The sequence below is a fragment of the Cavia porcellus genome, unplaced genomic scaffold (genome assembly GCF_034190915.1).
Source record: "Cavia porcellus strain 051 isolate PalLab524CR breed Dunkin Hartley unplaced genomic scaffold, mCavPor4.1 scaffold_22, whole genome shotgun sequence".
In the NCBI taxonomy this organism is placed as follows: Eukaryota; Metazoa; Chordata; class Mammalia; order Rodentia; family Caviidae; genus Cavia; species Cavia porcellus.
In genome coordinates, this window is record NW_026947505.1 from 63,744,908 (window position 1) to 63,889,086 (window position 144,179).

Genomic DNA, 144,179 nt, shown 5'->3' on the forward strand with positions numbered 1-144,179 from the left:
TAGAAGACTCCCTAAACTCCATTGAAAGACTCTTAGATTTAATAAATAAATTCAGTAATGTAGCTGGATACAAAATCAATAGTCAGAAATCAATAGCATTCCTATACACTAACAACAAAATCACAGAAAGGGAAATAAGGGAAACCACACTCTTCACATGAGTAAGCAAAAAAATTAAATACTTAGGAATTACTCTGACGAAAGAAGTGAAAAGTTGTGGTATTTCTATACAATGGAGTATTGCTCAGCTATAAAGAAGGATCACATTGAGATACTTTTCAATAAATGGGCACAGGGAAAATTATAATACACTGAAAAAGGATTGAAGATGATATCAGAAAATGGAAAGACATCCTTTGCTCATGGATAGGAAAAACAAACATTGTGAAAATGGCCATTCTCCCAAAACTGTTATACAGATTCAATGCAACCCCAATAAAAATATCATCAACATACCTCATAAATCTAGAGAAATCACTCCTAAAATTCATCTGGAACCAGAAGAAACCTAGAATAGCAAAGGCAATTCTAAGCAGCAAAGACAAGGCAGGAAGCATCACAATTCCTGACTTGAAGTTATACTACAAAGCAACAGTAGTAAAATCAACATGGTACTGGAATCAAAACAAAGCCAAAGATCAATGGAATAGTTTAGAAGATACAACCACAACTACAAACACACTCAACCACCTTATCTTTGATAAAGGAGCCAAGCAGTTTCACTGGAAGAACAATAGTCTCTTTAATAAATGGTGTTGGAAAAACTGGCTCTCCATTTGCCGAAAACTAAAGCTAGACCCATGCCTATCACCATATACTAAATTAAAATCTAAATGGATCAAAGATACAAATATTAAAACAGAAACACTAAATCTATTGGAAGACAAATTGGGTAGAAACCTAGAAGACATAGGAGTAGGTAGAGAATTCATGAACAGGACTCAAACCGCACGGGAAATACTTCAAAGAATCAATAACTGGGACCACCTCTTATTAAAAAGTTTTTGCATGTCAAAAGAAATCTACACCATAGTGAAAAGAAAACCCACAAACTGGGAAAAGATCTTAGTGAACTCCCCCTCAGACAAGGGACTTTTGTCTAAAACATATAAAGTATTAAAAAAAACTCAGACCCCCAAAATTCAAAGATCCAATCCAAAAATGGTCATCTGAGATGAATATGCACTTCTCAGATGAAGAAATACAAATGGCAAATAAATACATGAAAAAAATGTTCATCATCATTGTTCATTAGAGAAATGCAAATTAGAACCACACTGAGATTCCATCTCACTCCTGAAAGAATGGCCAAGATCAAGAAAACCAACAACAACAAATGCTGGAGAGGCTGTGGGAAAAAAGGAACTCTCCTACACTGTTGGTGGGAGTGTTGAATAGTGCAACCATTGTGGAGGTCAGTCTGGAGATTTCTCAAAAAGCTGGGATTTGAAGTGCCATTTGTTCCAGCTATTCCACTTCTAGGCATATTCCCAGAAGAACTGAAAGCATTATACCACAGTAATGTATGTGCACCTATGCTTATAGCAGCACAATTTGTAATCGCCAGATCTTGGAAACAACCTAAATGGCCATCAACTGAAGAATGGATAAAAAAGTTGTGGTATTTCTATACAATGGAGTATTACTCAGCTATAAAGAAGGATCACATTGAGATATTTATCAATAAATGGGCACTGCTTGAGACCATACTCATAAGTGAAATAAATCAATCTCGCGTGTGTGAATACCGAATAGTTTCCCTAATGTAAGTAATGATTCAAATATATAAAAGTAGATGGTAATCATGATTCCCCATTACGTGGCCTTGAAGCCTTATAAAGTTTTCACTTATTAACTGGAAAGGCTTTATCCTGGGCATCATAATAGCTAGTGCTAAGTCATCATAATAGCTAGTGCTGATTTACTATCATCTTGTTTTGAAGCCCCACCAAACTATGGCTCTTCTGTCTCCATTGGTTTTATCATGATGTATCTTGCTGGATTTTATTATATGTGATAGTATAAACAAAAATTGTTATAGGCAAAGAGATAATATAGAAACCATTGTTTATTTTTTGTTAGTTGGTTCTAAATACCCTACAATGCTTTCATCCACTTGAATGGTTTTACACTGACTTGATATGTTTGAAGCTATAGTATATGAAATTATATTCAAATATTTGAAGGAAAAAGGCACTATGGTAACTACTATTAAACTGGGTTATTTGGTGATGAAGCACTAGGTTGCTGAAACTGTCATGCTTTGACCTGTACTGTTATGATGTTATGTGCTCTTATATCTCAATCTTTTCCTTATTCATTAAAAAAGTATTTAGTTATTCTTTATGATTTTTTAATTAAGTGGAAAAATAAAAAAAATTAGCAGGATATGTTATAGTAACTTATTTGATTTCCTATTAACTTGATTTGAAGTCCTGTAATACTCCCACTATCTTGTTTTGACTGATTAGACTGTGTTCCATTCTGTATGATTGTATCAATTTTGAAGGTGTAGGCAACTACTTTGAAGGCAATAAGATTCACTATGATGCCCATTCTTGTTTGACTGTTATGTTCTTTGGAAGTCTTGTAGTGTTTAACAAGGTCTAGGTTTTATTGGTCTTGTTCTCTACTGTTTTGTTCAACTTTATAATACCTAATGATATAGACAATTCTTTTTAAGGAAGCAAGAGGCATTATGGTAACCATTGTCGATAACCTTGTACTCTGTTTTTATATCATGTGCTATGTCTATCCTTGGTTTTGACTGACAGCTTTGTTTCACCATATTTCACCTTATTCTCTTCCAAAAAAAAAAGTAATAAGAACTAAGGAGTAATAAAACCCAAAATGTGTAAATTTTGTTGTAAAAAAGAGAGGAAAAAAAGTGCTCTAAAGTACACAACTGCAAGTGTGTTTAGGGGAGTTAAATAGATGCTCATATTAATGTTTTTGGCTGGATTATTGAACACAACTGTTAGCAGTCTCACTGTTTGAATGTCCACTTTGTATGCTTTGATACTGTGACTTGAGCAACTGTCTCTAGGATGATAATTGTAATCTATTAACTGGTGATTTCTTACTGGTTTTTTTTTTTTTTTTTTTTTTTTTTGTAGTTCTGTATTAATTGTACCCTTACACTGCTTTGGTTTTTTTTTTTTTTTTTGTTTGTTTGTTTGTTTGTTTGTTTCTCTTTTTCCTCTTAAATAAAATTTAAAAATTTGTTTATATCATCATATATAATAAAATCCAATAATATACAACATGATAAAACCAATGGAGACAGAAGAACAAAAGCATGGTGGGACTTCAAAACAAGATGATATTAAATCATCACTAGCTATTATAATGTCTTGTTTTCTTCAAAATAGCTGTTCATACAGTCACAGGCAATAAAATCAAACAACCCAGAATAAAACCATTCCTATTAATGAATGAAAACATTATAAGTCTTCAAATCTTATAATGGGAATCATGATTACCACATAATTTTATGTATTCTTACAATTTCTTACACTAGGAAAATTATTTGATATTTATGCATGTGAGTTTGATTTATTTCGCTTATGGGCATGGTCCCAAATATATCCCACTGAGATATAAATATCTCAATGTGATCATTCTTTATAGCTGAGTAGTATGCCATTGTATAAAAATACCACAACTTTTTTATCCATTCTTCAGTTGATGGCCATTTAGGTTGTTTCCAAGATCTGGCTATTATAGATTGTGCTGATATAAACATGGGTGTCCATATATCATTGTGGTATGATGCTTTCAGTTGTTCTGGGAATATGCCTAGAAATGGAATAGCTGGAACAGATGGGACTTCCAAATCCAGCTTTCTGAGAAATCTCCAGACTTACCTCCATAGTGCTTGCACCAGTCTACACTGCCACCAACAGTGCAGGAGAGTTCCTTTTTTCCCACAGCTTCTTCAGCATTTGTTGTTGGTAGTTTTCTTGATCCTGGCCATTCTTTCAGGAGTGAAATGAAATCTCAGTGTGGTTTTAAATTGCACTTCTCTAAGGAGTAATGATAATGAACATTTTTTCATGTATTTATTTGCCATTTGTGTTTCTGCATCTGAGAAGTGTGTATTCATCTCAGATGCCCATTTTTGAATTAGATCCTTGAATTTTGGGGGTCTGATTTTTTTATGTTTTAGACAGAAGTCCTTTGTCTGAGGGACATTTCACCTAAGATTTTTTCCCAATTTTTAGGTTTTCTTTTCACTATGCTAGAGATTTCTTTTGATGTGCAGGAACTTTTTAATAAGACATGACCGGTTGTTGATTTTGGGAAGCATTTCCCATGTAGTTTGATTCCTGTTCATGAACTCTCTACCTACCCCTATGTCTTCAAGGTTTTTACCCAATTTGTCTTCCAATAGACTTAGTGTTTCTGTTTTAATATTCAGATCTTTGATCTATTTAGATTTTAATTTAGTACATGGTGATAGGCATGGGTCTAATCTTAGTTTTCGGGATATGGAGAGCCAGTTTTTCCAACGTCGTTTATTAAAGAGACTGTCCTTCTTCCAATGAACTTGTTTGGACCCTTTATCAAAGATAAGGTGGTTGAGTGTGTTTGTAGTTGTGGTTGTATCTTCTAATCTATTCCAAAGGTCTTCATCTTTGTTTTGATTCCAGTACCATGTTGATTTTTCTACAGTTGCTTTGTAGTATAACTTCAAGTCAGGGATTGTGATGCTACTTAGAACCGTCTTTGCTATTTGAGGTCTCTTTTGAGTCCAGATGAATTTTAGGAGTGATTTCTCTAGATCTATGAGGTATGTTGATGGTATATTTATTGGGGTTGCATTGAATCTGTATAACAGTTTTGGGAGAATGGCCATTTTCACAATGTTTGTTCTTCCTATCCATGAGCAAGGGATGTCTTACCATTTTCTGAGATCCCATTCATCTCTTTTTTCAGTGTATTATAATCTTCCCTATATAGATGTTTCACTTCTTTCATGAGAATAATTCCTAAATATTTCTTTTTTTTTTTTTTTTTGGTTGCTAGTGTGAAGGGTGTAGTTTCTCTTATTCCCTCTCTGTGATTTTGTTTTTAGTGTATAGAAATGCTATTGATTTTTGAGTATTGATTTTGTATCCAGCTACACTGCTGAATTTATTTATTATATCTATGAGTCTTTCAATGGAGTTTTGGGGGTTTTCTATGAGAGTATCATGTCATCTACAAATAATGATAATTTCACTTCTTTTCCTATTTTTACCCCTTTTATTTCTCTCTCTTATCTAATTGCTCTGGCTAGTATTTCCAGTACTGTATTAATTAGGAGTGGTGATAAGGGACATCCTTGTCTTTTGCCTGATTTTAAGGTAAAGGCCTTCAGTTTTTGGCCATTTAGTATGCTACTGGCTGTTGATTTGTCATAGATGGCCTTCATCATATTGAGGTGAAGACCATCTATTCCAGTTTTCTCTAAAGTTCTTATCATGAATGAATGTTAGACCTTACTAAAAGCTTTTGCTGCATCTATAGAAATGATCATGTGATTTTTACTTTTGGCTTTATTGATATGGTGGATTACATTTATTGACATGTATTTTGAAACATCCCTACATGCCTGAGATGAATACCACTTGGTCATGGTGTATAATCTTCTTGATGATTTGTGGCATCCTGTTTGCCAGTGTTTTTTTTTTTTTTTTTTTTTTTTTTTCCTTTTCCGGTGATCGAACTCATGACTGCATGCTTCCAAGGCAGGCGCTTCTGCTGCTGAGCTAAACCTCCAGCCTCTTGCCAATATTTTATTGAGGATTTTTGCATCTGGATTCATGAGGGAGATTGGCCTCTAGTTCTCTTTTTTAGTTGGGTCTTTCTCAGGTTTTGGCATTAAAGAATATTTGTTTCCAGGGATAAGTTAGGAAAGATTGCTTCCATTTCAGTTTCATTGAACAGTGTCGGCATTAAGTCTTCTTTGTATTTCTTGTAGAATTCTGCAATGAATTCGTCTGGACCTGGGCTCTTCTTTGTAGGTAAGGACTTATTTATATTGTCAATTTCATTAATACAGATGGGGGGACTGTGGGTTTAGCTCAGCGGCATAAGCGCCTGCCTTGCAAGCAGGCAGTCGTTAGTTCGATCCCTGGTACCAATAAAAACGAAAAAGACAAAAAAAAATCTGCAGATTGGGTTATTCAGTAGTTTTACATCTTCTTGTCCTAGCTTCATATGTTTCTAGGAATCTGTCTATTTCTTCAGTATTATCAAACCTATGAGAGTAGAGGTTTTCAAAACAGGTGTTGATTATCTTCTGTATTTCTACAGGGACTGTAATGATGTCACCTTTTTCATTCCTTATTGTTTGAATTTGAGCCTATTTCCCCTTTTTAAAATAACATTGGCTAGGGGTTTACAGATTTTATTTATTCTTTCAAAGAAACATCTCTTTGATCCATTGATTCTTTGGATTGTATTCTTAGTCTCTATTGCATTAATTTCTACTTTGATTTTTATCATTTCCTCCCTTTTATCATTTCCTTCCTTCTTCTGGCTTTGGGCTTGACTTGCTCTTCTTTTTCTAGATGTTTGAGATGTAGCATCAGGTTATTTATATGTATTCATTCTGTTTTCCTGATGTGGGAATTCAGTGCAATAGATTTTACTCTGAGGACAGCTTACATTGAATCCCACACATTCTGGTAAGTTGTATTTGTATTTTCATTTGCTTGTAGGTATTGTTTAATTTCTTCTTATGACCCACTGATTATTCAAGAGTGTTTTATTCAGTTTCCATGTGTTTGTGGGAATTTTACAGTATCTTTCATCATCAATTTCTAGTTTCATAGCGCTGTGATCTGATAACATGCATAGGATAATTTCAGTTCTTTTGCATTTATTTAAATATATTTTGTGAGCAAAAATCGTCTATTTTAGAAAATGTCCCATGTACTGCTGAGAAGGATGTATATTCTGATTTTGTTCAATGGAACATTCTCTATATGTCTATCAAGTCGATTTGTTCACAGGTGTGATTCATTTCTGTTACTTCTTTGCTGCTTTTCTGTCTGGTTGATCTGTTCCTTGGTGTCAATGATGTGTTAAGGTCTTCTGTTATAATTGTGTTACTGCTAATTTGGTTTTTCATTTCTATTAATACTTGCTTTGTATAGCTGGGTACTCTGGAATTTGGTGCATATATATTTAAGCTTGTTATCCCTTCCACTTGAAGTTTTCCCCTAACCAGTATGTAATGACCTTCTTTATCTTTTAGGATCATTCTTGCTCTGATGTTCACATTGTCTACAAACAGAATAGCTATCCCTAATTTTTTGGGTGCTCCTGTTGAATGAAGTATTGCTTTCCATCCTTTGACTTTCAGTCTGTGAGTATCCTTTTGGGTTAGATGGGTTTCTTGTAGAGAGCATATGATTGGATGTTGTTTCTTGATCCATTCTGCCAGGTTTTTTTTTTTTCTTTTAATTGGTGCACTGAGACCATTTACATTAATGGTTATAACTGTTATATGCTGGTTTATTGTTAACATGTTATCTTTCTGCTGTTGCATCTTTATCCTTCTGTTCTGTTTAATTGTCTGCTTTGCTTAGTGGTTTTTAACTAAGTATATATAAACTGTCTTTCAGTGTTCTTTGCAGGGTTGGCTTGGTGATCATGAAGTTCTTCAGCTGTTCTTTGTCATGGAAGTATCTTATTTCTCCATCAGTTTTGAAGGACAGTTTTTCAGGGTATATCAGTCTAAGTTGGAAATTGTTTTCATTTAGGATCTGCAATACTTCATGATCTCCTTGACTTTATTGTTTGCACTGAGAAGTGTGCTGCAATTCTGATAGGTTTTTCTTTATAGGTGATCTGTCTTTTCTCTCTGACAGCTTTTAACATACTATTCTTATGTTGCATTTCTGGGATGGTGATTATTATATGTTGGGTGTAGTTTTATTTTGATTATGGCTATTTGGAGTTCTATATGCTTCACTGATCCCGATGTCAGTTTCCATTCTCATGTTTGGGTAATTTTTAGGTATTACTTCTCTAAATATCCTTTTGACATCCTTTATGTTGCCTCCTTCTTTTTCATTTATCCCTACCAATCTTATGTTGTTTTTCTTTGCATCATCTTGCAGCTGTTGAAGTGTTATTTCCTGGATCCTTGTTATTTTTAAAAGATCTTTCCTTTCCTGTTCACTAGCTGCAGTCATGTCTGCAAGGTCTGAAATTCTATCTTCACTTTCCTTGAGGTGGTTTTGACAATTTTCAATGGAATTTTTGATTTCAGGTACATCTATTTGCATCTGCTTCATGTATTGTTTGTTTCTTATATTGTACATCCTGGGATTCTATCTTTTTGTTTAGTTTCTCCAATTTTTTAACTGTGTCTTCTTTAGATATGTCAGCATCTCTTTCATTTCTTTTATCATTTCTTCTTTTACTTGGAAGATTATTTCTTGTTTGAATTCCTTTAATGCTTCCTGGAGTTGCTTCTTTATTTCAGTTGCTATTATTTCTGGTTTTTCAGGTGTATGGCATGTGTTTTCTTCTATGTACATAGTTCCTAAGGTTTCTTGGGAAGTGCTGGAGGCCTGAGATTGTATCTTGGTCTTTCATTTTGTCAGTTGCCTATATTTCTGTGTTTCAAGTGTTATTCCAAGGCTTCCCCTGGGCCTGTTGGAAATCCTTTTCTATGCTCTCAGCTTCTGTGACTCTGGCCACCCAATTACCTGGATTGAGTGAGGGTCACATGGGGTGGGGCAGGCAGGCCCAAATCCTGCTGAGCTGGTTCAGTGCAGCAGGAAGCAACAATGTTCCCTGGTGGGCAGGAGCAAGGATCTTAAACTTCCTCCAGGGGCTTATGGCTCAGGATGGTGTGGGTACACTCACCCCATGCCACACAGTCTCCAGAGATGAGGGCACAGGCAGGCAGGCCCAAATCCCCAGAGCTATCAGAGTGTGCAGGAAGCCAGAATGTTGGTGTAGGCAGGCCCAAGCCCTGAAAGCTGGTTCAGTGTGACAGTAGGCCACAAAGTCATGAGAGTGGGATATTGAGGACCTCCACTTCAATTATAGTGATGTTTGATTTTTTTATGTCCATGAATATTTGTTCTATAAAATTGCATTTGTGATTTATATTTATAATTGCTGTCTTTTTCTGTTGAATTTCTCCCTTATTCAATATGTAGTGACCTTCTTTGTTGCTTCTGATCATTTTGGTTTGAAACTCATTTTGTTGGAAATTAGGATATCTATTCTTGCTTTTGGGGGCTTCCTATTTCATGGAATATTATTTTCCCCTTTGATTTTTAATCTATACATTTTTTCAGATTAAAATTATTGTATTCTGCATGTATTTTGATTTTGTTTTTCATTCATTTTGTCAATATTTGTCTTAGTTTAATTGGGCAGTTGTTACCATTCACATTGAGAATTATTATCAAAAATTACTGACTTATTCTCGTAGTTGCATTCTTTTCTTCATGGCGATTTCCTTCATTTATTTATTTACTTATTTATTTATATTTTTATTTTTTTTGCTTCTGCTTAGCTGTTCATCTTGCCAGGTGTGAACTTTCTGTTGGACAGACTGGCATTGTTGGTTTCATTGTCTCTTTCTAAAACATTCTTGCAAGTTTTTTGATGCTGGCTTAGTGGTCATGAATTTCTTGAGATGCTCTTGCTCATAGAAATAGCTTATGTCTCTATCAATTTTGAAAGAAAGTTTCACATGATATGTAAGTTAGTATTGGAATTTTTCATGCTTTAGTGCTTGAAACCTTCACTCTAAATCCTGCTATGCTTTAAAGTTTGTGTTGAAAAGTCTTCCATAATTCTAATGGGTTTGCCTTTATACATAATTCCCTGTTTTTCTCTAGTAGTTGTTAAACTTTTGTCCAGTTATGAACTTTTGGTAATTTGGTGTCGAGAAGTTGTGTTTTGACCATGACTATTTGATGTTCTATATGCCTTATTTATCTTTTGCTGATTCCTTTCCCTATATTTGGGAATTGCTCTGCTATTACTTTTAAATATTTTTATGCTATTTGTGCTATCTTCTGATTTTTCACTTTTTCAGTTATTTGTGTATTGGCCTTTTTGTCATCTAGCAGCACTTGGATCCATTTTTCATGTTCTCTCATTACTTTAAGGTGTCTTTGAGAAGTTGGTCTTTGAAGATGTCCCCACCTTCTAATTATTTGATTCTGCCCTCACATTTGTCACTTTTTCTCTCCCTACAGTCAGCATAATTTTAATCTGCTGGGTTTCTGATTGTAACTGTTTCATGGACTCTAGGTTTTTGCTAACCTAGCCATTCATATTTTATATCATTTTGTTTAGCTCAGCTAGCTTTTCATTAATGTCTTCCAAAAGCTCCTCAATCATTATTCCTATCATAATCAGGTTAGTTACATCACCTCTGATCCCACTAAGCACCTCTTCAATATTCTTTTCTTAACTCTTCTGTCATATTTCTGTCATACTTTGATGTGTGGCTTATGCTAATATTATCTTTAATCAGAAATTCCTAATATGTACATAATAGACTTAGTTGAGGTGAACTTTTTTCATTCGCAGGCTTTAGGTCTGCTTCTAAACTGACTAAATCAGAAATACTTAGAGCGAAAAAATATCAAAGCTTTCAAAATATTCAAATATGCATCTAGAGTGAGAACTACCTAATTCAAGTCTTTTGTATCAGTTAAATTGAATATTATACTATTGCCCTTTTCTGTATTTCATATTCACTATTCTTATTTTAATATTTAAGTGATATTGGTATGTGTTTGAGTGGAGGTTAGTTGTAGGTAAAGAAATCTCTTTGAATATGACTTTAAATTTAGTAAATTCATTATAATTGACAAAAATAACATGAAACAGTAACTTCCTTTTCATTAAGTATTACAGGGTACTCTAAATATTTTCAGCATGACTTTCTACCTTGGAGAGTGTTCAAAGTTGAGCAAAGACTCAGAGCGCCATCAGATACACATAATGTTGTACTTACTATAGAAACATTTCTGTTGGATGGTGTCTGTATCAATCACTGCTCACTAGAGAAGCACTATAGATATATGATAGATAGATAGATAGATAGATAGATAGATAGATAGATAGATAGATTTATAAGGTAGGCTCACAATGAATGTCTTCAGAGTCAGGTGTGGAATAGTACAAAGGGCTGACTATCTGCTGGAGATCCTAAGGATCCAGTTAAAAGTCAAAGACCTGGAAATCACTGTAGTGTTTCATGCTAGTTTGTGTCAGGAAGCTGAAAGGCTAAAAAATCTTTACTGGAAAGCTAAAGAATCTGTATGGAAGGCTGAAGAGTATGCTAGAAGCTCTGGGTTGAATATCCAAGGCAGAGATGAGGACTAAAGCTCTTCTGAACAAACAGAAATGATTCTTCCTTCTTCTTCCCCTTTTTATTCCATTCATGCTACAAGCCTATTGGTTAGTGTCACTCACACCTTCTGTGGGCATTCCATCTTTGGTATATCCATTCATTTACACCCAGAGCTATGCTAAGCCAATCAACTGGGCAATTCTTACTCAAGCTGACACAAATGTTAACTATCAGAGTCTCAAGCTACAGGCACAGAAACTGTCTAAGGCCTTGAAAATTTGGCTAAAGAGGAGTCTACAGTTCTTTTGTTTTGTTTGTTTTGTTTTGATATAAAACAGTACAACCACTAAGGAAACCAGAATGAAAATGCTTCAAAAAACTAAAACCAGAAATTCCACCCTCCATTGTGGGCCTGCGAGAAAAGTCTGAGTCCATGCTCTGTGCTTCTTCCATTGCCCCTTGGACACCAGGTTTGCAAAAAGATTGTAAGGACACACACCACTGTGGGGTGGACCTGCCAGATACCCAAGACCCAAGACAACAGCTGGTCCTGCGTTCAGGGGCACACAAGCCTTTGGAGGGTGTAATAATCAGCAAGTCCAGCAACATGAAGTATCTGAAGCAGCAACGAGGAGCCAGCAGTTGGGCTCTAGAGAACTCCACCCATGGAAGACCAGGTCCAGCCTCCCCCACACCCACTCCAGAGGCTAAGATCAGTTCCATGCCCAGCAAAATTCTGGGATGTAACATGAACACTATCATGTGAACACCAGAGGTATTTTATCACTTGTTTATCTGATGGTGAGTCCTTTCCTGTCTGGTTGACTGTCATCTTGTTTTGTTTTGTATTCTGTGATTATTTTTGTATTTAGGTTTTTAATTTTTCTATCTTTCTCTAATCTCCTTTTTCTTTCTTTCCTATTTTGCTTTTTCATTCTTTCTCTTTATTTCTTCTTTTTTTCACTCTTTAGATTTCTTACCTTTGTTTTTCAGTTTCATCTATCAATTCTCTTTCTTTTTCCCCAAGTACTTCTTGAATTTAAACTTTCCAGTGGAGTAATCATTGTCTCTGCCCTTTCTGATTACTCCTTTACATTTTATTTCATCCTATCCCTCTTGTGTTCTCCAGTTTCCCAAAACTCAGGTGATCATCTTTTGACCTCCAACCTAGATTCTACTGTATCTGACTTCACTCATCACATTATCCTGTCCTATACCTATCTTAACCTCAATACCCATGTGAAGGTTAAAATCACTCCACTAAAGTGAAAGTCATGCATACAAGTGCATTGTATATGTTTGATTTTTTATATAACCTTAGAGTTTGCTCCTCTGGATGGAGGTAGCAGGTTAAAGCTCAGTAGTTAAGCAATACTTGAAACTATTGTTAGGACTAACAGCACTACTTTAGCTAGGATGTCATACATGTTATAAACAGTTTTTCTCATATGTGTCATAACACTGATTTCATGGATCATAATCATCACCACAGCCCAGTACCAAAGGATTGGGTGCTAAGCCAAATAGTAACTTTGCATCCTTCACAAATTGAAAGAGTAGGTTCTTGGCATAGGTAAAAAGAATCACTTGTAGGACATGCCTGATGAACAGACATCTCCTAGGGAAGCCTCAGTACTAGTGATAAAGTTATCTATCATAAGAAATTGGCAAACATCAATGGAGAAAACAAAATAGAATCAAAAAGAGAAAATCAAAAAGATCAGAGGCAGAAGCAAAGTGCAACCTCATATCTGAAGCCCACCAAGAAAGGGTCTGGAATGCAAGGACATAGATAAAAACAGAAGTCAAGCACTGGAACTCTCTGAAATGATAACAATAGAAGTGAAAAAAAAAAAGGAAAAAGTTATAGAGAAAATAATTGGTAGGGGGTTTAGCTCAGTGCCTGCCTGGCAAGTTCAAGGTCTTAAGTTTGATTGCTAGTACCAGAGAGAGAAAGAGAAAGAGGAAAAAGAGGAGAGAAAGAGAGAGAGAGAGAGAGAGAGAGAGAGAGAGAGAGACAGAGACAGAGAGACAGAGACAGAGAGACAGAGAGACAGAGAGAGGAGAAAGAGGAGAGAATGAAAGAAGAAAGAAGAAAGAAAGAGAAAGAGAAGAAAGAAAGAAAGAAAGAAAGAAAGAAAGAAAGAAAGAAAGAAAGAAAGAAAGAAAGATCTGTCAGGTACAAAAAGAAATGATGCTGAAAATCAAAGATAATAAAGAACACATAGATGAAAGAACAGATGAGCTTAGAAACAAAAAATTCCCAACAACAATAATAAGAAATGGAATGTATGAAGCAGATCCAAACAGAAATACAAGGGGTTAAAACCTCCATTGAAAGTATGCAACAGTTTGAATGGAGAGGAGGACAGAATTTCAGAAGATAGAATTGCAGCTAGTGATCATGAAAAGAAATGTATATTAAAAATAGCAAGTGAACATGAAAAATCAACCCAACAGCTACCAGATGAAGCAAAGAAGAATAACATAAGATTGGGTGGGGTCAGTGAGAAAGCTGGAGACAAATGCCATAAAATACTGCTCACAGATATAATGTTAGAAAACTTCCCAAGTGTAAAGAATTTAACATACAAATAAATAAAGTATTGAGAATCCAAACAGCCAAAATAAAAGTACACCAAAATAAAACTATACCAGAACATATAATAATCAATATTCCAGAAGTTTCACACCAAAATAAAAGAAAAACTACACCAAAAAACTACACCAAAACATATAATAATCAATATTCCAAAAATTCAGCAAAATAGTAGAATATTGAAAGCTGTTACAGAAAACAAACAAATCACCCATAAAGGTGAGTCCATCAGGATCACAGCAGACTTCTCAACATGAACCTTCAAATCAAAAAGTGATTGGAGTGAGGTATTTCAAGCCCTAAAGGAAAACAATCTTCAACCCAGATTTATATATCCACAAAACTATCTTTCAAAATTGATGAAGACATAAGATACTTCCATGACAAAAAACATCCGAAGAAATTAATGTCCACCAAACTAATCCTACAAATAATACTAAAATATATTCTAGACTGAGATATAAGTGAACGCAACTCCAAGAACAACAACGAAGGAAACCACCAGGCAGGACAAGCAATTAAACAGAGGGGAAAAGCAGGGAACCAACAGCAAGAAAATGTCATGACAAAGATAAGCCAATGCATATCGATTATAGCCATCAATGCAATTGGCCTCAATTCACCTATCAAAAGAAACACGACTGGAAAAATGATAAAAACACATGATCCAACAATATGCTGTACACAAGAATCACATTTAACTCAAAAAGAAATTCACACACTGAAAATCAAAAGGTGGAAAACATTCTTCTATGCAACAGGAACCCAAAAAAAACAGGGTAGCCATACTGTTTGCAGACAGTGTGAACTTCAAGCCAACAATAATCAAAAGAGTTAAAGAAGATCACTACATATTTGTTAGATAAAACTGGAAAAGCTAGAGATAACAATCATAAATATGTATGCACAAAATATGGGAGCACCCAACTTGTATAAGATAATCGTTAATATACATTGAAAATCAAATAAGTAATGCATAATTGTAACAGGAAATTTTTATATCTCATTGTCACAAAGAGACAGATCACCTAGACAAAAAAATCAGCAAAGAAATACCAGAACTGATTCAAACCTGTGAATAGATGAACTTACTAGATGCTTTTAGAGTATTCCACCAAACATCGTCAGAATATACATTTTTCTCAGTTGTACATGGAACATTCTCTAAAATAGAGAACTCCATAGAACCCCATAGAGTATGCTTAAGTAAATGCAAAGGAATTGAAGTTATCCCATGCATATGATGTGACCTTAGTTCAGTGAAATTGGAAATTAATTGTTAAGAAAACTACAAGAATTACATAAATAACTGGAAATTAAGTAACACTCTCCTAAACAACCAATGGGTCACAGATGAAATTAAGGAAGAAACTAATGTCCACAACTAAATGAGGAAGTAGATAAAATACATCAGAACATATGGGATGCAATGAAAGCAAGCCTGAGAGGGAAATTTATAGTAGTGAAGTCTCACATCAGAAAAACAGGCGAGTATAAATAAATAATCTAACATTACATGTCAAGCTTTTAGAGAAAAGAAGGGAAAGATAACACCAATGCCCATACCTTCGAGGAAATTCTAAATATTAGAGCAGAAATTAATGCAATGGAGACCAAGAAAACAACACAAAAAATTAATGAAGCAAAAATTGATTCTTATTAGAACCTTAGTCAACCTTATCAGAAAAGAGAAATAAAAAGCTCAAATTCATGCATTTTGGAGAATGAAAATGGTGAAATAGGCACAGACACTGTTGAAATTCAGAAGATCATCAATATCTACTTTGAAAACTTTACTCTCATTGGAAAACAGAAGAAGTAGACAGATTACTAGATATGTATGAATTGCCAAAGCTGAACCAAAAAGTTATAAAAATTGTGAATATTTCAGTATCACTTAATGAGATTGGAACTATAATTAAAAGCTTACCAACAAAGAAAAGTCAAGGTCCTGATAGATTCACGGTTGAATTCTACAAGAAATTTAGAGAAGATTCAATGCCAATACTCCTCAGACTCTCTAAATAAGTAACACTAAATGTGAATGGGCTGTCAATGATAAAGCAAAGATTATTGAAATGAATTAAAGAGCTGAGAGAAACTAAATATGGGCTATAAATTTTATAATTTATACACATTCTAAGTATATAGAAACTAAAAGTTGGAATAAAGTGGGAAGTAAAATATATCATGCATATAAGTACAAAAATCTGATATGAGTATATTAGTGTTAAGCAAAGAGTTTTATGGAGTTACATAGAATATTGAAAATGAGAATCGTGTCCTCGAGGAGAAATAATCCTAAACATTTCTGTGTCTATTAACTGAGCACCTGAATACATGAGGAAAAGGAATAAAACTGAGGGAAAATCCTAAATAAATCATTGCAAGATATTTCAATAGTCACCTCTCATTAATTTAGAGGACAAGTAGAAAAATAGTATGGATATGAAGAATTTAGTCAGTTAATTTCACCCAGTTGACATTTTAGAACATTCTTCCAGTATACTCTTTCCAGAATATATATTTTTTCCAAACATGAAGTGATCAAAACATACAGTGAGAGTTCATATTTTTGAAAATGTAGTATTCTAGCAGACCTATTATTATGAATGTCTATCCAAACACGTCCCCTCACCTAGAGCTCACAAGCTATTGCTCTGGCACTCTCTGAAGCAGCTCTGGAGATCCTCTTTAGGAGTGTTCTTTGATGCACAGCCACAGCTACCTTCGTGCTCTGAATCCATTCAGATATGTACCTTCCACAGTCATTTTGACTTTGGGGAAGGATTGGAAGTCACACTGTACCAGATTCAGTGAATAAGGTCCTGTATTCAATAACTGCTACTGAAAATATAAGAAGGAAAAGAGAAGAGAAGGGGAAGAAGAGAAGGATAAATTAAGACAATTTATACTATAGAAATTAAACAATAAAAAAAGAAAACAAATGTAAAAAGACAAATTGTCAAAAATCAATAATGTAAAAAACTAACTTTTGCAAATGACTGGTAAAATTTATAAACTGTAGCAAGACTCACCAAGAAAAAAGAACAAATTACCAATATAAAGAATGAAAGAAAACAGAACAACAAATCCTATGGACAGAAAAATGATAATGAATAAAAATAAAATTCAAGATCTCACATAGAATGAATAAATTCCTGAAACACATAAGTTGCTAAAGCTAGCACAAGAAATGAAAATTCTGAACAGCCCTAAATCATTTAAAGAAATTAAATTCATAATCAAAATCTTTCCACTGAAAAAACTTATGTCTGGGTGATTTGAATGAAAATTCTAAAATACATTCAGTACTAGTAAGCTGGGGATTTAGGTCAGTGGCGTAAGTGCCTGCATGGCAAGTGTGAGGTCATGAGTTCAATCCCTGATACAAAAACAAACAGCTGTATTACTCTTAAATATTTTTTTTTCAGAAAATAAAGGAAGAGGGAATTCTTCCTCATTGAATTTATGTTTGTGATCAGTAAAATACAAAATCTAGTAAACATTACAAGAAATTAAATTTCAGATCATTCTCTCTATGAATATATGAACAAAATTCTCCTAAAAATTAGTAAAAAAAAAAATCCAGAGATATAAGAAAAAGACAACATCTCGTGACAAATACAACTTATCTCAGGAATTCGAAGTTAATTTAACTTCAAAACACCAAAGTAATTCACAATATTCACAGAGTAAAAGCAGATAAATAGTGTGTGCTATTTATCAAAAAATAAATAAAGCACATTAGATGTGTGCTGAAACATCATCGGTGAGCCTCCCTTGTTGGTATGATAGTGAGAAATGCCTTTCTTGTCCGCAGTTTCCTGTATTTCTCAAGCTTACTGCAAAAGGTATGTGTGACGTTGCATCATTATATAAGGTGTGTGTGTACATGTGAGATCTACAAGGCATTTGAATATACCTGCAAAGAGGTGAAAGCTGAGAGGAGCAGATGCACACACTGTCGGTTTAGCGTAATGAAGGCCGCTGGAGATGCCCGATGACAAGGCCAGCTCAGAGCAGCGGAGCTCAGGTGAGATCGCAGGCCGAGCTGGAGTGGTCAGGGACGTAGCTCGGCTTTAAGATAAGCCGGGGTGCAGGAAAGTAGGTCCGCTGCAGATGGGGGAACTGCAGTCTTGCAGGTTGACAGGTGTAAGGAAATGTAGAAGGTTGTAATGTTTGCACTGAATTGAGTCAACTGATTATTTTAATTCTTCATAAAATAAACCAGCCTCCCAGCTCTTTTTCTGAATTCTCTGCCATGGGATGTGCGTCGGTGCACAAATGAGCTCCTTCCACCGTCCTGTTCTTTCCTTCCTTCCTTTTCTTCTTGCTTTCTTGCTTTCTTTCTCCTAAAGTCGTTTTTATTTATTTGCTGAATAAAACTACAGTGAGGTAGGTAACCTCTTACACCAGAGCACAAGGCCGTCACCCAGTCACAGACTAACTTTTTAATCATACCTAAAGAGAAAAATCTCCTGACTACACAACTGCTAATTTTTTCTTCCTTTTCCTTATTTTCTTTTTCTTGTATTCTTTTCTCTCTTAAGAAGAGAAAGCTTGTAACATTTTCAACAAAACCAAAAGGACATTTCCAATTAGAAAATACTTTCAACAATCAAATAACAAACCAAATTGTGAATAATTCAATTAAGGGCTTATTTTCAAGTGACATTTTAATGATAAATTTAGTTAAATTCATAAGAAAAAATAGTATTGTTTTAAATGTTTAACTTAGAATGTCACCGGGGCAAAGATATTTTCTGATGATAGAAGGGGTATATTAATTTGAGTAAACTATTGATTGCTTTTGATGTTTATCTCCTACCAAAATGATGTTGTTTAGTTACAGACTGAATTCCTTCTAAAAATATATTCGGCTTTTCTATTAAAAAATCACTGAGAAAAGTAAAAGGCCCTCTCAATTTGTGATAGTAAACTTTCTATTCCACTCATGTGAAGAACTTTACAATCATTACTATTTGGTTCTTATTTATTCTGACATGGCAGAATAAAAACTGATGATCTGCTTGGTATAAGCCTTTTTTTTCTATCAGAAACTGGACACATTACAAAACAATAGTGACACCGATTAAAGCATAACTTAACAGTCAATTCACCAATATTTTTACATAGGTTAGGCTAAGACCTTGAATCAGATGATCAGTGTCAGATTTTGAATAGTATAATGTTTCAAGAAAGAGCAAAATTTAAAAGCTAACTGCCTTGTATGGAGAAGCATTTTCTGTAGCGTGCTGATGTGTAACTCTGACAGAAGCTCAGCTTGCAAGACATTAATCTCAACTTTCATGTAATATAGTATTGATGGTCCAGGAAAATAAAACTATGACTCTTCGTGTTATTCCAAACAGATTGAGAAATGTGCCAAGAAGAATTATACCTTAAAATTTTCTATTTTGTTTTCCATAATAGGGCTAAGAGGAGAGAAATATTATGTGTTTGGCTATAAAGCCAAAATGAATATTTATTCAGTATGTTTTTCTTTTGAAAATTGTATGTGAATTGGACTAGTAAATGTTTCACTTTCCCACATCATCCTGCATGGTCCTCACAGACTGCATGTGCGTGTGTGCCTTTGCACACTCTGTCATAACCTATCTGGCCAAGCGTGAACTGTCTCCAAAGATTAAGTGTACCTATTTTGAACTGGAGGCTGCATGCCATAATTTTTAGCTAACCCGTTTCCTTCTTAGTGAAAACAGAAATAAAAATATATTGTGCACACTTCATTGCTAGAGCCTTTGACCTCAGCTGCCTGTCTAGCTGAGACTGTGATGAATGCTTTGTGTCCCTTCATTTTTAATTGCTCATAAATTGTTATCCCACAAAACACAAAACTAGCCTTGTCCTCATTTTAGATGGGGTTGGAGGTCAGCCTAACAGTAATACAATTAAGGAGTGTCTTTGTGGGGGGTGTGGGAGTGGAGCGGGCTGGAGGACTGCAGAGCAGTAAAGAAACAAAGTCATGCTTTCTAAGGAGAAGCGAATCCCTACTTTTGAGCAAAAGCATTGCACATAGAGTAAATCATGCTTGTTTGACAATTGTGTCCAGAGTGCTTTGAAGGGCATTTCTGGACAGCAACAAAGAAAGTGAATTATGGTACATGCCTCTGTTCAAGAAAAAAAAGTGTTTTTGTGATTCATGATGTCAAGGTTAAATTAATTCTGTGAAAAAAAAAAAAAGTTTGGTTTTAGAAATGCCATCTCAGCCCAGGTTGTTCTCAAAAGAGACGGTGTACGTGAATTTAATGGCAGAAGTTAGCCCTCAGCCCTTTGCCAATCTGTCATTGCCCAGATAGCAGCTCCTACTGATTCCTGCAGCTCACATCCGTCCCAGTGCACTCTGGGTCCTTTCCGTGAGCTCTGCAGAGTCAGTCATTGTTTCATTATATTTTCCTCTATTGCTCAGCAACTAAGGCCTTCAAGCAACCAAGTTTCCTATCAGTGGAATTAAGCTTTGAATTTCTTTCCTTGTTTGTGGAGACAGTCAAAAACAGATGATTCCTGTGTTTTCTTTATTATGCCTAAAAGAGTGCTGAAAGCCCAACTAGTGACATATTGACTGACTTTATTATTTTGATTAAACCAAGCCAGAAGCAGCAGTACCCTAAATGGAAACAGAATTGAACTTATAATGAGACCACACTCCCCCCGCCACTATTTTTTTATTTCCTTTAATTTTAGACAAATAGGTGACTTTCTTGAATTGCAAATTTCTATTTTCAAAATTAAAATATAGCTTCATCAATTACCTTATGAAAATATTAAATAGGCAAGATAAGATTATGTAGGTGCTAGAAACTTTTTTCTTAAAATGAACATGCAAAATACTTTTCCAATGTTGAACGATTCTTTTTCTCATTTTAATTACAATTTGTTTCTTTTAATTGCACTTTCTTCTACCTTTTAAAGATTTTTGACAGGCTTAAACAAATTCTGACTAACCAGATATTATTGCCCACACTGATTGCTTCATTATTGCTTATTAAAGCTTATTTGTAGCAAGTCAACCTATTTTTGAGCAGTACATGCAATTTATATATTTTTCTGGTTTGGCTTTGTCAATAGAATAGGTTAATTTTATACTATTCATTAACACACTAATTTGACCACCATAAATCTCCTACACGCACTTTTGGAACACGTATCCCAGGCACTATCTTAGGGTCTGGGGGTAGAATAATGAATAAAACAGAAAAAAATTCTGTCCTTAACATAAAACTAGTTATGCTAGAAAGAGGGACAACAGAGTGGATTAATAAAACCACTTGCTTACAAATCAGGAACTTGGAACTACAAATTCTGCTACAACCTACCTTTGGGATCTTAACCAAATCATTGGACCTCATTTTCCTTACTTACAAAATGAAGAAATTGATCTTCTGCAATTCTAAAATAATAAGGTTGTTTGTATAAGTGAGCAATAACTCCCTAAACCTCAAAGAGATGAAGAGATAGAGACAGAAAGACAGAGGCAGAAACAGAGAGAGGGAGAGAGAATTATCTGGCATCGTCTTTCTAGATCAAGCATATTGTTACCTCCCTCTTGGCTGGAAAAATGAAAAACCACTTTTCCGAGAAATTTTATTTGTTTTGTTTTTGTTTTCTCACCAAAAGTCCATTTATTGCAGTAGCAAATGATTCTGGGGCTTGGCTTCCGAGATGTTGACAATGCTGGCACTTTGTCACAAGAAGGAGGGCAGAACTAACTGGTTCATAAGGTTCCCAGTGGTCCGAATAGCAGGAAAATCTGTTAGACTCATGATGAGCAAATTGTTGGCGGAATTCAACAGCACAAGAGTCTAAAACTGATCATCTGCGCCCTCACTAGTAACTGCTACTTGACAGTAATAAGAATCATCACAGCTTTGCATACTACCAAAAATGATAATAATGACTACCAGCTATAACAGAAAAAGTAGGTTTATTTTTTTCAACACTATACAAAATCCTCCAAAGTGGAAAAAATCTAAATCACAGTAATAAATACCAGCTATAAGAATTATAGTTTTACCTAATATATCATCAATAGTATTGATGTTATAATTTGTATTTTTAAATTTCAGTTATATTAGAAATTAGTACGTTCTGTATGATATTTCAATCTGAAGTAAATGGGTTAAGGAAATATTTTAAACAAAGCTAGCATATTTTTGAATTGTTAATCACAATTCAAATCGAAAATAATTCTAATTAAAAATAATTTTTCTTCCATTTGAGAAATCTCTCTCTTCCTCTAACTACTCTCTTTTTGAAAAGATTTTCTAGAGTTTAATGAATCTTTCTGGCTTATAACTTTTCTGAAGACCGTAAGAAAGAGATTCATATACCACCATAGCTAGCATAATCAAGGGAGTAACATAATCAAGACAGAACAAGCACACATCAGGTTCTGATATGCTTTTCTGTATGTTCTTGTTACTGACTGTACACTCACTGTAATGTATGCCCCATGAGAGCAAGGGGCTTTTGTTTGCTGCTGCATCTCGAGGGCCTTAAGCAGGGAGTAGGCTACAGTAGACGTTTAATACATATTGATTGAGTGAATTCATATTGCTATTACTGCCTGAGCATAAGCAAGCACATTCAGCTGCTGTTCAGATCCAAAGAATTCACACCCTAACTTTCTCCAGATGTCACTTGCCAGTTCATTTTGCAGCAATCACATCCCTGCAAGGTGAAATAACCAAATTAGCTTTGTTCATATTCTATCTCAGGACGTACTTTTAGCACCTTGTTTGACATGGTGCCAATTACGGTTCAGGTTAATGTTTCAATTCTAGTACAACCAATACCCTTCCCTAAGGCCAGCTGAGGCTTTTACCTGTTCTGTGGAGGAACATGCAAGACTCAAAGCAAACCCCTTACCAAACTGACTAAACATGCTTCCCTTGAGGTTGAGTATCTTAGTCATGCTTGTATATAATACCTGCGAAATGTGTTGATTTTGTCACATACCAAAATTTATTTATACAGCTATTTAAATTAATACTGAAAGTTGGTTTTAAAATCTAACCTGCAGCTGGGTGTGTTTGTGTCACACCTGTAATCTCAGCACTCGGGAGGCTGAAGCAGGAGGATTACCATGTGTTGGCAGCCAGGTTGGACTATAGAGCAAGACTGTTTCATAAAACAAAGCAAAAATTCTGCCTTGAGATGTTGTTGTACTGTGCAGTGTAATTTCCATTTGGGTGAAGTACGTATTATTGAAAGATGCCACAGGTATATAAATGCTCACTGCAGAACATCCAATACCAATTCAAATTTCATATCCATGAAGGAAAACTAGCAAAAGCTATGTGAAAACATGTGAACATGATACTTTTAAAATTATTATTCAAGCATATTTTACAATTGTATATGAAAATCCAAATGCTACTAATATTCAATACTAAATAAATTCCAATTATTTGTAATTTAAAATAGAATATTCTATTTTATTTTATTTTTTGTCTTTTTGAGACAGTGTCTCGTTATGCAGTTCAGGCTGGCCATGCACTCACTTTGTAGCCCAGGCTGGCCTCGAACTTGCAACGATCTGCTTGCCTCAGCCTCCCGAGTGCTGCGATTACAAGTGTGTGCCATCACGCCTGGCTCTAAAATAGGCTGTTCAACTTGTCACTTTGGAACATGCTCCTCTGACAGGTACACTGTGTCAAAAACTACTGGCACTTTCCAACATTTGTGTGCTTAGAACCCACTGTTCAATATGCACCTGTATTTGTCTTAGATTGGCCAGTGAGAGCAAAGTGATGTAGTGCTATACATTAAATTAGTATTTGATATGTGCCTAAAATAGTGTCACCAAGTCACTAGTTTGTTATCCAACTGAATATAGTCATATTAATGTAATACCATGAGAAGATCATAAAATTTTATTCTCGATGATTTGATGACTTAGAGTAACTTAATTTATAAAAATGTCAGCTACCCTAAACATGTTAACAGTCAAGTCTCTTCTTTACATTGTCTAAATTCCAGTCCTGTTTGCTTGGGCATCCAGGTAACTCCTCTGTCTTCATTGTGTATCTGCTTAAAAGCTGCTGACTGGCAGAATGCCTTCTGCATACTCCTTTTTAATTATGATTAACTAGAGCTAAAAGGATGCAAACAACATAATATGGATTTTGTTAATAGAATATCTGAACCAATCAGTTAAATCGCACATTGCAACAATGTTTAAATAGTAACTTCTAACTTTGGATTCAAGAACTGCCAAAAGTTTCCAAAACTATTCTGGTAAAAGAAATGAGATGGAACTTCCAATCCTATTTTTGTGAGGAATCCCCATACGGATTTCCAGAGTGGTTGCACTGATCTACATTGCCCACAGCCCTGCCAACATTTGGTATCAGTTGATTGCTTGATGGCAGTCATTCTTTCCTCAGTGAGATGGAATTTCAGTTTGTTGTAATTTGTATTTCTCAAATGACCAGTGATATTGAGCATATTTTCATGTATTTAATTGCTATTTGTATTTCTTCATCTGAGAAGTGCATGTTCACTTCAGATGCCCATTTTTTTAATTGGGTCTTTGAATTTGGGGGCCTGATGTTTTTCAGTTTTTAATATGTTCCAGACATAAGTCCTTTGTCTGAGCACTTTTGTGTCAAGGTTTTATAACCTGAACAACTATTTCTAATATAACAATATGCAATATACTAACTAGTGTTAATTCCTCTTTTTTTGAAATTCTGTATCATTTCTATCCTTCTTTTCTGTTTTTCTTTTTAAAATAAAATTTAAAAAATAAAAAAAATAAAAGAAATGAGATGGGTACTCCTGAGATGTGTGCAACAAAGTAAAACAGAATCAGAACAATTCATTTTTTTTTAATCAGTACCGGAGATTGAACTCACTACGATCTGCTTGTAAGGCAGGTACTTATGCAGCTGAGCTAAATCCCCAGCCCCTGAGAATCAGAACAATTCTTTCAAATGCTTCATTTACTTGAAACGCAGATATGAATGTTTGCTCTCTAAACTCACAACATACATATCTATTTTCGTATTGAATATGTTTCCCAAAACCCCAAATAAAGTTCCATCTTTCTCTATCAGCTTTTCATACTTCCAAAACCTTAATTGTTTGTCAGCATAGACATAACTTCAATTTGCAGAGACTATTTAGTGGTCAATGCAACAATAAATAAAAGTACTTAAAGTTTATTGGGTTTGCCAATGGTGTTTTAAGACCCAACCAGTGTTAAAGCATTTGTCAGCAGGGAAATATATGAGTCACTCATATTCTATTACTGGATTTCTCACAGGAGCTAGTCAAAGCTTAGCTGACTTGAATGCTTAGACTGGATCCTTCTTATGTTCCTTCTCCTTCCTTCCTTCCTTCCTTCCTTCCTTCCTTCCTTCCTTCCTTCCTTCTCCTTCCTTCCTTCCTTTCTTCCTTCTTTCCTTCCTTCCTTCCTTCCTGTCTTCCTCTTCCCCTCCCTCTCACTCTCCTCTTTCTCCTCCTCCTTCTCCTTAGTCTGGAAGGAAAAATATAGCCAAAATGTAGCCAAAGTCATCAAAAGGAAATCCTCAGAAATCGCCCAGGAAATCTCTGAGGGAGTAAGCAGGAAAAGCCGTCCTTGCCTGACCACCAGTCCTCCACATTCTAACCTCTTCCATGGAAAGGGCAGATCTGTATGAGCTTTTTGGAATACTGTGATTTTCCCTATTTCTCTAAGTCTAGTCTCAATCACTTCACATGCACAAGCTCTGAAGTGTCTCCATAAAATGACAAGTGCCCTGGGGTTGCTTACCTTATGTTACAGAAATGCAGAGCTTTGGTTTTTTGATATTCGTTATTTTCCAGCTCCTATACAATGGATGTCACTAATATCACCTTTCAGTAAGATGGCCATGGCCAGCAGAAGGCCTGGAAATGCCAATTGTAATTAACTTTCTTTTCAAATATGTTTGACAGTTTCATGCTGAGAAGTGCTTCTTACCTTTTGAACTTTCAGATTGCTTGGGTGAGCAAAATGTGTATCATTTTCTTTTAAAATTGCCTTACAAAGAGCTATGTACTATGATATTCTTGCACACGTCAGCCATTTATAAGAGATTTAGATTTTTAAGCAGATTATCCTTGTTCCAAATGAGAGACCTTGCTTTTGTCTGAAGCATGGGCTATGTTCAGGTGCATGGCAGAGCCCCAGGACAAGGACACTCATATATTCATTAATGTCAAAGACAATGACCCTTCCTCACAGGCCTTGCATACCAGATGCCGTTCCAGGTAGCATTCCAGAGACTCGGTGAGAGCTGAAAGCACACTCTTTCACAAGAGCTAAAGATAAGGGAGCAATGCTCCTTGGGTCCAGTTTCCTACAATATGGTTATTCATCATTTTTAAAGTGACATCAAAAATCAATAAAAATGGAAGAACTCTATAAATGCATCTTTTCCTAATTGAGAGGCTTAACCTGACTTTTTCGGTAAGAAAAATATACCTTACTATGACCTACTTTAAAAATGTAAAAACTCACTTTAGGGAAGCTTGTTCCAGTCTTTTATTTGGCCTTACCTTTTTTTTCTGAAGAGAACTTTGGTAAGGGGGAAAAAAAGGCATAGATCCTCACCAGCATTTTTATCAAGGAGAAAAGTTTCATATTTCAATAGTGCATGTAATAGAATTGGTCAGATTTGAAGCATAGGAGAACACTTTATCTTGGATCTTTAATTTTTTACACTTCATCTGTCAGAAATTTAACTAAAATGTTATATGACCATGTAGACTCCTCCAAATAACATATGCTTTAATTTTCCTGTATAGTTTCAGAAAAAAACTATTAAATATGCATTTATTAGTTCCTTAGTTAATCAGAAATAATTTAATAATTTAACAGTAAACCTCTAAGACTGCTCATGATACAAATATGTCAATTACTCATAATTTTAACACAGTTTATAAAGATAGAGAATTACAGAGTAAGAAGAAAAATTACGTTTTAAAATTAGTTTCTCTAATCATAGTTAAGACATATCGAGGTTCACATCACCCAAGAGAAGATGACAATACGACCATTTTTTCTAAATGCAATCACTGGACTGCTGGGTACGTGCCTGTAATCTCAGTTACCAGGAAAGCTGAGACAGGAGGATCACAAATTTAAAGCCTTACTGGGCAATTTAGCAAGACCCTGTCTCAAGAATTTAAAAAAAAGAGTTAAAAATGTCTGGCAAGGTCCTCCAGTTTTCCCTGGCCTTGATCCTCAGGACTGAAGTGGAGAAAACAAAGGAGAATTAAAGCCTTATTTCATATTCTCTTGAAGAAAGTAAACTATCATGCTATCAACTTTGGTATGATTTTGGAATTCTAAAACACGGTATCTGAACCCTCGATAGAGGGTGATTTAATGCAGTGAAAGGCATACACTGCCTGGTGTTCTGCGGAGCTTCCTCTTCATGTGTCCTCCAAAGATCAGGACCAGACAACTGGCAGCAGTGTTCTCTGTTACATTTGGAGATTATTAAACGTTTATTGCCTCTATGCAAGAAACCAAATGAAGGCGGTCATGTCAACTAAGGAAGCACCCACCATGCCTATTCTATCAGCTTGAACAAATAAATCTCGAGGTTTTGAGAGTTTCAACTGGAGGTCTCCTCTCTCGGGATTGAGATGCTCTGGACTTCATGAGTCTGATCATTTCCCATTCTTATGTCTCTCTGCCTATTTCCTAGATTACGTCTGCAACTCAACATGTGAAAGTCCTATCCTACCATTTTGTTATATGCTTTTCAAGAACAGTGGAAAAGATGAAATAGAATAAATTTTACTTGATATTTTAAGACAGAAAATTATGTGAGCAAACATTGTTTATTAAGTATATTAAATTTCCTAAAATCCTATAAAAGTCACATCTAATTGTAATTTTATACTCTAATTATTTTGTTCGAGGCATCATATATTTTTCTCTGTAAAAGGTACTCTTTAGAAGCTGTTCAGGGATTAAATATGACATAAAGAGGCAAGCTGAAAAAGCTCAAAAGTAAGCAGAAGTTAAGTGACACACCAAAGTCTTGGTCTTGAGAGTCATAATGCATGTGAGGTTCCTTATCCTACTCCAGTGTAAAGAAGCAAATGATGCTTAATGACAAAGGGTGAAAGAGTGGGAATTCGAAACACTGTTAATGAAGTGTAGCTCACATTTAACTTTTACTTTCAAGAGGTCTTAACACTGTATTGCTTATTGATCAGCTTTGGAAATAAATCTATGAGTTTCCTAAAATACTCTGAAAAGTTTCTAATGAATTCTGATGTTGTAAGAATCAGACACTCACACCACTACCACAAATCAAACACTGAATATCAGAATGCTCACCTAGTTGCTGACATCACCACAGTGCAGAGAAGTGTACATACATAGTCTGTGTCTGTTTACTTCCTAGTCCACTTCCTTTTCCAATTTAGATTCTCCTTGGTGAGTTTATTCTGAGCCTTTAAACTTGATGCACCGAAGGGCCTGTGGGGTCAATCCTAGAGGACACTTGTGTTCATACAAGAAAATTCCTTGGGGAGCACATAGAAAGGGACTGCTTGTACTTGCTTCATCTAATTTTAGAGGCAAATGATAGAGGGAAAAGTGATAATTTTCACACTGTACTCAATTCCTAGAAATTGATTAAATAAAATACACTTGTCAGGCATACAATAAGAAGAAAATTAAATAGTTGAAAGAGTATTTTATAGCTATAAAACATAATCTGGATTAGGAAGAAACATTTGCAACTAAAGCAGCCACACTTATAATTTTTTTGAGTAGTTTACTATTTTTGAGAATGAGATTTATAGTGTTGCCATTTTGTAAGTGTGGCTTTTGTTGACTCTTGGCTGGATGTAGATATACATCCAGTAACATATCTTTCAATAATTAACTATAATTTCTTTTTTTTTTTTTCTTTTTTGGGAGTACTGGAAATTGTACCCATGGCCTTTGCACTGAGTTATGGTCCCAGATTTTTTCATCTTTCATTGTCATGAGCCTTGGCGGGGCTTCAACCTGGGATCCTCCTGCCTCAGTCTCCAAGAGTGCCAGAATTACAGGCATGTGCCAGCACACCCAGCTTGAACTGCTATTTTTCTTATCATGATTAAGTGGAAATGTCTCACACACTCCTCCTGAGTTTCCCTATTGAATTCTCATTAGCACACAACTGTTACACTGAATGTCACATGTATACCAATAAGGAATGGCATCAGAACAAATAAAAATGTCCTGCTTTTCAGTGCCTGTTAATGAAAGTACCAAATGCTAATTGTTAAAGTTGATATGATAGAAGAAATATGTGGAATTACCCACATTTGGTTCTATAACTTTTTTTACTGATGAAATACTGATGAAATATATCATCCAAAATGGAAATACTCATTTATTTGAGCAGATGTGAAAACTATGTTTCTGATTTTAAAAAGATAAGGAATAAGAACTCAGTATAATTTATAAGCATTTTTTTTCTTTTGTAACACTAAGAACTAAGAAAGGGACTTGGCACTGAGCTATGTCCCCAGCTCAATTTTACATTTTATTTTGAGAGAAAATCTTGCTAAATTTCCCAGCTGAACTCAAACTTGTGATTCTCCTGACTCAGCATCCTGAGGCGCTGTGATTATAGGCATGCCCCAGTTTTCCTGACTTCTAGGCAGATATTTTTATTTACAACCTAACAACAACAGAACTAAAACTAGGAGAAGCAAGATCAGGTGGTCCAAATACCAAGTGGCACTCTGTTTTAAATCTATTAAAAATTTACTGTGTACCCATATGTGAAAGACATCAAAGATCAATTCCTTAAAGCCTCTGGGCTACAACTAAGAATATATTTCATATTGTATTCTTTTCTCCTTTGTTCTTCAATAATCAGAGTATCTCTGAGTTTGTAGCTGAGCTCCTCAGCTAACATTTTGGACCACATATGACCTTTTATTTCATGACTTTAGACCTCTTATCCTTATTTTCTTTGTGTTGTGCATGTTTTTGTAAATTATCATCTTTCAATTAGAAGAAACTAGATAGTCTTTTCTTTCCAAGTTACTCTTTCTCAATAATTACTTAGCAATCCAATCAAGCTCCTGTAACTTGGTGGAGGTATTCCCAAAGCTGATCTTGCCAGTACATCCCATTCATCACACAAACACTTAGAAGTCTGCCCAAGTTTCCTCATGAGTGAGAATAACTGGGATTAAAGGAAGAGATCAGAATCTTTATAATGTCTTTATTGAAGGTTTTGGACACAACATTTATAAATGTGACATGAAGAAAGAAATAATATTTCTGAAAAGAACAGATCTAGAGAAAATTCAGATGGATTATTAGAAGCCAAGTATGAAAGAAAAACTAAAGTGATTAAAGACTGTCCTGAGGACGCTATCTAAAGTCTTGTCACATGCCATAGGTGTATGTCCAAGAGCCTCATAGAAAGAGCATATCAGATTCCTCACTCCATCAGAGCCCCACTTATGGTAAGAGGACCCAAAAGCACCCGTTGGACACTTTCCTCAGTATTTTCTTTGCCAATTTACCCCTGAAGACTAGGAGCAAATCTCTCACTGAATGAGACAATGTGTATGTTGTCCAAATAAATTCACTGACTTTCTACTATTAGAAAGTCATAAAGAGGACAGAGTACTGTTAAAGATATGGTACAGGACATTAACTGGGGATTTACAGGATTTAAAAAACAATGCTTTCCTGAATCAGAACAACTAATAACCATTTGTTTCTCTAAATTCAGAGTTATCATCCATTAAATCATCTGGAACTTTATAAAACTGTCCTTCCCTCTGTCCTCTGTGGATTTAGAAGGATGTCATTCCACATAAATAATATCCAAGTCACAAATACAAATGATATAGCTCATTTAAAGTTAAAAGTAGTCACATTAAATATATATGCGTAACTTTATAGGGCTTATAGGGCTGACTACAGCGCCTTATAACAAAATGCCACAGACTGAGTGATTTAAACAAAACGCATTTTCTTATAGTTGTGGAGACTGGAACTCCAAAATAAAGGAGGTGAAGCGATGCTGGCTCTTCGGAATCCTCCCTCCTTTTCTGCTGACTGAGCCCTCCTCACCAGGCCTCACAGCCTTTTCTACGTGCACAGGCTGCCCTTATCCTATGGGGTCACTAACTGTTTTGGATGAGGACCTATTCTTATCATTTAACCTTAATTATACCTTGAAAAGTGCTATCTCAAAATATGGTCACTTTACAAGCCAGGACTTCAACATACGATTTTTGAGGATACAAATCAGTCTAAACAGCACGCAAAATTAAATTTGAAAAGTGTTTTTTTTTTAACTTATAAATCTAAATTTTAAAATAATGATTATATTATAGTACCTGTACATAACACACCTTAATTATTTTCATGTGTGCTTCTGCTCCCTCCCTCCCCTCCTCCCCACACTGCTCAGTCCCCTTCCCATTTACAGAAGATCTATCTCTCTGTTTCATGTTATATATATTTTATTTTGTTTTTCAATATATGTACCCTGAGTTTCTCATATTAAAAAGACAATGAGATATTTAAGCTTGTGTGTCTGATTTATTTCACTTAACACTTTTCTTGATACATCCAACATTCTATACATACCTTAATTTCATTTTGGTTACATTATTCCAAAATATTATATTGGCCTCTAATCTGTTGCATTGTCCACCCCACCATTTAGGCCTATAGAGCAGCCATGTGAACTTCTTAAAACACAACTGTGAATCTTCTGCTCTCCTTTGCCTGCTGAATATATACATATTTTGTATTCCTTGTTTGGGTTTAGATGTCAGCCCTGCCTCTGATCTTCCTGCCTTTCTTGACTTACATGATTTTCTTACACATATTCCAGGTTAACTGAACAAGTATACAATGTTATCTTTAAAAAATCATTACATTTTCCCACTTCAAACTTTTTATTACATGGTATTCAACTGCCTGAAATCAACTACCATCATTTTTGATCAACCTCTCAGGTTCAGCTCAAATATCTTCTCCATGATGCTTTTCAGAACCACTCTGGCAAGAAATCGTTACTTGATTTATTTAATTTGAAGCAGCTAGCCTTTATTTGAACCTTTATGTATATGTTAGACACTGGTGAATCAGAGATGAGTGAACTGTGGCCCGTAACTTCAGATTCACAGTATTCACTATTGGAAACAAATGCATAATTATCATCAACTATTTGTTATATTTATAATATTTATCAAGCATCTATTATATGCTCTCAAGCATTGCTCTAGCTAGCTCTGAGACTCTCACAATAAATAGGACAAGCTTAGTCGAGTCTCAGAGTTCTAGTTAGGAAAATAATAAATGTTCTAAATGCATCAGCAAGAACATCAATAGTCGTAATGAATTTTTTGCCAATAATTACAGTAGGGTATTATGATAGAGAGATATTGCATGGAATGGATAGGAAAGATAGTGATGTTTAACATGGTAAAATGGAAGAGACATAGATGGGGTAGAGCACTGTGGACACAGGGAAGACGGTTTATGGAACATAAAGCTAGAACTTACTTAGTGCACTTAACTAGCTTGAAAAGATTTCAATTGGAGATACCACAAACTATGGAAAGAGGAGATTGTAAAGAACCAAACATGTAATCCGAGATACAAATTGTAAGACTGCACCGTAACTCATGAAAGCAAAACGGTAACAGAGACTTAGAAAAGGTAGTGAGAAATGAATGTGTTCAAGATAAATTTGAAGGTACTGTCTGAGACCTTGGATGAATTGGATGTGTGGAGTGACAGTATAACCAGTGTGGGTGGGAATGCAATACAACAGAAACAAATGTGTGGATGTAGGTAAATCCCTGGCAGGAAGACCTTCACTGGAGTGTGTATGTTGGGGTGAAGAGGGGGGAATTAATGCAAAAATTTCCCTGCAATCTACCTGCCTCAACCCGCATTGACCCATTGTTATCTGAGTTTGTGTCATTTTAAATATAGTCTTAAGTGCAAAAGATAGAACTTATTTATGTGTCCTTACATCTACAGCACACAGGGTAATGCTTTATGCATAATAGCAAGCCACATGATTTTTGAAGGGATAAATAAATAAACAAATCATTATAAGCTGATGATGATTTCACTAACTGAAGAAAGCAAATGTGTTTAAAAAGGAAGGTAGGTACAGAAAGACGTAGACTGATGAGTAAAGGTGTCATATTGAAGAAAAATGAACCAGAGTTTTATTAAATTCTATTGCTGGAGAGTACAGGAGTGTAAAAGTGTACTATTGTCTTTTTTCAGTTTTTTAACTTGGTGACTTTGGGCAGTTGTGCATTTTAATAATCAACTATATATTCTTATGAATAGTAGTAATACAGGTCTGAATCATAATACTTTCTCTTTAAATCATAAGTCCTAATAGAGTCCTATGGAGTAGCTATCTGTATCACCATTTTACCAATGAAAGAGCTTGCCACAGAAAGGCAAAGTGTTTTCTTAAGGCTGCACAGGTTAAAGGTGAAGAGTGGTAGGGGTGTAAAAAGTGGTTACACCATTGCTTGACCTTGCCAACCTTTAACAGTGCACCATGCTCATCTATATGTCTGTATATGAATTTGTTGTATTTTAAGACTAAACACTTTTGAAACAGAATTACAATTCCTTCATGGAATGTCTCACATTTGCTTTTCACTAGGCTTGGGCCCAAGCTTTGGACCTTGCACTTTCTAAGGGCTCCATTAGTGAGCCACAAACCCAGCCCAAGACTGTTAGGGTCATGTTCACCTCTGTCTTATTTTCATAGCATATCGAAAATCTACACAAGGAAGATATACCTGTTGATTATATCTGAAAACTCAGTCTATAATTTAAATTCTATAATAAATCGACTTTTAACTAATTAGTGGTGTCCAATATATTAAACTGGAATTAACATTTTTCTTGTCACATACCTGTATAGCGACCTAGAATCCTATGAAAAAATGAGAGTACATAGTCATTTTAGTACTACTCAAAAGTGTAAGAAAAGCTTTGGGGCAGATTTACAAATGTACCCAAAAGCAAAATTGATATCAAATTTTAAACAGACACTAGAGGTTTCTAAACATTACTTTTGCATGCATAATCATACATGAACATAAACCTCCATTTACAATACAGAGATTTTGCCCTTGTTTCAAGGAAATTAGAAATATTGATATTTAGGAGAGAATAAGGCCATTACTATATCTCAATAATGCTAATCAACAGCGTGGGAGAGGAAAATAATAGCTTAGTTGAGCAGACCACATAGAGTGAGCAGGGAACTGATAAGGTTTATTGCTTTCAAATGTCAACCCTGTTTATAAAGAACATGCAGGAAAACAAGACTGAATTCTTCTTCCATGCAACTGTGGCAAAGCTATGCCCTTTAGTTTCTCAAACTGAAGAAGTTTTTAAAAGATGTTGTTCATCTTGATGAGAATCAAATGACTGGGACAACTGTCTAGAATGGGCTTTGAAAGGCATCTTGGAAAAGAATGTGCCTAACCCCTGGTGATAAGAATCAATTCTATTTCCAAATGCTACGAGTAAAGGGAATTGGAAAGCCCTTTTTTAGATGGTGCACTTTGACCTTGTTATTAAAGTAGGCTTTGGAAAAAAATGCAGAGCATGGCTTGGCTTGTGGAACCTTACCAGCTGTGTTCCTTTGTGCCCTTTTTTATCCCCTCTCCGATATTAGGCTAAGTCTGAGGCCCAAAAGTCTTTTCTCCTCTCTAAGGCCTGGAGCCAGCAAAGTCTAGTGGTGGAACAGACATGGTGTTTGGCTTCTGATAACACTTACAGAACTTGATTGCTCTGTGGAGTGACTGTATTTAGACTGTGAATATTTCCTCACCAAAGAGGGATTTTGATGCTTTTCACTATAATTTGTATAATTAATCTTCTGAGCTTTTTGGAATTGCATTTTTGTTGTCATTGCTGCTGCTGTTAAAAAATGTCACAGTGCTATCAATCCACATTTAGTGCCAAGAGGAAATAACAAAGCACGTGAAAGTAGTAATGCAAACCTAGCTCCACTAATGAATGATGGGTAAAATGCTGCCATCTTTTGGTTATTGACAAGAGTGAGTGGGAAGGGAACGTGGGGTCTCAGAGTAGAGTTGGTTATTTTATGTGCAAATGTACCAGATTATTGAGACTTCAGAAAGCACTCAGAAAAAAAAAATTAGAACTTCCAAGATCTTCCTTTTACACTCTCACAAGTTTTTGTCATCTCATAGACTGCAGAATACAGAGTTTTCTGTAGCTGCAAAGACTTCTCTGGGGAGTCTAGTAAGTATAAGTGGATACGACAACACAGTAGAGGGCTTGCTGGCTTCAGTAATGAACAAGTAGAATCAGGTTGATGTAAACAGTCACTTCACAATGACTGAGGTACGATCTTCATGCCTCAGAAATACTGGAGAGCACCTTGCATTGTGTTGCATTGAAATTGCATTTCCCAGGGTAATGAATTATGCACTATTTGTACTCCAGCCTCTTTTCAGCACTTAGCTCTAAATGTTTGCATCAGTGCCAGTGTGTCCAAGGTGATCTCATTAAGGCAAGAGAGGTGGAATATATATTAGTAGACACAAAGAAGTCCCCAATAGCTTAACACCAATCTATGATTAAAATGCAGCTGTACATGCCATTTCTTGGGGGGAAAAAAAGCCACAGAGCTACAATTCCATCACATAGTCAAAAAGGAAAAATCCCAGAGTGCTGATCTGTACCAAACTATGTCTTGCTGCTGTGAGGAATAAAGAGAGGTGTGCTAAGGTGGTGTGGATTCTGCCATGGCATACCCAGGGAGTGGTGCCTGGCTCTGAAAAACAGTCGCTCATATCTTCTACTGTGGGGAACAATGATAGTGGACATTTTTCAGTTGAAATTTGTCTACTCAGTACTCACATTCTAAGCATTTATTAATTTTTGGTCATCCTCATTTCATATACAGTTCATAGGAACTTGAAGATAGCTTGTAATGTTTTCCTTCAAGGGGCTGAAACTATCCTAGATTCCCGGGATGTGCTAATGGCAGGCTGCCTGCTAGAACTTAGCACTGAGGCTTACCAGTACTGTATGGCTGGATTATCTGGGGATATTCACTGTTAAATGCATAGTATTTCATAATTCACATGTAGAAACAGGATTGTATAGTATTATGGAAGGGTTGATGCCTTTAGGCCAACCATTTAAATTGTTTCAGGTAGACCCTGGGTATCTATCTTCATTCTTCTCAAAAAAAGGGGTGTAGTGCACATCCTAAACATCAGTAATGTGACAAGGAATGTTTTATTTTTAATCTATTGATTCCTATAAGACATACACATTGATGTGTATTTGCACATAAATGGTCTCTCTATATATACATTTAAAATTATATGCACAGTAACATTTTAATATAATGGGAGTGCAGTGTGGCTTACTAAACTATCAATTTGAAATGAACATATGTTTTAAGAATATCTCTGCAAAACACTGTCTTGAATGTATGTTTGCATTTGGGTGGTATTATAATGAATGTAGAAGAATATTTGTTTCTCTACTTTGTGCTTCTTGATATACTGCCTTGAAAGAAATGTATTTGGCAATAATAAAAAACTCTTTTACATAAATACTCTATACCTTTCCTTTTTTGTGCATTTTAGTCAAATAATAAACTAAAAAGATAGCAGTAGTAAAAATTCCACACAAAATGAAAAGAAGAAATTCAAGATAAATACACCTGAACAAAAGCAAATTGCCATGAAGAAGAAATGTGCCAAGGTGGGCTCATCTCAGGGCAGCCCCTGCCCTACCTCTCCTGTATCTAATCCCATGCATCTGTTCACTCATTTGCCCCCCCTCTCTACTATGATATGCCTCCTTTAGGTTGCTTGGCAACCATTATAATGCTCCTGCACATGCGTGCTGGGCAATAAATCCTATCTTGCTTTATTTTTCTCCTTTTTCAAAACAAGGAATTACAGAACAAGATATTTTCCCCATTTCTAATGGACAAAAAACATCTGTGGGAATTTCAAAAGCACATAAAATGCCTGCAAGCATGCAGATAAGTAATTAAAATTCTTGACAAAGTGTAACTGATCACTGTCTAATGTGTTATTATTTGCAATGGTCTCCTCTTTCAAATATGTGTACATTAATGTACATATGTCGATATTTGCATGGAGCTATAAAGAGAAAAGGAAAGAAAGAGAAGAAAGTGACAGCTGTGATGTCCCAAACAAAGAAAATGAAGAAATTCCTGGAAATAATCTTGTTTTGTATTTTTTTTTAAACAGTGGATGCAGTAGTTAGAAGGCAGGACCTGGACTAAATCCATCTACTTTTATATAAGAAATCAGACAAAGCTTATGGCCTTTTCCTTTCCCTCCTTGGCATACCCGAGTGTCCTGCTGCTTTCATTTGTTTTTGATCTGCCTCATTAAAAGACTATTGACGGCTTTAACCATTGTCCCTGTTTAGGTGCTGATTTACAAGCACTAATATCTGACTGTGCGGGATTCATGGGAGTGCAGGCAGTTTACGATTATCCTGAGGTCCCTGACCACACATGTAGAGGTTTGGGTAGAGGTCATGCACTCCTATGAAAAACCCCAAAGCAGGCTTAAACCTGGGAACGTTTTAATAGGATTGAATCCGTAATAGGATTTGGCAGCTTGGCTGGAACTGGAAGGTATGGTTTATTTGGGATACACACACACACACACACACACACATATTATATATCTCAATGGATATATGTCATTAACTTGGAACAAAAGGTAATATTTTATGTTGAAGTCCATATATTGCTACCGTGGTCTAAAGGAATCTTTAAGGAAAAATGCTGTATAATATAGGGTATTAAATGAAAAAAAAATTGGAACTTGAAATGTTATTTCTATTATGTAGTAAATTAGAAGACAAAACATAAAAGATGGCAATAGAATAAAATTTCTGTTGTGCATGGCTTTGTATTTTTAGCTTAAAATATTTAAGAAGCCTAAAAGGCACAGCAATGGAAGGCTATTTATAAAAGAGGGTATTTCTCCTTGATCCCTGCCTAGCAGCACATCCCGCTGAACAGCACAGTGTCCTAAAGCTGGAGTCGCCCTTAGTCAACAAGGGCACTCTCTGAGTGACAGCAGCAGTGTGATGCATTGCAGTTCGAGTAATACCAGAAGCATGAATAAAATCCAAAGTACCAACACCACTCTCATGATAATACCCCAAATGGAATTCTAGCAATACTTTATTTCCCATTTGAAATCTGGCACATGGGACAGTGAGCTTTCCCAACAGTATTTTCTAAGTCAGTTCACTTGATTATACTGTCTAAATTCAAGAACAGTAGCAGTGAAATTATTTAACTTCCTGTACTTCAGCCATTTGAACAGTATAAGGAGATTTCTACATAAGGATACTTTCATTAATTTTGGTGGGCCAGAAATGGAAAGTCAAGATATATGGCACTGGCCTAGAGGGTCGCACAAGTGCCCTTTTACACGACCTATCCTGTAAATCTCAAAGCACAAAAGGAGTTACAGTGACTATAAGACCTCATAAAAAGGTAATGGGAAAATAAATTACACATTTTGTTTTGGGTGACGTTTAAAGTCCAGTTGTACCACAACTTTTAGAAAATCTAAACTCTATAAAGCCAGAATGTATTTATAACTTCAAAGAAACTCACTTTCACACCCAAATATGTAACACAACCAAGTTATTCTACTACATTATTTGCTGTCATTCTGTTTTTAAAAGTTGCACTTTTTTTTTTAAAAATAGAAGGATGGAGATAAAATGAACACAGTATCTCAAAGAGTATTAGTTCATAGGCTCATTTCTTTGTTTTTACTTCCAAAGATCATTTTCCAAAATCCTTTTCCATAGTGTTGTTATACCAATGACTTTTTAGCTCAAAGAATTGGGGGATTTTAATTATTATTCTTATGCCTTTCTAAGTATATAACACATTCTTCTTATAATTCTGACTTCTGTATATACTATAAACATAAGCACTGGTTGTAGTTTTGGTGGTCTGGGCATTGTGTAGGAGATAGTAATTTACTCAAGCCTTACTTCATGAATAAATCAACTCAGGATGATTACTTCAGATTCAGGTAGCACGAACATTATAAGGACCACAGGACTGATGATGGAAAGCTTCTCAGAAAAATGCCTTGACTACTAGTCAAAGGCAGAGTGATCTTGGTACCCCCTGAGGACAAAACCACAGGAGAGCTGACAACCACCATAAACATTCTAAATGCCTCAACCGGAGCTTCAAAAGTGCTCCATTCCTAATGCCCTCCAAGAGGATTTCTCAAATCTAGGCATAGTAGAGTGTCATAAAGAACCAATTGTTATTAATATCAAATTATAATAATATTTATCATTCTTTACATTCTAAAAAGAAATAACTTTAGTTAATCCATACCCTAGAATTTTTTTCCCTAGAAGTCCAAATCACATTACATGCTACTCAGATAATTTATTATATGTGCTAAAAGATATTATAACGTGTGCTAAAAGAATAACTGTGATGTTCTATTTTGCAACTAAAGAACATAAGATGATATGATATAGCTTAGACCACTTACAATAACATCTAAGCATTTTTCTTGGTTTCAACTCAGAAATCATTCAAACTTTTAAACAAGAAAATATCCGAGATATGAATTACAAAAATTATGGGTCTTGTTCTTTGAATCTAACATATTAATGGGTTATTTCTTTAACACTTAGAAAAACTTTGAAAAGTAATTCAGGATTACATAAACTAATCCTTTTAAAATAATTTACTAAATGTTTCTATACATAAAGACAAAATATTCATTTACTGAAGTGCTTAATTCTGAGTATCTGAATACCAATTAAAACCAAAACAAGTACTAGAATTTTTCAGAAGTTTTTCTAATTTTAAAGATACATCTGATGCAAAGATGATATGTAGCAGATATATATGAGAGAGAGAGAGAGAGAAGGAAAGATTTAATTTGTTCAATTCTAAAATTTAAAAAGCTAAAATTACAACCTTGATGATAATCATTTTAATTGTAAAGCTTCACAGGAGTACACTAAATATCCAGAAAACAAACTAATTTTCTGAGTTTTTTTCTACATTAACATTATCTTATGAGTGTTAGCTAACATGTCAATCACTGCTATAGAGAAAAGATGGCAATTTTTATCTGATCAGACTTTTTTTCGAAGAAATAGGCCAATAGGGATGACATTTTGTGTTTTTGTTTTGTTTTTGAAAGATAAATCATTACGTTTTACTTCATAATTTTTAAATTCAAAGTGAACCCAGAACTTTGATCATAATTACTTCTGTTTTTGTTTAATTATAGAGCTCATGACTCTATGTAACAAATGTAAAAATGCATCAGCATGTATGGAAGCTGTTTATGCCTACCATGTGTGCTGTGTCTGTTCTGATATGAGTAATAAGTGAATCTTGGCAAAAATGGAGGTTAGAGCTATAAAATGAGCACAGTTTCAAGGTGTTGTGAAACCAATAAATACGTGTGCAGGCTCTGCTCTCAAAAAAAATTCATATAGGTAGCTCAAAAGAAAAATTTTTCCTAAAAGTTTATTTTATTTAAAACAACCATTCTTTGGCTTCTTGGGTCTTTTTTCTAGGCATCAAAATATAATAGCTAGCACAGAGTAATGTTTCTATCATTGCAGCCACTACTAGTACAGTGTTTCCCACAGTATGAGATATTCTGTTTAGGTAGTCTAGGAAAGAGTTAGTAATTTCTTGGTCAAAAAAGTTTGTAAGCTGTTTGAGTAATGTAATTCTTATGGTTGCAAATCTATAGCCTTTAGTATGCTAATGGGAATTTTGAATTTTCCAGAGAGTGATAGACATATCATCTCACATACCTATTGGACTACATAGTTCTTCTAAAGAACAAGGTTTAGCAAGAACAGTTTGTCCTGAACCAAGAGAAAGGTGGTCAGACTTTACTGACTGGAACTGCATCGTGTCCTTCTTGAGCTGGGTCTCAGCACACACTGCCCACTCTGTGCAGTAGGACTGTGTCAGGGTCTCCTTAGCCAAGATTTGAAAGGAATAATGGCTCATTGCCCAGAAAAGCATAAGCAGGTAAAAAACTAGAAATTAAGTCTCTCGATTATCTTCCAAGTTTGCATCTCTTTTTACTTCCAATATTGTTTGGAAACAAGAAGAAAGTAAAATAACTTAATAGTTCTATTATCTCCTGGACTAACAGCATTTAAAGAATCCTTGAAGAAATGCTCAACATCATTGGCCATTAGAGAAATGCAAATTGAAAAAAGACTGGGATTCCATCTTACCCCAGGAAGCATGATTATCATCAAGAAATCAAATAGTAACAAAGGCTGGTGAGGCTGCAGGGAAAAAGAAGCACTTCTACACTATTAGTGGGAATGCAAACTAGTAAAATCACAATGAACATCAGTATAGACACTCCTTGAAAAACTAAAACTAGAAATTCCATTAGATCCAGCTCTTCCCTTTCTGTGTATCTTCTCCATAGAGTTAAAGACATCATATTATAGTGAAACATGCATACTTATATCTATAGCTACGTAGTTCATAATAGCTGACTTTTAGAAGCAACCTGTATGGCAATCAACAGATGACTGTAAAAAGAACATGTGGTATTTATACATAATGGACTAGTACTATGTTATAAAAAAGATAAACTTGAGTCATTTGTAGGAGAATGGGTGCACCTTGATGCCAGATTCTTAAATGAAATACATCAGACACAAAAGCTTAAATGTCACATAATTTTTCTTATATGAGAAATCCAAATAATAGATAAAGACAAAATAAAAGATAGATAATAAAAAGGGGGGAGATAGATTTTTCTTGCATGGGAGAGGGGTCAGAAGATTGAGGAAGGGGAAGGAAAAGGAATGAGAAGGGAATTGAAATGTATCGTGTATGCTATCCACTCCACAGGAGAACTGCAAATATCATGCACAGAAAACACGTACTAAATAAAAATACATATGGGGAAAATATGAGCAAACTATAAATACATGTAATATGTGAGTGACTGTCTAAGAAAAAAATCTACAAACATTTTGCTGAGTAGCTCCATTCAAAAAAAGCATGCATAGTACATATCATAAGAGTCCAATTAGAGAAGTTCACAAACAGGTAAAAATTTGTTTCATACTGAAAAGTAGAACAGTTGTTGCCTGGGTTGGGGACATGAGCAGATTCTGTGGGGTGAAGGCAGTGTTATCTATTTTATTTGGGGAGTGGCATTACAAGAATGTATACACAACTGAAATTCTTTGAATTACATATTTCCTTAGACCTAGACATTTCAACATGCTTCAACTTTATGGAACAAGACTTAAAGAGTAAAACAATACACTTCATGCACAAAAATAATCCTTGAGGAGCTGGAGATGTTGGGAGCAAATCATATCATATATAGATGCCACCACCATGCAGAAAGTTTAGCGGGGGCAGGTAAAGATTATGGGGAAAAATTGTTCTATCTATAGCTTTTATCAAAATGAGTACATGCTTCAGACAGAAGCTAGGTTATAATAATAGTGGCCATTTTGAAAGACTTACAGTGTTCTGAACACCTTGGACTCGACTTATCATTCCATTTAATTCTCACAAAAATAATCTTATGAGACAGAATGCCAATTTATGGATGAGGAGGCTGAGACTCATAGAAGATCATAGAGGTTACCAATCTAGTAAGTAATGCAATCAGCATTTGACACAGATGTTTCTGACTTCAAAGTACATAGAATTACCTATTCTGTCATACATCCCAGGTCACTATAATATTTGTCTCAGCTAAGGTATAGCAAAACTAGACAGCAATTAAAGTCTTATTATAATCTAGTCTATCTCAAACAGGAAAAATCTTCTGGAATAGAATGACTTAGTGTTTACAGTAGTTTGATTTAATTAATAAAATTAAAGCAAGTTTAATACAGTTTTCATCGTTAATTAGTTATAGTTTATCAGAGAGAAAAAAGAGATGGAGAAATATGAAATGCAGAGCTGCTAAAAATTTAATAAAAAATTAATACATATCTATTTGCAAATTAAAGTGCAATCAGTTTCTAAATTATTATTGCTATTCAAAAAAATGACAAAGTAAAATCTATAACATTGCTGTCATATAGTAAACCCTTACAGGGACAGGTTAACCGGAAAGAGCAAAGCACTAATAGTTTCTTATTTCTGTGCATGGGCAACTTTTCGTGAAATATTATGAATAGCCCATCTCCTTTTGCCCTGTGCAGTGGCCTGAAATACTCACTAGCACCTTATTCAGTGACCAGCGTGAATCTAGGGAATGATTATCTAACATTATTACAGAGATCATTATGGATGAGCCACACGCCATCAATCAGATAACTCCACACCTCCTTAGACTCTCATGGTCATCACTCAAGAGGGAAATGATTTCTCCAGAAAGCATACGCCAATAGGTTTTGCTTCTAAAATTCACTAGCCAAGTATAGAACAGATAACTGGCACCAAAAGAGGGTTAAATAGGCATTTTGTGCCCACTGAAATATGTTAGTATGCTTGTGGGAGAGCAGGATTGTTGCGAAGGAAAATTTGATTTTATGTCAAAATTTTCCTTGATAATGAGATAAATTTTATTTCTATGTATGATCTATTTTCAAGAGTTTTGTTGCTATATGTCTTCATGTACATGCCAAATGAATAAAGATTTTTTAAAATACTTGAGTTCCAAGTGAGTAGTTGAATGAAAAAGTGCTTCTAGACACAAAGAACATTTGAACCTCTTTACACAGGCCAAGACTGCCGCAGGATGACATTCTGAGATTTCATTAGGTTCGACACCAAGTTTCACTGGTTTATCCAGTGGATAGGAGGACCCCAGAACCCAGGGAAGTGGTCTCAGTTTCCTTGAAACATCTCCAAGCTGACAGAGTCCAGTTCAAATACATCAGGATTAGTTCACATCTACAGCCTGTTGCTGGAGTCTTTCTTCCACTGTTACCTTGGACACTTAACCCTTGTCATTAAGGCCTCTTTGACAGCACAGAACTTTAACAAAACACCAGGACACCTATTCCCATCCCCTTTCACTCCATGAGCCCGCCCCTGGGATTTTCACCACCTGTTGGCTGAGGTTGAGGTCTGGTGATTGTAACAGGCATGTGGATTCCTTAAGGGCCATCCAGTCATGTGATATAAATGGTTTACTTTCCAAATTACAGTTGCTGTGGCCTGGGAGAAACCTTGTCAAGCCTGCAGGGTGCAGGGAGACAATAGAGGTCTGCTGGATACTGTAATGGCTGCCTTTGTATTGTGCTAATTGCTTGGCCCCAGTGCTGATTTGGCTCAGCAGCCAGAACAGGGGCCTTGCTTTGCTCTCTCTCGTCCATGTCATCTTAGATAAACCTCCGGGTTGCTTTTTCTTAAAATGAGGCTCTCAAAATGAAATAATCCACCTAGGCACTTTAATATAAGAAGCATATTAATATAGAGTAAAAATAATTACAAGTCTTTTAAATGATCACTACTTGTCTGTAATGAAATAGTCATTCAAGTGGCAAAATAAAACAAAATAGCTCAGCTTCATATACCAGATTTTAATCATTGTTAACATTTAGGACTTCAGTTCAAAACAAATTAATTGGACTGGAAGTGTTGCTCCATTTTAGTGTCCGCTTAGCACTCAGGCAACTGTAGGTTTGATCTCCCCCACCATTCTAGAAATTAAAATTGAAACCTAATTCATTGGCAACTTACATAAACACAGTATAATGTCTTCAGTACTGTGGAGATTATCTTCTTCCCTTTCTCTTAACCAAGGTCAAGCTCATGTGTCCAGTACCAGTAAAACCAAAATTATAGCTGAGTTCTGTTTCCAACAGCCACAGTGAAAATTCAACATCATGACTTCCTTGTGTTCACCTATAGTAAACAGGGAAGTCTGACAAGTGTCAGGGCTTGACCTACATAAAGGGCCTCCGTCCAATAAACTGTGTTCAATGATTTCTTCAGCGAAGTGGCCAGGATCTCACCAGACGTTCTAAACTGTTCCTTCCTGAAACACAGGATGGGGCAACCTTTCTATTTTCTAGACCATATTCCCATCATGTTTTCAGATGTTGCTATATGGACTTACACGAATATGTACAAAGTTCTCCGAAATACCTAAAAATGCTGCCAAGCACAATTCAAAACTTTTGAGTTTACAGTATGTGTCTTTCCACACATTTTACAAGAAACCCAGAAAGAACAGTATCAGATACTGTAATTTACCCTACTACCTATCAAGTGTGAAATAGTTGCTTGCTAGTGAAGTTATTTCAGCAAAAGACATGAAGAATACCAGTGTTTACTTTTTAATACACAAAAGAAGCATGCATATTTCCTAGATTGTACACTGGAAGATCATTATATGATAACATTCATACCATGCTGTCATTAGTTTTTTATTGCTAAATTAGTTTTCTATTGCTGTGAAACAAGTGACCATGAGTTTAAATATTATGAAAAAATCTATTTATCTACTGACTGTTTCTTAATGCTTTAGTCTGGGCATATTGTGCCTAAGAACTCCATTCAGAGCTTACAAAGGCCAAAATCAAGTGTTAGCCATTCTCTTCTAGAGTTTAAACCCCACCCCTCTAGGGTCATGGGATTGTGTCAGAATTCCATCTTTTGTGGTTTTAAGACCTCCATCCAAGGCCTCATGTGTTTGAGGTGAAGCCTGGTTAGAGAAGGCAGACCACTGTGTAAGGAACCTGGAAGGGTGAATTCTTGCCTGTGGTTCCCCCTACATCCTCTCTCTGCTTCCTGGTGACCATGTGGCTAAAAGTTTTCCTTTGCCATGCTCTTCTATCATGCCATGTCTTCCTTTGGAAATTGTCAAATTTAGACTTACCCTCATGAAACCACAAACTGAAATAAACCTTTCTCCCTTTAAGTTGTTGGTGTCAAGTATTTTGTTCCAGTAATAGAAAGTGACTAATACAAAAAAAAAAAATTGTACTGAGGAAGTGAGATTGTTGCTATGACCTGACGATGTGACTCAAGTGTTCAAAACTGGTTTATGGCAAGAGTTTGGGAAAGTTTGGAGATGCAGGCTAGAGAAGCCAGAGTTGTGTTTCATGGGCAATGCTGCTTAAAGCTCAGCAGAACAGAATGATGACAGGAGTGTGGGCCTGACAGCACTTCCAGAAACTTCTGAGAGGGCAATGCATGAAGCCATGATACTGAAACCAAAGGTGACACAGAAACCAGAGGATATTGGAGACTTCAGAACATGTAACACCTGCTAAGGAAAGTCACAGACAGCAACAAAACCTGCTCATCAGAGGCCAGCAGCTCCACAAAGAAAAGCTTTTGGAGCTCTCTTGTGACAGCCTGACCTGAACAGCTACAGGAGTTACCATTTTTCCTCCTGGGTGTGCTATTGCTTTGGCCCAAATTCTTTCTTCTCTACTCTTTCCTTCTGGGCTGTTTACTTTGTGCTCTTGTACATTGGAAATACTTAAATTTCTTTTGATTTTGTACCAAGGCTTGCAGCCAAGAGTTTACCTTGTATCCAGAAAAGACCTTGACCTTGGACTTTTTAATAATACTGGTAGTATTAAGACTTGAAATTCTTAGAGATGGACTGAATACATTTTGTATAATGAGTTAGACATGAACCTTTTGAAAGCCAATGGTGGAATGTTATAGTTTAGATCTAAAATGTCCCTCAAAAGTGATACTTTTCCAGCAATGGAAAGTGAGTAATGTGTACTCCATCTTCAAAGCCAACAAGACTCTCCTCTGTATCAAATATCAAATTCTTTAAATCTCTCTCTCTCTCTCTCTCTCTCTCTCTCTCTCTCTCTCTCTCTATTTGTCCCTTTTAGAGACTCACCTGATTAGGTCAGAACCACACAAGATAATCTCCCTTACTTGAAGGCAAGTAATTTAGGACATTAACCATATCTTCAAAATCACCTACTAGAATGTTTGATTGTATATCTTGACAAGTGTGCATGTAGACCAGAGGGCAGGCAATCTGGAGGATCATCTCAGAACTCTGCCTACCATAACTGTATGAAAGAATACCAAGCCTTGTGATCAGCACAGTTCCAATTGTCTTCTATCATGTGACCATAAATGCCCCTTTGAAGAGCCCAAGCAGGTGAAATAGAGGGCCTAGGTCCCTCCTCCCACAAGAGAAAACCAAGCTTAAAAACCAAGACAGAAATGGGTTTTTTTCAGTTCCTTTATTTAATGCTGAGAGAGATCTAAACTCTCTGAAAGGGTAAGCACAATCTGTCTGATGTTTTCTGAAGGTTGCCCAAAGCTGACAGGGCAAGGAGACCTTGGATCTGCTATTGATGCAGACTGGCTATTTAAACCCCAGCATACATGGAATTCACTGGAGCTCACTTGGCCATCAACTCCATGAACAGCTCTTTAGAAACAGGGTAGGGGTTTCTGAAGGTGTAGCCTAACGGAATGTTATTTTTTTTTTAAAATCTTTTCAGGACCTAAATGTTTACAAGGAACAAAATGAAATCAGAACATTTTATTGTTTTATGGTAGGCTCGGGTTTTTTTTTTATTCTATTTTGTTTGTTCAACAAAAAAAGAAAGAAAGGAAAGGAAAGGACTAAAGCAATCACACAGCATTTAAGAGGGTGCCAGTGATACAAGTGTCTGTAGTCAGATGAATGAATTAACACCAAAAACTGTGGCTACTTTTTCTCTGCTATTATCTTAGTCAAAACAAAAAGTTATTCCTTCATACCTTCTCCTGAACTTTCAAATGATAGCAATAATCAAAATAATAATAGTGGCATGTTGATTAAGTTCATGTTAACTTGACAAGATGCCCAAAGAGCAAAAAAAAAAAAAAAAACAAAAAAAAAACAAAACAAAACAATATTGCAGAGTATGCCTGTGAGAGTATTCCAGAGGAGGTTAGCGCTGGAATCAGGAGACTGAGTAAAGATCATCTTCCCAGGGCTCACTCATCCAATCTGCTAGACCTCAGATACAATATAAGGGAGGAAGAGGCCTCCATCTGTGCTCTGCTTGAGCTGGAGAATTGTCTTCTTTACCCTTAGACATAGCACTCTTGGCATTGGACCTTCAGGCTTGGACTAGGGCTTATCCCAGGCTCCTCTCTGGTTCTCAGGCTTTTGGCTTGGTCGCATTGGACCGCTGGCTGTCCTAGAACTCCAGCTTCCACATGGCAGATCACGGGATTTCTAGCCCTCCACAAATCACGTGAGTCAATCCCTTGTGACAAACCTCTTTATGCTCATGTAGGTTTTTTTTTTTTTTTTCCCTCTGGAGAGGACTGTACTAACACAAAGCAAAAACTTGTAACACTGGTCTATAACAAACAGTATCCTGACTGTTTTGTATTAACATATTTAATCTGCATAACAGCTGCACAATGCAAGTGATATTATTATCCTCACTTTGCAGAGGAGGAAACTGAGTCTAAGGTAATTTGAACAAAGATATACAGCCGCAAATGGTGGCACCACCAATCCATGGAAATCAGAGTTATTATGTCTGGCAGAGAACACATTAAGGAAATGCGCTGCTGTGCTCCAATAGTCCTAACAGCTTAGGGTCTCCCTCTGAGAGCTCCTACTACTCCATAAAACAATGTAAACTGGAGGAAAATAGAAAAAATTGAAACATGTTCTCTGACCAGTAAATAATACAGACAGATTTAAACAGAAATCGTCTTCTACAGCATGATAAGGCTTTTTGTTCCACCACTGAATTAAATTTGGTAACTAGAGTTATGTCTCTGCAGCAATGAAATGGAGTTCTACACCATAAAATAAATACTACTTGTTGCCAGAAAATCTGAATCCTAGTTCTACCATTCAGCCACAACAATGTTTGTAAATTAGTTGTTGTCTTGACCACACTCCCATTTTTATATAACGTGTCTTAGTCACTTTCCTTGTTGCTGGAACAAAACTCCTGATACTCACTATTTAAAGAAGGCCAGGTTTTTTCTTGGCTTACAGTTTATAGAGGTTTTAATGCATGGTGAATTGGCTTCAAGGGAGGATGGCATAGCAGAAGGACCTGGTAGAGGAAAAACTGCTTATGTCATAAAAGTACCTACACAGACAGAGAAGGCTAGAGCTAGGGTGGGGTAGGAGCAGGGGAGATTAAACTCTTCCAGGCCACAGGGCTACTGTCCTACCGCTTCCTGTCAGATCCCACCCAAACCAATTCAGCTAATCATCTTTCAAATGCATGAGGCTTCAGGGGCTATTTTTAATGTAAGCCATAATATAGTAGATATGTGTCCCTCTTTATATCTATAAAGTCTCACAAAGGTGAAATAATAAATAGATGCCTGTGAGCTTGGAGAGGACTAAATTCTCTGGAAGAACAGCCTGGTGAAGAAGTTCCAAGGACTCATAGGTGGTAAGAGAGTTGCCTGCAGCTTTGCAAAGTGGCAGTATTATAGCCAGCGAGGTTTAGCCGAGATGCAGTTACTGCTAATAGAAAGTTGTTTGTGTTTGTGTACAGCAGAAATGGCTCAGGACTCCATGTTTCTCCACGTTCCTGCTGAGTCATGGAGACCTAACTGGTTTGTACTAGTGATACCTGTTTCCAGACGAACTGTCACAGGTAAGAGGCCATATTACTGAGAACAGAGAAAATCATTAGGTTTATATTTATGAACAAAATGAAATCTCAGACAGGCTTTATTAAGAAATTGAAAGGAAAATATCAAAGTACTGGTTTTTGAAGCTATTTATCAGCCATGGGTGGGCAGAGACATTGAACAGGAAAGAAAAAATTGTAGTGTATTCTGAGTTGCTCCATCCTGGTAGAGTCAGTATCAGAGAAGAGATGTATTTAAATTAATCACATTTGTAAGACAAAAACTTTCTATCAACTTATTATCTTTCATATGTGTAGGCAATGTTTCTTTCTGGTGATAGTCAAGATTATTCATGAACTATAAATCTTATCTTCTAATTTTTCTTGTGTTTTTAGTCTGTCAAATGTACCAAGGGATACAATAACCCCAGCAACACCAATGTTCTTATCTAGGTAGTAAAAAATTTAAAAGTATGTTCAGTTCAATATTTTTTAGTTAAATTAGAGTGATTAGTGTTAACAATGCTGCATACTGTAGTGATTAAAAAAAAAAAACCTCCAAAAACAGAATCCAAATGGGTATTAAAATCACTACAAAAAATAAAGGCAGTACAAGACAATTATTATACTATAAGATTACCATGTAAGAGAGCCTTGGGAATGAAGAAACATTTGAGTTAAGCTTTCAAGCAGACTTTTACCAGGTGTAGTACATGGAACAGGTATTCAAGACAAGGCTACCCTGTCAGGAAAAGCCTGAGGATGGTTAGGGTGGAATTTTCACAGGGAATAACAGAGGGAATGAAATGAATGGAGGCAGCACAGGGAGCACAAATGTAGGGTCACCGTTTGTAAAAGGTGTTGAGAGCCCATTTACCAATTCTGAGAGATATTTTAGCCCAGTGTTGGAAGGATTCTGAAAACGGCTGTAGTATAAATGGAGTTATGCTTTAGAAAGACTAAACTTGCATCATTGTGAGTTCAGTCTGAACCGGGAGACAGGTGGTCTGGAGGAGTTAGAGACTACAGGATAAGGCACATTAGGGCGAAGTTGGAGGAACAAACCAAAGAAAGGCAGGGAGGCGCTACAAGAGAAGAACAGATGGAAGGTTGCTTTCCAAGTTTACAGTATCTGTAAAGTCATGATAATGCACAAGCATAATGTAATTTACCAGTGAGCTGTTTTCATTTTACAGTTAATTGATAAATTATGGGAAAATAGCTGTTACAAAAGAAGTGAAAGTCAACATTATTGACTTTCACTAAGTCAAAATAGTAACTACCAGCAGAACTGAGAAGACAGAAGGGAAATACAGGCAGGGAGAGCTGTGAGCACTAATGTCCTTGCCTCTAGGTATGAGGGAAATGCCTGCCTAGCTGGTGAAACAGAAAGCCAAGACCTAAAGTGAGTGGTCAAGGTTCTAGAGGCCAGCATGGGAGGAAATGAAGTTAGTGCTGTAATGATATAGGGGAAGGACAGGAAGAAGAGATGACGTGAACGATATAAACCACCTGTGGAGGATGACAGACAATCTGAAGTTGATATAACAGCACATGTTTTGGGACCCTCTGTTCAAATCAGGTGATTAAATGTATCCAGGGTTGTTTCTGCATCCTCTGTTATATTCCACTGGTCCACAGGTTTGTTTTTGCCAGTACCATACAATTTCTGTCACTATAACTTTGTAGTATAACTTGACAAAAGGACCAAAACCATACGCTGGAAGAAAGAGACTCTTCCGTAGTAAATGTGCTTGGAAAACTGGTTATCCACACTAAAAATGAATTGAGAACCATACCTGTCACCACATAGTAACATAAAATCAAAATGGCTCAAAGACCCAAATATTAAACCATAAGCACTTAACCTGATGGAAGACAATTTTAGGTAAAACTCTTTTTTTAAAAAAAGAGAATAAAACAAAACAAAACAGGATCAAGCAAATCAGGACAGAACCATGCAAGTGATACAGGATTTCAGAACAAGGCAACAGGAAATTAATAATGACTATCATAATGTCTCTCGTTTTCTTCAAAACAGCTCTCCACACCATCACACACATTAAAATCAAGCAAAATAAAATAGAACAAAACCAAATAAAACAGAAGATGAAAGCATTATAGGACTGAAAAACAAAATAACAGAAAGTCCGCAACGGTTACCATAATGTCGCTTGTTTTCTTCAAAACAACTCTCCTTTTCTTCACACATATACAATCAAACAAAGCAATTCTTGTGTCTTGATTGATAAAACTCTTGAAATCATGGATATAGGCAAGGACTTTCTAAACAGGATCCTAATTGTACAAGAAATAACACAATCAACAAACTGGATTATATCAAATTTAAAAAAAAAAAAAAAACTTTTGCACAGCAAAGGAAACAGGCAGTAAAGAGACAACCAACAGAAAGAAAACAAAATTATCAGCTGTAGAGTAAGCAGATACTTTAACCCACTGATGGAAGTACTGATATTCAGAATATGTACAGAACTCAAAAAAATTAGACACTACTAAATAAAAGACCTCATTAAAAAGTGGCAACTGACTGAAATTAATACACAATTCTTAAAAGAAGAATAATGGCTTATAAATACATGAAAAATATTTAACATCACTGGCCAAGAGAAAAATACAATTTAAAACAACATTGAGATTTTATTTTACTCAAGAAAGAATGACAATCATCAAATCAAATAATGACAAATACTGGTGAGTTTATGGGGGGAAAGACAACATTCTACCCTGTTGATGGGAATGTAAACTAATAAATCATGTTGTAAATTCATATAGAGATTCCTTTAAAAGTTTAAAATAGAAATTCCACTCAATACAACTATTGCCTTTCTAGGCATCTTCCCAAAGAGACAATATATTGCAGCGTTGCAAGAATTTCTGTGTTTATAGAAGCACAATTCACAATAGCATGGAAGTAATCTAAAATCTATCAATACATGGACAGATAAAGAAAATGTGGTATTTACGTACAATAAAGAACCACTTTGCCATAAAAAGGAATAAATTGGAGTCATGTAGGAAAGTAGATGTATGTTAAATCCATAACAATGAGAGAAATAAAGGAGACACTCATGTTTAAAAGTCACATTGCTTCTCTTACATGAGAAAGCCAAAGTATAAATAAATTAAAGAACAAAATAAAAGATGATGTTAAATGGCAAGATGGATCTTTGGAAGTAGAATGGGGACAATGAGAGAGAGAGAGTGGCCAGTGAAGGGATACAAAAAGAAATATGATGTGCATGTGCATGTACTGACTCTCCACAACAAATATATTCACAATCTACTACAAACATGCACTAATAAAAATAAACAAAAAAGGAGTAGGAGCACAAACATTGTTTAGGGCTATGAATGTTGTCATTGAAAGGAGAGGTTAGTGAGTGAACCTGAGATTGGGGACAGGTCCTCCTGTATTTTGTCACAGATTCTTCTATAACCATTTGATTTTTAACCATGTGCATGCATTACTTCAATTAGAAAAGTAAAACAAAAATAAAATGGTACTTGACATGATCCGGAAGCAGTGTCAACCAAAAGAGCTGAGTGAGAGATTGATGTTTTCTGTAACCAATCTACTGAGAGTTTCATGAATGAAACATTAACATTTGCTGAGGAAATCAGGTACAGGAAAGATTTAGAGCAAGGGAAAACGTGGAGTTTTGTTCCACACATAAATGCAAAAGTTAAAATCAGTCTCAATGCAGCCATGATAGATGCTACACGGCGTTGTAGTCAAATGTAGGGTTGGATCAGGGAATGTTTGAGAATATTAAATGATTAAGTGAAAATACACTGGAGAAGACAGCAGCTTATTTAGAATTTCAGACTAGTATAACCCATTTTAACCTCAGAAAAACAAGACATTGAATGATCTCATAATAGCTGAACTAAAGAGAAATCTGAACTATCCATCTTGTGCATTTGTCTGTGCTGCACTGAATAAGTTCAGCCTAATTTAAACTAATAGCAAATAAAAGTGCAGAAAAAGAAAAGACAAAAGAAGCATTTACACTTTAATTGTGTAAAAATTATAATATTGCCTGTTAAAGAGCACCTATTCTCTGAGGCATTTTCAAATAATATCAAATACAAATCTAAAAATTATCAACTGACAAAAAAATAAAAAGTAACCTCAGTCAATATTATAGATATCATAAGCATTCATTAGACTGTTGTCCTTAATAGAATGTTGTTTATCTAACTTTCAGCTATCATTCAAAATGGCCCACAAGTAAATTTTCTATGTAGGCACAATTCAGCTGATGAAATGTTTTGATGAATCAGTTGAACTCATTTGTTGTCCTGGAAATTAAAAAGTCCTTTATTTTCTGAAGGAAATATGAGAGATAAGTAACATTATCCATGGTAAATAAATTCTTGCTAAGATTGATTGCTATGAAAAAGTCCACTCTCTTTTTAAAACACTTCAGCAAGAAAGCCTGAGCACTCCTTCGCCTGGTGCTGGAAAAATTCAGAACACGCAATCAGGCTAGTGTCTGAAGTTTCTCCCCCGATTCTGCTCTCTTAACCAGGATTAAAACTAAAGTCATTCACATCTCCCTTTATTGAAGCCATTTTGGGGTGCATTAAGTGCCTCCCCTGCTCTCTCCCGAAGGCCTCACTGGGTATATGATAACCTGTTCCCCATCCTCTTGTTTGGATGCTGTGGCATCATGAGTCTCAACATCCAAATCCCCAGGGGGCCGAGGTGTTGATTTTATCTTCCACCAGCAGCCATGAGTCTCATTTTCTTTAAGACAGAGACAAAGTAGTAATAAAAGCTGGCACGTAACTTAGGCTTGCTGAGTGTACAGTATTGTCCTAGGTCATTATCTTTATCAGTTTGTTTAACCTGCATGAAATTTTCATGAAGTAGGTATGATGATGATGATGATGATGATGATGATGATGATGATGAAACCCAATGTACAGCTGATGACACGAAGATTCAACAAGTTTGAGCAATGTGTCTAATGTCACCTAGTGGGGAAGAAGCAGACCAGGATTTGAAACAGGACCCCTGGCTTTAAAACCAGTGCTTGCACCCATTTCTTTGTCATGCTGCCCCTTTGACACGCAGATGGCCCATGAAGACCTGAAAGGTCTGGTTTGTCTCTCCTTCCAGAGGGTGAGGTGCTCTTACTGCTTCCCAGGCACTAGGCCTTATCTCTCATCATTTCATCCCATCTTTTGCAAAATGGCTGCGGACACTCTGAGCCTGTCAGTAAAAGATTGACTACCTGCTCCCCATTTGTTCACTCAAGGAACAGATCTCCTGACTATAAACTTTCTATTGTGCCGTGTATCTCTCATTTATGCTCTTGCTGGTGTATAGGTTTGCCTTTATTTGTGTGAGTGCTTGACAGTTTTTCTCTTTACCCAAACTCAGTGATAGAAAGAGTGTTTCATTTTATTAGTTATTAAATTTTGGTAATGGTTGAAACTCATACAGTGCTCTGTAAATATTACATTTCATAAATAGATAATACACAGACATTTCCATTTCAGACAGTCATGTAGATCGCACATAACTAGACTGACCTCTTTAACAGGCATTTAAAGGTAGTGGTTTTAGTGCTTTAATCCCATTTCTCCTGCTCTAGAATTATAATCCTCTCAGTCACTACTGGGTTTTTTTAGAGGGATGAAAGGCATGTATTTCTTCTCCATGGGTGCCTTTTAAGTCTTTCGTAAAGTAACCAAACACTCTACAAGTACCTGATTTTGGAGTTACATGGAGACCCCCAACCAATAGAATTGGAGAGAAGTGAAACCCACCACTGCTGAGTTGCCACAGTACACCCACTCACCTTCTTTCTTTTTCCAGGCAAAGATAGACCCATGCTTGTGCACGAGTATGTGCTTCTGATGTGCTAGGATCATTTCACTGGCACATCAGACTGCGTGGCTTTTAACTCATTTCTTTCTATATTGACTGAGAAATCCAGAAACAGAGAAAGGTAATGATAGGCAATAAATTCAACTGGATGTTTGATATATTTCAAGTGTTTTTCATAATCTTTTTATTCAATACATACATCTCTTTAAAGTCCACTAACATTATCTTTCCTTTCCACCTGAGAAACTGAAGATCCTGAGTCAGGTTGCCTAGTACACTGGAGTGAGTACACCATAGCATAAATCAGACCACCAGCTCAGAATGATGACTTCATCTTTTCTTCTAAATCCAAATGGAAGAATCATTGAATCAGAACATAAGGAATTAAGTACTTAACATTATATAGGGAAATTTTTTGTCTTCATTAACAAACTCACTTAAAGTGCATTCTAGAGTGCTTTAAAGATATATTTTTTAACTACCAGAAGACAAATCTTTCCTGTTTTCTTTTGTTACCTTGAAATGTTTTAAATTAATAATTGCTAAAAAAGACAGATGGCCTAATTGCTGAAGGTCATTTTTGCAAATGAGGGAAAAAATACTATATATGAACAAGTAACTCTCTTAAAATAAGAAATCCACATTTAACTCTTTGGTAAGAGGAGAGAAGAAACAAATAAGGGGGAAATGAAAATAAAAAATTATAATTATTTAGAAATAAACAAGGGCGCAACAACATGACATGCAGAACACTCCAGATAATATTGTAAAGTGGGTGAAGTCAGAGAGAGAGAGACAGACAGACAGAAAGAAAGAAAGAAAAGAGTTTTTGACCTCTAAATTATAAGAGTAATCCATAAACTAAATCAAATTGAGTAAGTGAAAATTAGCAGATGTATACTGTGAGAAGTGGGAGATAGCCAGGTAGTTGCAGAGATTCTCTACTGAGACTCTCAGAATTAGGCTTTAATGGACTAGTGAGAACAGGTCTTTGGGGAACTGGTGGTATGTACTAATATAATAATCAGGGAAGACAAAAAAAGTAAGAATTAGTATAATTTTCTGCACTCTTCTGATAAAAAAAAGTACAGCATCACTAAGAGTTATGTAGTAGGTGCCTAAATAGCCCCTAACTGGATCTCATTGAATCGCTTTGCCTTTTTGATAAAGGGAAACTCAAAGACAGAGAGAGAGAGACACACTGAGATCAGCACACCTCGTCCTTCTAACCTTGAGATGACAGATGAGCAGATATGTGCTGTTTGCTAAAGACCAGCAACATGCAGTTCAGTCTTAGCGTAACTCCAGAGAAATCTGAGTCAATAATTAACCGGTTCTGAGCCATCCCATGCAAGGCTCAGGAGGCAAGGTTTTTGTTTCTCCTTAACTCATTTTTTTATCTGTGCACCAAAAACAAAGATAATATTCTTTGTGTTTGAGAAAGTTCTGGCATATAAAGTTTCTCTATTTGCTCAATATGAGGTAAACTATAGGCCCAGGTCAAACGGTAGCAGATAGATAAGAGCAGAATACAGAGGCTCCCTGAGACAGATGACTCAGATGTCAAAATAACACAACTTGGGGAGTCCCAGACCAAAGGAGATGGATCCGCTTGACCCAGGAAGAAACTAAAGCGAAAAGAACCAGTCAAACATGCAGTCCTGGGGCTACTATTGCGGCAGCTAAGAGTCTGTGCTCTTATGCACCCGAATTCCCGCTGCTTCGACTCCCTGGAACCACAGTTGTACTGAAGTGTAGTTGCACTGAAGTTGGAGGCCAGAAAGCCCAAAAGAGAATGGAGCCAGCAAAGAACCTGCACTGACCTGCTGCTGACTGGCCCAGAGGGGAGGAGCCAGCACACATCACCCCTGTTTGAACCTCCATAACACACTGGAGTAGACAGGATTATCTAGCTAGCATGCTTCAGAAGAACCATAATCAATAAGGAAAGGAACTAGGTCCTCATCTATACATCTGCATGGATGAAATAAAAAATATGAGAAGAGGAAGCAACAAGTAAAAGCCTCCAGCCCCCAACCCTAAGAACACTGATCCAGGAGAGACAAATACAAAAGAGATCCAGGACAGCAAACATGCAATATCAGACACAGCATCAGTGGAAATAAAGAGATATCTTTGGGACCTCATAGATGAGTTCAAAAGTAAAATATTTAACCAAGTAACACAAGATATAAGTAGATTAATAAAAGAAATGCTGAGCAGCTCTCAAGAAGACACAGACAGAAAAATTGAGGAGCACAAAAAAAGGAGAGAAACATTTGGTGAAGAATATAAAGACAACATAGAATACATGAAGCAGGTTCAAAGAGATTACTAGGAAATTAGAAACTCCATTGAAAGCAGGCAAAACTGTTTGAAAGAAACTAAGGATAGATTATCTAAACTGGAAGACAGGTTTGCAATGCAGGATCATGAAAGGAAAAATTTCTTAAAAATAGCAAGGAAACAGGCAGTAACAATACAAAGGCTAGAACATGACAAGAGGATATATAACTTAAAAATAAAGAATGTGAATGAAGAAGCAGGGGTAAAAACAAAGGAACTACAAAGGCTATTCACAGAAATAATTAAGGAAAACTTCCCAAGCATAGGAAAAGAAAATGATATTCAGATGTATGAACAATAGAATTCCAGCCATCTACAACCAAAACAGAGCTACACCCAGGCATATAATAATCAAGATCCCAGAAAGTCAATATAAGAACAGAATATTAAAAGCTGTTAGAGAAAAGAAACAGATTACCTATAAAGGAAAACCCATCAAAATCATGGCAGACTTCTGACACAGACCATCAAATCAAGAAGAGCTTGGAGCGAAGTATTCCAAGTCCTGAAAGAAAATAACCTCCAGCCCAGATTAAAGTATCCTGAATAACTGTCTCTAGAAATTAATGGAGAAACAAGATGCTTCTAAGACAAAGAGGAACTGGGGGAATTTGTGACCACCAATCCAACTCTACAGAGAAAATTGAAGGACATTCTAGAGAGAGAGAAAAGTACCAGGATTCCAGGAACAGTGGCAGAGAGGCCTTATTGAATGGGGCAGAAAGAGGAATGAAGAAGAAAAGCAGACAACTAATGACAGAAAAAGAGCACAACAGAAATGAGGCAGAGAAGGTTGGCTATAATCTCTAACATAGATGGCCTTGATACACTAAAAAAAGAGAGAGAGAGAGAGAAATACAGGCAGGGTAGATCAGGAGGTAGGGTCCACCGCGATGCTCTTTATAGGAAATATAATTAACCTGAAAAAGGGTTTATGGACCAAAAATCAAATATGAGAAAACAATGCTCTATATGACAGGGAACTATAGAGTAATATAGGGACAATTAGATCGGTATTTGTAGATAGGTTGGAAAGACAGGCTTTCATAGGTAAAGGAATACAACTAGAGATCAAGTCCAGGAGGGAGAAAGTTCGGAACCACTCAGGTAAATAGCAGGTTGCCCCCGCAATCTAAACACTAAGGGTGTTGGTGAGACCCAAAAATGCACAGTACACCCTGGGGGGGGGGGTGAAAGGTGAGGAATAGTCTTTAAAAAGATGGCAGAGGATATTTTTAATAGTGTATCAGGATTTAAAACCCACAATACTCACACTGCTCTGCTTAGATAGATTTTATTCTGTCCCAATTTGTCTACTTGAACTAGATCTGAGTGTACAGAAAGCTATCCCAAAAATAACAAAATATAGTACAGTAATCATCTTTAATTTCCTATTAACTTAATCTGGAGCCCTGTATAACATATACTGGTTTATCATGACTGATGTTAGTTAAATCTAGTTTGTTCGATTGCTGTTTGGTATTGACAGATTTTATTCAAAACTGTTATGACTGATAGTATAAAGCCTGAGAGCATAGGCAACTACACTGAAGATGACAAGATTCACTCTGATACCTGTTCTGGTTTGATTATTACCTATTTTTTGAAGTTTTACACTATCTAAAATGTTTTTTATTAATATTTTTATGTACTGCTATATTCAATTATACTGTGTCTGATGATATAGACAATTCTATTGGAGATAACAAGAGACAACACAGTAACCATGGTAGAACTCCTTGTACAGTGGTTTTTATATGTCTTTTTCATTTCATGTGTTTATAGGAATAAGTTTTGTTTGATCTTCCTTTGTTTTGTTTCTCCCTCTAATATAGAAAGGATAGAAATACATGTAAAGACTTATGCATGTGTAAAACCTATAAACAGTTTCCGAGAACTGACTTTATAATGCATGATTAAATGAACAAATACTTTGAAGAAAAAGAGACACTCCAGTACCCAGTGCTGATCCCATAGTGTCATGATGTGAAATCCAGCAATACTATTATTCTTTGTTCAGAGTGATTTTAGTCTGGTCTGGTTTATTTAATCTCAGCATAAATGATGACATGGATAACTGCATGTATGTTTAAGTGTATAGGATTGATAACCATATTACGAAGTTTTTGTTGGATAGTTGAACAGAACTGTTTGCCATCTCACTGATTGAATCTCCACTTTGTATGTTTCACTTTTGTATCTTGAACAACTACTTGTGTGAGGACAATATGTAATCATCGACTAGTGATTTTTTACTGTTTTATTTATTTGAAAGTGTGTATTATTTCTACCCATTTTCTGTTTTGTTGAGTCTTTCTTTAATTTTTTTTTAATAAAAGATAAACTATAGACAAAATTTTGTGCTCACATAATATAAATTCATGCAGAAATCACAAAAAATGAAAAGCAATCAAGGTTTGATTTAGAATAACTATTTGTCTCAATTGTGCTCTCTAACCTCAATTGTGTAATATATGGAAAATTTATAGTTATGTGTGTAACCAAAGAATCAAACTAAAAACCTACAAGGCAAAGACTTTCTTTTAAAAATAATACTGTATATAATTCAATTTGATACTGAAATTCTAACAGGAATTTGCTTGCTTGCTGGTTACCTACCTTGACAGTGGAGACACTTCTCTCTTCACAAAGCCTCTAAAACATTTGAGTGAATGCAACTTTCACAGTTAGATATTACAGTTGCAAGGAAATTCCAGCAATTGAGATTCATGCGAGAGTTCCTGGGAAAAGGCTTGTTCTTCACATGCAGTGCTTCAAAGATTAGGAACATCTTAGAATATATATCCATATATCATATTACTTATGTTCTTCCATGAAGAGCACTATGCCTGTGGCCCTGGAGAAGCAGTCAGCTAAAGTGTCAAGCCTACAGAGCCCAAATACTGTGCCTAAATGCAGACTTCTTTAGTCAGTATCTAGGGAGAAATTCCCAGGAATCAGCAGAGGGAGGTATTTGTATCCCTTCAAACAGCTGACATTTTAATGAACGCCTACGAGGAGACACCCAGTGATAATAAAACCTCCTTGTCGGAAGCTCTTCAGCTGCCTTCTAAAGCTGTCCTGCTCTGGCCTTCTCCGCTCAGCACAGCTGTCTTTCCCAGTTCTCTGTACCCAATTCTGGTACACTGTTTAGTTGTTAGGGGTATGGAGTGGAGAAAGGATGTGGCCACAACAGAAATTGAAGGAAGAAACTATGTGGAAAAACTGCCTTTAAATTACAGTAATATTAGATGATAAATGAGTCTCTGTAAAAAGATGCCTGCCCTCAACTGTGACATTTTTACATCATACAGTTAGTTTGTAGATTGTGTACGTGTGGCCCCAAGAACCTCCAATCACAAGGGTGGCATTTTCCTAAATGTCAGTTTTACTGACATTTATATGTCTTTTTCTCTGTTGTGGATTCGGTAAAATTTGCAGAAAAATAAACTGGACCTATATAGGTGAGACCACTTAGTGCCTAGAAAATCTACAGGACTGGTTCCTCATCACTGGAAGATTTCATTTGTATGTGGGTTTAGATGATCCAGATTTAAGCCCTAAAAGCTTCCCTCGGTGTGACGCAAGGCCACTGCCTCCACTCCAAATGTTTATCAGCCTCTATATGATTTTTATTTGCTCTATATTCATTCTCATGGTCATGTCTACACCGATCTACATATTTGAATGGGAATACCTTTTTATATAGTAAGAAATATTCATGCCCCATCATCAAGATTTAAGCAAAAGTTTCTAAGGCAGACAAGGTCCACAGAACATAAAAGAATTTATCTCAGTAGCACTAGAAAAATATGGTCTATACCAATTGAAAACATCTTTGGCTACCAGCATAACAGAAGTAGCCAATTTAAGCAGTATGCCAGGAAGGAAAAAGTGGAGACGTCCATATTCACAAAAATCTTCCCACAATTAATACATCCTTCCTCAGGGTCTTAAGAACAGGCTGCACACCAATGGGTCTTTCTCGGCCTCACTGTCTGAGGTGAGCTTCAAAAGCACAGTGATTGTAGTGCTCCCTGAAGGGCCTGTTGTACAGAAATGATCCCTTCTATTCTCCTGTTTTTATCATGAAATATTGGAGATGGTGTTTGGGCCCAGCCATACTAACACTTTCGTAGATATTTACTCCAAGTTAAATTCTTCTAACAGATTCTTTTAAGGTGTACATTTTTAATTGTTATGAATTCAAAGTTATTTGTTAGGTCACAGATTTCCTTTTAGCCTATTATAGAAGAATTCATAAAGCAAACTACTATATTATAAATCTTTTTTCTCAAACAAATAAAGTATATTCTTCTTCTCTGAGGAATCAATAATATGTCCTTTAAGGACAAAGTATACTAAGCAGCAAGGCATAACTCAAAAGAGAGACTATGTCTATTATATGGAATTCCCTAAAGAAACATTAGAAATTTTACGTGCATTGATTGCCAGTTAACACTACAAAGACATTTATGAGGTGACTCCACCAAAGCCATGACTATTTGCATTAGCAAGAAAGCAACATGAGCTAAGTGATAAGATTGCAGTGATATAATGCAATTAATAAAGTTATATCTGTTAATTAATGTCTTCTAACTGTCAAAAGAAGATGTCTTTTAGGGGCCAAACTTATTTTACTGATTAAAAATTAGAATCCATCTTGTAAAACTGTGATGGACCTTCCTTTGATCTAATTAAATGGAGAGTTTGCATACTCAAAACTTATGCTCCTCTGACATAAATTAACATATTCATAAATGAGATAGATGGCTATTTTGCAATTAACATGGGACAAGGAGAAGAAAGCCTAATTAGTAAACATGCTTTCTTTATTAACTTGCAGGTCAAGTTCTGTTTTATTATAAACTAATAGTGATAGAACAGAGTAATTTTTTTTCAAAGCAAAATTACTGGCTCTGAAATTACGTGGCGCTCTATCCCCGAAATGTGTCTCGTTTCTTTATTTTCACACACCTGGGCGCTGAAAACAGACGTGTACAGAAACTGCTGTTTTATTATGCCAAACTGGAGAATTTCAGCCCGAAGCAGTTTTATGGGTTTCCTGAAAAAGCCTAAATTTGTACTTATAACCCTAAAGATATTTTTACAGTCTGTAAGATACCAAAGACTCTCTTGATCCTATGGTGATATGCTGTTTCAGGGCTGTGTCTACCTAACGCTTATTGGATTAACTTCTAGATTTAGCTTTTAGTCTCAGTTAGACTGTGCACCCAGTATCAATGCCTACTTTTCAAACGAGGTTCCTCATTAGCAGCATATGGTTGCTTTAGTTAGCTGGTTGGTGTAAACAGCCCCTAGCACATGACGCCAACAGTCTCCTCCTTTGACCTGCTGGCATCACACTTCACCCTATCCTGTCCTTTAGCTTCCAAATGAAGCCAAAGAGGCCCACAGAAATGCACACAGAAGCCTAGGGACGGAAAAGCCTCTCATCCCCAGAATTTGTGAGCTCCTACCTATAGGTCAGGCCAGGTCATCCAGGAGACTTAAGTAGAGAATCTCCACCCTAAAGTAAATGCTCAAAGAACAATCTTTGATGGTCTCAGGGAAAACTGAAATATAAAACTTCCCAAATTGCCCAAGGCACGCAATAGTCTCTTAAGATCGGAGACTGCTATGGGTCAGAATGAACCTGGTTTATATCAGGTATAATCCCAGCCACTGTTCAGCACGCTTAGATGAGCACATTTTTTGTTTTTGCAAGATTCACTCTAAAGACACTCTTTGCCCCAGAAACTTCTGCTCTTTGCCTGCGTCTTCTAGAGACTACTCTTCTCAATGCTCTTCACAGACTGGTCCAAACTTACCATTTATTATTGTTATGGCTTGCTTCTAGATATATTTTTATCATACAACTTGTTTGTCATTCTCGATTGATTTGTTCTTGTTAAGCTTTTCTTCTCCCTTAGAGTATAGAGTATAGAAGTTTTGATACCTCTTGTTTCTGTCCTTCTGGGTTATTTGGTTTCTTCTTCTGTGCAACAAGAATAATAATGGTACTGACTTAAATAAGATAATACATTGGAGGAATGCAATGGACTGTCTGGTAGATATCAAATGCTTGCTGTTGATATTATTACTTGAAATGTTGAGGAGCCTAGTATAGCATTTGACATCTATTGATTTTTCAACATATTATTATTGATTTAATAATTTCCCATGTGATAGAAGCTAGGTATTTTGGAGTACAAAGGATTTCATATCCAGTGACAGGTGTCCACTGAGTATGTGCTGATACTCAGTGATGAAATTTGCAGATGTACCTTTTTCAGTTTGTCTGTTTGGAGTCAAGGCAGAAGAGCAGCCTTAGGAGTAGCTATGGCTCCAGCTGGAAAGTAACTAACATATTAGCAAACCTGGTGCAGCAATAAGTGGGTTAGCCTCACACTTCCAGAACATAAGCTCATAGTTTAGTTCATTTCAGTGAACACTTTTAAACACAGATATTTTATATCACAATTTAATTTTCCTACTTATAAGAAAGCCCTTCTTTGCGGAAGTTGTATGCTGATCATCAGAATATTCTTTTGAAAGTGTTTCAGGACAAGAGTCAGGGTAATGTCACATCAAGTTTCCAACTCTTAACGGACATGAAATATTCATAAAGTCCTATGCAGATGTTCTGGCTCTGTAGCCTAAACCCCTTTTTACGTTCCAATTCAACGGGAACATTTATCTTTATGTAGCCAACGTTTTCTCAGTGATAAAGGTCAATCATGACCTTGTGTTACTTATAGTTATCACTACTATCCAGAATTCACTTACTATATCCAGTAATTCTGCACTGTGAATAAACATGACTAGAAACTTACACAGGCAAAACTTATATGCACAATGAGAAGAAAACATCAGCTTTTCCTCATGTTACCTTTATTTATTTGAACAAATGTCATGGGGAAAAGAGTCTTAGACTTACTCTCCTTCAATCATATACATTGCAACTTAATGGGAGTTTATACTACATAATATTATTTTCTTTGTAGGAACAATTTTATGACACCTTGTATTTAGTTAAATGATTTATCCATGTAAATTTTATATGAAGATGAATATAAGAAACAGTTTCTGCTTTGTTCAGTGAGATAAGGAGGCAACATTAAAGTCTAAAATCAATTGGCTCAGCCACTCAGGCCCTTATATTGACATAAGTTTCATATATGCACAAAGAGACACTATCTGAATGGCAACAGTGACATGAATGCGTATTCTATTGCACTTGTTTTAACAGGAACTAAGGATGCCCTGTCTCCCATAATGCCTTTCTATTTAAAAGTAAGTTCTTTCTTCCAATATCATGCATAGCATCGCTGAATATCACAAGATGTTTTTTTTTCTTTTTCTTTTTTTCCCTTTGTAGGTGATACCTCCAGCTAAAGATTACAGGGATCCTGTAGAATTTGTAGCAAGGAGTTGGGCTCAGTGAGTAGTAGCATAATAACACTTTTATATAAAAATAATTTAGTTGATTGTGTATAGTTTATACTTTTGTAAATGTGGAACAAATCTGTGTTGTGATTTTTGTTTTTAATTTGTAAAGTTAAAACTGACCAAAGTTTGGTTTAAATTTATAAAAATTTTGATTCTCCAGGGAAAAAAATTCACAATTAGGGAATTTTAGATTCTGTTATCTGGTGTTCATTACATGGAGACATTTTGATTATTTGTTACTGTTTTCTTCTGTGTGTGATCTGTAATTTTTAATGTTTTATTCTTTCTTAAAAAACTAAGACTAGAAAACATTTCACTTATTTTGATATGCTGTTGTTTATTTTACAGTTATATTGTCTGTTTTCTTGATCTTTTTCATTATGATATTGCATTTGTTTGAAGAAACAACATTGTGAATGAAACTTCTGTGTCCAGTAGAGTGAGAAGTACACAATCCAACCATTAGTAAAAAGATGTAAAGCTAATGCCAGTCTCATCGACTCAGCCACATTTTATTGCTCATGATCCCTCATGAAATGTAATACCAGTTCATTTTCTGTTTTTCCTGGCACACCATCAACTGGAATAAGTTGAGATAAAGTGAGGCCTAACATCGAAATAAATTTGACCAAGCAAAAATACATCTGAAAAGGTAGATATGTTTTTTTTTCCACAATAACAATGACAACAAACTCTCTCTGCATTTAGAAATTTTAGTTAAAGAATATGCTTTCCGTGTGCCCCAGAAAGCACAACATATATACTAGCGCCACTGTGAAGTGTTTTGCTCTCCAGCCAGGCAGAATTAATTGCTTCTACATCAGAATTCTCACAACAGGGTTCTTGTACATCTTGTACATGGGACTTTTTGTTCCTCCTTGATCTAACATTGATGGCTCACATATCTGTCTCCTACGCTGCATCATGAGCTCTTTAGGAGCCCATTCTATATAGCAACCAGTGTTTATACTCCATCTGCTCCAAGACCTGTGCTGTCCTCTTCTAGGGACTTCTCACAGTTATTCTGCTTTCTGTCTTTTTCTACTAGACTTGATTCTTTGAAGGAAGTCAAGGCATTTATCTTACTCCTTTTACTTACTTTTATCACTCAAAGGATATAGGCAATGTTTGCTGAATAAATGAATAAACAACTAAATAATTTCTACCAGCTGTTTGCCAACGTTTAAGGAGATATTAATGATGCAATTTCTCCTTAAGATGTCAATGAACAATTGAGCAGAAAGATGGAAGGTCAGAGGCCTTTTTCTCAGATCAAGTCTTTTGTTCTGTGAATTACCTACCTCTTCTAGTTATATAAACTTTCTAGTAATTGATAGGCTTTGAAGTAGTCCCAGGATCCTGAAAACTTACAAGAGGTTTTACCTGACCTCAAGTCCCCCTAATGCAAGTTCCACATAAAGAGAATATTACATAATCTAAAAATACACCTTCCCTGGACAGCTCTCTCAGGCCAGTCAGTTCTTCTAAGTGTCTGTCTCTGAAACTCCTTGGTCAGGGATCCTTAACACAACTGAAATCCCTTCCCTGTAGAAGGCAGTGGGCTCAGGATAGAGCTTCCACGTCTGCAGTGTGGCCTCAGCCTTTTCTCTGGAGCCCTGCCTCCTGGGCAGAGCCCTGATCTCAGGTGGCCCCTCCAGGCTGGCCAAGTGCATGTGTAATGCTCAGCTCTCCCCTTGTCTGCAGATGGGAGTCTCTCCCTCTCCACTTCCCATGATACTCTGTTCTGCAGTAGTAGCACATGTTCAGGAATGAAATCATCAGCCTTGTTTTACTGTAGGAAACTCAAGAACCATATTTTAAAGGATGCAAAAAAGGTAAAGCGGTGGGGAACAGACTTATGTAACTGAGTCTGCAAAGCTGGCTCATTTCCTAGGGTAGGGGGATTTCAGAGTAAACCGAGCTGGCTATACAACCCCCGTGCTGAAGCAGCCAGGTAGCAGAGAGTTAAAACACTTGCTCATTGGTTTTTCCAGATCCTGTTTTAATTTGCTCCCTCTTTTTGGACAGCTCTGTGAAGGCGGTCTGCTTCGCTGCCTCGCCATACTAATGAGACTCATCCATCTGCCTCTGTCACTGCCAGCCTCTCCTTTCTGCTGGAAGTCAGAGATGAACGCTTAGGACAGGTCCTTTCTAGGCTGCAGTACTTAATCATTTCTAAACACGCTAGATGGCCTCAGGCAGTGAAGGCAACAAGCATTTAACCCAGGCTTGGCAGCTCTGGCTTTCCCACATTCCGCCTGCGAGTCTGATAATGAAAAGTTGCTGTGCTTTTACTCTCCACTTAACCAGATGCTCTTTGCTTCTTGGGGAGAAAGGTTAAATAGATATAGGAACCCAGGGTAGCTTTGAAGGCTTTTATTAGCTGTCCTCGCAGCCCAGAGAGAAGAGGATGCTGTTGCTCCTGCTCCATTTGTCCCCTGGGATTCATATTTAGGCTTGTGTCCTTGCCTGTTACCAAAGGAATGATGCCCTTAGCCATCAGGCTTCTGCTGCTGCTCTCAGTGCAGGAGTTAACCCAGGCAGGTTGGATCTCTTCCACTTAATTATGTAAAGTTCAGTTTTTATACAAAGAATGGACCAAAAGAACCGTATCAGTGTTGCTTAACAGTGGCCACACCTTTATTAACAATGTAGATTAAACATATTTTTTCCAGAATAGCTGCGGCCCCTGATTTATTTTTCCACTCCATCTACTGCTCCATATGTCTGTGGAATCTGCCTTTTTCCCAGAGCTCATGTTAGTATAAAGCAATTGTCTGGGATGTGTAAGAATTAAGTATCCCATCATTCAGGCTAGACATGCAATTAGAAGAGTTGCACTAATTTTCACTGCTGAGACCCTGTCACTTTAATTTATCCTTACTTTCCTGCATTTAGGCCTTCTCTGGTTGGAGGCCAAGGATTTCATATAGCTTCAGTCAATGGTGCTTTGATGTAGGCACTAGAGTACATGTAAGGTTTGGGAAAAAAGAATCAGGGGCTTACTTAGGGCTGGCTAAAAGAAACAAAAGCCTTGTGTGAAGAAACGCACATTCTCTATGGTTTTACCATGCTAGAAAAATAGCGGAAAAGAAGTTACACATTAAGGAAAGATCACTGAGTTAAAACATCAGTACTTGGGTATTACATCATGACTGTTTCTCTAATATTTCTTCAAAAATATTGTTCTTTAGTTTTTCTAACCAAAATATTAAAAAACTATTTACCTGAAGTCTTAAACTATCATCTTGTAAGAAGTGCTGAAATTTAATTACGGACCTTTTTTTGGTCCATAAGTATAGGAAAAGATTGTCCAACTAATTTAATGCCATCATCAAAATCAGTTGTATGAGTTTCAGGCAGACAAGCATAACTCAGAAGCACATAGAATGTTCCCATGAACATTCTCATGAAGAAGTATGAAATACCCCTTCCTAAATACTTCCCCACAGAGCATGATAAATCCTACGTGGTCCAATTATCGAGCTTTCTGTACCTGACATCCTTTGAACCCGTCCCCAGATTCTGGAAATTCCCACAGCCCTTGCTAATTTCACGTCCAGTTGAGGTGGCAGAATTCAATCTTCAAGCAACTCTGAAAGTATCCAAAGTGGATGAAACTTATCATGATATAAAAACATGAAGAAGCTTATTTAACAGTGGTGTGTTCTAAGAAATGTTGGAAATTTTTATACCTAATTCTTTCCCCAAACTCAGTTTTAAACAACTAAACCATGTATTTTTCCTGATTCTTTAGAATGTGCACTCAGACAAGCTGAAAACTTGAGATGCCCGTTCCCCTGTGACCACGGGGCTGGAATCCATGACCCTTGATCTAACTTCTTGCTCTAATATCTGCCTCCTCAATCTCATGGCTTCATTGTATTTTTAAAAAAGCAAATAATGATAACTTCCTCAATAGATTTTAGTCAGAATAAATCCAGGCTAATCATTGGTGCTGTCTTTCATAGAAAAGCCTGGCCACTTTATTAGTTGCATAGTCACATTAATAACTAATCTTCCAAACATTCCCAGAAAAATAAACTCCACAAGAAAATTTACATTTAGTAAGACAGAAAGACCCTGAAAGGGAGCAAATTAGTGAACAGAAAATCTCTGTATAAATGTTGCACTGACAACTAAAAATTTGACTTCCAAAAAGACCAAGAATTCATTAATATTCAGTACAGAAACGTAACCAAAAAAAACCTAACAACTTGTCCAAAAGATATAACAATTATGTTTTAGAACCATCCGCAAAAAACATTTTGCATTATTTTATAGAACTCTGCTACTAGATCTCATAGTAAATATAATTATTCTAGTTTTTTTCTACAAATAAATATATGTATTTTATAACATGCATATATATCATTTGTATACAATTGTCAAAAACATAACAAATATGTGCTATCTATAAACATATTCTTACTTTAAACAGAGAAAACACACAGGAATGTATTTGTTGAATGTTTATTAATTCATAACCATCCATGAAACAGATAATTTGGTGATCATACACAAAGAGTAGAGACCAACGGAATGCACTCATTAAATTGCTAAAAACAAAATGTCCATGCATCTGAATAGTATTTACAGACCTGGTCTCTCAAAAGTAAAGTAAGCATTAGTTAAAAATAAAAATTTATTTATGATGTCTGAAAGACAAACACAGTTTCGTTGGGGAGCAACTCTTATCAAATATGAAGTAGGCAGTCAGAATCCCAGGTGTCGTGATTTTTAGTATCACTTTATGTAACACACTGATGTAACACACCTGAAATGTTGAACATAAATGGCACTTGGAAAATATTGTTTCAAAGAAGGACACTACTGAAAGTTTTCCTGGAAGGTATTTGCAGCCCCTTAATTCAATAGACTAATTAACAGTGAAAAAAATTTGGCAGCAAAAGGAAATTAAAAGGCAGAATATGGAAGATATTAGAACCAATAAAGAGTCTCAAAATTGAAAAAAAAAAGGAAAAGGAAACATAGTACAGTATATTTTCTTGGGTCTCAGCAAAAAATCTGATTGAATTTCATGTGACAAGATCATAAAACCATATTCCTGCCTGTGCTTTTTCATGTATTGTTTTTGCCTTAGACACAGTTCTTAGGAACAGTGGGGACACAGAATTCGTGTATTTGAACATGGGAATAACATCTGTATTCTTTTACCCAAGGCTGTGTCATAGAGCCCATAATTTTATAATGAAAAGTATTCAGGCACTTCCAGTAATCAGGGGAATGATGGTGTGGGTTTCACCTGATGCAGGATTATAGCTCTGGGGAGAGGCTGCACAGATAACCCATTGTACATGTACTGTTACCCACACATATGTGTAGACTTTCTTTACTTCCTAATTGGAGATTCTCTAACAGGAAAACTCACCCTAGCAATGTGTCAGATGGGCTGGAAGTAACAGTGAGAGGTCATTTAGTCAGTCAATTAACAACTATTTATCAACTGCCACAGTGTAACAACTTGGTATAAGCAGGAATCTATCTTCTTGCCTTGAGGCAAGTCTGTGCATCTACTGTAGCAAGCAGATAGAGCTCAATTGCCAAGGTCGTTTTATTTTACTGATTCAATAACTTGCTGGTGTATAATGAACTAAATAAACATTTCAACACCATCCAATATAACTCAGTAGGCCATTCTCTGCATATATACATATATGTGTATGTGTGTGTGTGTGTGTGTGTGTGTGTGTGTGTGTGTGAGATATGTATGTATATGTGTGTGTGTATAGATAGATACATAAAACTTGGCATCCCTTCCAGGAGATATGCCAAGATTCATTCACAGCTTTATATACACATGTAACTCATGTGTCTCTATGCATATGGCAGTCAGGGGAATATATCTAATCAGCTGAACATGTTTTATTCCAGCTGTTTTTTTATCATATTTTCTCACTACCACTAATAAAAATCCCCATAGTTTTTCTACTTGGACAGTTTGATTGTTCTTTAATCCCAAACCTCACTGAAGGAAGGAACACAAAGCATTTTACATTCTCTAGAATGCGACAACAATGTGGGCTTTCAGCCACTCGTGGACTCAGGTAGACAGAAGGTCCATCTTAGCTCAGCAAGTTATGAGCCAGTCTGAGACGCGTCATTTTTGAGGACTCGCACTTCCCCTAGGTTTATCTTTCCATGTTCACCTCTGTCTCCCGTCCAGTGCCGCATCTTACCTTCTCTCTCCTGTCAAGGCTGAAGCTCTCCTGGCTGTCTGACTTAGTGCTCACAGGTGGATGTCTGGCTTTCTCTCCTCTTTACCACTCTGTGCTCCCCCTCAGCCTTAAAATCATTGCTGCCATGTATGATGCACCCAAATTTTGCCTTCTTAGATAAGTACTTCAAAAGGTCACACTTTCTACCAAAACCTGACTTCCAAATGAGAGTTCTTCATAACTGGATTTGTAACCCTCTGCCCTTAGGTCCCAGTTTTTAATTCTTTCTCTTGTAATCTTTCACCCAAGCAAACTTTTAAATGTCTATGAAATGTAACCATTTTGACAGACTCCTTTTTCAGATTCTTTGGTTGTATTGTCATATGTGTTTAATCTAAATTAAAATTATCATGTGTTTAATGTAATTTGCAAAGTTCTTACACCAGATAGAGGAGTCCACTAAGCTCTCCAGGACACAGCCTTACAAAAACCATCCCATGTTCTGCATTTTGTACAAAACGCTCCATCCACCCTTATTTTCTGTTCAGACAATCTCACCAATCGTGAGTACTGTCAAGAGGACTCTAACTTGCCTGAAGTCTTTGTCTGCACCGTTTTCCAGTGGCATTCACTTTGTCTTTAAAGGTTTTTTCTTCGTAAGGCAAAGCAGAAATAGAAATTGAAAGCAAATCTCATGAAGTTACCATTGATTGATTGGGAGGCAGACTATCTAATATCATGCATGCTCCTGTAAACATCTTGAAAACAGAAACTGTACTGCAGGAATTTATTTTATTACTTTGAAACACAACAGCTCAGCAAATATTAAGCTACCACGCTAATAATTAATGGAGAATTGTGCTGAGAGAGAGCTGCTATTTGAAGACTACTATAAAATAATGATCCTTATAAAAAAGCAATTTTTCTGGCTCATTTTAAATAAACTTTGCTATTGTGTTATAATTTATACTGACTAAGGAAAAGCAGAAAAAATTCCTTGCCTCAGATGGGGACTCAAATTCTGTGTCAATACTTACTATTTCTGTAATCTTAAATGGAAAGGTGACTTTGTCTTTGTCTCCATAATCCACAGGAAAACACTACTGTGTGTGAATGTAAGAAGCTGCATTTTTCTTTCTCTGAGAGTGGGTGGGAGGGACAGACCTGAACCAAACAGACCTGAAGAGGAGGAATATTGCTGGCCATGTGGAGGAGCGCAGGGCAAAGGGGCTGGATTCTCATCATAAACTTCCTGCAGCAGATTCACAGTGTTGGGATGAAAATGAAGACCTGCTCATCGCTTTTAGAAAATAAGCAGGGTGACTGCTTGTGGTTCAAACAATGTCAGTGTCAAAGTTGGCGGAAAAGTGATCATGTCTTTACTTCTTACTCACTTCAAGTACAGGGCTTCCAGTGTCGGAATGCTTTACTTCCAAGTTCTGATGATACAATGAGTGTGAAAGAAAAATTCCACCAAGGACTGCATAAAGAGGGGGTGAAGATTCCCCAACAGTGAAAAGGATTATAAGGGAGAAAGATTTTAAACTTCTCTGAGAGTTTACTTTAAAACTGATTTTAAAGGTTTGTTATTGTAGTGATGATTTAATACTGTAAAAGTCTCATTGTTTTAGAAGAGATTTGTTTGGATGATAAATAGTGATCACTCACATTTTAATACAGTAGTCTTCATTTAAAAACCACCGAAGGAAGCTAGGTGGTACATGCTTATAATCCTAGTACTTGGGAGGCCGAGGCAAGAGGATTTCTATGAGTTTGGGGCCAACCTGGGCTCCAAAGTGAGCTCAAGGCCAGCCTGGACCATAGCAAAAGCCTGTGTCGTAAAACAAAAACAAACAAATGAAAAGCCACCAAAGGTGCTGTTAAACTGCTCAGTGTTTAGAAAGTTGGCATTAAAGTCTCTAATTCACTCTCTTCTTTGTAATAAAGTTGAGTTTGCGAATTAAACTGATGAAGGAAAAGCAAAATAGCAGTAATTCATTGAAACACAAAAGAGATGTCTGTTAAACTGCTGATAAAGCTGACCCTTTGCACATAATGCACATCGTGAAGATTCCCTTTCTGGTCCTCTATTATTTCATTATCTTATGTGCTCTACAATTGCATCAGTCAAGATTAACAATTTCTTATCTAGGCTTCCATTAATATTATTTCACTATATTTTAATACTTAAAAATTTGGATATGCTTTGGCGTAGGTTTGGCATAGGCTTTGTACTTTGATCTTATAGCACTAAATTGCACTTTTGTAGTCCAATGGTTACTTGTTATTTATTTTACTTAATATTGAAGAACATTTCAAAGAAATGCAAAAACAAGATAGTGAAATCAACTTCCATATACTCACTGCCTAGCCTCAGAAACTATCAGCTGTGGCTTATTTTGTTTCATCTATATTTCAACTAGCCCCTAATTTTCCCTAACCCCAGATTATTTTAAGACAAATGGCAGAGATTACATACTTTCATCTGTAAATATTTAGCACCAGTATCTCAAAAGGTAGGGAATGATTTGAATATAACTACAACACTTAAAATACATCTGCAAAATGAAAATTTAAGTTTTTCTTATCATTTTTATTATCCCTGCAGTAACAGGTCCTGATCATCGCACATAGGAGATGTCTAATCTATGTCTATACTCCTGTTTTGATTTTATTATTTCCCACTGCAGTAAATCTAACAACCCTAGCCTCTGTAATTTGCCTAACCTGTCAACATCTAGGTGGAAAGCCTGAAAAACAACCACCTCATTTATTCCTTTGAACCAATGGCTGGGGAACCAAGGGCTGTTAAACACAGGCTGCCCCGTAAAATGATTCAACCAGACTGCAAGAGCACACAGCTAGTTGAACAATCTTATGTGTGTTCTCAGTTTGGTGTTTCATCCCCTACCGCCCCCCCAAAAACACATGTTATTTTAAATTAGCCCCAAGGCATCAAATGTAATTATTTGTAGAGGAAAAACCTATTCAGTAAATGTCATCAACTAAATGATAATTCAATGAGGTCTTTTTAAATAATACTAAAAATTTTATATTCTAAAGTCAAGCAAACTTAGTTTCAAATTTTGACCCAAACATTTACTGCATGTGAAATCTTGGAAATGGTGGGCAGGTAAATGTTCAGTAGCTGTCTTTAATAGCACCTGCTCATTTCTGTGGCATATATTTCCCACTATGACCAATTCACTTTATCACTATGACATTACTAAACATGGCGGCTGAAAAGAAGGTAAGGACTGTTGGCTCTCTCAAGCTCATGTTAGTCAAATACAATACCACTGGCTCTCTGACAGTTTTATACATTATAAAACAGGAAACATAACAGGAATCACCTAGTTATTTTACTGAGATGATTAAATGAAATACTACGTGCAAAGCTGTTACAAGAATTTTGGAACTTATAATACTTATTATGCATTAAAGAAAGTTAGCTTTACAATAATATGAGGACTGTCACCAAAGAAAGTTGCTTTCCAAACAATTCCTTTGAAATAATTTTGATGATTCCTATATACTCTTATTAAGTGGAATTCATGATTGGTAATCTGAGATGTTTGTAACACTAAGGAAAGAAAACAACATAATAATACGGAATTACTGAGACAGAAAATATTACTATATTCAATATATTGCATTAAACATGAATTTAAGCACAACAGTTCATGGTTAAAGGGGATTTAAATATCAGGGGAAGGTGTATTTCATTCCAATTTCTGTGTTCTCTGCATTATGTCTCTGATACACTGCATTCCTCCTTCTCCTCTTTGCTCTCAGCCACATCCTAATGTAGATACACAGGGGGTACAGCTGCAGAGACCCCACAGTTTGTTCCACTTTGAAACCAAAACTTGTGCTTCTGAGTAAGACAGCCAAAGTGTAGACTCCAATGGTTTCAAATGTATACAATGTGAACATTGTAAGAATAAAAAACTGATTTAGTTGTTAACCAATGAGAAAAAGGAGCACTGCATTTACTAATTACCTTTAAAAATCACTTTCTCTAGATGTGATCATTTTTAAACCTTTCTGTTTCCTGGAAGCTTCTCTTTGATGATTTATTCTCATTCAGTCTCAAGACTTCACTCCTCTGCTCAAATCCAGAACTCTATTTTATGACTCACATACAATACCCTTCCTCAGAAGCTCAAAGAATGTCTTCGGAAATGAGCCGAGTGTGAAGATGTGCTCCACTGCAACCCTGCAGGAGGGAAAAAGAAGTCACGCATCAATTCTGCTGTACACCCTGCTTTTTATTAGCTGTGCTGTGGAGTACAGCCTACGACTAAGACAATGTTATGTTATTTACTGATGGTACAATGTCAGTAGCTTATCCAATAGATATGAAGAATGATGGCACAAGGTTTAGAAGAAGAGAGTATTTTATGAATTAAAAGGAAAACTTATCAAAGGAGGCTTAATCCTGACACATAGCTCACTATTTAAAGGTGAGAGAAAGTCTTAGACATGAAACTTTCTTGTATTTTTCCTCTAGAGACTCTTCAGGAAATAAAACAATCACTTGAGGAAAGGAATTTCACTTGGTTCCCTACTTTTTTTCCCTAAAGGAAAAAAAATAGTCCTCCTGAAAATAGTTCATCTGCACTATGGACAGCGTTAGTGATGGAGACCACACCTGTATAACAATGTTCTCTGGTTGTTCCATAATGAAAGGTTCTCGAGATAAGGAATAGCCTGGAGGACAGCAGTACCATAAACGTCGGCCCCCAGGGATACTGGCAAGATTCCCTCTCTCTGAAAAGCACACTTTCAGCCACAATTTTTGGTCATATTCGTATTAGCTTCGCCTCAGGACTCTACACAAATCTCGGGGGGGCAAGTACCACTTTTCCAGGTTACCCCTAATTAAAGTTTCAAGAATTGGCTGGTACTGTTGCTGCTGTTGTTCCCTTTTTCTGTCATCAGGAGAGAAAATGCATCTGTCATTTTTATTAGCCATACAAAGCCATCCAGGTTTCCCAGAAACTATATAATCATGTGAACTCTCATGTCGGTTAGCATTTTTCAAGTTATATCTGAAAATCTTCCACTCAGATACCAACATTTAAACTTTTCATTTCTATACTAGCCATAAATTTTCCCACAGCCATGTGAAGTGAGCTAAATCTTGAACTACTTTTTTGGCAAGGAAAGAGAAAATAATTAGGACACCCCAGGCCTACGCTGATTCTGCTCTACACAGGGACAGATCTTCATTTGAAAGTTCCTTGCAGGCTAGAGGGTGTGCACCTCAATCACTGCTGAAATGTGCATTTCTGTACAGAGAGACAAAGGAGTTGATTTTTACTCCCAAGCCCTTTGCTACTTAAATAAAGTTATTGGCTGCCTAATGAATGTTAGCTGCAGGACTCCCTGTGGTCAGCGGGGCTGTTGTTTAATGAATTGCTTAATGTGCTTGATTACTGTTACAATGTTGAATGAGAAAAAGGCAAGAGAGATTTGAAAGATTCACTGGAGGATATGATGAAAATGAATTGGATCAATAGGAACTTTTTGCTCATCTCGAACAGCACATTATGGGCTATTTTGTTAGAGTTAGAGGATAATGTAATTTTGTGGCTTGTTGTATTTTTATAATTCAGAAATATAAATCTCCTTCGACAGTCAGTTTTAGGGCTGGCCTTCCTGGAGTTATAAATGATCCCCAGACTCTAGCCGTGGTTACTTACATGGACAGATAAATTAATTAGGAAAACTTTTATGCCAATTACTTTATGCCCTTGGCTTTCATATGTTTCTGAAGAGCAGCAGCTAATTAAAGATATGATTCATAATTACTAGTCGATCGAGTAGTTGAGTAATGGAATCAGGAACTGTTCCAAAGAAAATTATCCATCACATCATTACTAATTGTTACATAATACATAAGGATGTAGAATTCAAATAAAAAATTACTCACTTTGAAAGGTTCATTCAATTTTTAAAATTTAATAATTATAAACATGAAATGAGTTCCTGCAACACTGAAGCACATAAGTAGGAGGTTATTCCTTTTTTTTTTTTTCTTTTGAGAAAATACTTCTAGTGTATGTACATGAAACATAAAACCTGAATGATCTCAAGGCTTGCTCTGTCTGTTTCCTAGGAAAAAGTAAAATAGAAAGATAATGGTCAGCATGCACTGTCTTTTGCTCTGTTTCCATCCTTCCCGCCCCAGGGGAGTGTAAGGTCTGCTGACAATCAGAGTGCCTGAAAGGGAGGAGCTGTCAAGGACCACCCATTCCCGTGCATTGGATTAAGAAAGTTCCCAGGGTCAGCAAAGCTAAGAAAGTTAGTAGTTGGAGAATACTGAAATCTCCCCAAAGGAGACAGTTGCCAAAGAATGTGTATGTCCCAGATCAATCTTAGCTTAGGATAACTGTAGACCTTTGCTGAGGAGGCACAGGACCAGATGATGGAATAATCTCAGAGAGAGCAAATCCTTGTACAAAAGGTGTAAATGGAATACCCCGACTGTTGGCATTACAATGCAGAGTCAGGGCTTCTGATTTGTGAGCTCACTCTTCACCAGTAGGAGTCTTAATCTACCCATCCAAACACCTGGGATGGTCCCTCAGAAAATTCCCTTCCGATAGTACGCCTGCCACGGTTTCCCTGCCTTCCTCCCCTTTCTTTCTAATCCTGTATGTGAGACAGAACAGAAAATGGACAACATAGAATATCTAGGGTTGTGGCCCACTTGTCTCATCTGCAGTGCTCAGTGCTGCTGTAGGATCTTAGAGCCAGTCCCATCTCCTCTCCCCAAAGCTCCCCCGACTAAATAGATGTCTTCATCTATTCAAGAAGCTTTCCCCATCAGGCACCATGCAGGGTCCTAGAGAGAAAGCCAAGAGGGATAATCAGCACCAGCAAATCCTAGCCAGTCGCCCAGAGCCACAACCTCGAGAAGAACACTTACAGGGAATCTCCAGGCTCAAGCAGCCAGCAGGAAGACATCAAGGTCTGGGATCTAATAGACTCCACAAAGATCTACTGTGCAGACAGGGTTAAACAAATCAGGAGAGCCTTTGCACTTCACTGAGGGCTCCTTGAAGAATGATGGCTCCCACTTCAATGCTAGAAAACAGAAGCATGGAAGCAGGTATCACAACCTAAGAGCTGATCTGCACTGAGGACCGAGTGTGACTTAGACCAACAACCTGAGAGGAAGCAAGTAGCACAGAAACAGGAAGGAAAGGCCCTAGGAAGACAGTGTAAAGGTCATAAACTAGACGAGCAAGTACCCAGTAAGCCAGTACCCAGCACTAGTCTAGAAGCTCCAAGCAATTGAAGACAGTTTGAGGTAAGCAGGAGGATGTCAGCAGAGCCACATGATAGGCATGGAGGTGACCCTGGGCTGGAAAAAAGCTGCAGACAGAAATGTGAGTAAATACTGGCTGTGGGAAGACTATGTATTCTCGCTCCACAGAGAAGCAAGTACAAATAACATGCAGTCAGTCTTTCCTTCTGGCAGGTCTCCCTTATACCACAAGTGGGTGAAAATTCTTCTGCAACTGAAGGCACAGACCTCAAGTCCATTTAACTAAAACCTTCTTTTCAAGGGGCAGTGGGACTGCTTAGCAAGCAACTCCCCTGTGCCTCGCTGGCTAAAAGTTCCCTCTCTTAAACAGAAGCAGCTCTCTGTTTTGAGCCTGGAGATTTGACCAAGCAGTTTCAGTGGTCTTTGTGTCAGTTTCAAAGCATCAGGCCTTGGCAAGAGTAGCATGTATCAAAGAAAGAAAGAAAGAAAGAAAGAAAGAAAGAAAGAAAGAAAGAAAGAAAGAAAGAAAGAAAGAAAGAAAGAAAGAAAGAAACCAAAGAAGAAAAGATTTCAGACACACCACCTGCTGAGTTTTCCCAATTTAGCAAATTTATGTGAGGTCTGGAAAGAGCAAATGAGTGCTTTTTTGGAAACCAGATCAACCCTTTGCTCACTAGATGGCAGTTTCCAAAGGCTGCTCCTAACATTACCTTAGAGGACCTAGGGACACCCACACGGACCATTACAACAAATTAATCAACTACATCCAGTCTTCGGTGAATATGTCAGGAATGAGGGTGTAAAATTTGGGTCCCCTGTCCTTACACAACTGTTTGGCAGACTGTTGGGAAAATGGAATTCTGTGGGCATCAGAAACAATTTCCGTAAACTATAGCAGGAATACAAAACACACTTCAGACTAAAACGTTTAAAATTAACGATGAAGTGAGTCATCTAAAAATCACTTCCTAACTCTGAGAGCCAAATGTGTATGTTCTAGGGGAAAAACAAAAAATAATTTGGCAGCTCCCTGACTCAATACTCTTTGCTCCTCCTTCCACTCTTCTATCTGGTGAAAGCACAAACTATTAAGACAGATGAATATCTAACAGATTTAATTAGGATTCCCTCTACTCTACTCTATGTAAATGAGAAAAGTTGCTACCAGATTGTGCTCTGTGAAGGAACAGATCCCCAGCTCACTGAACTCAACCAGTGCAGATGTGAGGCGGAAACGGAGTGGGAGGGAACAGTCTGCTGCCAGGACTCGGCCGTTGCTCCTGGGCAAGGTCTTGGTTGTGCCACCCAGCTCAGATCCAACCCCCCACCCGGAGGCGGTGCTCAGCGAAATGACCAAGGACAGCAAGGCAAGTGGGACTGGGTCTCTCCTTACACTTCCCAGCAGGACCAACCCTGACCCTGCAGGACCTGGCCTTTGGCGTCTACCCAAGAACTCTCTGGTCCACAGGCATCTCTCAATTTGGCATCCTCAAATCTCTGTGAACAATGGTAGCTGCTGGAACAGGAAATATTCATGACTGTTTTAAAGACGATTTGTTTAAGAAAAAGTATGTTAAGTTTAGGTTTGTCAAAATTGTATTTTATGCATTTAAAAATAGCACTCTCTGTTGATGAATGTTGGTATTTCTGAGGCTGCTGAGAGTGGCCATTCTCTCAGGAGTAACATTACATGACTCTGTGCTGCCAGGAAGGTAAATCACGGGGGAAGTCAGCCTGACAGTGTTAGAACCAGTGTCATGCGACTGTCAGCATCTGAGTTGTGCAGACTGACCACGTGGCTGGAAGGAAACCCTGGTGTGTTTCCTTCTCTGCGCGCATCTTGCCTACTAGTAGATAATTATTTCACCCTTTGTATTATGGCACGTTTAAATGTAAAAGAGTTACCAGGATTTATTGGAATCACTCTTTAACACTCTCTTCTTTAAATAGCATTCTGACTCAGAGATTCCTCTGTCGATTTTTATTTTGAGCTAAACTTTCCTAGTGTGGGAAATCCTTGGGATCACATTAGGCTCTTTGCAGGAATGAATTATTTCAGGCTTGTCGCGTAGCATTTAAAACCTATTTTTGTGCCATAAATAAATGAGGTATAAAAGTTCATTTAATGGAACCATCAATTACAATAGTAATTTTTCCATCTAATCATAGAGCCTGTGAGATTCCTAACTTTGTTTCCTTGCTAGTCTCAGGCAAGGTCATGAGGAAAAGGATGCAAAAATAGAGAACCAAAAACTCCAGACAGATACACATACTCAACAGCATACTTAGTGTCTTGTCTTGGACTTTCAATAAGCTTTGCAAACGTAAGAGGTCTAAAATTGCAAGCGGGCTCCTTCTCTGCTTGTTTGGCCCCCCAATTTCCATGTCAGTAAATAGGAAATCTAGCCTTCTAGTCAGACCAAAGCCTTCCAGCCATCCCTGACTCATTTCATCGTGCAACAGTTTGTATCCAGTTGATCAGCAGATTGTGCTGACTCAGCTGCTGGTATCTCAAAGATCCAGCCACCAACCTTCCCCTAGTGCTTCCGTTTGGTCTGGTCACCGTACTGCTGCTGCTGCCTCTGTAGCCAAAGTGACCTTCTTGTGCTCACAGCCTTGTATCTCCAGTTTATTTCAATATAACAGCCAAAAATGACAGTATCTTGAAATGTTACACACTGTTCTTCTGTCGTATCTTCCAATGACTCTGTTTCTCTCAGAGAAAAATTCAAAATTCTCACAATGCCTACAAAGCACAATAATTTGCTATTCAATCACTCTCTGGTTGCCTTTCCTATAACTCCCCGCCCCTCTCTCCTTTCTCCCCATATTAACTTTCCCTTCCTTTGGTCAAACTGGGTCCCTCTGGATTCCTCAAACACAGATTCTCCCGGTTCTCCTCAGGACCTTGTCGTAAGGCATCATCTGTTTGCAATGTGCTCTCTCTCAGGTGTCTGCGTGGCTGGCTTCCTCACCATTAGCTTTTTACTGAGGTCTCCCTGACCAAACCACTTCATCATCCTTACTTATCTGTGTTTATCCTTATTAATGCATTTCATGTTCTAAAACAGTAAAAAAAAAAGTGTATTATGTTTATAATTTACTATTTCTTACCTACTAGTAGCATTTGTATACCTTTTGGAATAAAAGTCCCTAGATTTTGATCTATGTCAAAATTTAAAATAACAGTACATAATAACTTCTCAATATAGATTTGATGAACAAAAATGTGTTTTCAAATGAGTGTGGTCTTATATACCTGTAATCCTAGTATTCTTGGAAGCTGAGGCAAAAAGAACACAAGCCCACCATGGGCAACTGAGACCCTGCCTCAAAATAAAAATAAAGAATTAAAAAGACTGGAGACACAGCTCATTGCTGAGATCTCAGGCTCAGTCCTCAGACTAAAAAAAAAATCTTTTAGTAATTTTCTTAGCAGTGAAAATATAGAGTCTGTTCAGTCTGAAAGTTTGGAAATAGTCAATGAGAGAGATGTACAGTTACAACTGGACCACTGGTGCCTGATTTCTCTGTGCAATATTAATTTCAATAAACTCTAATACTAACATTGACTAGTAATGCTGGTATTAATATTACACTGAAGTGTTTTCTCCTACTTTTTATTAAGCATTAGAAACATCGCAGCCCACTCCTTATAATGGAGGAGTAGAGAGGTGAGGGTTGAAAGATAGATTACAGTTTTAAAGTATACTTAAAGTTAGACTTCTCTTAAAACTGTGTTATTTGGTTTTTCTCTGTTATCTAAAAATAGAGTTAATATGAACGGATTACTATAAAAAGGAGTTTTCTTTTCAGGAATGGGCTGTGAATAGAACTATTTGTTTAGAGCTCAATGCTTCTATGAAAATGAATGTTAATACTATTGAATCTTTCTAGTTTCTGTTGGAGCACAAGGCATGGCACACAGTAATGTGCATTTACCAGCTGAGTTCTTAGCTAAGAGATGAGCCTCAATTCAAGAGAGAGATTGAAATATCAGTCTTTATGTGGTTTAAAAACATGGAAGAGAATATGGCTTTCTTACGGCTGAATGAGCGGCCTTCCTACTCACAGCTCACCCCGCCTCCACACAGATCTGTGGTCACTCACTGAAGAAAGAGCTCAGACCGAGTGAGTAGACATCCTTACCCTAACCACCAAGGGGAAAGCACTGCAGACCTCCCTTGGTGGGGAACGAAGGGGTGTCCACGCAGCGCTGCTTCTGGGAGGCAGCTGGGGCCTGGCTGGGCCGCGCTCTCCTCTGGAGCAGGAGAAGAGCCGTGTGGAGGAATCGAAACAGGAGGGAAAGTCCGAGCCACACATACCCTGTCCCTTCTCCTGGAATCACAGATCAAAAATGACTCCTCCTTCCTTGATTAGAAGTTTATGAAAGCAAAAACCAAACCAGCAAGCCTTGGCAGCCCTCTCCTCTTTACCACAGAGCACTGGGAAAACGTTCTGCCTATGGTGAAAGACAATAACAAAATATTTAAGGCAACCTAATTGTACATACTCAGTTTCTGGTCTCTTTCACACCAGAGAACACTAAGCTGGCTAGGGAAAGTTACTTACGCTATCTGAGTCTAAATAAAATATTTTCTACCATCCTTGTTTGTACATGCACACATACACAGTACTCCTTCAGATTTGAACTAGCATATGTTTCTATCGCCATCTCTAGCAGCAAACCAATTCTCCTGAAACATCTTTTTGCTTTTCTAGTCTGCTTTAGGAAACCTTAATTCTGGGAGCTTCAGATGAAATATCACAACATTTGTTGTCATTGTAAAAGATCATTTAATATTCCGTGGGCACATGCCATATGTTTTGAAGGAAGATGATAAGTACTGTTTTGTCACTTTTTCTTGGCAAAATGGAGTGAAAACAAAGACACTTTCCATACATGAAGCTTTAAGAAAATATTGGGAAAAAATATTGCAGACCAAGTTACAATGTGCCACTTCTGAATTTTATTGGTTAGAAAAGAAGTTCACAGTTATTCATTTACCACTTTACAATAGATAGTTGTTTGCACAGAGCCCTGGCCAATATGGCACTACATCTTATGGAAATACATATAAGGTCGGCTCACTGAAATGAGTGGGGACCTATTTTTTCAATGTATGATGAATTCAACACGGAGTTATTTTCTTCAATAAAACACATATACTATGGAGTGAGTTTTGACAACATGACATATAGGTAGGTGCTGTGCTGTGAGATTAAGGTTCACGCCATAGAACTGAATGCTTTAAAATAATACACATAGTATCTAGGGGGAATAATAAAGAGCAACACCAAGTAATATATACACACAATATAATGCAAGATAGGAAATCAATGGGAAAAATTAAGTAACCATTCTACAGTAGATTATTTACACTGTGGAAATAGATGCCTGGAACCAGAATATGCACAAACATTCAAATTTAAATGTTCTAGCCACTTATTACTAAAAAAATTTATCATATAGCTAGAATTTAAAAATGCTTAATTGAAACATTTTGGAAATATGAAATGTTATAAATCCTAAATGCTGTAAGTAATTCTACAATTGCATTTATCTTCAGTGTTAAAGTGGTAGATGCAAGTGCTGTCAATCAAATGAGAATCACAGTATTATTTAAAGCTTTAAAACCAACCCCGGTTGTTCTTCATTTATAAAATACTTGGTGAACTATGAATAATGCCTTCTGGGAAAGAAAGGAAGAAAGGGAGGGAGAGGGGGCAAAGAAGGAAGGAAGGAAGGGAAGAAAGAAAGAAAGAAAGAAAGAAAGAAAGAAAGAAAGAAAGAAAGAAAAAATTCAATTGTGAGTGATTGATAATGCGCCATCTTGAGAGTACAACAAATTTAAGTACTAACAAGACCTTCAAAAAAGTATTTTAGGTCTCTACAATTGACACTGAATTGTGATTTTCCACAGAAAGCTGCTCACCGTTTAATTTCAGAAATGTGAGAGGTTTTGTCTTGGCTTTTGTAGCTATCACAGGAGCTTAAATGTAGCACAACTTCCATCTCAGTATGAATGCATCTTAACCCATTAGTGAGCATTCCTTACACGGGACTGTGAATTGCCAGAGAGAGAGGAATATGGATGAAAGACTACCCTGAGCAAGTATGTGAGATCACAATGCCAGTGTGGCATATGGTTTCCACGCAATGAGCACAGAATGCCATGATGATCCACCCTCCTCCTTCTTTGAAAAAAGCTCGTGTGGCCAACTTTCGAAGGGGTCATGTTTGTTACACAAAACGGGTCTGCTACCAGCCCTGTAGTTCCTTGATACATATTCCATCTCTCTGGGAGTATAATTAGACAAAATTATGATGGCAAGGAGGAAAATAAAAAAAGCAAAAAGGGATTTAAACAGTATGCAACACAATGATTACTTACATCTTTTCAAAAATTAAGCTCATATTACCAAGGTTTAAAAGATACCCAGGCATTGAAATTTTAATCTTACCTCCAACAATTGAAGAATGCTAATGAACAACCTGGAAAAGACACTTAGGTAAATGGATTTTTTCCCTACCATGTGTGTTTAACTAGCTGTCCTGCCAGAGCTGACTCCTTACACATTGCTTTGCCAGACATAACAGAGACAGGCACAATCACTGTAATTAGCATTGCATGAGGGCTAAACAGTCTGTGGCTGAGGCAGCAGGCTGTGAATTGCTGTCTAACCCAGCTATGACCAAGACGTGTAATATACCTACCACTTTGTTCAATTTTATATATGGTCATTTTCTCTGATATTCTTTATGCCCTTAACAGCTTCATAATATGTGTGTCTAAATAACATTGACTATAAATTTTAAGCAGTATAAATTGAAGTATATTGTGTCTGGTGTAATGCATCTCTCTGAATTTTTCTTAATAAATTGGGAAGCTGTGGCTATTGTTTTTCTTTCCCCATTAAATTTGGGAAATCGGTGCCAGATCACAGGTATCTACAAGATAGAGTCTTAATGCATTCAGCTTTAGATGCTCTGAATCACAATAAAATTCACTAATCACTTCTACTTTTTATAGTATATAAGGATATCTAAATACATACGTAAATTCAGTTCAGTTCAATTCTATGAAATGTATAAAACCCAAAGAATTTTTTGATATGCTCAAATTCTCATGTGTCTACCAGTCTTTGAGTAATGTTTTATAATCCTTATTGTTACAATAGTCTTTACCAACAACTAGGTCATCTGGGAAATATTGATGACAGAAGTATCTCTAAAGACTTTCCAGAAAGTCCACCTGTCTGCTGTGTCAGCAGAGTGATTTCCACTCACTTAGAATCAGATGCGTGCAACCCAATTATCCGATCACCCTTATTCTCTTCATTTGCAAAGAGTACACACCCTTCAGAGTAGCAGCGATAACACAGGAATGGACCTAATTTGAAGTTTTGATTTAAAGAAAAATTGTGATTAATTTTTAATTATTATAATTAATTTTATAATAAAAAGTGGGCTTAGTGTGAACATATTAGGTAGAAATGTAGCAGGCAATATGAACTAAAATTAGCAGTGCTCTAGTATATTTATAGAAACAACTGAATCACATATTAAACTGACTTCTAATATTTTGGTTTGGAAGTAGAACAAGTTGCAATTGAAAATTCAGATCTAAATTATAGGATATAATTTCTGAAGTTTTTTTGTTAAATATTTTAGGAAAAAATTAACCAAGAATTTATATGTACCTCATAAACAGACATTTTTTGGACTCAAGATTGTAATATCATCTTAAGAGCACAGAATTTCCCTGATATTTCATCCTAGAGATTTCTACACATTGGTAAAATTCAAAATGATAATTGGATGAAAATTTAGCAGCTTTGTTGAGTGTGTCTCAAACAAACTTCAACTGCCCACCACCATCATCACAGCCACTTCTGTCACTAGCTAGGGGCACTCATCCTCGGGTTATAAGGAAGAGCTAATGTTATTGATCTGAGGTTAGGTAATTCAGTTAGGAGCCTAAAGATGTAACATGATTTTAGTATCAAAGTTCTTATCACTTCTTACAAACAGGTAATATATATATCTCTTTGCTATCTTTGAAAAACATCATGAATCAAGAGACTATCTAATAACTTGTTGACTTAAATTTTTGTTGCTAACTAGTCATCCAGGTTAGTATCCTCCAAAAGCAGACTCGGTTTAGAGCAGGTGAGCAGTGGCTCAATCTCTTCAGGAGTGAGATGCTCTTCAGGAGTGCTAGCTTTTTCAGTGTAATTACTTGTAGCTTATTAGGAAAAATACTTTGACAGAGAAAAATAATTTAGAAAGTATATTGATGTCAGAGGACAAAGAATAATAAAATGATCTCAAGTTCCAAGTCTGACTGCCATGAGCAGGTTGCCCTAAGTAAAAGACAAAACCTCCCTTGGCCTCAAACTCCTATATTTTTGTTATGTTGCTGTTTAATGGGTTGAGTTCAGTAGCGGTCAGAACACTTTTTTCTGTAAAGGTAGAGACAGGAAATACTTAGGCTTTCCTGACCACATAAGATTTATGTTCTTTAGTCTTCCTGTTTTTAAAAAAGTATTAAATTTATTCTTAGTTCACAAGTTACACAAAAATGGGTGGTTGTCTGTTGTAGGGTATAGACCACTGTTTTCTTATGTGTGACTTATAGAACAACAAATGTTTCTCATAGTAACAAAATTTCATAATGCTATAATTAGCTATAAATTGAAATTTTCCTTCCATAGAATATGCTCAAACACTAATACTGGGAAATCCTGATAACACTGAGAGAGAAAGAGAGAGAGGTCGTGGGGAAGAGAGGAAAGGAAGGGAGAGGAGGAGAAAGAGAATGCCAACATCTCCTCACAATGTCTCAGATCTTCAAATTACTTCAGAACTCTCAATCAACCAAACATTTGTCAATTCTTACATTCCAGAGAAATTGTACACCTACACAAAGAGTATTATGGATTTCACATGGATGACTTCCATCCTCAGGGATAAACATTATTTGTACATAAACAATAACACAAGCTTAACATTATCCGTATATCAAATATAGCTTGCAAAATCATCTCACCAGTGCATCAATAATATGTTACATTACTATTGGCAACATTCCAGTGTCAAGGGCAAAAGCCCAATGTAGCTTTCAGTCTTATGCAGCAATGTGGGTGGATATATCTCAGATCACTAATACCTGCATTGATCCTTTGGAGAAAAAAAATAAATAAAAACTTTGTATATTTATTCTATTTTTAAGAAAGTATCCTGTATTGAACATCAACTGTGTAAATCACTTAAAATATAAATAATTATAAAAATATTAATGGTAATCAAAGATACTCATGAAGCCATCCTCTGAGCCAAGCATCATTAAAATAACTTTATATGTATTGACTCCTTGAAACCTAGGAAATGCTATGTGTGTTAAGTATTATTACCAGGCCTAAAAGGTAGCTATCGTTGATTTTCCACAAGTGAGAAAATAAAGGACTCAGGCATTTAAAATAGAAACAGAGCTAGAACCAGAGTCAGTTACCTGAAAGCTTCTGTTTTATTTTGTCTCCTTTATTATTTTGTTAATGAGAGAGGACAATACACATGCTTGCATATGTAGTTACTTAGGCACAGATTAGCATTAAAATTTGAATCTAGGTTCAAACTCAAGGTGCTAGATAGCCCATAATGCCTAAGGTTAAGGAACAGCCTAAATCCTGAGATTACTCAAATACAAGTTCCTCTGTCACACTGGTTCTACAGTGATTCCCAGAATAGTTCTGAATTCTCTATCAGGACTGAAATACAGCCCACTGTGAACTGTGTACATGTGAACATGTCAAGAACCTGTTATGTGGCCAAGAATATAGCTCAGTGGCACAGCACCTGCCTGGCAATGGGGAGGTCATGAGTTCGAGCCCCAGTACCAAGAAAAATAAAACCTGTTACGAAACGTTAACCACCTGGAAGGATATTCGTAAGTTTATCTGTGAAGTCACAAGCAATGAGTTACCAAGAATGCCAGGGTGCTTTAAAAGGCCACGGTAGACTGGAAAATCTAATGTGACCATTCTAAGGCTATTTTGATGCCTGTTCTGAAGAAAGAAGTAACTGACATCTCTCTAGCATCTAATTCCTAGCACTCAAGTAAAAAGGACTGAGAACAGTACCTCTTAATATTTGATTTAAAAGCTATCGATACTAAGCTTTATTTTAGAGGTCTAATTTAAAGCCCAAAACCTTTTACTATATAAAATAAAACTGATTAGAGACCACAGATGTGGTAGAAAACTATGAATCCTGTCAGTCTGGGGACTGATCCTCAACTCCATCAATACTGCCTGCACACTTGAACATATCGGCTAAGTGCTGTGACCTTTGGCCTCTTCTCAAAAATTCCAGCTGCCTGGTAGGTTTAATCTAGACATGGAGATAATAAAAGCAGAGTGCCTGGTACAAAGGAAGTGTCCAGTAAAAAATAACTTTTATTGATGGATACATGTGGTCTCAATATGTCATGAAAAAGACATTATTGGTATATTGAAACAAGTCCTCCACACATCCCTCATCTAAAATGTTATGGCCTCATAATTATCCATAAGTAGTTACTGCCCAATATGCAAGCCACAACTTTAGGTCAGAAATAGTTATCTTAAAGTAGAAATGTCAGTTTTTTCCATCTATCTATCTATCTATCTATCTGTCTGTCTGTCTGTCTGTCTCTCTGACTGCCTGTCTATCTATCTATCTATCTATCTATCTATCTATCTATCTATCTATCTATTGCATTTATTCTAGTACCAAATATTTCTCTCCAGAGTAAAGGGAAACAAAACCATCATACATGGAAGGGTATTCAGAAAAGATAGCATGAATATAATGAAGAAAATACTTATTTGGTAACTAAACTATTTTAGAATACAAAAATAGCAGGAAAATCATCTTTAAAGAAGTATAATTAGAGAAAGCAATTGCTTGTGCATGTTAAACCATGGTGTGGTTTTTAAGTCCTTACAAAGTCATAGCTAACTAAATGTTAGCAATATTAACTTCATATCTCTGTTCCTCATGGGCTTTTGTACATAGAAAGTTGGATGCTCTTAATGAACTGCTTTTTCCTGACATTATTATGTTAATTTGCTTCATTGGTTATTGAAAACTCAAAGCTAAACGCTTATGTGTTCAAACTGGGTATAGATTTAACATAGCTTTAACAGAATCCTTTCTTGCTACTTTACTTGAATTTTTTCTTTGAAATATTTTTCAATGGTAGAAAAATTGTAAGTACAGTAAAAAGAAAATAATAAGCATTTTACTCTGAACCATTTGAAAGTGCATTTGCAACATGATTCTCCATCACCCCTGAATATTTTAGTATATAATTTCTACAGAGACATTCCCCTACATAACCTCATAAAACCATCAAAATCAGGAAATTAGATTGATACATTATCACAATAAAATCCAGAAATTTCACTCAAGTTTCCCCAGTTGTTCCCATAATGTCATCAGTGACAAAATGAAGTCCAAAATTATGCATTACTTTAGTTGTGTCTCTTTAGTCTCCTTTATTCTTAAGCAAGTCCCCATTTCATCTTTGACTTTCATAACCTTGATATTTTCAATAATATAGGCAAGTTTCTTTGTTTTTTAAAAGTATTTATTAGCATATGTTTATAATATATAAGATTACATTCACTATGGTGAGTTGGTAAATGTCCATAACACATCTTTATGTTTTTTCTCCATTCACCTACATCCACCTCTTTTGCTAGCATCAGAATCATTTACTTATCTTATAAATCCTTACAAAGTTAATTTACATACATACAGATTAACAATCAGATTAATAGTCCAAAAACCATATAATTCACATGAGACAATTATATTATTACGTTCCCCAATTTGGTTTTGTCTGGTGATTTTTCTTAGATTCAGTTTTTTTTTTTTTTCTGAGAGAGAGAAATTTTACGGAAAGTTTAATCAGATGGTGCATATTGTCAGATGCTATGTGATTGTGATCTATTTACTTGTGATGCTATCCTTATAGAGTGGAATTAACCAGGTTTCTCCAGTGTGAAAAGATCTTCCTTTTCTCTTTTTAACTACTAATTACTTAGGGGAAAATACTTTGAAGCTAGATAAATATTCCATTGCTTTCAAACTTTTACCCACTGATGTTTAACATCTATTGATGTTTGACAAATGGTGATTTTCTAATTAAATCATTCCTATCACGGGTAGTTGAAATTGAATCTCTCCTACACTTATTAGTAGAAAAAGCTTTCTAACTAATTCATTTGTGTATTTGTATGAGTATTTTTGTTTATTCTGAGGCTCGAGTCATCATGGATTTGTGTCAGGTGGAGCCCCTTGAAACACCTCGATGGTGTTGTGTTACCTTCATCTTTTGACCATTTCCTTAGTTTCTGGAACAAGATGTTCCAGGGTTATCTTTTACTTGCCTAGATTCATCTACCAAACCCACTATTTTTCCAAGAAGATCTGGATCATTTTAGTGGGCATTTATTTTTAAGGAACCAAGATGTAAACATGTTCCTCATTACTGTGGTGTCATGGCCCCCAGACTCATGTATTTATGAATCCAGTATGACAGTTTATTCCAGCACCCCACTTTCCATACACTTAATCTCACTCTCCAAGAATTAAAAACCTAATTTCTATTATTTTATTGCATTAGCTGTTATAGATATTATCCTAACTCAATTTATTATTTTAATACCTTCTGCTTCTAAAGATCTTCCACTCAGAATCCAGCACCTCACTCTGAACTATTGTCATTATCTACTCGAGGGGACATCATTTCTCGCTGTATAAACTGCACACAGTACAACAGAGGCTGCTTTTGCCACCACCCTCACATAGACTCCTACCTGGGCCACCTGCGTGTAATAGTATTTGGACCAAATTATTCCAAAAAGAAAGATAGGAAGGCAACCAAGTAGAACAGAAAATTCTCTTTGCTGTGTTTCGTGGATTTCACTGCAGATTTTTCTCCCTATTTTAATAGTTGTATTATGTGTTTCATAAGCTGGCATACCCTATTCAAAAGGTTTAAACAATGTAAAATGATGCAAACACAAGTTTCAGTTGGAAGAATTCAAAAACAGCTCTGAACAGAATGAAAGAATAGGGCTCATCAAATCTGCATTTTAAGACCTCTCAGAACATGAAAGTCTGTTTTCAGTAACATGCTTTACTCCACAAAAGCCAAGGAAGATAAAAGGAATGGCCCCGGGAATGTTAGTGGCACTTTTGATTCCGTATCCCATTTTACTCACACAGATAGTGTACACTACTTGTGTGATCTTGAGCATTTTACTTAATGTTTCTCTGAGCTGATTTCATCATCCATGAAAGGGAAAGGTTTGCTCCCTCGCCAACTTCACAGGAATGTCTGTCATTCTGACTTTTATGAAGTACAGACTGTTTTAAATTTCTTAACAGTAGTCAATAGATTCTGAGTCTCACACCGAGAAAAGACATACCACCTCAAACTCATGGAGAGCAGGACTGTCTTTAGATTTAGGGTTAAAGCAAGAAACAATTCCTTCATGTCCATAACATGATGCCGCAGCTATATACAATTTGCTTTTGTGATCTAAAGGGAAAGTATTCAGCTTTTGTGTGGCCATAAAACTAGCACCTGATAATATCCAGACAGAGCAACATGGTCCGTGGAACAACTGTGTAACCTAAGTGAACAGAATCATAGATTTGTCTAATCAAAATACGTTCTACCAGACAAGATACACAGCAAAATGTAGGAGACAGTAGGTGGCCTCTGCTGCCTTGGTCTACACCTCACTGCATAATGAGTAATAATTAAGTCACCTATCTGAGCCTTGCATTTCCATAATAGGTTATGGAGTAAAATGGGATAGCATAAATCAGAAAAAATCTGATTTATGTTAGACTTTAAATAAGTAGCAAAATCTGAACAAGTTTTCGTCTGATACTTTTGTGATATTTGTTATAGCACTATTAATAGTGACAAGAGCAAAACAAAAGCACAAAATTTGAAATGAAATGTATGCCAGAGAATCAGATTACAGCTGAATAACCGAGGTACACCCACTTATTCAAAATAAATAGATAAATAAAATGACAGAAAATAACATGAACAAGGTGGTATACAAATTCAGTTACATTCCTTTCAGTTAAACATTAACGAGATTTGCAAAAGAAAACGAAAAGCAGGACAATGTTACTTTGGTTTTGGGCTGGAAAATAAATGTATTTTTCATTAAATATGTTGTGTTAACAAGTAAGGATTTACTATTGCTATTTTAAACAAGTTAATACATAATTTGATAACAGTTCTATGGATCAAAAAGAAACTGCAAAGATCATTAGAAAAAAAAGCAACTTAAATACAGACTTCACAAAAAGAAAAAAAAAAAAAGCCAAACTGTTAAATATATAAAAAGATTCCTCAGTTTAACTTTGGAAAAGATAATTGTTTTGGCTACCAGTTACAAAGATGTCTAGAAATGAAATGAAGCTAAACCTAATTGAAATCTACAGATAATAAAGGGGATTTTTTTTTTTTGCAATCATTTAAACCAGTGGCTACACTGACACTGAATGACAGAGGCAGACTTTAAACATTTGAAAAAATGTCATTATCAGATGAGGTGGCAGCCTGATGGCCATGAGAATATATCACACCCATCTGTAGACAGTAGTTCATAATATTTTGTCAGTCCACCTTCATGATTACTGTGAGGATCAAAGAAAGATTTATAAGATAAAAGTAATTTGATAACTACATAAATATGAGAAATCATAATTTGTTTCAGATTACTTTTACCTAAAAAATCTGAGTCTTGTGTGAGTACTTTGGACTCACAATTACTACAGATATACTACAGAATAAATGTGCTACAGATAAACTGGTGCTGGGAGAAGGAGAATCACCCAGCTTCTTGACTAGCTGTGAGTATGTGAGGCCCTGCAGGCGAAAAAGAAATGATTGTCTTATCAGAGACTGCACAATGATATTCATAGCTATTCAGCAGCATGTCCTCAGAGAAACATAATAGTGCAATATTAAATTCAAAGCACAAACTTAGATAAAAGAAGAAAATCCAGGCAGAAAATAAATGATAACCACACTGGGACATCTTTGACCATAACTTTGGAAGATAGAGGGTTAAAATGCTTTAGATTGTCACTTGTGCCTGTATATCACACTGCTTAATTCATGGTTTTGAAAAACACAGCTTGCAAACCTCCAGGTACCTTTAGGTGTTCTCTACCAATAAGTTGGGTGTAGTTCTCCCTTTGTAGTAAGTAGGAAATCTAGGGAAGAATTAATGGCAGAATAAGGCTTTTACTCAGTACACAATGGTGGCTTGTATAAGGAGACAATTGCAGCATTGGTGTCTGTGCCAGAATTCCCAGGTCTATGCACAGAAACACTTGTTCACTAGAGAAAGTCATCAAAAATAGTAAAAAAATAAAAAATAGAAAAAGAAGAAGGCACCCAAGATTCCTTATTAACTAAAGAATGCCCAGGAGCCATGGACAAAAATTCTTCTGTAACTGAGCATATGTATATCCCAATATCTCAGACCATGCAGGGTCACACTTCTTTTCTCTATACAAAAACAGGGTTTTAACATGATTCTGAATGTCCTTGTTTTGCCTTTCTAGAAACCTCTATATAGCAGAGTACCTATGGATTCAGTAATTAAAAGGTATTGGAAACAAAATTTCATGGCTCTCAAAGATCTATTTTAGGAATCCACTTAAAGATTTTTCCACTTGTTTATGCAATAAGAATTTCTACTGTGTGTGACTGTTTTTACAAAGGAAAAAATCAGCTAATCCAATCTCCTATAATTACTTCTTATCTTTCACTGTATCATTGACTTTCCCTGGAAGCTACACCTTAGGTATGACTAATAAGAGACACTAACTTCCGAGATCAGAATCAGGAAACACTAGGACAAATTGAGATGGACTCTGTCTTTGTGTCTCTGCCTCGCTTCTATTCAAACAGGAAATCGGATGCCTCCAATTTCACTGATTACCAGTTTCAGTATCAACTTATCAAGACAATGATAGGCCCTTTACAAATGTCCCCCTAATGTTATTTTCTCAGCAGAAGTAGAAGCTGACCTATAGTTCCTAGAGCTATTGAAAAAGAGCACATTGTATTTGCCCACTAACTCTTTTAGTCTTGCTAGCTGGCTAGTTAATTTACTGTAATTGAGACTTTACCCAGAAAACTCCAGCAGAAAGCTCAAACCCTAGCTTTCCTACATGCTCAAGGAACTCGGATGCATTTATATTCAACATGCTTACTGCCTCATGTCAGTAAATCCGATCCCAATGTTAAGGCTAAATGTCCTCAAGAAACCAAGGCAGGCACAGCAGAAAGCAGAGTGCATGTGTCTGGTTCTTTCTGTGAACGATTCTGCACATGGGCTCCTCGTGCCTTCCAGGTAGAAAGTTGTACCTTTACAAATGAGTAATCACTGTCACAGCTGTTAATTTAAACTCTACAAGTTTTCAAAAATGTCAACAATATTTTCATTATTAGATATTTTGGGTCTGTCTCAAGTGTCTTGAAAAAAGCTGCATTCTCTCATTTTACATATGTAGATATACATAAATGTGTGCATTTATGTACGTATACAAGATAGATAACTACTACTAATCTCTGTAAGTTCATGAAAAAAAACACCTTGTGTTTTCATTGTTTAATTTTTTTTATCACTTTCTCATGTCTAAATCTTATAATCTGAACAACTAATTTTAAGATAACAATATGCAATATATTAGTTAGTGTTAATTCCTTACTTTTAAAAAAATTCTGTATAGTTTTTATCCTTTTGTTTTGTTTAAAAAATAAAATGCTACAACAGGCCACATCACAACTTCGTATTACAAGAGAAACAGAGCTGCCTGAGTTGAAGAGGGAAGACAGGTAAGAAGAGCTTTGCCCTCAGAATGGTGGGAGAACACAGGTGGTGTGTGGGAAAGTACTAATTCGCTTTTGGGTGATTCGGATTTAAATCCAGACTCCATTACTTAGTTTAGGGCCTGTCGTAAGTGTCAGTGTCTTCTTTAAAATGCAAACAATTAAGCCTGCCTCTCAGGGTTATTAGATTTTATTGAGATAAAATATGTGAAGTTATTTTGTAGATAGTTAAGCAATACACGAATATGATGTTTCCAATTTTTATGGATTTGTCAATGCTATTAAAATTAGAAATTAAGATCATAAAGTCATAAAATGTCAAGACAAGAATATTTCTTGTTGATTGTCTTGTTTTATTTTTTATTTTAAAGAGATTAAGACAAAAGAGGACATAACAAAGCACATCAGATAAGAACAATGCAAGCAACACAGCATTTTACCACAAGACAAGCTATAATTAACAGTAGCTACCATAATGTCTCTTTCTTTGAAAGAGTTGAGCATACCTTCATATACAATAGTATCAAACATAACAAAACAGTACAAAACCATTCAAGAGAAAGAAAGTATTTTAGGACTTTCAGAACCAAATAACAGAGAATGAACAATGGCTACTATTTTCTCTCATTTTCCACAGAAAATTTGTTTATATGATCTCACATAATAATATCCAATAAGATAAAATATGATAGAACAAATGGAAACAGAAGAACAGAAACTTAGTAGGACTTCAGAGTAAGATGATCTTAAATCAGCACTGTCTGTTCTAATGTCTTGTTTTCTTCACAATAGCTGTTCATACAATCACAGATAATAAAATCAAACAACTCAGGATAAAACCATTCCAATTAATTCCAAACATTACAAGGCTGCAAAGCAATGTAATGGGGAATCATAATTACTATAAACTCTTAGGTACTCTTGACATTTCTTATACAAGGGAGACCATATATTTATACATGTGAGTTTGATTTATTTCGCTTGTGAGTATGGTCTCAACTTACATCCATTTATTTATAAATATCTCAATATGATCATTCTTTATAGCTGAGTGGTAGTCTATTGCACAAAAATACCACAAATTTTTATCCATCCCTCAGTTGATGGACACATAGGTTGTTTCAAAGAACTAGCTGTTACAAATTGTGCTGCTATAAACATGGGTTCACATATATCACTGTGGTATGACGTTTTCTGTTCTTCTGGGAATACGCCAAGAAGTGGGATAGCTGGAACAAATTGGACTTCCAATTCTAGTTTTTTGAGAAATCTCCAGACTGACCTCCACAATGGTTGCACCAGTCTACACTCCCACCAACAGTTCAAGAGACTTCCTTTTACCCCACAGCCTCTCCAGCATTTGTTGTTGATGGTTTTCTTAATCCTGGCCATTCTTTCTGGAGTCAGATGGAATCTCAGTGTGGTTTTAATTTGCATTTCTCTAATGACCAATGATGATGAATGTTTTTTCATGTATTTATTTGCCATTTTTATTTCTTAAATGAGAACTGTGTATTCATCTCAGATGCCCATTTCTGGATTGGGTCTTTGAATTTTAGGGATCTGATTTTTTTTAATTCTTTATATGTTTTAGGCAGAAGTCCTTTGTCTGAGTCCACTAAGATTTTTTTCCCAGTTTGTGGGTTTTCTTTTCACTATCCTGGAGATTTCTTTTGACATGCAGAATATCATGGTTTATGTTTGTGTCCCCCAGGCCTCATGAGTTTGCATTGTTCATATGTGATGGTTCATTGTATAGTGGTTGGATTGATGGTGTCAGTGCTCCACCCACATAGGGGTGGAGCCAGGATGTGATGTAATGGCAGGAAGAAGGTGTGTCTTTCTCTTTGCTGGTTCGAGTTTGCTGCTGGCGGCCGCCATGAACTGCAGCCCAGCCATGCCTGCCTGTCTTGGAGCCAACTGAGTGTGGACTGAAACCTCCAAAAACTGTAAGAAATAAACCTTTCCTTTCCCAACTTTGGGCTTCAGGTATTTTGTCTCAGGGAAGAGCATAAAGTAACTAAGACACAGAACAACTTTAATAATATGTGATCCCAGTTATTGATTCTGTGATGTATTTCCCATGTGGCTTGATTCCTTTTCATGAATTCTCTACCTATCCCCCTATCTTCAAGATTTTTACCTAATTTGTCTTCCAACAGATTTAGTGTTTCTGTTTTAAAATTCACATCTTTAATCCATTTAAATTCTAGTTTAGTATATGGTAATAGGCATGGGTCTAGTTTTAGTTTTCAGCATGCAGAGAGCCAGTTTTTCCAGCACCACTTATCAAAGAGACTATTGTTCTTCCAGTGAACGTGTTTGGCCCCTTTATCAAAGATAAGGTGGTTATTGTGTTGGTAGTTGTGGTTGTGTCTTCTAATCTATTCCATCGATCTTCAGATCTGCTTTTATTCCAGTATCATGTTCATTTGATTACAGTAGCTTCGTAGTATGACTTCAAGTCAGGGATTGGGATGCCTTCTGCCTTTACTTCGTTGCTTAAAATTGGCTTGCTATTTTAGGTCTCTTCTGGTTTCAGATGAATTTTAGGATTGATTTCTCTAGATCTATGAAATATGTTGATGGTATTTTCATTGGGATTGCATTGAATCTGTTATAACGGCTTTGGGAGAATGACCATTTTCACAATATTTATTCTTCCTATCCATGAACAAAGGATGTCTTTCCATTTTCTGAGATGATCTTCAATTTTTTTCAGTGTATTATAATTTTCCCTGTATAGGTCTTTCACTTCTTTTGTGAGATTAATTTCTAAGTATTTCATTTTTTTTGTATGCTAGTGTGAAGGGTGTGGCTTTTCTTATTTCTTTCTCAGTGATTTTCTTATTAGTATATAGAAAAGCAATTGGTTTTTGAGTATTGATTTTGTATCCATCTGCATTGCTGAATTTATTTATTATATCTAGGAGTCTTTCAATGGAGTTTTGGAGGTCTTCTATGTACAGTATCATGTCATATGCAAATAGTGATAATTTAACTTCCTTTTTTCCTATCTTTAGCCCTTTTATTTCTCTCCCTTTTCTTATTGCTATGGCCAGTATTTCCAGTCCTATATTAAATAGGAGCTGTGATAAGGGACATCCTTGTCTTGGGCCTGATTTTAAAGTAAAGGCCTTCAGTTTTTGGCCATTTAACATGATGCTGGTTGTTTGTTTGTCATAGACGGCCTTTATCATTTGAGATAAAGACCATCTATTCCAATTTTTTGTAATGTTCTTATCAGGAATGAGTGTCGGACCTTGCCAAAAGCTTTTTCTGCATCTATAGAAATGATCATGTGATTCTTACTTTCAGCTTTCTTGATACGGTGGATTACATTTATTGATTTACATATGTTGAACCATTCGTGCATGCCTGAGATGCATCCCACTTGGTCATGGTGTATAATATTTTTGATGATTTGCCTGTTTACCAATATTTTATTGAGGATTTTTGCATCTGTGTTCATTAGGGAGATTGGCCTGCAGTCTTCTTTTTTAGTTGGGTCTTTCTGAGGTTTTGGTACTAGAGTAATATTTGCTTCCAGGAGTGACTTAGGAAGAATTGCTTTCCTTTCAAATTCAGTGAAAAATGTGAGAAGTATTGGCATTGTCTTCTTTGTATTTCTTGTAGAATTCCACAGTGAATCCATCTAGGCCTGAGCTCTTGTTTGTAGGTAAGGACTTAATTACATTGTCAATTTCATTCATAGAAATTGGGTTATTCAGCAGTTTTATATCTTCTTGAACTCGCTTTGGTACTTCATATGTTTCTAGGAATCTGGCCATTTCTTCTGTGTTATTGAATCTATGATAGTAGAGGTTTTCGAAACAGGTGTTAATGATCTTTTGTACTTCCACAGATTCTGTAGTGATTTTGCCTTTTTCATTTCTTATTGCATGAATTTGAGTTTTTTCTTCCTTTTTTAAAATAAGGTTGGCTAAGGGCTTATCAATTTTATTTACTCTTTCAAAGAACCGACTCTTTCATTTATTGATTCTTTGGAGTTTTTACTTAGTCTCTATTGCATTAATTTCTGCCCAGATTTTTATAATTTTCTCCCTTCTTTTGACTTTTGGATTGAATTTTACTTCTTTTTCTAGATGTTTGAGGTGTAGTATCAAGTTGTTTATTTGTATTTGTCTTGTTTTCCTGGTATGGGAATTCAGTGAGATAAATTTTTCTCTGAGGATTGCTTTCATGGCATCCCACAGATTCCGCTAAGTTGTATTTGTGTTTTCATTTGCTTGTAGGCAATTTCAATTTCTTCTTTAATTTCCCTTGTGACCCACTGATTTCTCATGAGTGTATTATTCAATTTCCACATTTTTATGGGCTTTTTGAAGTTTCTTTTATCATCAATTTGTAGTTTCATGGCATTATGATCTGATAACATGCATGGGGTAATTTCAATTCTTTTGCATTTATTTAAATATATTCTGTGGTCTAGTATATGATCTATTTTATATGTTCCATCTGCTGCTTAGAATAATTTATATTCTGATGTTGTTGGATGGAACACTCTATATATGTCTATCAAGTCCATTTGTTCACAGATGTGATTCAGTTCTGTTATTTCTTTACTGATTTTCTATCTGGTTGATCTATCCCTTGGTGTCAATGGTGTATTAAGGTCTCATGTTATAATTGTGTTATTGCTAATGTGATTTTTCATTTCTATTAATACTTGCTTTGTATAACTGGGTGTTCTGGAATTTCATGCATATATATTTAAGAATATTATATCTTCCTCTTGACATTTTCCCCTAATTAGAATGTAGTGACCTTCTTTATCTCTTCTCATCATTCTTGGTTTGAAGTTCACATTATCTGCAAGCAGAATACTTGCTTTTTTTCCATTCCTGTTGCATGAAGTATTGTTTGCCATCCTTTGACTCTCAGTCTGTGGGTTTCCTTTTGGGTTAGATGGGTTTCCTATAGACAGTATATGGTTGGATGTTGTTTCTTGATTCATTCTGCCAGTCTGTTTGGTTTATTTGGTGAATTGAGACCATTTACATTAATGGTTATAACTGTTAAATATTGGTTTATTGTTGACATGTTATCTTTCTGCTGTTGCATCTTTATCTTTCCATTCTGTTTAATTCTACCTGGCTTAGTGGTTTTTTTCCTATGTGTATCTGGAATTCTTTCAGTATCCGTTGCAAAGTTGGCTTGGTGAGCATGAAGATCTTCAGCTGTTCTTTGTCATGGAAGTATCTTATTTCTCCCTCCAATGTGAAGGACAGTTTTTCATGGTACATCAGTCTGGGTTGAAAATCCTTATTCATTAGGATCTGAAATACTTCACCCCATGCTCTTCTTGACTTCATTGTTTATGCTGAGAAGTCTGCTGTGCTTCTGATAGGTTTTCCTTTATAGGTGATTTGCCTTTTCTCTCTGACAGCTTTTAGTATTCTATTCTTATGTTGAATTTCTGGGATGGTGATTATTATATGTCTAGGTGTAGTTTTATTTTTGTTATGGCTATTTAGAGTTATATATGCATCACTAATCCATATGTGAGTTTTCATTCTCCTGTTTGGGTAATTTTCAGCTATTACTTCTGTAAATAGCCTCTTGATATCATTTGTGTTGTCCCCTTCTTTTTCACTTATCTCTATCAATCTTAGGGTTTTTTTTTTTTTTTTTTTGCATCATCCTGCAGCTTTTGAAGTGTTATTCCCTGGATCCTTGTTATTTTTAAAAGGTCTTTCCCTTCCTGTTCACTAGCTGCAATCTTGTCTTCAAGGTCTGAAATTCTATCTTCACTTTCATTGAGTCAGTTTTGACAGCTTTCAATGGAATTTTTGATTTCCTGTATATCTCTTTGAATTTACTTCTTGTATTATTTGTTCCTTATATTGTTTATCCAGGGATTCTATCTTTTTGTTTTGCTTCTCTAATTTTTTAACTGTGTCTTCTTTAGATGCGTTCAGCATCTCTTTCATTACTTTTATCATTTCTTCTTTTACCTGGGAGATTATTGCTAGTTTGAATTCCTTTATAGCTTCCTGGAGTTGTTTCTTTATTTCAGTTTCTATTATTTCATGTATTTCAGTTATATGGCATATATTTTCTTCTATGTACATGGCTCCTAGGTTTTCTTGGGATGAGCTGGATGCTTGAGATTGCATTTTGGTCTTTAATTTGTCATTTTCCTAATTTCCCATGTCTCAAGTGTTGTTCTAAGGCTTCCCCTGGAGGTGTTGGAAATTGTCTCCCATGCCCTGGCTCCTGGGACTGAATGGAGGTTTTTGAGCATGGTCCTGCCAGGCCCTCAGGCCCTCCCATGCAACCTTTAGTGTTCCAGGTAGCTGGGTGGGCACCTACCACTGTGGATGATGGGCTAAAGCTTTCCCCAGGCAGGGACCAATGCCTTGGAACTCACTTCACCTGCTCTCAACTACCTGTTTGAAGAAGGTTGCTGGGCATAATTTCCTCTGGCTGCAAAAATCCTCCAAGGATAGTCTAGTGTGGCTGGGAGATGGGTGGGTCCTTGACCACTGGGAGCAGGATCTTAAAGTCTCCCAGGGCTTAGGGTGGTGTGCAGGACTCACCCCAGCCAGCAGCTGACTTTCCTGGATTGAAAGTATGTCACTGTTCATGGCCCAGCAGGCCTGAAACCTATTGAGTGAAGCCTATTGTGTTTGGGATCTGGGCAGGTCCTTGACCACTGGAATCTTAAAGTCTCCCAGCACTCGGGATGGTTTGCAAGACTCACCCCATCAGGCAGCTGAGTTTCCCAGTTTCAGTCGTCTTGTTTTAATCTAAACCCTTCATTTTATACATGTCAAAGTGCTATTCTATTTAATACTCATTTATTGAGGCTTACTACATACAAACCAGGCTCTAAGCTGAAGCTAGAGAGTCAAAGTTGATTTAGAAGGATCCCTAGAGGAGTTAAGATCCAGGACAAAGAAGCAACTGTCCTAGGGCTTTACAACTCATGGCTTATGAGCATGCAAAAAGATCAATAGAATCCTCATGGCCTGAGCTCCTGCCCAGCACTTTCCCCTTTCACCACCTGTTTATTAAGGTTTTTCTACCCACCCAAAACCACAGAAATTTATTTAAATTCTTTTAACACCTAAAAACTCCAACTAGTACCTCTGTGGAAAAATGCCACTTTCTGTGTCGAATTAACCTGGGCTCATTCATATCACTTTGGATAAGACCTGTTTGCTCATTAGAAGTAGCATACATCTTGATATATATAAATATAAAATACATAACCTATCTTACTTCTTTTTTGTCCCCTTATCCTCTCCCACTCATCTCTTGGTCACCTTCTGATGTCTTCTGTCTTTGTTCAGTCATCTTTTCCTCCTGAGCTGTTCTTCCACACACTAAAGATGCCCAGAGTTCTAGGCCTACCAGCCTAGCCACCAGTCCTCCCTACATATAGTCCACAGACCTCCTTGCACCATATGTTTCAGTCACATACATACCATTATATTCTTCCTTTTTTATGTGCCTTTATTTTTATTACTAATTAGATCAGGAAGAAATGATATGTTTACTATCATTTACATACTTGAAGACATCTCATATTTGTCATGATAAGAAAATTAAAAAAGTTACACATATTTTAAAACATTCTGACTTTAATACTTTATTTTTTCAACTTTGATTTCATTTTTATTATAACGAAAATATGTATTCACTGTAGAAGATCTGGAAAATACTTCTTAGCATAGAAAAGATAATCATCTATAGTATCTTAACATAAAAAGATTACTTAATCTTTTTATTTCATCCATGCACAGAAATATATAATTATATAAAATTAGGATCCATCCATATTCTTTTTACTACATCTCATTTATGGTTGCTTTGAATCCATAAAAATGAGATTGCAGACTTTTTATCTAGTATTGGAGATCAAACCCAGAAGCATCACTCAAGGTAAGCAAGCACTCAGCTGTTTAATGAACTCCTTAGGCCTTTTTATAATTTGATTTTGGGACAGAATCTCACGAGTTGCCTAGGCTGGAATCAAGCTTTTCCTCCTCCTGACTCAGCTTCCCAATTAATTAAGATTATAGGTTGGATCTCTAACCACATCTGACTAAATATGGTTGTTTTCATCTGGAAAATGTCCTTGCAATATTATTAAACAAAAGTGTGCAGTTTACATCACTTTTGATGTTAGCAGCTTCATTATTGGATTGACTCTTTCTAGACTCTTTATCACTATCATTCATGCTCCATGCTTACATTTATTTCGTTTCCTTGTGCTTTCTGATTTTCTTGAAGGAAAAAGAACAAAATCCATGATACAGAATTTCCAAACAACATAGTCAGAGATTAACAGTGGTTAATATGTTGCGTATTGTTAGCTTCAAAGTATATGCTCAGATTATAAAATATTGGCAGCAATAAAGATCAAACAATGGAAGCACTAACTGTTATTCATGATGAACTAACAGAGATTAACAGTATAATTGTGTGTGTATCTATGTATCTATGTACACACACGTTTTCCTTTTTTCTTTTCTCCTTTCCCTCATTCCAATTGTTCTTTCCTTTTGAGCAGTTTCTTTCCCTTTCCCTTTCACAAAACATATTGTATACTTTAGATCCTATTCACTTTTATTTGGGTTTTTTTTTTTTGCACTAGGGAGGCACTATGATATTTACACATGTGAGTGTGATTTATTTCACTTATGAGTGTGGTAACAAGTTGCATCCATTTACCTGGAAAAACCTTGAGTTTATCCTTCCCTATAGCTGTGTCTTATTCCATTGTATAAAAATACCACATCTCTCTTATCCATTCCTTGGTTGATGGGCATTTGGATTGTTTCTAAGTTTTAGCTATTACAAACTGTGCTGCTATAAACAGGTGCACATGCATCACTGTGGTATGATGTTTTCAGTTCTTCTAGAAAAATGCCAATTGAGTAGCGGGATTGAATGAGACCTTCAAACTTGTTTTCTGAGGAGTCTCCACACTGATTTCCACAGTGACTGTACAGTTCTGCATTCCCACCAATAGTGGTGAACTATTCTTTTTCCACACGGTCCCATCTGAATTTGTTGTTTTTTTTTTTTTTTTTTTTTGATGATAATCATCATTCCTAAAATGAGAAGGCGAATCTCAGTGTTGTTTTAATTTGAATTTCTTGAATGACCAGTGATGTTGAACAGTTTTTCATATGTTTTTGGCTCTTTGAATTTGGCAGGAGCGGGAAGCTGATTATTTTCAATTTCATATATGTTCTAAATAGAAGTCTTTTGTCTAAGGAATAGTTAGCTGAAATTTTTCCCATCCTATGGGTTGTCTTTTCACTCTGCTGTTGATTATTTAAAATAATACTCATGCAGTTTGGGTTTTGTTCATGGAACCCTCAGCCTAACTCTATATCTTCAAGATGTCTATGTAACTTGTCTTCAAGTAGATTTAGTGTTTCCATTTTAATATTTAAATCTTTGATCCATTTTGACTTAGGTGCATGGTGATAGACATGTGTTTAATTTTAGTCTTTGGCATGTGGGAAGCCAATTATCATTTATTAAAGAGGCTATCTTTCTTTCAGTGAACACGTTTGGCTCATTTATCAATCGTAAGGTGGCTGAGTGTGTTTATTGTTGTCTCCATCTTCTAATCTATTCCACTGACCCTCAGGTCTGTGGTTTTTGTTTTATTTGTCTGTTTGTTTTTTGTCAGTACCATTGTGGTGTTATCAAGTAGCTTTGTAGTATAATGTCAGGTCAGGAATTGTGATGCCTCCTGCTTTGCCAGGCCGGGATTGCCTTTGCTATTTTATGCCTCTTCTGTATGCAAATGAATTTTAGGAATGTTTTCTCTAGATCTGTGAGGTATCTTAGTAGTATTTTCATCAGGATTACATAAAACCTGTGTAACACTTTTGGGAATGTGGCCATTTTTACAATGTTAGTTCTTCCTACCCATGAGCAAGTAATACCTTTCCATTTTCTGGTATCCTCTTCAATCTCCTTTTTCAGAGGACTATAATTTTCAATGTATAGATCTTTTATTTCCTTTGTTAGATTGATGCCTAAGTATTTAATGTTTTTGCATGTTACTATGAAAACTGTTGTTTCCCTAATTTTGTTCTTAGTGAGTTTGTTGTTTGTGTACAAGAATACTACTGATTTTTGAGTGTTCACTTTGTATCCGGCTATGCTGCTGAATTTTCTTACTCAATCTAGAAGCCTGTAAATGGAATTTTTGGAGTCTACTCTGTAATGTATCGTGTTATCTGCAAATAATGATAGTTTAACTTCTTTTTCTCCTACTTTTATTCATTTTATTTCTTTCTTGTCTAACTGCTTTGGCTAGTGTTTCCAAAATTACATTGAATAGGAGTGATAACAGTGGACATCTTTGTCTTGCTCCTTATTTTAGAGTAAAAGTTTTCATTTTGTGTCCATTTAGTATGATCTTGGCTGTTAGTATGTCAATAGTTTTATTTTTATCAGATTGAAGTAAAGACCACCTGTTCTCATTTTATCTAGTATTTTTAACATGAATAGTGTTGGATTTTGTCAAAAGCTTTTTCTGCACTTACTGAGATGATCATGTGATTTTTGCCTTTGACTCTATTGATGTGCCATATTACTTTTCTTGATTTGTGTATGTTGAAACATCAGTGCATTCACAGAATGAGTCCCATGAATTGTTGTAGTTCATGGTGTATAATCTTCTTGATGAATTGTTGCATTCTAGTTAGTGTTTATTGAGGAGTTTTGTACCTATGTTCATTAGGGAGATTGGCCTGTAGTTCTCTTTTCTGATTGGGTCTTTCTCTACTTTTGATATTAGGATAATACTTACCTCTAAGAATGATTTTGGAAATATTGTTTCTCTTTCAATTTTCTTAGAGTTTGAGGAGCATTGGTGTTGAATCTTTCCTAAATTTCTTATAGAATTCAGCCATGAATCTGTCAGGACTTGGACTTTTCTTTGTTGGTACATTCATAATTATGTTTTCAATTTCACTAACTAATATTGGAATATTCAAAATTTTTATAACTCCTGTTCACCTTTGGTAATTGATACATCTCTAGAAATCCATCCATTTCTTCTGTGTTTTCCAGCTTATATAAGTAAAAATTTGCAAAGTAAACATTGATGATCTTCTAAATTTTCCACAAGATATGTAGTATTTCACCCCTTCCTTCCTCATTGCATGTATTTGAGATTTTCTTTCTTTTTCTTCATAAAGTTGATTAGGGATTTATCAACTTTGTTTATTATTTCTAAGAACGAACCTTTCAATTCATTAATTCATTGTATTGTTTTCTTAGTCTCGGTTGCATTAATTTCTGCTCTGATCTCTCTAATTTTCTCACTTCTATGAGCTTTGGTCTTGACTTGCTCTTCTTTTTCTAGAAGCTTATGATAAAGCATTAGGTTTTTTTAACTTCTGTTTTCCTGATGTGAGAATTCACTGCAATATATTTCCCTCTTAGGACCACTTTCATTGTGTCCCACAGGTTCTGGTATGTTGTACGTGCATGTTCATTTGATTGTAGATATTGTTCAATTTCTTCTTTAATTTCACCTGTGATACACTGTTCAGGAAGCTGTTAATTAACTTCCATGTGTTTATAGAGTTTTTTTATTTCCTTTTCATTAATTTCCAATTTCATTGTGTTATAGTTAAATAATATGCATGGCATAATTTCAATTCCTCCCCATTTACTTAAGCAGGTTCTATGGTCTATGCTAGAGAAGAACCCATGTGCAGCTGAGAAAAAATGTGTACATTTTATAAACTCCTATTAAGTTCATTTGTTCAAGTTTTTATTCAGTTCTGTTATTTTCTGACTTTTTGTCTAGTTGATATATCTCTTTGTGACAATGGGGTTTTAAATTCCCCCATTACAATTGTATGATTGCTTATTTGGTTTTTTGTATATGTTAATATTTGTCTTATATAGTTAGGTGCTCTTGTATTTGGTGCAAATATATTATGTCTTAACCTTGAGTTTTTCCCCTAACAAGTATGAAGTGAACTTGCTTATATCTATGATCATTCTTGCTTTGAAGTTCACATTGTCTACAAACAGAGTAGCTACTTTTACTTTTTTTGGTTCCTGTCACGTGGAATATTGTTTCCCATCCTTCATTTTCAGTCTGTGAGTTCTTTTTTGAGTTAATGCATTTTTTGCGTACAGGATCTTGTTGGCTTTTGTTTTTAATCCACTCCACCAATCTGTTTCTTTTGACTGGTGAAGTAAGACCACTTACATTGATGATTATAACTGAAATATATTGGCTTATCTTTGTCATGTTGTTGCTTCCCTGCTTTTCCCTTCTTCTGAATTCCATGCCCTGCCTGGTGGTTTCTTTCTGTTGTTGTTCTGGGACTCCTGATGATTTTTATCTCTATCTAAAATATCTTTCCGTATTCTTTCTAGGTTTGGTTTGGTGCACGTGAAGTTCTGCAATTTTTCTTTGTCATTGAAGTATTTTTATTTCTCCAGTGACTTTGAGAGATAGTTTTGCAGCGTGCATAAATCTTGGTTGGAAGTTGTTTTCTTTTAGGACTTGAAATACTTCACTCCAAGCTCTTCTTGACTTGGTAGTTTATAACTGAAAAGTCAGCTGTGATTCCAATGAGCTTTCCTTGATGGGTGATCTGTTTCTTTTCTGTAACAGTGTTTGAATCCTGTTTTCATGCTGTTTCTGATATCTTGATTATTATGTCTGGGTGTAGATTTATTTTGGTCATGGCTGTTTGAAATTTTATATGCCTTTATTATCTGTATAACAGCTTCTGATTACATGCTTGAGAAATTTTCTGTTATGATTTTTGCAAATAGATTTTTATTATATTTGTTTTCATTCTTGATTTGTCATTGGCAGCTATCAGCCTATAATGTTATTCTTTGCATAGTTTTAGAGCTGTTGAATTATTAATCCATGGCTCCTCATTTACTTTCAGTATCACTAACTGTAATTCTGTCTTCAAGGTCTGAAAGCCTATATTCAGTTTTGTTCAAGAGATTTTGCCAGCTTTCAGTGAAATTTTTAATTTCCTGGATATCTCTTTGAGTCTGTTCCATGCACTCTATGTCTTTCCTTATTGTCCATTCAAGATTTCCGTCATATTTCTATACTTTTGTATTTTTAAGTAAATCTTCTCTAACTATTTTTAGCAATTCTTTCATTAGTCATTTGTTTTTCTTATCTGAGAGATTTTTTTAAAGATCTAAGCTCTTCTATGGCTTCATGGATTTGTTTCTTTACTTCACTCGCTATCTTTTCACAAATTTCAAGTGTGATATTTCCATGTCTTCTATATTCATGTCTCCTGTACTTGTTCTGGATGGGCTGCAGGTCTGAGTTTGCATTTTGTTTTTTGTTGTTGTTGTTTTTTTTGTTTTGTTTTGTTTTTGTATTGTCATTTTCACCCCTTGGTTCATATTTCAATCTTTTTAATCTCACTAGCCTCTCGTGTGTGTGTGTGTGTGTGTGTGTGTGTGTGTGTGTGTGTGTGTGAATCACTGTCCTGCATGGCTGGCATTTAAACAGTAGGGAGTTCCACAGTGTAGAAGAGGGGCCAGTTATGGGAATTCCTCTTGCAGGACCACTTGGATGAGTCCTGGATTCTTACTAGGCTGACTAGACTAAGAGTATTGATGTGTGTGTACCAACCCTTAGCTCATACTGTTACTGTTGACCTTCTTTCAATCCAGGGAGCTGAGGCCGAGTGAGGTGATTCTAACACACTGGCAGAGGCCTAGGGAGAGTTTAAGATTCTTGCTCTCAGTGATTAAGTGCCTGCCACTTCCAGCCACACTGGACTAGGCTCAGGTGGTTTTGAGGGCCAACTAGACCACACCCAGTAACCTTCTTCAATCAAGGGAGCTGAGGATATGCAAAGTGAGTTCCAGAGCACTAGTGCTAGCCTGGGGAGAGCTTTGGACCATCCCCCTCAGTGGTTAGGAGCCTGCTCAGCTTCCTGGAACACCAGAGGTGGCAAGGGAGGTCCTGTGGACCTCACTGGACCATGCTCAGCAACCTCCATTCAGCCTCAGGAACTGAGGGTGTAGGAGATCATTTTCAACACACACAAGAGAAGCTTTGAAACATAACCTGAAACACAGAAATATAGAAAATGGCAAGAAAAAAGACCAAAATACAATCTCAAACCTCCAGCCTATCCCAAGAAAGCCTGTGAGCCATCTACATAAAAGAAAATATAAACCATACACCTGAAATGTGTGAAATATTAGTAACTGAAACAAAGAAGCAACTCCAGGAAGCTATAAAGGAATTCAAACTAGAAATAATCTCCCAGGTAAAAGAAGAAATGATAAAAGTAATGAAAGAAATGCTGAACACATCTAAAGAAGACACAGTTAAAAAATTAGAAGAACAAGGCAAAAACATAGAATCCTTGGATGAACAATATAAGAAACAAACAATAAAAAAGCAGATTCAAAGAGATATACAAGAAATCAAAAATTCCATTGAAAGTTGTCAAAAACTCCTCAATGAAAGTGAAGATAGAATTTCAGACCTTGAAGACAAAACTGCAGCTAGTGAACAGGAAAGGAAAGATCTTTTAAAAATAACAAGGATCCAGGAAATAAACACATCAAAAGCTGCAAGATGATGCAAAGAAAAACAACATAAGATTGATAGGGATAAATGAAAAAGAAGGGAACAACACAAATGATATCAAGAAGCTATTTACAGAAGTAATAGCTGAAAATTACCCAAAGATGAGAATGGAAACTGACATGTGGATTAGTGATGCATATAGAACTCCAAATAGCTACAACAAAAATAAAACTACACCCAGACATATAATAATCACCATCCCAGAAATCCAACATAAGAATAGAATACTAAAAGCTGTCAGAGAGAAAAGACAGATCACCTATAAAGGAAAACCTATCAGAACCACAGTAGACTTCTCAGCACAAACAATGAAGTCAAGAAGAGCATGGAGTGAAGTATTTCAGATCCTAAAGGATAACGACTTTCAACCCAGACTAATGTACCCTGAAAAACTGTCCTTCCAATGGATAGAGAAACAAGATACTTCATGACAAAGAACAATTAAAGATCTTCATGATCACCAAGCCCCACAAAGCATACTGAAAGACATTCTAGATTCACATAAGAAAAAACCACTAAGCAAGGCTGACAATTAAACAAAATAGAAAGATAAAGATACAACAGCAGAAAAATAATATGTCAACAATAAATCAAAAAATAACAGTTATAACCATTAACATAAATGACCTCAATTCACCAATTAAAAGACTGGCAGAGTGGATCACGAAACGACATCCATCCATATGCTGCCTACAAGAAATGCATCTAAACCAAAAGGAAACCCACAGACTGAAAGTCAAATGATGGGAAACAATACTTCATGCAACAGGAAAGGGAAAAAAAAGCAGAGATTCTGCTTGCAGATAATATGAACTTCAAACCAAGAATGATCAGAAGAGATAAAAAAAGGTCACTACATTCTAGTTAGGGGAAAACGTCAAGAGAAAGAGATAACGTTCTTATATATATGCACCAAATTCCAGAGCACCCAGCTATACGAAGTATTAATAGAAATGAAAAACCAAATAAGCAATAACACAATTATAAGAGGAGACCTTAACACGCTATTGACACCAAGGGACAGATCAACCAGGCAGAAAGTCAGCAAAGAAACAACAGAACTGATTCACACCTGTGAACAAATGGACTTGATGGATTTATACAGGGTGTTCCATCCAACAACATCAGAATATACATTATTCTCAGCATTCTTCTCATGGGACATTCTCTAAAATAGACCATATACTAGCCCACAGAATATATTCAAGTAAATTCAAAAGAGTTGAAATTATCCCATGCTATCAGATCATAGAGCCACGAAACTAGAAATTAATGATAAGATAAACTGCAAAAACCCCACTAACACATGGTAATTGAATAATACACTCTTGAACAATCAGTGGGTCACAGAGGAAATTAAAGAAGAAATTAAATAATACCTACAAGCAAACGAAAGTACAAATAGAACTAACCAGAATCTGTGGGATACAATGAAAGCGGTCCTCAGAGGAAAATTTATCCATGACATGTCAAAACTGTGTGCTTCCATTTCTGACTTGTCCATTCATTTATTGGCTTAGCATATATTTATTGATTTCCTATTCTGTGCCATTCAAATGGCACTAGGGGCTCATGAGTTAAATTTTATAACCCTTGTATTTAAGGTGCTTACAATTTGATTATTGGCATAGGAAAAAGATAATATATTGTGGAATTGCAAAATATTGGAGTATTGTTTGACAAGTTAGAAACCAAAAACAAGCTGAAGAACTGTATTAAATAAATATCAAAGGTATATATTACATGGTCAGTTTTAGACAGATATAGATAGATAGATAGATAGATAGATAACCAGACCTATCTTAAACTTTGGAACAACTGTGTGTGAGTGTGTGTGTGTGTGTGTGGGTGCATGTGTGTGTAGTCAGGACCGCCTAAATTTCATCTGAAAATCTCAGAAACATACCAAGTTTTACCTGTCTAGAACTAAGTTCATCATAACTCCTCTTTTCCCCATTCTTCTATATTATTTATTCTAAATTTTCTATCCCATTGACCCCTCTATACACCTAGTGTCTGCAACAAAAACCATAAAGTCACCCAGAGTTCCTGAACCCTTATTACTCATATCCAGTTAGTCATGATAGCGGTACCATCCAGATGACTCCTCTTCACATCACCCTTGGTGAGTTTAATTGTGGTCCCTACCAGTCCTTCATCAGAGTGTGCCAATGTCCTTTAACCTTGCTTGGTCACCTTCATCCCAGTCTATCCAGAGGAAGACAGAGGAACATTTTTGGAGACACAACGTAGGTCATTTCATTTAGGTATTAAAATTATTTTAGATGTTACTTGTCACCTTTAGAATAAATTCTAATTTCTAGTGTAATACTTTAAAGTCTCCTTACCTGACTCCTCTTATCTTTTTGCCCTCTATTTAACATCGGCTTCCTATGTTCCAGTCATACAGAATTACTTTGATTTTCCTTAAGAAAGTACAGTGTCACTTGGTCATATGACATTGACATTAGTTTTAAATTTAAATTTACTTCAATTCATTTCAAACTTTCAACCCTCCAGAGAGACGTAAGTATCCTTTCTTATACTCCTTTAGCATTCATGTTTACATCTATCATATTTCTCACCACCTATCATGATTGTTGTTTTATTTTCTGTTTCCTTACTGGTTGTCTTATTTGCTTTTCTCTCTGAATTTCTCTCTACCTTGTTTCCCCTCTTAGTCCCAAAGTCAAGTAGATTTTAGGTACCCAATAAGTATATGTTGAATAAATGAATGAAAGAATGAATGCTAAAAGGATGAGTAAGTGCGACATAGTTAAAATTTCCGGTCACTTAAAGTGATCACATTGAAAAATTAATACTTTTGAACGGGGAGAAAATGGCGGCTAACTAGAGGATCGGGCGGAGAGTCTCTCCGGAGAAATCATATTAAAAGCTAGAATATCACAACATGGAGAGGGCCAGACAAATGGATAACGATTCTTATTAACCAAGACAGTGCAGCTGGAGGATTTAAAGTCGTGCTGAGACTGTGAAGGCTGAAAACGGGAAGATGCAAATCCTGCGCCTTTAAATCAACAGTTTAACCCATGGACGCAACAGGAAAAGCTGTGTTGGCTTTTGACTGCCCATCTACACCAGAGGAGATTGTGAAAGACTCTCGAGCTCCAAAGCCAAACGCTGCTCCGCACTGTGCTGGGAGGGCACGCCGCGCGGGTTTCTGACCCTTCCACACCGTACCGGGAGTGCACGCAGCGTGGATTTCTGACTACTCCGCGCCGGGCCGCGAGTGCACGCCGCGCGGGTTTCCGATGGTTCCGCACTGAGCCGGGGCTGCACGCAGCGCGGATTTCTGACCCCTCCACCCGTACAGGGAGTGCACGCAGCGCGGATTTCTGACTGCTCCGCACCGTGCCGCGAGTGCACGCCGCGTGGGTTTCCGATGGTTCCGCACTGAGCCGGGAGTGCACGCAGCGCAGATTCCTGACCGTTCCACCCTGTACCGGGAATGCACGCAGCGCGGATTTCTGACCACTCCGCACTGTACCAGGCGCTGCGCGGATTTCTGACCATTATGTGCTGTACCGGGAGTGCACGCTGCGCGGATCTCTGACCGATCAGTGCTGTGCTGGGAACGTGGGAAAGGTGGGCGGCGTGGACCCTGGTGAGTACTAGAGACCCTGCGACTGCCGGGGTTGGCCAGAGAACATCTTGGAACGGGACAGTGCCCGCCACCACGGGGACATCAATAACACAGAGTCTGGTGGCAGCCATTTTACAGTTGGGCAGAACCTACAGCTCAGTGGCGTCACTGAGCCCCCTGTAGGGAGGGCTAGTGGAAGGCATCTTGGAATTGGGCAGAGCCTGAGTACGTGTTGGCTTCAGCCTCATACAGAGTTTGGGCAGTTCTGCTGTGCTGGTGCTCCTGACACAGAGAGGTCTGGAAGAGAACAGCTGAGATTTGGGCAGGACCCTGTGCCATAGTGACATTAGTCAGCTGCTTCTGGTACAAAGAGAACTGGCAGGAGATACTGGGGCTAAACCAAGCCTCTGCTTGGGGCCCAATAAGCAGATACAAAATAGTCACAACTCAGTGACAACCAGAAAGTACAGCCTAATTTAGGAACTAACTGGCACAGAGGCTAGAGACTAGCCTGTACTGCCCCTGCAGCCCAGTCTACCCCAGATAACAGTAAATTGGGGAGGACAGCAAAAACTCAAGCCAGCACGCTTCTGAAAGGGCCTAAGCAATTCGGAGAGGGCCAGAGAACTCCAGGACAGTCTAAAAGAAACCAGAAACATGACAAGAGATAAAAATAAAAAAAAATCTCCAGCTGCCCAACAGGAGAAAATAAGCCCAGGAGAAGTAAACACTAAAGAGAACAAGCACAGTAACCATCCAATACTCGACACAGCATCAGCTGAAATTAAAAAGTACCTACATGATCTCATAGAGGAATTTAAAGCTGTACTCCTGATCCAAGTGAGGCAAGATATAAAGAGATTAATTAAAGAAATGACAAGCCCCGCCCAAGAGAACACAGATGGAAGAACTGAGGAAATCAGAAAAGAAAGAGAAGCATCTGAAGAAGAATTTAAGCGTAACCTAGAATACATGAAACAGATCCAAAGAGAATATCAGGAAACTAAAAACTCCATTGAACATTGGCAAAATACCTTGACAGAAACTAAAGATAGCCTTCTGAAACTTGAAGAGAGATTTAGGACATATGCACGTGAAAGAAAAAGCCTCTTAAAAATAACAAGGAACCAGAAAGAAGCAATTCTAAAACTGGAAGATGACAAAAAGATACATAACCTAAGAATAAAGAATGTGAGTGAGGAAGCAGGAACATCCAAAAATGAAATACAAAAAATATTCACAGAGATATTAAAGCAAAATTTCCCATGTATAGCAAAAAGAAATGATATCCAGATAAAAGAAGCATACAGAACACCAGCTACCTACAACCAAAACAGATCTACGCCTAGACATATAATAATCGAGATCCCAGAAATCCACCAAAAAAACAGAATATTAAAAGCAGCCAGAGAAAAGATGCAGGTTACCTATAACAGGAAATCTATCAAAATAACAGCAGACTTATCAACACAAACTCTTAAGTCAAGAAGGGAATGGGGAGAAATATTCCAAGTCCTGAAAGAAAAAAATATGCAACCAAAGTTCATATATCCATCAAAACTCTCTCTAAAAATTAATGAAGAAATAAGATACTTTCAAGACAAGGAGGAACTGTGGGAGTTCGTGGCCACCAATCCAACCCTACAGAGAGTGCTGAAGGACATTACAGAGAAAGAGAGGAAGAGATACCAGGATTCCAGCAACAGTGGCAGAGAGGCCTCAGTGAACGGGGCAGACAATGGAATGAGGGAATAAGGTGGACAAATTATAGCAGAAAAGTGGAGTAGCAGACATGAGGCAGGGACGGTAAGCTAGTCTTTAGTATAGACAGCTCTGAAACTATATTTAAAAAAAAAAAGCAGAGGTCATTGCTAATGGTGTATAATGATTTAAAAGACACAGTAGCCCTAGTGCCATATTTAGATTGAATTTAATTTGTTCTGGTCTGTCCGCTCATGTCAGATTTGAGGACACAGACATCTTGACCCAAAAATAGCAGGCTATACCATGGTAACTATCCTTACTTTCCTATTAACTTAAACTGAAATCCTATAATACTTACATTGTCTTACTATGACTGATCTTAATTGAATCTGAATCGTAAGACTATGGGTTGGCCATGGCTGATTTTATTTGAAATTGGTATGCTTGTCAGTATCAACCCTAAAAGTAGAGGCAACTACTCTGAGGATGACAAGTTGTAAAGAATATCCATACTGGTACTAATTAGTAACAGCTTCCAAACCCTACAATGCTGCCAAAGTTAAGTTTTTATAAAAATAGGTGATACTATATTTAACTATAATAAGCCAGTGTGGTGGTCAAATCTATTGAAAATAACAAGAGGAAACATAGTAACTATGGAAGATCATCTATATTGTGGTCTTAAATGTTTTATCCATTGCATGTTTTTCTAGGAAATTGTTTTGCTGGCTTGCTATGACTTGGTATTCCCTATAACACAGAGAGGATAGATATATATGTAGAAATTCACACATGGGTTCTTTTTTTCTTTTTAATTATTTATGGGAACAGATTATATAATGTAAGATGTAATGAACAGATACTCTGAGGAAGAGACACTAGGAAACTCGAGGCTAATTTAGTAGCATTATGATAGAAATTCTAGCAATACTAATGTTTGCTGATTAGAATGACATTGGACTGGTTTCTTGAGTTCAATTTCAGCATATGTAGAGATGGGGACAGCAATCACAAAGAGAAGGAGAGATGAGTTGGTAGTTACTATTGTCTTCCCTAATTTGGTACTTGAGGACCTAAAAAGTCTTCAATGATTTGATTAGTTCTATAATATACACTAAGTATATAAGGTGGATGAAGAAGGGGACAACTATTTGTAAAAAACTAGAGACAGTTAGATAGACAATCAAGATCTCCAGTGGGCTTCCTATGAAATCTGTATTTCTTTAAATTGTTTTTTTAACTGCTATGTTCTGTTTTGATATGTTTAATCTTACCCTCTTTGAGAAGTAAAACAAATGTGTAGGACTGATAACCATGTTACTGAGCTCTTGTTCGATCATAGAGCAGAAGGGTTTGTAGTGTCACTTTATGAATGTCATTCTAAATGCTTTAATTCCATAACATGAACAGCTACTTCTAAGATGACAATGTGTAACTTATCAACCAGCAATTTCTTACCGTTTGTTTTTCTGTAAGTTTGTGTCATTTCTACCCTTTTTTAAAATCTCCATGTATTCTTTTGTTTCCTTTTCTTTAAATAAAAAATTTAAAAAAAAAAAAGAAAAAGAAAAATTAATACTTTGCATTTCTATTGATGTTTGCATTACCAACTTGTTTAATTTCAGAATTAAATAAACATTCCCAATTTTCCCAAAAAGGGAAAATGAACGTAGTGTTTGAGGGTTGTTTGTTTTTTGGTTTTGTTTTGTTTTTTGTGTGTTTGAGCCAAAGTCTCACTATGTTGTTCAAGCTGATCATAAGCTCACTTTGTAGCCCAGGCTGGTTTCTAACTGGCAATGATTCTCCTGCCTCAGACTCCTGAGTGGTAGGATTACAGGCACATGCCTCTACACCTGGTTTAGGGTTTGGAAATGCAAGTAAGAAACAAATTTAAAATGGCAATCTATTTGATCAAATATAAATTAAACTCTTTTTTTGGTTCTTGGCTCATAAAGAATAAAGTTGGAATTAGTGGCACATACCTATAAATCACAACTGCTTGGGAGACTGAAGTGAGAAGATTAAAAGTTAAAGGCCAGGTCAAGCAAGCTAATGAGATACTGTGTCAAAAATTTTCTTTTAAAGTACAAGAGAGCTGAGGGTATAGTTCAGTGGTAGAATGCTCCCCGAGCATGTATGAGGTCCTAGTTTCAATCTTGGGTACCACACACACAAAAATGCACCATACAAATACACACACACACACACACACACACACACACACACACACACACAGAGGCATATAGGAATAGCTTTATGATGAGAAAATTCTACTTCAAGGTCAGCAAATTTCTCTGTAAAGGGTTCCATATAAGCTTTGTCATATTATCTTTGATTCTCTTAACACAATTTTTTAAACTTGTAAAGGTCATGAATAGTCTGTTCCTGGCAATCAGGCTGTAGTTTTTAGACTCCATTCTATATAGTTATGATTTATGAGACTTATATAAGGAAACAAAATCACCAAGAACAAGATCCCCTAAAAATAATGCTGTGAATGTATATATAATTTTAGACTATCCAAACTACTACCAGAAGTAATTTCATCAGTCTACACTTTTATTAACTCACTTTTCATAATAATAATTAAATTTAAAGATGATTTCAGTTTCCTACCACTTTCCCCAAAGTCCCAACTGCAATGATTGGAGAGATACAGTATCTGAAAGTTGAGACAATTCTAGTCCAATAATTTAATTAACTCAGTAATCCTCACTTGATTAACAATGAGACATTCACTCCATAGATTTTAAAAATATGGATGGGGGAATCTCATGATATAAGATATTAGAAAACCAAACAAAAGGATAAATCTCTGCTTTGTGAGTTTCAGCTTGTACCTAGTTAGCTCTATGACTGTTAGCAAATTACTAAACTTCAGTTTCCTCCCATATAAAATAAGGGAATATAGCTGGAGCAGTGCTTCCAAAGTTTAATGAGAATATAAATCATCACAATAATGGGTATGAGATTCTGCATTGCTAACAGGTCTCAAATGAACCTGATGCTATTCACCTGTGGACCATATTTTGAGTAACAAGTAACTAGGTGATTCCTGGGAATTCTAGGAACTCAAAAATGTAACCATGTATTAAATTTTGTGATGATGGAATACAGTAATTTCTCTTACACACAAAACCTATATTAGCAGCTTAGTATAGGCTTAAACATTTTCAGTTCCTCTAAGTATGCATTGCAACTGCTGTTCCGTTGGTCTAAGCAAATGATATGTTTATGTTTTCACTTTGGCTTTTTGACAGCAACTTTTCAACTAAATTCCTTAGGCAGTGGCTCAGAAAATTTGGTGTACATCAGTATCAAATAGAAGACTTGTAGAAATAAGTTCTCCACGTCTCTTCCACATCTCCTTTATCAGATTTCTGATTTGCTTGCTCTGGAGTAGAGCAGGATACTAGATTTTGCATTTTAAATAACTTGCTAAATGATTATCAGGCTAATTTCTTCACAGAAATTCAGAGAAAGTTATTAGTTGCTTGGCATATATTTGTCCAGATGATTTCTTTATATTTCAACCAAACATTTGGCCAGTTTATATGTTTAGGAAGAGTTTGGAACCGCGATATAAAGATCTGGATCAAGTTCTGGTGTTTGACTTTACAAGTTCTGAAACTATAAGCAAATTTCATACTCACCAAGTCTATTTTTCTTTTTCTGAGAAGTGAGGCTATGAATTCTCATAGACTTTGCTATTGAGTTCTGGAATGAAAACAGGATTTTGAATTTCAAATTTTGAAATTGGTATATTTCTTAACTTCTTTTACCTTTTATCATCCATCAAATGGACACCCTCACAATAGTATAGTCTTAATCAATTATTAAGCATTTTAAGGCCTTGATATTATATAGATATGCTTTCTGACAACAGGATACAATCAAAGGTGTAATCTTATGGCATTCCACTACTGTTTCAAACTTACTGTACTCAACCCATTCCATAGTCACATTTCACAGCGTTATGGTTCCATATTCTTTTATCTTTTTTGCAAGTTTGATAAATGAGTTGTGGTCAAGTGTCATAAAGAAAGCACAATTGTTCAAGTATGTTTTTATTTTTGTCACATAATATCATACAGACTTACAGCATACAATGTGACATCTTAAAATTTGTGTACAATGCATAATGATCAAATCAAGGTAACTGGCATATCTATTATACCAAACATATGTCATGACTTTGTGTTAGGAACATTCAAAATATTTTTATTAGCTTTCTTGAAATATTCAATTAATTCAGCTATAGTCAATCCACTACATTAAGAAGCTATTCTTCCGACTCTGCCCTTGAGCCCTATAACCGTTCTCTGCAACCCCTCTGCTCTGACCTTTCTGTCTTGCTTATTTTCTCTCCATGCTGGGACAAAATACCCAACATCCAAAATTCAGGAAAGAAAGATTTATTTAGTTCACAATTGTGGAGGTTGCAGTTCATCATCAGCTGCCTCCAAGGCAGGATGGCACGACCCAGGGGCAGCACTTGCAAAGAAACAGGCACAGAAGCGGGAAGAGCAGGGCTCTGTCCTCCCCTCATGCTGTAAGCAGGCTGTGCCCTTCGAGTCAGCACATCATCCACACCATCTCTGTGCCCTCTTCTTGGCATAGGCTGAGGATGCTTACAAAGTAAGCACCCTGGTCCCCTGCTGAATCTCTTATTTAAACTTTTGACCTTGTTAAATTGGTATAATGGACAATATCCTGGAGAGACAATGGCACATCCTTTGTACCCCAGGATGGAAAGCTGCTGGTTACTCAGTTAAGCTCCTACACTTCTCAAATTGGCACAGTATATCAACTGTAACATCTTCTTAGGCTCTGACAACCACTATTCTACTCTCTAATGTTGTAAGATCAACTTTTTTAGCATCAAATACAAAAGTTATGGGAATTTTTTCATTTAAAATAATGACTTCCAGTTCCTTCCAAGCTGTTTCAAATAATCCAATTTCATCATTTTATGGTCAAATTATATATATATATATATATATATATATATATATATATATATATATTCACATTTTCATTTTTATTTTCATTTTTATTTATCACATTTTATCTATTCCTCAGTAGACTGCTGACTTTCAATGTTAGCTATTGTGATTACCTCTATAATAAACATGCAAATAAACATACCTTTCCAATGTATCAATTACTCTTTTTTAGATTGTAACTCTTGGTGGGGTTGCTGGATTATATAGCAGCTCCATCCCTAGATTTTTAATGAAACTCCATACTGTTTTGCATAATGGCTCTAATAATTTATATTCCTAAGAATACTGCATCAGAGTTTCCCTTTCTACATATAATCCCCCAGCATTTATTATGTATGTTTTTTGTTAATAGCTATTCTAACTTTAGTGAAATAGAATTTCATTTTGGTTTTGATTTTAAATTATCTGTAGATTAGTGCTATTGATTACTTTTTTATGGACTTATTGAACATTTCAGTTGTATATTTATATATCACTAATGAAACCATCAAGAAACAAATCAAGGAGCCAGTCCCACTCACAGTAATTACAAAAGAAAAGACTAACAACAAATTTGAACAAGGAAACACATGATCTCTACAAAGAAATTATAAAGCATTGATAAGAAAAATTGAAGAGAAAAATGAATGGAACAAAGAAAGAAAACAGACATTTCGTGTTGAGGGACTGTAAGAATTAATACTTGTAAAATGCCCACACTATGCAAGGAATCTAGAGACTCATTATAATTCTTTCTAAAATGTGGCATTTGTCATAGAAATAGAAACAGAACTTGTAAGATTTATAAAGAACCACAATAGATATTAAATAACCAAAGCAATCCTAAGCAAAAACAACAAAGCTACAGGTATTACAATATCTGATTTAAAAGCAAAATAAAAAGCTACAGAAGCAAAACAGTATAGTAATTGTATAAAAAGAGATTCAAAGCCAATGGAAATTAATAGAGAATCCAGAAATTAATCTATGTATTTATAGCCAACTGCATTTCAGTGGAGACATAAATTAAATAAAGGAAAGGAATCCCAGAGAATGAAGGAAATGTAGAGTTTTTCTCCCAACCCAGTACTGAGCTGACTCTCTGGGAGCAAGCACGGTGTGGAGTGAAAGCCAGTTTGTGTGAATGGACATGTAGCCCAAAGTCAATGCCATAGGGACCGGGACGCTTGCTTACCACCAAGGTTTCCAAAATGAGTTGAGGAAACCTTCCACATGAGTAGACTCAGGCTCTTCTGAAAAGAATCAACTGGATTAATTGGGATAACAAAGGTGTTCTAGTCAAGAAGGGTGAAGAGTTGAGTTCGTTAGTGGGACTGTGAAATCAGCAGGAATCCCTGTTAAAGGAGAAGCCTGTTTTAAAGCAATCTAGTAATCAACACAGAATCCAGAGAACTTGTGACCCACAATTATGCCACAGTGTAAATATCAGCGCAAATCTTGGGAGTCCTGTCTTCTGTCCATTGCTTTCCTTCCTATCTCACATCATCTCTTGCTCATCCTGCCCTTTCACTCTTTAATTTTTCCTTATATAGAAAAATCTCTGGTTTCCCTCTCCACTTACCTGTTGTCCAAGCTGAAGACGAGATTGAGCTCCTGATGACCTACACTAGTATTTCCAGTTACTGATATTTCTAGATACTAATATATCTTGTTCCTTCTGCTCCCCATCCATTTAAAGAAAGAGGAATCAAAATCATCATCAAATTATATACCCCATTATAATTCTACTTATCTTAGAGATTTTGATATATGCAGAACTAATTTTAGAACAGTTTGAACTGAAAGCATATACAGTGGTTAAAAATGTAGCTGACATTGTTTATGATTTTCTTCCAATGCTTTCATTTTGTTTTGCTTTTTAATCTATTCCAGAAGAAAAATTAGGAAATACACATAAATACATGTAAGTAGGGGAGAAGGAGCCTTGAATCAAGATCTCCTCAAGCTGTCAAGATTGCAGTCCTCACAAGATTATCTATTACAGAATCCATCTTTTGCCCTCTAATAGAGGACCCCACACACATGCCTATGCCAGATAGGCAAAAAGAATGTGCCTTGTAATCAGGGTAGGGGTTCTTTGTAAAGGCTAACTCTCAATGTAAAGGTGGCATGTAAAATGAACAGTAAGTAGGTACATGAGCTTCCCCACACTAAAGGAAACTATAAAAAGAAATGTGTTTCCCAGGCTCCCTCCCCAACAATAATTCAAATTCTGTAACTATTAAATAAATTGATATTAAATTGAATTATTTTTTCATGTGTATATTTTTTAAAAATACTATATGCATTAAAGTGATATTTATGTTTTACTTTTATTATCTAATGTAAAGAATCAAGTTAGAGCCTATAAGATGTATAAGTATCTGGCATCTATATACAAAACTAAATAATTTTACACAGAAGACATGAATTTCTCCCTTTGAAAAACTAGAAGCCATGGGCTCTTGACTTTTATGCAAAAAATCCACATTAAAATCATAAGGAAAATGACAATATATGAGCTTTACTACCATGCATGTTCAAAAGCAATTTTCAATTTTTCATAACTTCATTTTCATACATATATTTCTTATTACCCAGGAGATCTTTCTGTGCTGTGTGCTAGGCACATTCAAAGTTTAAATGCAAAGTTCACTCACTTTGAGGCTGGCTTGTGAGAGAGGAGAAAGGCAGGGCTTCTGAAATTGCTTTTGTGGCAGAAAAGGCCCGCCCTGACCATGTTCTTACTTCACTGTCTGTCCACAGTGTCTCACTAAAATTGAGTTCAGACCAATTAAATCAGCCTCAACATGATTCAAAGTAAAAGGAAGATGGCCTTTTAACAGAAACTGAAGGAAATTGAGTTCCATTATATCCTGTGAACTTGAAGAATTAGGCCAGTGCTTTAGCATTCCTGATTATCTGTAAGAGTTAATTCCTCATTAACTGAAGGGAAGGTCCTGCTTTTTTGAAATTTATTCTTCCACTATCTCTCTTCTCTCCCTTGCTACTCACTCTCCAGCCTTCTCCTGCATCTCACAGCACCACACACAGTAGAAAAGTAAATAAGAACAAATAGCCAATCACTCAGCAGTTTGGAATCTATATACATATACATATGCATATGTGTGCATCCTATTCATAAATCATTTTGCATTTTTTTCTTTTACAATTGGCCATATATATGACGAATGATGCCACTGAATGACATCTAACAGAAAGACAGAAAGCTTCAATATGAGAAGTAGTTCACTAAACCTTGTAACGGGGTATGGCAAGTTTCAGCTTGTTGGGTGCAATCAGTCAGTTGTATGCTACAGCTGAAAGAGGGTGTGTCTTAAAGTTTGCCATAAATCATAGATCATAAACAATGCATGTTGGTCGTGCTAACTCAGATTGTAGTTTTCAAGAAATGTCATCATGGAAGATGAAACTTGGGTTATGGCTATGGTCTGGGATTGAAATTCAGAGTTCTCAAAGAAAATCATCCAGTTCTCCTCATGTGAAAACATGCCAATCAAGATCTAACATCAAAGTAATGTTGATTGTGTTTTTTTATCCTTGATGGAATTGTGCAAGCAGAGTTTGTAGCCAGGAACATTACAGTGAAATCTGAATATTTTAAAGGCTTGTTACTTTAAAAATCATGTGAGTAGAAAATGGCTGGGAAAAAAGCAAATGATTACATTCTCATTCATGACTACATTCTGTGCCATGCACTGCTTCTGGTACAGCAATTCCTGTCAAATGAAACCATTATGGCATGTCCTGATCCACCTTACTCACCAGTTCTGGAACCAGAGACTTTTGACTCTTCTTAAAATGGCTATGAAGGTTCCTGCTGTAAATCAGTTTAGAACATTGTGATAGTCACAGTTACACAAAGACACTCAGGAGAAAGGACTTTCAAAATTGCTTCAGAAAGTGGCAAGAGTGATGGGATATATACACACAAAGTAACAAGAATTAATAGCAATGTGTCTTTTGCTATAATAAATACTTTTAAAACATTCACATTATGCTTTGACCTCACCTTGTACACACTTAAAGAAGACTCTCAAATATTCATAATGACTAATACAGAAAAGTGGTTCAAGTCTTTTCCAATATTTAAATCTAAAACAAAGGGTTTTAGATTTAGACTCTGATAAAAGGGAGTCTGCTCATTTTGCTGAGAAATTTTCTAGTATTTAAAGGAATATTCTCACCTAAAGCTGTGCCAGGCGACTTAGAAAATTTGCCAAAGAATTTCCCAGCATACCAGCTACCATAGCCTTCAGGAACCCCACAAATTGACATAGTGAAATTTCAGAAGTTATTAGATAGACTGATTATGCAAGAGTCCTCTTGTCTGATACTCTACAATTTAGACCATATCTTTAAAAATTAGTGATGCCAATTGTAAAAGAAAAAAATACAAAATGATTAATGAATAGCATATTGTAAGAGTAGATACTCCTTTTATCTTTTCATAACCTCTATTTCAAAAGTACTTCATAGAATTATAATGCAGAAATAGTTTATGCCACGCTCATGTACTCCAGAAGCCAGAATGATGTGAGAGGAAGAGGCAAACTCCAGATTATATCAACAACGTTTGTTTCAGACTCTGGGTCTTTTATAAGGAATAGCTCACTTACCTTTTGAGATTTAGATGACTGTTAGGAACATTAAATATTAAAATGAGCTTTTTAAATGCGTGTGAGATAGAGGGAAGCAACCCTTTATGTTTTATGTAGGATGTGTATAACATATTCAGATTATCTATTATAATATCCACATATACAGTTTGATTATAAAAATGTGCAACACAGGCGGGTTTGGATGATCACTCATGTGGAATCTCATTCTCTTTCCTTGGGGGTGAGCTATCAAGGAGGAGGGAGAATAAGCTTCCCCAGCCCTCACTACTGGAGAGAACAAGTTTCTGATCTTGAAAGAGATTAGTTTTGCTTTGACTTGACCCCAGTTCTGCCAGAGTTCAACTTCACGACTTCTCTGTCTGTTTCCCTTAGTAAGTAACACATTCTGGAGTAGAAACAGGACAGGACAGAGTTGAAGCAGTTTCAGTCACAGATGATTCTTCATCATTCAAAGATGAAGAGAAAAACATAGACTATCTTTTTGTTGGCGAAGACAAAGCATGATGATCAGAGACTGAGAAACAGTTCAAAAGGAACAGTTCAAAAGCATGGGACACTGACCCACAGGGGTAAATCAATACATGCCTTTAAAATCCACATCTCCAACTATACTAGTAAAAAATACAGTAAAGTAGGTGATGTTCGCCTCATTTTACAGATTTGACAGAATAGGACCAAAACTTGCGTGTGCTTGAACATCTGAAACAGTTCACCACGGCCTAATGGGGTTATCTTGAACAAGTAAACAACCTACAGCAGTAATGGGAAAACTTTTAGGGCGTTCAGTGATAACAAACAGCCCATTGTGGCATTTAAGATTGTTACACTTTCTGATTTGGGAAATTGGAGGAAAAGCTAGAAATTTACGTTTTTATGTAGAGCTTTCTGATTTCAAACAGTGTGTAAACCAAGTGAAATGTGTCTGACCTAAAGGAAAAAAAGGAGTGACCTTGTCTTGACACAGACAGTATCTGAGAAACAAGGTGCTTATGGGTATTTTGGAGGAAAAGGTAACATTGTGAGGACAGAGCTATGGAAAGACAGCCTAGGAAGTGACAATGGGTTTGTCACACGCGTCAGTGAGACATTACTGAGTGAATTGTATGGACTAACAATGTGCATTTGTTTCTGCTAGAATTGCATGGGTAGGATTATTTTTTAATTGACTAGCTGGAGTGGCAAGCTTTGATAACTTTAGATTTTGAAGTGAGATCAAATGAGAGAAATGACTCTGCATCAGGAAATGAAAAGATCCATTTTGGTTTGTGGGTCTTTAGAGAAATGGCTGTGCAAACACTGTGTCTATCTGTCATAAAAGGGTTGTGTAATTAACATATGCAAAACACCAGCACCATCCTGCTGGAAGCTAACTTCCCTCCCTGGAAATTCAGCCTCTATTTATTTACAACAAAATAAAGTGGACCCTTCTGGAAAGAAACACAGCTCCATGGCGGCCCGAACACTGTCGCAGCAATGCTTTAAATCTTTTATATCTCCCATACCTCCGGGGGCTGGTACTGGATGGTACTGAGCCAGGGCCCATAAATAATTTATGCTAAGTAGCAATTTAGTTGTTTGGCTTGAGGTAAAGAAATCCGAGAAATTCATAAATAAAGTTCCCATTTTTGCTTGTGTTCCAAAGTTAATTTATGTTACTCTACAATTAACTAACATAAAGGTGAAAAAATATGACAGGCCTAAGGTACAAACTCCTGCTCATAAATCTGCTCTCTCTTAACTAGTGGTGTTTTAGTGATAGTCACCTAGTTTCCTCTGTTTTGTGCTACTGAACAGAAACTTTTCCTTGGTCAAATTTCCTACTATCTTGTGGATTCAGAAATGTATTACAGTCCAATAGATCAGTGAACATGATGAGGAAAAAGGGAGACGAGATCTAAGACAGGACAGCTACAGATGGAGTGTCTGATACATTTAAAGCATTTTATTTCTTTGTAAAAAAAAAAATCTGAGTTAAATATGACAAGTACTCACAGACTCTCCTCAAAAAGGAGAATAAGATTCTGAGACCTGAGCCAGGATGGACCATTCTAGATGACACGAGGGGTTGAGGGCCGAGGCGGACAGAAGGGGCAGAAAGCCTTGCAATGCAGATTCTGGACGATATAAAGAGTGAGAAACAACCATGTAGACATGAATAGCAAGACTCTCAATCCGGCCCAGAAGCCAAGAGAGCACGGCGTCCCACAGTCAAGTGTCAGCCTGCATCTTCAGCACAGGCCTGCTTCCAGCCAACAATGCAGAGTGTCTGCTGTTTAGGTTTGCTTTGGAAGCCTCAGCCTGAAATTTTCTGCTATCACAGAAAACTGTTCTCCAAACTCTATCTGAGACAGTTGACACTGAAGGTAATGTTTCTCTGTGACGTGTGACCTATTCAACCCTGAAGAACCTCCAAGCCTGATTCATGTAGCAGGACTGGAGAAAGCTGCATAGTTAGGTTTCATTTATTATTCATTTATTCAAATATATTTATTAAATGCCTACTAGGTGCCAGAAGGAAATGCAGTAGACATTTTGGATCCTAACATGAATAAAAAATCCCCATTCTTAATCAGTTTATGGACAAAAGGGAAAGAAACAGAAACCCAACAGTTTCGGTAGTGTGGTATTATGATGCAGTGTACCCGAGATGTCACGGGAGAAGTAAGGAGCAGCACATAGAGAGCCCGGGAAAAGTGAGTGTCAAGGAAGATTTCTAGAGGAAGGAAAAGTTGCCTGAACCATAAAGGATGAAGATTTAACCAGAACAACAAAGAAAGGCCAGTTTGAAAGGCCTGTTGAAAGGATGAGGTTAACTCATGAAAGCATTGCAGAAACCTAACATGGTCACACGAAGGGTATTTGCCAGAAAAGTAACAGATGAGGCTGGAAAGGGGACTTGAGAATACACCACGAGCACATGCTGCTTACACTTTCTGTCCAAGACACTGGGAGCCACAAAGAGGGTATGAAGCCACAGAACTGTAGAATCAGAAGTGTGGGAATGAAAGATCATCTCACCAGTAAAATAATGACTGGATTAAGTATAAAGAAAACCTCAAAATTCATGGCCAGAGTGTTTTACCTCCTTGTGGCAAAGTTTGCTTCCCTTTTTTTTATACAATGAAAACTGCAAATGGTGATGATATTTTTCTCTTCGGAGTGATCATTGCCAACCTAGCATGAACTTGGTTGGTCAATTGCCACAAATTTTTCAATAGATCATCCTCAAGTTTAGCATTTCCTTTTATTTTTTGCACTTCTTGGGTCTAAAATTTTATTTTATTTTTTGGTACTAGGGGTCAAACTCATGACTTCATGATTACCAAGCAGGCACTTACACCACTGAGCTAAATCCCCAGCCTGTGGGTCTGCTATTTTGACATGTTGAATTTTTAATATTATACCTATGCTTTAGGATTCCTGAAGTTTAATTTACCACATACAGGTGCTCTGTGAAACATTACTGAAATGACAGGGCAGGAATGAATAGGAAACACATAAGTAACACTGATATTGAAAGAGGAGACACAGGGGAACTAGGTATCAACAGATATTGGAAAACGGAAAGTATGTAGGTGAGAGTGAAAACCTAAGTGAGTGAAAAATGACTGTGTAGAAGACACTGAATCAGCGTGGAGCTGAAGAGGGAACTGACTAAGAGAAACAAGAAACCTTTCTCATTTCACCCAGAAAATCTCAGAATTTAAAAGAGTCAGAAAGAGTGAGGACAAACAGATAATCTGAGATTTGTGTAAAGAGCACATAAACCACAGGGTCCCTGAGCAGCCAGCCCACTTCCCTTCCTGTGAGACGATGGAATATAATAATTTTGAAAGAAATTACACCTGAGATTATTGGAACTCAGAAGTGCCAAATAAAATGTGGAAAGTGGGGGCAAAACAACATTTTTTGTTGTTGTATTATTTTAAAAACAAACAAAAATAGGATAAAAATGATACAGAATTTCAAGAAAATAGTAGGAAATTAATACTAGTTAATATATTGTGTGTTGCTATCCTAAAAGTAGTTGTTCAGATTACAAAATGTAGGCATTAAGAAAATGATCAAACAATGAAAACACAAACTGTTCTTTGTGATAAATTTACAGAGATTAGTAATATAATTATCTGTCATGTGTGTGTGTGTGTGTATATATATATATATATATATATATATATAGTTGATTTTTTAAATCTCATTTTACCTATACTTTAAGATTTCTGAAGTTTAATAGATGGTGAATAAATCATATTTAGTTTATTACATACAAGTGCTCTCTGAAACAGGTGCTCTCTGCTGAAATGACACGGCAGAAAAAATATGAAATATATATATATATATATATATATATATATATAATATTTACCTTTTTTTCCTCCTTTCCCTTATACCAGTAGTTTTTTGCTTTTGAGTATTTTCTTTACCTTGCATTGTCACCGTATCTGTTGTACATTTTGGATCATATTACTCTTTCAGAATTTGGGTTTGGTTTTTTAATACTAGGCGGGCAATATAGCTTTTACACATGTGAGTTTGATTTATTTCACTTATGAGTATGGTCTCAAGTTGCATGCATTTTCCTATAAAAGCCTCAAGTTTACCATTTTATGGCTGAGTAATTCTCTACTGTATAAAAAACACACTTTGTTTATCCATTCCTTGCTTGATGGGCATTTGAGTTGTTTCCAAGAATTAGCTATCACAAATTGTGCTACTATCAGCATAGGTTCACATATATCACTCTGGCATGCTCTTTTCAATTCTTCTGAGAAAATACCTAGAAGAAGAGTAGATAGATTAAATGGGACCTTCAATCCTAAGTTTTTGAGGTATCTCCACACTGATTGCCAGAGTGGTTGCACCAGTCTACACCCTCACCTACAGTGGCTTCTGTACCTGATTGAGAGTCTTGCTACTCATGTCTACATGGTTGTTTCTCACTCTTCATATTCCCACAGCCCTTCCAAATTTGTTTATTGGATGACTTCTTGATGATAGCCATTTTTCTGTAGTGAGATTGAGTCTCAATGTTGTTTTAATTTGTATTTCTTGAACGACCAGTGATGTTGAACATGTCTCCATCAATTTATTTGTCATCTGTATTTCTTTATCTGAGAAGTGTGTGTTCATCTCAGATGCCCATTTTTGGACTGGGTCTTTGAAACTGGATGGGGGGAGGCTGATGTTTTTCAGTTCCTTGTATGTTTTAGATATAAGTGCTTTGTCTAAGAACAGTTGGCTAAAATTTTTTTCCCATTCTGTAAGTTGTCTCTTCACTCAGTGACTGATTTCTTTGAATGTGAAAAAATTTTCTAATAAGATGAGATCCCAGTTGTTGATTCTTTGAAGTACTTCCTATGTGGTTTTCTTTGTGTTCATGAACTCTTTGCCTACTCCTATGTCTTCAAAATTTCCACCTACCTTATCTTCAAGTAGATTTAGTATTTCTGTTTTAATATTTAGATTTTTGATCCATTCTGACTTTAGTATACTGCACAGTGATAAACATATGTTTCATTTTAGTCTTTGGCATGTGGAAAGCAAATTTTTCCAGCACTGTTTATTAAAAAGGCTTTCTTCCAGTGAACATCATTGGCTCCTTTGTCAAAGATAAGGAGGCTGACTTGGTCTATAGTTGTGTTTGCATCTTCTGATCTATCCAACTGATCCTTGGGTCTGGGTTTTGTTTTTTGCTTGTTTGTTTGCCAGTACCATGCTTATTTTATCACAGTAGCTTTGTAGTATAATTTCACATCAGGGATTGTGATGTCTCCTGCCTTGCTTTTGTTGCCCAGGACTGCCTTTTCTATTCTAGGTCTCTTCTGTGTCCAAATGAATTTTATGAATGTTTTTTCTGGATCTGTTAAGTATGTTAAGATCACCAGAAGAGGTGGCTTGGTAGGTAGCTCGGTAGAGAGCCTCTCTGGAAAAAACAACCCAGACACTGTAATTTGACAACATGGAGAGGGCCAGATGAGTGGAGAGGGATTCTCCCAACCCCAGGAGGAAACTGAGGGAAAAAGGAAAATAAGAAGAGGAAGAAAAAATGTGGGTGAAGGGCTGGGGCCGGATGCACTTACTGAGCCCCGTCCTGTGCTGTGCTGGGAGTACCGTGGAGTCACACGATCCATGGTTGCACTGAAGCTGTGGCCACAGGTAATGGGAGTTGGTGAGTCCAGGGCCCTTGACAAGAGGACATGGTGCAGCATGGAGCCAAGTTGAAGAACTGCATTAATTCTCAGTGAGTGTTGGAAATTGGGTCCCACAGCAAGTGTGACTGGCTGGAAGACATTTTGGAGTGGGGCAGATCCCAGCACCACAGTGGTGGCAGTCACCCACCCCTGGACCAGAGAGCACTGGTGTGATCAGCTTGGGATGGGCCATGACCCTGGTCGAGACCCAACAGCCAGGGACAAAACTGTCTTGACTCTGTGACATCTGCCACAGCACAGCCTAAGTTGCTGAAAGCACTCACCAGTTGACTGGCTCAGAGAAGAGCAGTTAGCCCACAGTCCCTGCATGCACCTCAGATAACAGCAAACTGGAGAAGGCAGCAAGCCCCTAGGCAGCATGCTTCAGAAAAACCATAGGCAATATGGAAAGGGCCTGAGACCTGCACCACACATCTGTCTGAAAGAAACCAGAAACATGACAAGAGAAAAAAATAAGAGAAAACCTCCAGCCACTGACTCTGGAAGTAAGCCCAGGAAAGGTAAATACAGAAGAGAAACAGTGCAGCAGTCATGCAATATTAGCCACAACATCATACAGAAATACATGACCTCATAGATGAAGTTACAACTGAAATTCTAATCCAAGTGAGGCAAGATATAAAAAGGATAATTAAAGAAATGCTAAGCCATTCTCAAGAAAACACAGATGGAAGAATGGAGGAACCCAGAAAAGGAAGAGAAACCTTAACAAAATCTAGAATACATGAAACAGATCCAAAGAGATTACCAAGAAACTAAAAACTCCATTGAAAGCTGGCAAAAATGCCTTGACAGAAACTAAAGCCAGCCTTTTGAAATGTGAAGAGAGATTTACAAAGTGTGATTGTGAAAGAAAAGACCTATTGAGCCATCTGCCTGCAGAGGAGGAGCTGGGCGGATCCGGAGTGCCTGCAGAAGCCCCTTCCTTTGTCTGAAGGACTGAATATTTCTGCAAGCAGGGAGGGATCGCAGGTTCCTGAGGCACCTCAGCCTGTGGTGAGTGCCCAGCACAGCATGCCCAAATCTCAGACTGTTCCGGACCCCCCAGGCTTCTGGATGCAGTGAAGTGGAGCAGTGGGTTAGAGGCCACTACAGCCGCCTCCCCATCCCTCCCGGCTACGCTTGGAGGTCTGCTGAGCTCCGGACGGATGGGCGGGCCTACACTATCCCCCCAGCCCAGCCGCGCCTAACCATCTGCATGCAGAGGAGGAGCTGGGCGGATCTGGAGTGCTTGCAGAAGCCCCTTCCTTTGTCTGAAGGACTGAATATTTCTGCAAGCAGGGAGGGATCGCAGGTTCCTGAGGCACCTCAGCCTGTGGTGAGTGCCCAGCACAGTCTGCCCAAATCTCAGACTGTTCCGGACCCCCCAGGCTTCTGGGTGCAGTGAAGTGGAGCAGTGGGTTAGAGGCTACTACAGCCGCCTCCCCATCCCTCCCGGCTACACTTGGAGGTCTGCTGAGCTCCCAATGGATGGGCGGGCCTACACTATCCCCCAAGCCCAGCCGCGCCTAGCCATCTGTGTGCAGAGGAGGAGCTGGGCTGACCTGGAGTGCCTGCAGAAGCCCCTTCCTTTGTCTGAAGGATTGAATATTTCTGCAAGCAGGGAGGGATCGCAGGTTGCTGAGGCACCTCAGCCTGTGATCCAGAGGAAGCTTTCAAATAACACTTGAAACACAGAAATATAGGAAAATGACAAAATGAAAGACCAAATTACAACCTCAAACCTCCAGCCCATCTCAGGAAACCCTAGGAGCGATGTATATAGAAGAAAATATATCCCATCCACCTCATATATTGGACACAATAGCTACTGAAGTTGACAAGCAAATCCAGGAAGCTTTAAAGAAATTCAAACTCAAAATAATCTCCCAGATAAAAGAAGAAATGACAAAAGAAATGAAAGAGATTCTAAATATATCTAAAGAAAACACAGATAAAAAATTGGAGGAACTAAACAAAAAGATAGAATCCCTAGACGAGCAATATAAGAAACAAACAGAATACATAATGCAGATGCACAGAGATATACAGGAAATAAAAAACTCCACTGAAAGTTGTAAAAACCGCCTTAATGAAAGTGAAGATAGAATTTCAGACCTTGAAGACAGGATTGCAGCTAGTGAACAGGAAAGGAAAGATCTTTTGAAAATAACAAGGAATCAGGAAACAACAATTCAACAACTGCAAGACGATGCAAAGAAGAATAACATAAGAATGATAGGGATTAATGAAAGAGAGGGAGACAACATAAAGGATGTCAGGAGGATATTTAGAGAAGTAATAGCTGAAAATTTCCCAAGCATGAGATCAGAAACTGACATCAGGATCAGTGAAGCATATAGAACTCCAAACAGTCATAACCAAAATAAAACTACACCCAGACATATAATAATCACCATCCCAGAAATCCAACACAAGAATAGATTATTAAAAGCTGTCAGAGAGAAAAGACAGATCACTTATAAAGGAAAACCTATCAGAATCACAGCAGACTTCTCAGCACAAACGATAAAGTCAAGAAGAGCATGGAGTGAAGTATTCCAGATCCTAAAGCAAAATGATTTCCAACCAAGACTGATATATCCTGCAAAACTATCATTCAAAATAGATGGTGCAATACGATACTTCCATGACAAAGAACAGCTGAAGAACTTCATGAACACCAAACCAACCCTGCAAAAAATATTGAAAGACAGTTTAGATACACAGGAAAAAACCACTAAGCAAAGCAAATAATTAAACAGAACAGAAAGATAAAGATGCAACAGCAGAGAGATAACATTCCTACAATTAACCAGCATTTAACAGTAATAACCATTAATGTAAATGGTCTCAATGCACCAGTCAAAAGAAACAGACTAGCAGAATGGATCAAGAAACAAAATCCAACCATATGCTGTTTACAGGAAACCCATCTAACCCAGAAGGATACTCACAGACTGAAAGTCAAAGGATGGAAAACAATACTTCATGCAGCAGGAATCCAAAAAAAGGGCAGGAGTAGCCATTCTGTTTGCAAACAACGTGAACTTTAAACCAACAATGACCATAAAGGACAAAGAAGGTCACTACATACTCGTAAGGGGAAAACTCCAAGAGGAAGAGATAACTATCTTAAATATATACGCACCAAACTCCAGAGCACCCAGTTATATAAAACAATTATTAACAGAAATGAAAACTCAAATTATCAGTAACACAATTGTAACAGGAGACCTTAATACACCACTGACACCAAGGGACAGATCAACCAGACAGAAAATGAGCAAAGAAATAACAGAACTGAATCACACCTGTGAACAAATGGGTTTGATAGACATATACAGAATGTTCCACCCAACAACATCAGAATACACATTCTTATCAGCAGTGCATGGATCATTTTCTAAAATAGACCATATATTAGCTCACAGAACATATTTAAACAAGTGCAAAAGAGCTGAAATCATCCCTTGCATGTTATCGGATCATAGCGCTCTGAAATTAGAAATTAATGATAAAAGATACTGCAAAAATCCCACAAACACATGGAAACTGAATAACACACTCTTGAGTAATCAGTGGGTCACAGAAGAAATTAAAGAAGAAATCAAACAATACCTAAAAGAAAATGAAAATGCAGATACAACTTACCGGAATCTGTGGGATGCAATGAAAGCTGTCCTGAGAGGAAAATTTATTGCACTGAGTTCCCACATCAGGAAAACAGAACGAGTACAAATAAATAACTTGATGCTACACCTCAAACAGCTAGAAAAAGAAGAGCAAGTCAAGCCCAAAGCCAAAAGAAGAGAGGAAATTATAAAAATCAGAGCAGAAATCAATGCAATAGAGACTAAGAAAACAATCCAAAGAATCAACAAATCAAAGAGTTGGTTCTTTGAAAGAATAAATAAAATCGATAAGCCCCTAGCCAACCTTATTTTAAAAAGGGAAGAAAAAGCTCAAATTCATGCAATAAGAAATGAAAAAGGAGAAATCACTACAGACCCAATAGAAATACAGAAGATCATCAACACCTATTTCGAAAACCTCTACTCTCAAAAGTTTGATAACACAGAAGAAATAGACAGATTCTTAGAAGCATATGAAGTGCCAAAGCTAGATCAAGAGGATGTAAAACTGTTGAATAACCCAATCTCTGTTAATGGAATTGAAAATGTAATTGGGTCCTTGCCCACCAAGAAGAGCCCAGGCCCAGATGGATTCACTGCAGAATTCTACAAGAAATATAAAGAAGACCTAATGCCGACACTCCTCAAACTATTCAATGAAATTGAAAGGGAAGCAATCCTTCCTAAGTCATTCCTGGAAGCAAATATTACTCTAGTACCAAAACCTGAGAAAGACCCAACTAAAAAAGAGAACTATAGACCGATCTCCCTAATGAACACAGATGCAAAAATCCTCAATAAAATATTGGCAAATAGGATCCAGCAAATCATCAAGAAGATTATACACCATGACCAAGTGGGATTCACCCCAGGAATGCAAGGATGGTTCAACATACGCAAATCAATAAATGTAATCCACCATATCAATAAAGCCAAAAATAAGAATCACATGATCATTTCTATAGATGCAGAAAAAGCCTTCGATAAGGTCCAACATTTATTCATGATAAAAACTCTACAGAAAATTGGAATAGATGGTCTTTACCTCAATATAATAAAGGCCATTTATGACAAACCAACTGCCAGCATCACACTAAATGGCCAAAAATTGAAAGCCTTTACTTTAAAATCAGGCACAAGACAAGGATGTCCTTTATCACCACTCCTATTTAATATAGTACTGGAAGTACTAGCCAGAGCAATTAGGCAAGAAAGAGAAATAAAAGGGGTAAAGATAGGAAAAGAAGAAGTTAAGTTGTCATTGTTTGCAGATGACATGATACTCTACATAGAAGACCCCTTAAGCTCCATTGAAAGACTCTTAGATATAATAAATAAATTCAGTAATGTGGCTGGATACAAAATCAATACTCAGAAATCAATAGCATTCCTATACTCAAACAACAAAATCACAGAGAGGGAAATAAGAGAAACTGGACTATTCACATTAGCAAGCAAAAAAATGAAATATTTAGGAATTACTCTTACGAAAGAAGTGAAAGACTTATACAGTGAAAATTATAATACACTGAAAAAAGAAATTGAAGATGATCTCAGAAAATGGAAAGACATCCCTTGCTCATGGATAGGAAGAACAAACATTGTGAAGATGGCCATTCTCCCAAAACTCTTATACAGATTCAATGCAATCCCAATAGAAATACCATCAACATACCTTATAGATCTAGAGAAATCACTCCTAAATTTCATCTGGAACCAGAAGAGACCTAGAATCTCAAAGGCAATTCTAAGCAGCAAAGACAAAGCAGGAGGCATCACAATCCCTGACTTGAAATTATACTACAAAGCAACAGTAGTAAAATCAACATGGTATTGGAATCAAAACAGAGCCGAAGATCAATGGAATAGATTAGAAGATACAACCACAACTACAAACACACTCAACCACCTTATCTTTGATAAAGGAGCCAAGCAGGTTCACTGGAAGAACGACAGTCTCTTTAATAAATGGTGCTGGAAAAACTGGCTCTCCATTTGCCAAAAACTAAAGCTAGACCCATGTCTATCACCATGTACTAAATTAAAATCTAAATGGGTCAAAGATCTGAATATTAAAACAGAAACACTAAATCTATTGGAAAACTAATTGGGTAGAAACCTTGGAGACATAGGAGTAGGTAGAGAGTTCATGAACAGGACTCAAACCACATGGGAAATACTTCAAAGAATCAATAACTGGGACCACTTCTTATTAAAAAGTTTCTGCATATCAAAAGAAATCTCCAGCATAGTGAAAAGAAAACCCACAAACTGGGAAAAGATTTTAGTGAACTCTCTCTCAGACAAGGGACTCTTGTCTAAAACATATAAAGAATTAAAGAAACTCAGACCTCCAAAATTCAAAGATCCAATCCAAAAATGGGCATCTGAGATGAATACGCAATTCTCAGATGAAGAAATGCAAATGGCAAATAAATACATGAAAAAATGCTCATCATCATTGGTCATTAGAGAAATGCAAATTAAAACCACACGGAGATACCATCTCACTCCTGAAAGAATGGCCAGGATCAAGAAAACCGACAACAACAAATGCTGGAGAGGCTGTGGGGAAAAAGGAACTCTCCTGCACTGTTGGTGGGAGTGTAGACTGGTACAGCCTTTGTGGAGGTCTGTCTGGAGATTTCTCAAAAAGTTGGGATTGGAAATCCCATTTATTCCAGCTATTCCACTTCTAGGCATATTCCCAGAAGAACTGAAAGCATCATACCACAGTGATTTATGTGCACCTATGTTTATAGCAGCACAATTTTTAATCGCCATATCTTGGAAACAACCCAAGTGTCCATCAACTGAGGAATGGATAAAAAAGTGGTGGTATTTCTATACAATGGAGTATTATTCAGCTATAAAGAAGGATCACATTGAGATATTTATCAATAAATGGGCGCAGCTTGAGACCATACTCATAAGTGAAACAAATCAATCTCGCATGTATGAATACCGAACAGTTTCCCTAATGTAAGTGATGATTCAAATATATAAAAATATGTGGTAATCATGAATCCCTATTATGTGGCCTTGAAGCCTTATAAAATTTTCACTTATTAATTAGAAAGGCTTTGTTCTGGGCTTCTTGATATGGAAATATTTGAAGCTATAGTATATGAAGTTTTATCCAAATATTTCAAGGAAAAAGACAGACACTATGGTAACTACTGTTCTTTAAAAAAATTATTTAGTTATTTCTTATGTTTATTTTAATTAAGGGAAAAATTTAAAAAATTATGATATATAATAGTAACTATTTTTGATTTCCTATTAACTTGTTTTGAAGTCCTGTAATACTCCCACGATCTTGTTTTGACTGATTAGACTCTGTTCCATTCTGTGCGATAGTATCAAGTCAGAGGATATAGGCAACTACTTTGAAGGCAATAAGATTCACTAAGATGCCCATTCTGGTTTGACTATTGTCTCCTTTGGAAGTCCTGTAATGTTTACAATGCCTAAATTTTATTGGTCTTGTTCTCTACTGTTTTGTCCAACTTTATAATATCTAATGAGATAGACAAATCTTTTTAAGGAAACAAGAGACAACGTTGATAACCATTGTTAATAACCTTGTACTCTGTTCTACATCATGTGCTATGTCTATCCTTGGTTTTGACTGACAGCTTTGTTTTGCCATATTTGACTTTATTCTCTCCCCCCCCCAAAAAAAAGTAATAAGAACTAAGGAGTAATAAAATCCAAAATGTGTAAATTTTGTTTTAAAAAAGAAAGGAAGGAAAAAAAGAGAGCTCTAATGGATATAACAGCAAGTGTGTTTAGGGGTGTTAAATAGCTGACTATATTAATGTTTTTGGATCATTGAACACAGCTGTTTGCAGTCTCTCTGTTTGAATGTCTACTTTGTATTCTTTGATACTGTGATTTGACCAACTATTTCCAAGATGATAATACGTAATCTATTAACAGGTGATTTCTTACTGTTATGTTTTTTTTTTTTTTGTAGTTCTGTATTATGTGTAACCTTACACTGCTTTGTTTTGTTTTGTGTTTTTCTGTTTTTCCTCTTAAATAAAAAAAAGACCTATTAAAAATAACAAGGAACCAGGAAGTAATAATTCAAAGGCTAGACGACGACAAGAGGATCTATAACTTAAGAATAAAAAATGTGAGCAAAGAAGCAGGAGCAGCCATAAATGAATTACAAAGACTATTCACAGAAATAATTAAGGAAAACGTCCCAAGTATAAGAAAAGGAAATGATATCCAGATACATGAGTCATACAGAACTCCAACCAACTACAACCAAATCAGATCTATACCCAGACATATAATAATCAAGATCCCAGAAATTCGTCACAAGAACAGAATATTAAAAGTGGCCAGAGAAAAGAAACAGATCACCTACAAAGGACAAAAATAACAATAAACTTATCAACACAAACTATCAAATCAAGAAGAGTCTGAGGGGAAATAGCCCAAGCCCTGAAAGAAAATAACTGCCAACCCAGATTGATGTACCCTGAAAAACTCTCTCTCAAAATTAATGGAGAAATAAGATGTTTCCAAGACAAGGAGGAACTGTGGGAGTTCATGGCCAACAATCCAACCCTACAAAAAATATTGAAGGACATTCGAGAGAGAGAGAGAAAGAAATACCAGGATTCCAGCAACAGTGACAGAAAGGCCTCAATGAACAGGGCAGACAGTGGAATAAAGGAGAAAAGTGGACAAATAATAGCAGAAAAATAGAATAGCAGGGATGAGCAGAGACGGTAGGCTAAAATCTTTAATATAGATAGCCCTGATACACTAACAAAAAGAAACATAGGCAGAGTACATTAGGAGGCAGGATCCATTGAGATGCTCTGAATAGGAAATATACTCAACCTGAAAGAGGGTTAATAAACTGAAAGTCAGAGATGAGAAAATGATGCTTTATGTGACAGGGAACCAGAGGGAAATAGGGACAACTCATCCAGCAGCACAGATAGGTTGAAAAGTTATGACACTTTTGTGCAGTGTAGAACTACACAGCTAGAAGGAAGGAAAACCTTGTGGCTTTAGTAAGTAAAGGAGTAAGATAATGTAGTACATTACAAAATGTAGTAACATACCCATTCTGGTTTGATTACTAACTGTCTTTGAAGTACTACAATGGCTCCAAAGTTGTGTTTTTATTAAAATAACTATGTAATGCTAAAAAAGTATGTTAATGGTATTTTGATCAGGTATGCATTAAATCTATATAACAGTGTGGGAAGCATGGCCATTTTTACAGTGTTAGTTCTTGCTATCCATGAGCAAGGGATATCTTTCCATTTTCCAATATTCTCTTCAATTATCTTTTTCAGAGTGGTATGGTTCTCAATGCATAGGTCATTTACATTCTTTGTTAGATTGATTCCTAAGTATTTCACTTTTGGGGATGGCATTGTGAAAGATGTTATTTATAATTTGTCTCTCAGTAAGTTTGTTGTTTGCATACAGGAATGCTGTTGACTTCTGAGTGTTCACTTTGTATCTAGTTTTGCTACTGAATTAGCTTATTAACTTGTAGTCTTTCAATGGAAATCTTGAGATCTTTTATATAGAGTATTATGTCATTGGCAAATAGTGATAATTTTACTTCTTACTTTCTTATCCTTATTTCTTTTATTTCTTTTGCTTATCTAATTGCTCTGGGTAATGCTTCCAGAATTATGTTAAATAGGAGTGGTAATAGTGCACATTTTTGTCTTGTTCCTCATTTTAGTGTGAAAGCATTTTTCTACATCTATTGAGATGATCATGTGATTTTTTTCCTTTGGCTCTATTGGTGTGCTTATTATATTTATTGATTTGTGTATGTTGAACAATTCCTGCATTTTTGGGATGAATCCCACTTGGTCATGATGTATATATAATCTTCTTGCTAGTATTTTCCTGAGAATTTGTATAACAATGTTCTTTTGGAAGATTGGCTTATAGTTCTCCTTGTTGGTTGAGTCTTTCTCTGGTTTTGGTGTTATACTTACCTCCAGGAATGAGTTAGGGAGAATTGCTTCCCTTTCAATAAAATTAAAATGTTTGAGGAGTATTGGCATTAAATTTTCTCTAAGTCAGCCATGAATCCAACAGGACATCAGTTTTTCTTTGTTGGTAAGTTTTTAATTATGTTTTCAATTTCAGTAACATATTGGGTCATTTAAAATTTATACCTTCTTGATTCAGTTTTGGTAATTCATACATTTCTAGGGACTTATGCATTTCATCAGTGTTTTCCAGCCGATCTGAGTAAAAATTTTCAAAGTAGGTATTGATGATCTGTATTTCCACAGGATCTCTAGTAATTTCACCCTTTTTATTTCTCATTACATGAATTTAGCTTTTTCTTTCCTTTTCTTCATAAGGTTGACTAGGAACTTATCGATTTTATTCTTTCAAAAAAACAGTTCTTGGGTTCATTAAATTTTGTGTTGTGTTCTTGGTCTCAATTGCATTAATTTCTGTTCTGATCTTTATAATTTCTTCCCTCTATGATCTTTGGTTTTGACTTGCTCTTCTTTTTCTAGAAGCTTAAATTATAGCATTAGGTTGTTTATTTGTACTCATTTTGTTTTCCTGATGTGAGAGTTCATTCCTATATTTTTCCTTCTTAGGATCACTTTCATTGTGTTCCACAGGTTCTGGTATGTTGTATCTGCATTTTCATTTGATTGTAGATATTGTTTAATTTCTTCTTTAATTTCACCTGTGATTCATTGGTTGTTAAGGAGGCTGTTATTTAATTTCCATGTATTTATGGAATTTTTGCAGTTTCTTTTGCCATTAAGTTTCTTTTTTTTTTTTTATTTAAGAGGAAAAAGAGAAAAACACAAAACAAACCAAAGCGGCGTAAGGGTACATGCAATACAGAACTACAAAAAAACAAAGCAAAACAAAACAAAACAAAAAAACATAACAGTAAGAAATCACCTGCTAGTAGATTACAAACTATCTTCTTGAATATAGTTCCTCAAATCACAGTATCAAAGAACACAAGGTGGACATTCAAACAGGGAGTCCGCAAACAGCTGTGTTCAATGTTCCAAAAACATTGATATAGTCAGCTATTTAACACCCCCAAACACACTTGCTGTTATATCCATTAGAGCTCTTTTTCTTTTTTTTTTTCCCCTCTCTTTTTTACAACAAAACCCACACATCCTGGATTTTACTACTCCTTAGTGCTCATTACTTTCTTTGGAGGGGGAAAGAATACAGTCAAATATGGCAAAACAAAGCTGTCAGTCAATACCAAGAATAGACATAGCACATGGTGCAGAACAGACTACAAGTTTATCAACAATGGTTATCAACGTTGTCCCCTGTTTCCTTAAAAATAATTGTCTATCTCACCAGATATCATAAAGTTGGACAAAACAGTAGAGAACAAGACCAATACAACTTAGGCATTGTAAACATTACAGGACTTCCAAAGAAGACAATAGTCAAACCAGAATGGGTATCTTAGTGAATCTTATTGTCTTCAAAGTAGTTGCCTATGTCTTCAAACTTGATACTATCATATAGAATGGAACAGAGTCTAATCAGTCAAAACAAGATCGTGGGAGTACTACAGGACTTCAAAACAAGTTAATAGGAAATCAAAAAGAGTTACTATTTATATATCCTAATTTTTTGAATTTTTTCTTTAATTAAGACAAACATAAGAAATGACTAAATATTTTTTTTGAAACAATAAGGGGGAGATTGAGATAAAACAGGACATAACAATATAACAATAGAGGTCACAGCATGACTGTTTCAACAACCTAGTACTTCACCACCTTATAACCTGACTTAATAGTAGTTACCATAGTGTCTTTTTCCTTGAAATATTTGGATAAAACTTCATATACTCTAGCTTCAAATATTTTCATATCAAGAAGCCCAGAACAAAGCCTTTCTAATTAATGAGTGAAAACTTTATAAGGCTTCAAGGCCACCTAATGGGGAATCATGATTACCACATATTTTTATATATTTGAATCATTATTTATTAGGGAAACTATTCGGTATTCACACAAGCGAGATTGATTTATTTCACTAATGAGTATGGTCTCAAGCTGCGCCCATTTATTGATAAATATCTCAATGTGATCCTTCTTTATAGCTGAATAATACTCCATTGTATAGAAATACCACAACTTTATTATCCATTCCTCAGTTGATGGACACTTGGGTTGTTTCCAAGATCTGGCGATTACAAATTGTGCTGCTATAAACATAGGTGCACATATATCACTGTGGTATGATGCTTTCAGTTCTTCTGGGAATATGCCTAGAAGTGGAATAGCTGGAATAAATGGGACTTCCAGTCCCAACTTTTTGAGAAATCTCCAGACAGATCTCCACAAAGGCTGTACCAGTCTACACTCCCACCAGCAGTGCAGGAGAGTTCCTTTTTCCCCACAGCCTCTCCAGCATTTGTTGTCGGTTTTCTTGATCCTGGCCATTCTTTCAGGAGTGAGATGGTATCTCCGTGTGGTTTTAATTTGCATTTCTCTAATGACCAATGATGATGAGCATTTTTTCATGTATTTATTTGCCATTTGCATTTCTTCATCTGAGAATTGCGTATTCATCTCAGATGCCCATTTTTGGATTGGATCTTTGAATTTTGGAGGTCTGAGTTTCTTTAATTCTTTATATGTTTTAGACAAGAGTCCCTTGTCTGAGAGAGAGTTCACTAAAATCTTTTCCCAGTTGTTGGGAGCCGCAGCCCCGAGCCCGGTCGCCTCACTTGGCGGAAGGCCTGTAGTAAAGAGTGAGGCCTGAGGTAGATTACCCCTCCCATCGAATATGTTAGTTTCCTGCTTACCGCGTAAACAACCCGCTCAACAATATAGTCTGCCTGGCAACTGATGATGTTAGCCAATCAGCTTGCCTTGCTTACTTTAACATGATTGGACACTGTACCCGTATATATATACTGGTGCCACCCCTGGGAGGAAGTAGAAGCCAGGTAGAAGCCCGGAAGTAGAAGCCCAGAAGGAGCCGCGGAGAGCGGACCGATAGAGGCTTCGGGGCAGACTGAAGCACAAGAGGAGCCGCGGAGAGCGGACCAAAGGAGGCTTCAGCTGGGAGAACCCAGGGCAGGCTGTACGGAGAAGAAGAATAAAAAGAAAAGGTTGTCCACTCCCAGACTTTGTCGTGTGTCCTTCCTGCCGGCCGGGAGCGGACATCGACATTTGGAGGCCCGCCCGGGGACTGATCACCCCCGCGACGTGGAAGT